The 138,779-nt window shown below is 35.2% G+C and overlaps 12 protein-coding genes and 1 pseudogene across 18 annotated transcripts; 11 read left to right on the forward strand and 2 right to left on the reverse strand.

Annotated features, from left to right (window-relative positions):
• Positions 1 to 12,043: 12,043 nt before the first annotated feature.
• On the forward strand, positions 12,044 to 16,277 carry LOC110603500 (gibberellin 2-beta-dioxygenase 8). 3 transcript variants are annotated; one of them, XM_021741249.2, is made up of 4 exons: positions 12,044 to 12,199; positions 14,159 to 14,607; positions 15,414 to 15,735; positions 15,821 to 16,277. In XM_021741249.2, exons 2-4 carry the CDS (start codon positions 14,168 to 14,170, stop codon positions 16,049 to 16,051), a joined length of 993 nt encoding a protein of 330 aa, XP_021596941.1. In that variant the 5' UTR covers positions 12,044 to 12,199; positions 14,159 to 14,167; the 3' UTR covers positions 16,052 to 16,277. The 3 variants fall into 3 exon arrangements, with proteins under 3 accessions (XP_021596941.1, XP_021596940.1, XP_043807608.1); XM_021741248.2 differs by having other exon boundaries at positions 12,099 to 12,743; XM_043951673.1 differs by having other exon boundaries at positions 12,099 to 12,303; positions 14,156 to 14,607.
• Positions 16,278 to 17,971: 1,694 nt separating this feature from the next.
• Positions 17,972 to 19,178, reverse strand: LOC110603947 (ribosome-binding protein 1-like). Its single transcript, XM_021741955.1, has 2 exons — positions 19,035 to 19,178; positions 17,972 to 18,955 (listed from the first exon to the last, which is right to left on the reverse strand). Exons 1-2 carry the CDS (start codon positions 19,176 to 19,178, stop codon positions 17,972 to 17,974), a joined length of 1,128 nt encoding a protein of 375 aa, XP_021597647.1.
• A 6,363-nt stretch (positions 19,179 to 25,541) lies between these two features.
• On the forward strand, positions 25,542 to 29,123 carry LOC110603622 (probable pyruvate, phosphate dikinase regulatory protein, chloroplastic). Its single transcript, XM_021741418.2, has 3 exons — positions 25,542 to 26,094; positions 26,197 to 26,836; positions 28,630 to 29,123. The coding sequence occupies exons 1-3, from the start codon at positions 25,609 to 25,611 to the stop codon at positions 28,731 to 28,733; spliced, it is 1,230 nt and encodes a 409-aa protein (XP_021597110.1). The 5' UTR covers positions 25,542 to 25,608; the 3' UTR covers positions 28,734 to 29,123.
• A 692-nt stretch (positions 29,124 to 29,815) lies between these two features.
• LOC110603623 lies at positions 29,816 to 32,954 on the reverse strand. Of its 2 annotated transcripts, none has more exons than XM_021741419.2 (6): positions 32,643 to 32,954; positions 32,342 to 32,458; positions 32,037 to 32,225; positions 31,626 to 31,746; positions 30,383 to 30,605; positions 29,816 to 30,287 (listed from the first exon to the last, which is right to left on the reverse strand). In XM_021741419.2, the coding sequence occupies exons 2-6, from the start codon at positions 32,366 to 32,368 to the stop codon at positions 30,206 to 30,208; spliced, it is 642 nt and encodes a 213-aa protein (XP_021597111.1). In that variant the 5' UTR covers positions 32,369 to 32,458; positions 32,643 to 32,954; the 3' UTR covers positions 29,816 to 30,205. The 2 variants fall into 2 exon arrangements, with proteins under 2 accessions (XP_021597111.1, XP_021597112.1); XM_021741420.2 differs by having other exon boundaries at positions 30,383 to 30,602; positions 32,643 to 32,950.
• Positions 32,955 to 46,834: 13,880 nt separating this feature from the next.
• Positions 46,835 to 48,285, forward strand: LOC110604156 (peroxidase 27). The gene is made up of 4 exons (XM_021742273.1): positions 46,835 to 47,073; positions 47,155 to 47,340; positions 47,424 to 47,589; positions 47,671 to 48,285. The coding sequence occupies exons 1-4, from the start codon at positions 46,852 to 46,854 to the stop codon at positions 48,084 to 48,086; spliced, it is 990 nt and encodes a 329-aa protein (XP_021597965.1). The 5' UTR covers positions 46,835 to 46,851; the 3' UTR covers positions 48,087 to 48,285.
• Positions 48,286 to 50,875: 2,590 nt separating this feature from the next.
• On the forward strand, positions 50,876 to 52,361 carry LOC110604155 (peroxidase 27). Its single transcript, XM_021742272.2, has 4 exons — positions 50,876 to 51,114; positions 51,195 to 51,380; positions 51,483 to 51,648; positions 51,733 to 52,361. Exons 1-4 carry the CDS (start codon positions 50,887 to 50,889, stop codon positions 52,146 to 52,148), a joined length of 996 nt encoding a protein of 331 aa, XP_021597964.1. The 5' UTR covers positions 50,876 to 50,886; the 3' UTR covers positions 52,149 to 52,361.
• A 17,503-nt stretch (positions 52,362 to 69,864) lies between these two features.
• Positions 69,865 to 70,539, forward strand: LOC110603949 (NDR1/HIN1-like protein 26). The gene has a single exon (XM_021741957.2). The coding sequence runs from the start codon at positions 69,865 to 69,867 to the stop codon at positions 70,537 to 70,539; it is 675 nt and encodes a 224-aa protein (XP_021597649.2).
• Positions 70,540 to 73,183: 2,644 nt separating this feature from the next.
• Positions 73,184 to 76,201, forward strand: LOC110603950 (cysteine-rich receptor-like protein kinase 10). 4 transcript variants are annotated; one of them, XM_021741958.2, is made up of 7 exons: positions 73,190 to 74,273; positions 74,346 to 74,507; positions 74,579 to 74,778; positions 74,914 to 75,124; positions 75,226 to 75,460; positions 75,567 to 75,717; positions 75,801 to 76,201. In XM_021741958.2, exons 1-7 carry the CDS (start codon positions 73,406 to 73,408, stop codon positions 76,104 to 76,106), a joined length of 2,133 nt encoding a protein of 710 aa, XP_021597650.2. In that variant the 5' UTR covers positions 73,190 to 73,405; the 3' UTR covers positions 76,107 to 76,201. The 4 variants fall into 4 exon arrangements, with proteins under 4 accessions (XP_043807865.1, XP_021597650.2, XP_043807863.1 ...); XM_043951928.1 differs by having other exon boundaries at positions 74,361 to 74,507; XM_043951929.1 differs by having other exon boundaries at positions 73,192 to 74,273; positions 74,382 to 74,507.
• A 2,071-nt stretch (positions 76,202 to 78,272) lies between these two features.
• On the forward strand, positions 78,273 to 81,344 carry LOC122722116 (cysteine-rich receptor-like protein kinase 10). The gene is made up of 7 exons (XM_043951931.1): positions 78,273 to 79,243; positions 79,343 to 79,459; positions 79,544 to 79,752; positions 79,840 to 80,050; positions 80,151 to 80,388; positions 80,582 to 80,732; positions 80,822 to 81,344. Exons 1-7 carry the CDS (start codon positions 78,457 to 78,459, stop codon positions 81,119 to 81,121), a joined length of 2,013 nt encoding a protein of 670 aa, XP_043807866.1. The 5' UTR covers positions 78,273 to 78,456; the 3' UTR covers positions 81,122 to 81,344.
• A 731-nt stretch (positions 81,345 to 82,075) lies between these two features.
• On the forward strand, positions 82,076 to 85,510 carry LOC110603871 (cysteine-rich receptor-like protein kinase 15). Its single transcript, XM_021741855.2, has 7 exons — positions 82,076 to 82,993; positions 83,093 to 83,209; positions 83,342 to 83,532; positions 83,621 to 83,831; positions 83,935 to 84,172; positions 84,261 to 84,411; positions 84,646 to 85,510. Exons 1-7 carry the CDS (start codon positions 82,213 to 82,215, stop codon positions 84,940 to 84,942), a joined length of 1,986 nt encoding a protein of 661 aa, XP_021597547.1. The 5' UTR covers positions 82,076 to 82,212; the 3' UTR covers positions 84,943 to 85,510.
• Positions 85,511 to 85,773: 263 nt separating this feature from the next.
• On the forward strand, positions 85,774 to 88,473 carry LOC110603873 (cysteine-rich receptor-like protein kinase 10). Its single transcript, XM_021741857.2, has 7 exons — positions 85,774 to 86,616; positions 86,734 to 86,850; positions 86,940 to 87,112; positions 87,200 to 87,410; positions 87,516 to 87,753; positions 87,838 to 87,988; positions 88,095 to 88,473. The coding sequence occupies exons 1-7, from the start codon at positions 85,836 to 85,838 to the stop codon at positions 88,392 to 88,394; spliced, it is 1,971 nt and encodes a 656-aa protein (XP_021597549.1). The 5' UTR covers positions 85,774 to 85,835; the 3' UTR covers positions 88,395 to 88,473.
• Positions 88,474 to 91,966: 3,493 nt separating this feature from the next.
• Positions 91,967 to 100,538, forward strand: LOC110603951. Its single transcript, XM_043952051.1, has 14 exons — positions 91,967 to 92,811; positions 93,041 to 93,181; positions 93,272 to 93,393; positions 93,578 to 93,788; positions 93,870 to 94,110; positions 94,186 to 94,321; positions 94,399 to 94,842; positions 97,650 to 98,478; positions 98,666 to 98,812; positions 98,968 to 99,080; positions 99,166 to 99,376; positions 99,461 to 99,698; positions 99,801 to 99,954; positions 100,051 to 100,538. The coding sequence occupies exons 1-14, from the start codon at positions 91,989 to 91,991 to the stop codon at positions 100,381 to 100,383; spliced, it is 4,143 nt and encodes a 1,380-aa protein (XP_043807986.1). The 5' UTR covers positions 91,967 to 91,988; the 3' UTR covers positions 100,384 to 100,538.
• A 28,706-nt stretch (positions 100,539 to 129,244) lies between these two features.
• Positions 129,245 to 136,872, forward strand: LOC110603954 (annotated as a pseudogene).
• Positions 136,873 to 138,779: the final 1,907 nt, after the last annotated feature.

Genomic DNA, 138,779 nt, shown 5'->3' on the forward strand with positions numbered 1-138,779 from the left:
CATGAACATGCTTAAAAGTTTATTTGCTTTAAAATAAAAGAGTTGTGTTCTACTCATCTCAGGCTAACTCTGAACTAACTCTGAAGCAGCTATCTTACTACTACCCTCCTCGGCGGCCGAACTTGGGCTCTCTCAAAGGGCAGAACCCGATTCTGCCTCGCATATCCAGGCACCCACAACTTTCCAATATGCATCCAACTATTCTAAAACATGCATAAACACATCATCAAGCATATAGGGGCATAAAACTAGTCTAAACCCCAACAAACATCACACTTAATATACATTTATCATTAAACTAACATAAACCCTAACATTTTACATCTACTCTAAACATGCATTAAACACCCTTAAAACCCCTCAAAACTTACTTAAAACATAAAAGAAGGTGAGGATCTATGCTTACCTCTTGAAGATCGGGAGGAGAGGTGATCCAAACTTGGAGATTGGGAGAAATCGAGCTCCTGGGGTCTCCAAGCTTCAAAACTTTGGTCTAAGCTTAAAAATCTTCAAAACAAAGTAAAACTCATCAAAAATTTGAAGGGATTGAAGGAAAACACAAAAATCAACCATGGGAGGGCGAAATCTCACCTATGCCCGACAATAGAAAGAGAAAATTCGCCCATTTTCGGACAAGGGGCCTTTTATAGGTGGCTGGCCAGACCACCTTCGGGGGTCAAAAGAGCTTCCGCAAGCTCCCCATATTCGGCGGCCGAACCTGGGTTTTTCCTCCCTTGGTCTTTTATTTTGAAACTCAATTTCTTTCTTTATTAAAACCATAAAACATGTAAAAACATTTTGTGAAAACCTTATTTTACCCTTCTAGAAGGCTCCGACATCCAAGAATTTCGAATTCCAACGGAGATTCTGCCAGAAGGTAGGGATTCCGATGCCGGGGTCTAGCCGGGTATTACAACTATGCATGCTATCTTTAACCATCTGCAAAGTTAATACCGTTACGAGCAGAGTTACTAAGTGACTCTATCAAAGTCTCCCAACTATCTGGCAAAGAACTCGAGATAAGTAAAGCTTGGAGTTCATCATCAAGTTCTATCTTCATGGTAATTAGCCGATTCACCAAATCTTGAAATCCACTCAAATGATCTGCAACAGAGTGCCCTTCTCTGAACTTTAAGTTTACTAGCCTTCAGATTGTAGAGGCTTTATTTTGAGCATTCTTCCCCTCGTAAATGTCTTCCAATTTCTTCCATAAAACTTGTGCATTAACTTCATTGCTGATGTGAGGGTAAATACTGAATTCAACCCATTATCTGATATTAACCACAATCTTTCTTTGCAGTTTCTCCCGGTCATCATCAGATTTTCCATTTGGCCTATCAGCATCTAATTTAATGGGATTGAATAAATCCTTGTAATAAAGATAATCATCCCTCATCGACTTTCAAATTGAATAATTTGTAGCCAACAATTTGATCATGGAACCTGTTAAGTGATCCATCTTAATTTACACAGCTATACCAATACCCGAATAATCAATTGAGCTTTGATACCACTTGTTTGGGGCCACTCAACAAGAATAATTGTGTAAACTAAGATATATATAAAAACACAAGAAAATGCAAGGAAATAGAAGATCAAACACAAATATTTAAATGAAAAATCCTCCAGTATAGAGAGAAAAAATACAGGCCAAACTTCGAATCAAAATCCATTATTAAGAAAAACTAGTACAATCACTCTCCTGTTGCTTACAAACAAGAGATCTCCAATACAAGGAATACCCAAACTATTTTTCCACCCACAACATAGAAGAAGAATAGTTTTTCAGATATGCTTGAATGCTAACACTAGCTAAACTCAATAATAACAAGAAATATTGCACCCTAAACCTTTCTTGTAATCTTTGTGCAAAAACTCCAGAGAAAAGAATCTCCTTTCAAAAGCTATGCACACTCTCTTTGAATGAATCAATCTGTTTCTCGGATTGAATCAATCTCATGTTTTCTTTTCTTTTTCTCCTCCTCTCTTATATAGATCTTATTCTTAAAAAAAAGTCTATAACCTTTCACAAGTTCAAACAGCACATTAATTCATTTACAAGTTTCAATGACATGCTTGCCCGTTCACTCATATTCACTAGTTTCAATGAAACACTTGCACATACACTCATATTCACTAGTTTTAATGGCACTTGCACATGTACCTCTTCACATTTTTTTTTATTAATGAGCTAGATCCCACTTTACGATCAACATTAAATTGTTTAATATTAAATAAGCAAACATAAAATTATAAGTTTTAATAAATCTCAAGAATTATACTATAAATTAATTCTCATTTTTTAATAATTTTCAATTTTTAAAGAGAGGAATTTTATTATAAATTTTAATTCAAATTAAATATTTACAATATCATTAATTTAATTAATTTAGATTTTTTTTTTTGCTCAGATGAAATCCAAAAGAACATATAGGCAAGAAAAGAAATGGGTTGTCACTCCATTAGCATCCATCCTGACCAATTAATCAGGGAAAGTTGATTAGTCATTATTGAGCTGTCTACTTAATTATTGCAAATGAATATGTTCTATAATAACTAATTATTTGGCCTACAATAGATATTTTTAGGATCTACCGACTATTTAACTATATAATTATAGGTTTCGTTTGAAATTATTTATTTAAAAAATTATGCATAATTTTAAACTTTTAAATTTAATCGTTTCATTTCAAAAAAAATTAAATTGTTTCATTTCAAAAAAATTAATTAAAATTTTCTGAAATGGAGTATATATTATTTCTATATAAATTAACTATTGATAGATATTTGTTTTAAATAGCTAATGTGAAAGAGGAGAAGAAGCATGCATATATATCACATATCACCCTGTCGAAATCAATTCATTTTCATTGTTTTCAACCACATAGTGTTTATGATGCAGAATTCTTCTATTTTGATCTGTAGTGATTTTTTATGAATGACTCCTCACCCTAATTTAAAATGGTTCCGTTTTATAATTTTTCCAATTATTTATTATTGGCTGAATATATAATTTAGCTTTTCAAAGTGAGCTGCTCTTTAATTTTTTTTTATTAATTTTTAACTTTTAAACTTTTTAAAAAATTAACTATTTAATCTCATATGTGATTCACCCACACTATAAATTTTCAACTATTAAATAATTATAATTTACAAAATTTAGACATTAAATAATTATATTTTTATAAAATTAAAAATAAATAATAAATAATAAAAATTTCATGGTGAAAATTATTTTTTTATTAAAAATTGGAGGTCAAGAATAATGTCTAGCATCATATTAATACTATTCAAATATTTAGAAGGTCAAAAGTGATTTTATTTAACCTTTGTTTATTAATATAATTAATATTTCTTTATCACAGATATCTCGATTTAATATTTGATGTATGAAACATGTTTCTAATATTAAATTATATTAGTTCTCATTTATTAATTATTAACTTATTAAATGAAATTTTAAATCTTATTTACTATTTTCATTTTATCTTGCGCAAGAATGTCATGATTAATGTTAGCAGAGAATAAATAAGATATTTTTTAATTTAATTTAGGATGATTCCTAATCTAATCTTGGGTGATGGATTTTATCTCGATCACATAAATACTTTCATACAGTTTCTAATATATCTAATTCATTATTATTTATTACTAATAAACCAAGTAACGCGTAAGATGAATCAAAATATAAGAGTATCTATATAAGATTATTTATTGATTTCAAATTTAAAAATTCCTTACACAACCATTACTTAATAATTCATAAACACAGGTTAATTTTCATATTATATAGATTTATAGGCAGATCAGTTCAATATATTTATTCATAAAAAATCCTTACATATTAGTTCTAGACATCCACATATCTCAACTTATAATATTAATTGTTTCCTCTAAAAGCAAAAAATATAGTATATACTAGTTTCAACGACTCTAATTATTGTTCAATTATGATAAAAAATCTACTAAAAATATTTGAAAACGTTATTTAAATACAATAAAAATCTCACAATTATAACTATATTATAATTTTTTTATAATAATATAATTTTATAAAATTTATTTTTATTTAAAATTTAATTAAATTAATACTAAAAATAAATAATTGCATTTATATAATTATATTTAAATACTTAAAATATATAAAAAATAATATCTAATTACAATTAACAGATTAATCGTAGGATATGTTACTAATACCAACTCTATATTTCAGTGGGATGGGAGTGTGAAATTAAATCTGCGACAATATAAAATTTATAATATATTATTAGTTTTCGTATCTTAATAAAACTGTTTGATTTAATTGTTAAATACCGTTAATATTTTATTGATAGGATAACTGAATTTATTTGAATTGATATATTGAATGTATCTGATAAATTATATTTAAATATTATTGTTGGCATGTAAAATTTATAATAATAGTATATATTAATTCATAATTTGAATGAAATAAATATAAAATATTAATTTATTATAAAATATATATAATAATAATAATAATTTTTAAAATATAATTATTTTTCATGAATATAATTTTTTATTGTATAGAAAGAAATGTTATAACTAATTTAATTATTATTATTATTATAGTAATTTTTAATTTACTTATTATGCTTTATAATTTTAAATAATTTAAAATATTATAATTAATAAATTCTAAAATAGTAAGATAGTCTAAAAAAATAAATATTTCCAATTATATAACTGATTTAAATTAAAGGGTCTCTCAATGTTAGCCTTTGTAATTGACAACCAATTAGGTTGTAGTTTGTAATTTGGACTTTAGAGCGTGATTTTTGGTTTTGCCCATTAAATCATTCTCACAATATTAGATTTATGTGCAGCTAGATTTTCAAGTCTGTCGCGTTGATGTGGGACAATGAAATTTGAATGGGGAATCCATATCATGTCAGTTCCTCCAATCAGTTATTGTGGACAATTTTTGCTCAGATCAAATCTATATATATTTATATAAATATATAGAATTTTATATGGAATTCTATTATTTTATAATCACTGTATTTAATATTAAAAATTTTACAAGAGTTTAATTATTGAATTTGTTTAATAATATTTTTATTTGTAATAAAAAATTCAATTATTTTTAATTTAAAAAAAACTTATTTTAAAATAAGTTTAATTATTATTATTATTATTATTTATTTATATTTTACTATGAGGTCTGAGGTTGGTACCTGGCAAAGGCCTATACACCACCTTGATATTTGTCAAAGGACATTACTGGCCACAAGACTGCACTGCAGACTCCCTGTTAACTTCACCCAACTAGCTGCACTGCACCTGAAATAATGTTTTATTTGAAAATAACAATAATAATAATATTATAACTTCGTGCTAGAAAACCCGGAAGGAAAATTTATATATATATATATATATATATATTAAATTAAAAATTATGGAGTAATTCTTATATATTTCATTTCAGAAACTCGAGAAATAGTAGCGGAATCAGGATTTATATGCAGTTGGAGTAAATTTATAATTAAAAAAACAAAAAAATATATTTTTAATAATTATAATAAATTATTATAAAAAAATTAAATGAATAATTAAAAATAAAAATATTTTAAAATATAAAATATATATATCATTAATAACTCGAGGAGGAAGTTGAATTTTGTGATTTTATATATTTTGAAATGCATAATTTTTTTTTTATTCTCTTAAATATATCTCTCTCAATATAACATATTATCTTATTATTCAACTACTCATCACTTAGTTTATTTTATAAATCAGTTTCAATAATATTCAATTTAATAATAAAATATTAAAATTCTAAATTAAATAATTTAAACACTAATTTATACAATGCACAATAACTTAAAATATTTAAATAAATATCCGATGTGCACATATAAAATAAAATCAAAGAATAAATATATAAATTTCATTTCAAATTCGTTCAAATAATTCAATTCATTGACACATATATAATAAAATATCTTTAAAAAATTATTATTTAATTTTTATAATAAAAAGAAATTCACTAATACCACCTAATACAAAAAATTAATTAATAAAATTTTTAAAAATTTAAAAAATTAATTAATAAATTTTTTAAAATTATAAAAATTAAACAGGTAATTATATTATAAAAATAAAACGTAAAATTTTAATTCGATAATAACTGTATTTGAATTGAATGAATTCTCCCTATCTCTCCACCACTATTAAAAAAGGTGAATCCTATTTATATAATTAATGGGTTTGCATTCTATGAAAAATAAGAAAAGGAAAAAGGAAAAAGAAGAATATTTAAAAGGGTCCTATTAATGATTTGATGATTGCTGGAAAATTGAAAAAACACACATTGATCTTCCAATCATCAACAAGTCTATCACTCAAAAAATGACATGACCTGTTAAGCTAATCCCACCACTCGGATTGACCCCCACACCAAAATTTTTACCCACACAACACTCTCTCAAATCTCAATTGCTAAACTTCAATTATCACCACTCTTCTTATTTTTATTTTTATTTTTTAAACACTCCTGTCAGATCAAAGGACAATAATTCATTTATTAGATTATCAAGTTTCACCTATCATCTTGGAAAAAAAAAGGATAAAATTTTGATGAGAAAATTGTACTGATTAATGATCATACGAGAGATATATTATTAATTTGGAGGATCGTAAGGTACATGTACCTTAGACAACTCAACTTCTGGCCCATTTCTACTGAGAACATGCTGCTCCTGTTGAGTTGCAACACATGCCTTCTTCTGCTTTCAATCCTTGGGGGACCATACATTTTCCGAGATAAAAAGATGTTATTGATTCAAAATATTAAAATATATATTTTTTAAGAAATACAGAGAATTATAATTTAATTTCTGAATATTTTTATTATTAATAAATTAATTTTTATATTTTTAAAAATTTATTAAAATATTTTTATTTTTATCACCGCTAATAAAATAGTCATCTCATTTATTTTTATTATTAAAAATATAATAAAATATTAAATTATCCTTTTTATTTCCTTCCGTCTTACTCTTTTTCATCAATTCTTCATATTCTTTTTCTTTTTTAATTCTTCTTTGATTTTTTTCAGTTTTTGATTTTTTTCAATTTTTCAATTTATTCTTTTTATTTAAGGAGGAAGATACGATTATTTTTCTTTTTTTTTTGTCATCATCTTTTTTAAAATTTTTCTTCTTTTTTTTAATTTTTTTTATGATGATGAGAAGAAAAATAAGAGACTATTTCATTGATAAAAAAAATGATAAGAACGTTTTAATAGATATGAGAAAAGATAAGAACATTTTAATAGATTTATAAAAAATATAGAAACTAACATATTAATAATAGTAATATTTAATAACTAAATAAGAGATTTTATTTGAAAATAAAATTAAATTTTAAAACTTCTCTCTCATCTTTTATCTATTTTTAACAGAAAATAGAATAAAATGACTATTTTTTTACGGAAAGAAAAAATAAAAACGTTTTAATAGATTTTTAAAAATTTAGAGACTGATTTATTAATAATTACAATACCCAAAAATTAAATAATAAATCAACCTATATATAAAGAATTTTCAATTTAAACCTCAATAAAACAAATCTTAAGCTTCCTTCCAACTACTTATTATATTTGGACCCAATTGGTTATTTATTACATAATAATTATTAGTATAATTGTCATTGCCATTTGCTAGAGTCCGACCTTGCCTAATTGAAAAGATGGTTATTAAGTTTTAATAATATTTAAAATTTAAATTATTTAGTCTTTTCATTTTAAATCTGTATTAATTAAGCAAAACATGTTATTAATCAAAATTAATTGATTTGATTATCCTAATACGCTTTATCACGCTTCCAAATCACAATCCTTCTCCACAAATAGCCCCTTTGCCTAATTAAAAAGATGGATATTAAGTTAATTAAGTTTTAATAATATTTAAAATTTAAATTATTTAGTCTTTTCATTTCAAATATGTATTAATTAAGCAAAACATGTTGTTAATCAAAATTAATTGATTTGATTATTATCTTACGCTTTATCACGCTTCCAAATCATAATCCTTCTCAATGGCTCCTTTGCCTAATTGAAAAGATGGATATTAAGGTAATTAAGTTTTAACAATATTTAAAATTTAAATTATTTAGTCTTTTCATTTTAAATATGTATTAATTAAGCGAAACATGTTGTTAATCAAAATTAATTGATTTGATTATCCTTGTAAGCTTTATTACGTTTCCAAATCACAATCCTTCTCACAAATGGCCCCCTTGCCTAATTGAAAAGATTTAGGGGTGTACATTGGAATCGAATTGATAAAATAAATTAAAAATTAAAAATTTAATATTTATGAAAATAAAATCAAATTAATTTTTGAAAAAATTGAATTAAATTGAATCGATCTGATTTAATTTGATTCAATTCAGTTTTATCATTGAGTTTTTTAATAATTTTTTATTTTTTATATTTTATTTTTAATATTTTAAAATTTAATTAAAATATTTTAATTTAATTTAATCTCTTTATATTATTTAAAATAATATATTATTATCACCGATTGATTTAATTTAATTTTTTATTTTTTTAATTAAAATAAATCAACTCAATATAATTAAAATTTTTTAAAATTAAAAATTAAATTAAAATAAATAAAAAATAAACTAAATTTCTAAATTAATTTTATTCAGTGATTTTTTAAATTTAAATGGAATACTCACCCCTAAAAAAATGAATATTAAGGTAATTAAGTTTTAATAATATTTAAAATTTAAATTATTTATTCTTTTCATTTCAAATCTGTATTAATTAAGCAAAATGGCCTCCTTGCCATCCTCTCCATTTGCTTCTCTCAGTTTCCTTTCTTTTCTAACTTTTGTAACCATTTTCTCCTTTTCATAAACAATTTTTTTACAACAGTTTTGATTAAATTAATTTAAATAATTTTTAAACTCATTTTCACTTAATTTAAAATAATTAATTAAAATTATTTAATAATTTTTAATTCACTATTATATATAATTTTAAATTGTACTCACCGAATTTAATGATAAGTGCATCCGAATAAATTTGAGAAATTTTAAGTTTTGTTCCTTAAATCTCTAATTTTTATTTTAAAAAAATTATATATATATAATTTTAATAAAATTTTAATACGAAATAAATTTATTTATTTTAATACGAAATAAATTTATTTATTTTTTATCTTTTCTTCTTCCTACTATCGATAATGCTGTTATTAATTTAAAATTTTAAAAATATAAAAATTAATAAAATTTTAATGTCGTTTAAATTATCTTTTGACTCTTAATTAAAAGATTAACTGCATAATAAAATAAATGAGGTAGATAATTATTCTGACACTTAAATTAATAATCTAAATAAATGGACTAGTATAAAAAGTAATTGTATACTTTTCTGCTTAAAAATTAGGTATTTTAAATAACAATTTTTATTTATTTTTAAATTATAAAGAAAAATATAAAAAATATTCATTGATTTTTTATTTTAGAATATTTAGTTTATCTTAGAATTTATAATTTTATTTATATTAAAATAATAACTCGAAATATTATACCGTTAAAAAAATTTTAAAATATTTTAATATAACTCATATTATGATATATTAATTTTAAAAAATTAAATCACATATTTTGAAATAAAAAATTGATAAAATTATATATGTTATTTTTTATATTTTCTCCTATTTTTTGAGAAGTGTATTTTCAAGAAATTCATTTACATATAAATTTGATATAAATATATTTGATATACACATTAATTTCTCAAAATTTTTAAATTATAAAAGATAATAACATTTATAATATAATTAAAAGTATAATAAATTAAAGAAAAAAATTACTAAATTCCACTGATTTTAACCAGATAAATACAACTCATACTTATTATTTGAAATTAAAAATTTCATAAAAATTAAATTAAATTAATTTTTTATTTTTTTTAGAATAAAAGAATTATTTTTTATTATTTTTAAAACTTTTATTCTTTTAAAAATAAAAATAAAAATAATTTTATAAAAAATTATTTAAATTACTTTTTACAAAATCAATCATGCTAAATGGAGTAATAAAATTCTACTCATATAAGTTAAGTTCTATACGAGGGAAATAAAATATTGTACATCAAAGAAAATTAATTTAATTAAATGATAGAAGATTTTGCACATTGTGACCCAACCAAAAAAAACCTACCCTTCCTTCCAACTACTTATTGATAACTACGTAGCCTCACCACCCTTCACCAGGCCGAGTTCAAAAAGACGGCGTTGGTCCAAAAGTTTGTGGAGTCTTTTAATTCAGCATTTTGAGTCTTAATTCAGACTTAGTTCAGACTCATGAGGCAGGCTGGACCGTCTGCGAGTTCAAGTTCGGTGAGAAGGAACCCGGCTCGATGATGTAACGTAATGAAAGATAGCAGATTCAGTTACTTTACAATCATGTCTGCATACGCGTTAAAAGAATTAAATGACCGTTTGACATAAAAAAAAGAATATAACACTTCTGTATATACGAATTTACGTAATAAAAACAGATAATACCATAATGCAAAGATAATTACTGACAAATAAAAAAAAAGAATAAAAAAAGAAAATACTTCCTCATCATCTACGGAAGGGACCAAGGTCTCCGAACATCACTTATTATATTTGGACCCAATTAATTATTTATTACATAGTAATTATTAATATAATTGTCCTTACCATTTGCTAGATTGCCACCTTGCCTAATTGAAAAGATGGCTATCAAGACAATTAAGTTTTAATAATATTTAAACATCAAATTATTTAACCTTTTCATTTTAAATCTGTATTAATTAAATAAAACATGTTGTTAATCAAAATTAATTAATTTGAATATCCTTGGACGCTTTATCACCCTTCCAGTCATAATCCTTATCCACAAATGACCTCCTCGCCATCCTCTCCATTTGCACTTCTGTCAGTTCCTTTCTTTTCCAACTTTTTGCAACCATTTTTTCTATTAATTTATTTTTTAATAGCTTTATACTTACAAACTGTTTGCAAGTGATTTAAACTCTTTAATTTTCATATTTAGATATTTATAAACTTAATTTGATTTTAAATGATTGTAAATTTTTATTAGATTCTGAAACTGATATTTCTGTTAGATGGATTAATCATGCAACTCTATCGACTCATACTTTGGCCAAAAAATCTATTAAGTATGATCGTTTTCTTATTTAAAATGACATCTCTCTTTATTTAATAAAATTTTATTAATACAATCAATAATTTTATTATTTTTTTTTTTAAAAAAAATACAAGCTAATAACATTAAGCCAACAAGTCATATGTTTAATTAAAGCAGAGTGAGTAATATCAATATGTACACTAGTACAGGACACATACACATAAACTTTGTATAGGACAGTGTTGAAAGAAATGAGGACATATACCCTAGAGAGATGATCCTGATGTTAATTCATTTTCCCTTCAGAGCAAATAAATAAGCAATGCAGATGCTTGATGATGATGCATCCCCCCTTAATTCTCATCCTAAGCCAATAAAAAATTTTGACAGTAAAATTTTAGCATGCATGTGACTCTAGTTGCTGCCACGTATGTGCCGACATGGACTCAGCATTTACAGTTTTATATGAGGTACTAATCATGTGGCTTGTTTATCAGATTTCACTTCACTGAGACAGAGACACAGATAGAGACAGACACACACAGAAAGCTTAGATTCAATGTTGATACCAAGTGTTCAATTGGTGTGTATTGAACCAAGTCTTTTTCATTTTAAGCACGAAATTTTCTTTTTCTTCATTTGGTTCTCATTCTTCCAAGTCTATCACTTCCTTATCTCTTTCCCTAACTATTCTGTCGACACCATTAATGGATAAATTATCCACAGATTATCTATCTTTAATCTGATTAATTTGTTTAATTAAGCAAAACCCAGTAATCTTCTCTACGAAAAACTTTGTGGGGTTGCTGGGTTTTTTGAAAAAAGATTAAATCTTTAATTAATCTTTCACTGTGTGCTCCTCTCTTAATCAGATTTCCTTCCTCATGATCATAAATAATTGATGGGCTTGCTCTTTTTTCCCCTATAAATATCTCCACTTTGTGGACAACACAGACATCCTCCTCTCTCCCACTATCTCTCTCTCATTGTATAACTCTGCAATCGGCCTTTGCTCATTCTCTCTTTCGTTTATGTAAGTAACTTGGTTATTATTTTCTTCTCAATTTGTTCTCCCATGTACGTTGCTGCAATGCAAAGCTCTGCTCTTTTGCCTTTGCATTTGCAGCAACACTTTCGCAGCTAATTGTTTTTTAATATTTTGGGCCGAGTAGTTAGTGTGCAAGTTGTGTCTTTGTTCTTATTCCCCTGTCCTAATCTTTTCATTTTGTTTTCATGCTTCTGTTTCTCTTTCTCTTTCACCATTGTTTTCATTAGATATGCTTAAAAAATTAATATGAAATTTCCCTCTTAATTACCTGAGAACTACTTGAAGATGTTGACATCTCCGTGCATTGCCATGCAAAAACTATTATCTTTTCTAAGTTTTCGCTTCAAAAACCCGTTTTTCATGAAAAAAAATAAATAAAACAAACATTGAATTTCACTCAATCTTCTTAAGAATGCGGAGGTGATATAATACCCACTTGAAAAAGATTATCTTGGCATATATAGAAACAAGGCCTCGTTCACAGAAAGCAAAAATGGTGGAATCTATCGTCAAGGCAAATATAAACCAGGTCAGCGAGTGCATGCATTATATAAAACAATGGTTAAACTGTGGTCCATGCCTTAGATATTCATCCAATGTTAATTTGTTCTTGAGTTTTTCTCTCTCTCTTACATTGACTTACTGTATAGTTTATTTCTTTTTTTTTTTTTAATAATACTGTATAGTTTATTTCTTTGTTTAATTATTTTTGGTCCCTGCATTTTCTTTAAATGGAAATGGTTACTCGGGTCCATTACTTTTTTATATTACTTTTCATTCTTTTTTATGATGTGATGGGAGCCTGCGAAAACGTGAATAATATTATACTATTTTGGGCACATAAGATCATTCTAGTGGAAACTGGTTCAATTTCTATGTAACAATAATATTATTTCTGAGAGTTTTTTTTTGGGTATCCTGTTATAGGCTTGTTTGGAAAATTTAGTGAGAAATATAATATTTTTATTATAATATATTGATAGTTTTGTATGGATTTTCATCATAATTTTAAATATAAACACGTAATTTTTATATAGAATCACATGTTTATGTATTGAGTCGTGGTTAATCGAGTTTAGGTAAGGTTTTTTCTTGGTCTAGAGAATATCTGAGAAGCAAAACAAAAGGGCTAAGGGTTTTGCAAACACCAGGAGACCAAATGATTTAAGTGGGACAAGTTAATGTTTGGCCATATGTTTGGACAAGGCAGCTGGATGGCATGGAAATCCACCCAGTGGTCTGCAAAATACTATAGAAAATACTTGCACATAAGACAATTCAATGGAGATTTCACTGGAAAATTCTAAATTTTGATTTCATATGGTTTAAAAATGATTTTTAATATTTTAATTTTATAGTTTTTTAATATCTATATTAATGATTTGCTTCCTAGCCACAGGCAAGTTTGGGCAAAAAGAAAGGAATCATACCGTCAACTTTATGATGATGATTGTCCTTTTTATTTAAGAAAAAAGAAAAAGGAAAAAAAAAGAAAATCTCATTTGATGCGAATTTCTTTATCAACAGTAATATCCCAACCAAAGCATGATTGGCAATTTCACTCATGAGTTTACTCAATATTATATGTTTATTTTATTTCGCATGAAATAAAGAATTAAGTATAATAATTCTGTTTTATTTTATAAATAGTGCAATTAAAGATTTAATCTCTAAACCTTTTAGTTAGAAAATTTCTGAATAAAAGGTAAATGTTGAAGACATTGTCTAGTCTTTAAACAACAAGACAGGCAATCAACTTTTTCTCCAAAAGTCGGAAAACAAAATAGAAAATGGAAAAAATTATGCTATTTCAGCATTTTCTTCTTTGTCTTGTCCTTCCCAAAGCACCCACTAGAGATTTTCTTTTTAAGCCCCTTTGATGATCTCTTTATTTATTTATTGATCCCTTTCTAACATCTTCCTCTCTTCTTCATCCCCATTCAGCCTGTAAGAATGGACATGGACCCACCTTTCCATAAGATCTACAAGACCCTTCTAGACAACACCATTGAAGAATCAAAAATCATGACGAGTGTCATTGAGGAATGTGAGCTTCCATTGATAGATCTTGGTTGTTTAGACATGGATGAATCTGATGAGAAACACAAGTGCGAAGAAGAAATAGCTAGGGCTTCACAGGAGTGGGGATTCTTTCAGGTTGTGAATCATGGGATTTCACGTCAGATTTTGGAAGAGCTCAGAAGTGAACAAGTGAAGCTTTTCAAGCAACCTTTTGATAAAAAGAGCAAAGAAGACAAGTTCTTGAATTTCTCTTCTGGAACTTACCGTTGGGGAACTCCTACAGCTACTTGCCTTAGTCAATTTTCATGGTCTGAAGCTTTTCATATTCCTATGACTGATATTTCTGCTTCCAATGGTTTCACTAATCTCAGGTAAATTATTTCTTATTTTTCTTTATGTTCTTAAACATTTCTTTTAAATTTTTTCCTCTCTTGTTTTCTTTTTAACATTAACGATTTTATTATAACTATGGATATGATAGGCTTTGCGTGTCATTCGTTACAGTCAACTTTAATGATAAAATCGTACTATTTCCGAGTTTTTTTTTAGAGTGGGGTTCTTTGATGTACTCATTATCTTCAAGTCTGCATGTGTGCTGAACAATTACCTGTACTAGGGAGAAACTTCATAAACCACAGGTTTTAATGGTGAAAAATAATAGTAATAACAAAAATGACACTAAAAAAAACCTATCTGTTGCTGCAACAACTTTTACTAAAGATCAGATCATCATGTACGTACAGTTTTGCATGCATGGTCTGCTATTTTCTTCAGAATCTATTGATATTATTAATTAAACACATCCTCACGTGAATGAATGTTACAAATTGAATGAGCTGTAAGTCAGATTTAGCCAGTTCTCTATGCTTAGGATGTCAACAGCTAAAATATCTGCAAAAATTAAAATATCCATATCAAATTTGTTAAAAATTAATATAAATTATCTAAATTCATTTCATACTTAATTATTATTATTCGATTGAATCAAATATCCGAAAACAACGGACACATTCACTCGTGTCCGGCCTCAAATAGATATAGGTCCCATCTTGCTCATAATTGATACAAATGGACCACACCATGCTCTCTCTCTCCCCATAGTTTGGAGAAATTTCTCTTTCATTCGTTGTTTTTGGATTTCAGTTATTTTACTAATTTGAAGTTTTTTTTATCCTAGTTCAACAATGGAACAGTTTGCTACCAGAGTTGCAAGTCTTGCACAAAAATTAGCTGCAATTTTATCAGAAAAACTGGGAAGAAAATCAACTTTCTTCCAAGAAAATTGTGTGCCAAGAACTTGCTATCTTCGTTTAAATCGATACCCACCATGTCCAATCCCTGGAGAAGTTTTTGGACTCATGCCACACACTGACAGCGATTTCCTTACAATTCTTTATCAAGATCAAGTTGGAGGATTGCAGTTGGTGAAAGATGGGAAATGGTTTGCTGTTAAACCTAATCCTGAAGCTTTAATAATAAACATAGGTGACTTGTTTCAGGTAATTAATCTATAACAAAATCCTGAAGAGTTCTTGAATCTTGATCTTGATCCTGATAAACTGTTGTGTGTTAATATATGTGCAGGCTTGGAGCAACGATGTATATAAGAGCGTTGAGCATTGTGTGGTGACGAATCCTGGAGTGGAAAGGTATTCGACGGCATATTTCTTCTGCCCATCTTATGATATAGAGATAGAAAGCGGATGTGAATGTTCACTTTATAAGAAGTTTAGCTTTAAAGAATACAGGGAGCAAGTGCATAAGGATGTTCAACTGTTAGGGCGCAAAGTTGGCCTCTCAAGATTTCTTGTATAATTTTCACTATTACATGAATTTTGCTATGTATATATATATATAATATCAACAAGGTTTTCTTTCCTACAGTATCTTAAGAGTAATAAGTGGTGGATCCCTATAAAGTATAAGATTAGGACATGTTATGTATTTTAACATAAATGGTGGATCCACATAAAATATAAGATTAAGACATGTGATGTATTTTAAGATAAGTGATGGATCCATATAAAGTATAAAATTAGAACATGTGGTGTATGAAAATGAGTGGTATTGAATAAACTTAGTAAATGAATTGAGTAATGATTAAAGGTAGTTCTTCAAATGGAAAAAAACAATGAAGAGTTAAGAGATCGAGGACCAAGAGTGAAGTTGTTCAAGATAAAATAGAGCCCTTATATTCTCCATTTCATATGGGTACTATTCACATATGTCTTGTCAAGTCATATCGTGATACTTGTCTCGCTCATTTGATTTATTTAATATTCAATCGATAATATTATAGTACACGTTAAATCAGGATTATAAAAGCACGTGCATTTAAAATATTATATGATTCAACTATTTATTAGTATTCATAGCTTTTAAGTCTCATGATCTCATATTTCGATAAAGTTTTTGATGACCGCTGGATTTTTTCACCTCGAACTAAGACCAAACCCATTAGGACGACCCATAATCTGAAGGTTTCTAAGTCTCCTTCAAAAACCGGATCCAGCCCATTCAGCTCAAAGACCGGGCTCCAATCAGCTCTTTGAAATAGGTCGGCCTAGCTCCTTTAACCCAATGGACAGATTCCCTCTGGACCTAGTCTTAACCTTATCTTCCGGCCCAGCTCGGAACCCGGAAGGAATTCAGCCCATTCGCCTTGTGGGACCATCCGCATGCGCGTCCGGGGAGAATCCGGGGCCGTTACGCATGGGGCAGATATCTGATTCCCTCGTACGTCCGTATCAATGTAGCAGGGACAGGTGGCCCAAAGACATACGTTCTGTTACACGTCACTAGCGGACAAAAGGAAATATATAAAAGGAGAAATATTTTCTTCTAACTCTAAGTTTTTCCAGTTTTACAGAACCCATTGTAAAATCCTATTTTCTGGATCTCAGATCATCAAAAAAAAAAAGGTAAAATCGCCTGAAGTGAAACCAGGCGATTACAAATGAAGTCTAGGGATTTACCCCCTCACCACTCATGCAATAAATGCTGAGGAGGTAAAGGGGCAACCTGAGGAGAAATCCAATAGTATGAGCAGATGAGACCCCAGCTTCAGCTCCTGTCAAATCAAAAAGCAAAAAGGCAAGCCCTGCTCATCACCTCAAAAGATCACGAGTTTAACCCACTATTAAAAAAAGAGCTAGCAGGCACGGCCAGTTCAGCTCGGAAACGGGTACGGTTAGTCCAGCTCGGAAAGAGCATACGGGTAAGTATGCATTAGTGAAATAGATAAATTTATAAGTCAAAAGTCCAGTCAATTGATAATATTTCAGTTCTGACGAGCTTGAAGGCAAAAAGGAAAGACACTATAGTGGATTCCTTAGAAAAATTACGAAGCACACAATTTAAGTGTTTCATTTTTGATAAGTAGAGGTAAGAACAGCTCGAATATAAATGAAAGACAAAAAAGAATTCAAGTAAACAAAAATAAAATTTCAATAAAAGAGAGGAAAAATTTACAATCTAATCGTCTAAGATTATAGGAGAAAAGATTGTCCTCAAAGGACTTACATTCCTAGGTATTTCACTATCTACACTACTGCCCTCTACATTAGTATTTACATTACTGCTTAGGGGAGGTTTGGAGCCCTCTTGCTCAGACCTCCCATCACCTGCATAAAGTACCATCTCTTGCCCCTGGGGCCCAGCACCTTCCCCTCCTAGCTCTACATCCTCCTCTTGAGGCCCGAAGTTGTCCTCCTCAGGTTCGAGGACCTCCATATCTTATTTTTCTCCTAGCCCAATGTCCTTATCAGAGGGCCCAGCTGAAGTGCGAGAAGTTCCCTTAGGCAGGGGTAGGTCATCCTCTCTATAAAGCACCTCCTCGCCATCAGAGTCTTCCTCTTTGGCTCGGAGTTCAGACAGCGGAGTGGAAGGAGCCTGTCTGGCCTCCCTCAAACCTCGATTGAAGCCAGACGCGAACATACGGAAGCCCTTTTGCCAAATAGCCGTCTTCAGTTCGTCAAAGGCCTTGTACTTCGCAAGTCGTGCTTGGCAGGCCTCGGCTATCTCTGCTTTCAACTTAGGAGAGTCCCTGTAAGCTTGAAGACGAACGTCACAGGCCTGTTCAATCTCCTTCTTCAGCTCGGCTGACTCCTTGAATTCCCACAGGCGCTCCTCACACTCCAGCTGAACCCTATCTTCAGCCAGCTTAGCATCCTCAAGCAGGACTGAGCATCTCTTCTTCAAAGCCTCGATCTTTTGGCTAAGATGTTGATTTTGGAGTTTTGTTGTCTCAGCCTCCAAGGTCAGGTCTTTAAAACTTTCTGCATGCTTGACCAACTCCTGCTCAAGGACCACTACCCGAGTCAGGACTTCCTCCCTCTGAGCCATCACTACCTCATGTTGGAACTGGGCTGCCTCAGAATCTGCCTTCAAGGCCTCATACTGGTGGCGGACCTCATCTCTCTCCCTTCGGACCTCATCTCTCTCCCTTTGGACTGCTTCCAGAGAAGACAGCTGTTTTAGGGCTTCTTTACAACGAATCTCCGCCTCAGCTGCCTTCTCATCCGCTCTCTTGAGAGCATCCAGGGCATATGCCAGCTCTGCCTGTAAGGACTTGGAATGCTCTCGAGCTACGGCGAGATTGCTTCGGGCATCACTGGTGGCAGACGGGTTTTCCTCCAAACGTGCCTCCTCGACCCGGTGATCCACTGACTCCTGGAGAGTGTGATCGCGAGCATCTACCTCCATGAAGAGGCCCGTCACCTAGCAAAGAGGGAAAACTGTCAGAACAAAGAAATGAAGAAAACTAAAGTATGGACAGAAATCGAAAAGGACAACTTACCATAAGGAGCATCTCCCTGATAATATCTCCTAGCTCCCCCCGAGGGCGAGATCGGAACGCTGCCTGCTCACGAGTGGAGCTGGCCAGAAAGCCAGTGAGAGCAAGCAAGCGAGGGTCTGAGGCTTCCGTAACCCCGCTAAACATCCGCTCTCGGATTAATCAACCACCACGCTTGCTGGGGACTGGTGAGTGATGTCCTATGTATTCAGGATGTCGTCATCCGAGGCAAACAGCAGAGGCACCACAGAAGCCTTCTCTTTTCCAATAGCAGGTAGGGCCGGAGCCGGCCTTTGTGAAGCACGAGATCTCTTAGGAGCAGGGGCAGGTGCATTAGAAGGAGGAGGACGCTTACTTCTGACCTCCTCCGCTACGGCCTCGTCATCAACTGGACCGGGTCCTACTCCCTTAATGACAGGGAAAACTTCAGTAATGGCCCCCTGAATATCTTCCCTTGCCAGGCTGGTCACTTTCTCACCCTCGGGGGCGTTGACGATGGCAGGGTGTGTCCCAGGCACCTCTTCAGAATTACCCCCAGAAGGCGCAACCAGATCCTTCCTCGCCAGCTCGATGTCCTCAACCGACCCGGTGGCAATCTGGGGAGTCCCCTCCTTCCTAGAAATCGCAACTTGCGTAGATTTTGGAGCCTGGGAAGATTGATTGGCCGAGCTCGGCCTGCTACGGCTAGATGGCCTGGAAGATTTAGTACTTCGAGAGCTCGGCTTAGGAGCTCGAGAAATAACCCGGGCCACTTCTTCAGTAGCCTCTGAGACACGTCGCCCAGCTCGGAGGGCGTCCAGCGCAGCGTTCATGCTCTCCCTAGACAGAACTAAGTTCTTCAGAGGCTTAATTTGGTCCATCTCGATGTCAGAAGCTACAAACAATACAAAATCAGAACAGGTTAGCATAATCCCTAGTAGAAATCACAAAGAAAAGGCAAAACAGTTGGACAAAGCACAATACTCGCATCCTGGATATCCTTAAGATTACAGGCAAACATACACTTCTCGACGTCGTACTTCTTGTCCACAGAAGTCAGACGAGGAAACCCAACCTGTTCGGTAAGGCTCAACTGGGGCAGGTCGTTATAACCCAGAGAGACCCCTTTCCAGGGGAGGTTAAGCTCCCAATCCAACCCCGTCTGCTTCTTCAGTTCTACCACCAGAAAACCCTCTACCCAGCCCTTGATGGAGTCCTTATAACCCGTGAAAATGGACAATCCTCTGCGGGGGGCAAAATAATAAAATTTCTGGCTCGCTTTGACTAGCCGGAAGAAGCTGACGAACAGGTGAACCGTGGGTGTAAACCCCCAGCTCAGACACGTAGATTCAAATCAAGACATGAAAAGAACGGAGTTAGGGGTTAGCATTCGAGGGGTGATCTCGAAATACTGGAAGACCATTGATGACCGCTGGATTTCTTCACCCCGGACTAAGGCCAGGCCCATTAGGACGACCCATAATCTGAAGGTTTCTAAGCCTCTTCCAAAAATTGGGTCCAGCCCATTCAGCTCAAAGACCGGGCTCCAATCAGCTCCTTGAAACAGGCCGGCCTAGCTCCTTTAGCCCAATGGACAGATTCCCTCTAGGCCTAGTCTTAACCTTATCTTCCGGTCCAGCTCGGAACCCGGAAGGAATTCAGCCCATTCGCCTTGTGGGACCATCTGCATGCGCGCCCGGGGAGAATCCGAGGCCGTTACGCATGGGGCAGAGATCTGATTCCCTCGTACGTCCGTATCAATGTAGCAGGGACAGGTGGCCCAAAGACATACATTCTGTTACACGTCACTAGCGGACAAAAGGAAACATATAAAAGGAAAAATATTCTCTTATAGCTCTAAGCTTTTCCAGTTTTACAGAACCCATTGTAAAACCCTATTTTCTGGATCTCAGATCATCAATTGGCGCCGTCTGTGGGAAACGAATGAGATCTTTTCATCACCGGAGTTCCACTCTTAACAAAACCCACTGAGATCCACGATGGCTAATCACAATGAAAGCAACCTTAATGCCCCAAATGACCTGAGCTCTGCCTAAGAGGGGCAGCAGTTCTCCTTTTCTAGCCCCACAACACCAAACAACCAAATACCCATCCCTTTCAACTCCTCGCCGAGCTTGGCAGGGAATGCTTTCACTGCCACCTTGTCCAACCAGGACCTCCAAACCGTGGCCCTCTAACTACAAAACACCGCCCACTGGTTGGGGCAGATAATGCAACAACGGGGCCTTAGCACCCCAGCAAACGTATTGCCAATGGTAGAAGAGCCCCTGACTAATGAACCTCAACCTACCCACAACCATCCCCAAACAGTTAGCCGTGAAACCGAAGAAAGGAAGAGAAAAGCTGGGGAGAGGAAGAACCAGAGGCCAGGGTTCATGGAAGGAGGGTGAGAGAGATGATTGAGAACGATAAGGCCGACAGTTATTCTGCCGAAACAACCAAGTGGACAAGAAGCGAAGCGGAGGAAGAGGAGTACTGCCAGGAGAAGAAACTCAGGAAAGAGGAGGAGAGCGTAAACCAAAAGCTGCAAAAGATGAGAGAGCAGCTCTTGGCTGAGCTGGGGACGAAGGATCAAAACCAAACTATCTTGCCCACCTCTTCACCCTTCTCGAAGTGGGTACAATAGGAGACCGTTCTCAAGAAATTTATGATGCTGCCTATGGCCGCGTACGACGGAGCTGGGAACCCTCGGGAGCACGTCTTGAACTATAAGACTTTCATGGAGTTGCAAACTCTTTCAGATGCCTTGATGTGCAAGGTATTCCCCACGACGCTCTCGAGACCAGTGCGGGCGTGGTTCAACAGCCTTGAGGCTGGAAGTATCAGCAGCTTTGGAGATCTGGCCACTTGCTTCATCAGCCAGTTTATCTCCGAAGTTCCCGCAGACAAGAAGACGAGCTACCTGAAAACAATTAGATAGAGGAGAGACGAATCGCTCAGGGAGTACGTTGCCCGTTTCAATACAGAGGCCCTGCAAATTCCCGAGCTCGATGAGGGAAGGGCAGTGGAGGCCATGCAAAAGGGGACGACCTCTGCCGAGCTCTTTGGCTCATTGAGCAGAAAGCCTCCGACCTCACTGGCCGAGCTGATGAAGCGGGCTGAAAAATATATAAGGCAGGACGATGCTTTGGTGACAAGCAGATTCGCCAAGGGAGCGACAGATAAGGGGAAAACACCAGAAGAAGGGAGGTCGGAAAGGCACGAGAAAAAGCATAGCAAGAGACCTGAAACGTATAGACAACCTTGGGAGCGCAGGGACCAAAGACCTCTCCCTCCTCGGGTCCCTGAACAGAGGCCACTCCCTCTGGTGGTTCCAGAGAAGCTGACCCCACTCAATGCCTCTAGAGCCGAAGTGCTGATGGCCGTCCAGGACAAGGAGTTCCTCCAATGGCCCAGACCTATGAAAACGGAAGCGAACCAGCGAAATCCTGATAAATATTGTCAGTACCATGGCACGCACGGCCACGACACCAATGACTGCTTCCAGTTGATTGCTGAGATTGAGAGGCTAATAAAGAGGGGACACCTCAAGAACTTTATAAAGAAACCGGAAGGACAAAGACCCCAGCCGAATCCAGCAGCACAGACGCTTAGAAAAATGGGAACAGGGCCAGTGAACGATGGGTCCAGTGGAACCATCAATATGATCGTAGGAGGAAAAAAAGGCTGAACAAGCTGGTGAAGCAGAAAAGGTACTTTCCTTAGAATGTTTGTATTATAAAAGCATGAATAACACCATCTTATAGTAATGCAGCGATTATCTCTATTATTGTGAGTACTAACTCTCCCAGGAAAAAGAAAAGAACAGATACCAAAAGAACAGATACCAAAAGACCTCCTTGAAACATAGAGACCTCCTGAAGGTAGAAGGCCGACGGGATCACAAAGATCTCCCCGGAGCAAAAAACGACCAGGATCCCGTAAGATCTTCTGGAGCAAAAACGGTCGGCGAGGATCGCAAAAAGACCTCCCGGAGCAAAAACGGCCAGGATTACGTAAGATCTCCTAGAGCAAAAACGGCCGGCGAGGATCGCAAAAAGACCTCCCGGAGCAAAAACGGTCAGGATCCCGTAAGATCTCCTGGAGCAAAAATGGCCGGCGGGATCACCAAGATCTCCCCGGAGCAAAAACGGCCAGGATCCCGTAAGATCTCCTGGAGGAGCAAAAACGGTCAGGATCCCGTAAGATCTCCTGGAGCAAAAACGGCCGGCGAGGATCGCAAAAAGACCTCCCGGAGCAAAAATGGCCAGGATCCCGTAAGATCTCCTGGGGCAAAAACGGCCAGCGGGATCACCAAGATCTCCCCGGAGTAAAATGGCCAGGATCCTGTAAGATCTCCTGGAGCAAAAATGGCTGGAGGGATCACCAAGATCTCCCCAGAGCAAAAACGGCCAGGATCTCATAAGATCTCCTGAAGCAAAAACGGCCGGCGAGGATCTCAAAAGACCTCCCGGAGCGAAAAACAGTAGTAAAGATCTCAAAGATCTCCCGGAGCAACAAAGACCGGGGTCCCTAGAGATCTTCCGGTATCACATACTCACAGTAAACAGTGGTATACAACGACCACACGCAAAAACAAACTCATAAGAACATAGTTCCGACCTCATATAAAAGATTGGTGCACAGAACTATAAGTGAAAAGCTAAACTCCGACCTCCCAAAGGAGCTCGAGTCATAAGGTGAAGAAGACTAAACTGACGTCCCTTTGAGGGTCGATTAAGCCAGGGGGAGAAGGATCAGGAAGAACAATTCTCTCATTCCGGTAAGGAGCCCGGATGTGGTAAAGAGGGGTATCCAGGTATTCCCTGGAGATGAAATTCCTAATGTTAGATGGGGTGATGCTAGACTCCTGGTTGACGACATCGGGGAGACTAGAACTATCCATGGTAAAAGAAGAGGCGTACCTGAAAAGTGATTAGGGCAAATGAGCTGAGGAAAGCAATAGAGCAGTAGAACAGAGAAGAGCCAACGTTCTAGGGAGACTGACGGGAAGTGAAATTTGGAACAATAAAGAGCCGAAAAGATGTTTTGAACAGTTTTGTCCTTGGGCGGCGCGATTATGATGACTCTCGGTATTTACCCCCTCATCAGTTGGGCAATAACTGACGAGAAGGTAAAGGGGCAATTGATAACCGCTGGATTTCTTCAACCCGGATTAAGGCCAGGCCCATTAGGACGACCCATAATCTGAAGGTTTCTAGGCCTCCTCTAAAAATCGGGTTCAGCCCATTCAGCTCAAAGACCGGGCTCTAATCAGCTCCTTGAAACAGGCCGGCCTAGCTCCTCTAGCCCAATGGACAGATTCCCTTTGGGCCTAGTCTTAACCTTATCTTCCGACCCAGCTCGGAACCCGGAAGGAATTCAGCCCATTCGCCTTGTGGGACCATCCGCATGCGCGCCCGGGGAGAATCCGGGGCCGTTACGCATAGGGCATAGATATGATTCCCTCGTACGTCCGTATCAATGTAGCAGGGACAGGTGACCCAAAGACATACGTTCTGTTACACGTCACTAGCGGATAAAAGGAAACATATAAAAGGAGAAATATTCTCTTCTACTTCTAAGCTTTTCCAGTTTTACAGAATCTATTGTAAAACCCTATTTTCTGGATTTCAGATCATCAGTTTCCATTAAATCCGATCTCTTGAGTGTTTTCATATTTTTGAAATAATAAGTCAGATTTTACTCTACCCATATTAATTATTGGGATGTACCTATGTTCTAATTCAGGAGGGTCACATTTCATATGTTATCAAACATTATGTATAAAATTATTATCCGAATATTACTAAAATTAGTAATAGTTAAAATTATTTAAAAATTTTAATTTTTTTATTATATATAATAATATATTTTAATAAAAATAAATAATTGAAATTTTAGCCACCTTTTATTCATTAAAAAAGTAAATAAAATTTATACTATGCTATAGAATTGAAGACAAATGTAATACTACTCCAACTATTATTGGTTTATAATATAGTAGCAATTTGTAACCGTAAATTGATTTATTTATATTATGTAATTTTTTTTCTTCTATCTATGAAAAAATCTAAACAGTAATATTAAGAAAAGAAATTTCTTAAATAAATTTAATTAAAAAATATTTAATTAAATTAATTAAAAAATAATTTCAATATGTTTTCACGTTAAAAGTAGTAGTATTCTCGTTATGAAAGTATAAAAGTTTTAAAAATAGTAAAATATATAGTACAATGATTTTTCAATAATACTTTTAAAATAAGCTTTTTTCTAATTATTAAGTTTTACAATTTAATGTCAAAACAAGACCTTATAAATAACTAGATACAAAATGATCTTTGAGAATTGATGGGGCCGGCGGATCATAATACTATATGATTGAGTCGTTAATTTCATGGCGTTTTAAGTGGGCCTCCACAAACCTTGGGTTAAATGGGCCTCCACAAAGCCCAGGACATGGCGTTTTAAGTGAATCGGGCCGGGTTTAACCGTTTCGGTTTCTCTAAAACGTGAAACGCAAGAAAATCAATCTCTGGTTTCTAACTGTATTCCACATCGCAGCCCATTTGTGGCAGAGAATGACGCATTAGCAAAGATGATTTCTTTCTCAACCTTAAGGCCGCCGAGCCCGAGCCTCCGTCCAGCACCGCTGCCCTCTTCACTTGCCCGACCTCAGCCCAATCTTAAATCACTCCCTTTACCCACTACTCAAGCCTGTTCTGCCTCAGACGACAAGCCTCAGCCTCGGAAGCTGAAGGGAAGCTCTCAGCTTAACCGGTGGTCCAGGGCTCGAGCAATCCGCTCTGGCCGTAAATTAGACCGCTCAGGTCAGCGGACTCAGGTGGCCGAGCTCAATTCCCCACCTCAACAATCCAGAGAAAGCGAATTGAAAGAATCTAGTACTGTAACAGCGGGCAATAGAGATGATGAAGGCGTGGATGTCACAGGTGGGAAGTCCATTTACATGGTTTCCGACGGCACTGGATGGACAGTTGAGCACTCCGTTGGCGCGGCCTTGGGACAGTTCGAGCATTGCTTGGTCGATCGAGGTTGCTCTGTAAATACTCATCTGTTTTCAGGGGTAATTATTGTTTCAAGTCTTTGTTGATAGTTGCATTGCCATTAGCGAGTCACAGTTGTGTTTGATTCTTAAAAATTCTGCTTAATTGTGTGCATTTGTTAGATTGATGATATAGATAGTTTAATGGAGATCATAAAACAAGCGGCCAAAGAAGGTGCAATGGTAGTTTACACTCTGGCTGATCCTTCCATGGCTGAATCAGCTAGACAAGCCTGCAAGTTATGGGGTATATCATCTTCTGACATATTGGGTCCAATAACTGAGGCGATTGCTTCTCATCTTGGAGTCTCGCCCTCTGGTCTTCCCCGTGGAGCTCCAGGAAGGAGCTTACCCCTTTCTGATGAATATTTTCGACGGATTGAAGCCATTGAATTCACCATCAAGCAGGATGATGGTGCCCTGCCCAAGAACTTGTACAAGGCTGACATTATTCTTGCTGGCGTTTCTCGTACTGGAAAGACACCATTGTCAATTTATTTGGCACAAAAAGGATACAAAGTGGCAAATGTGCCTATTGTAATGGGTGTTGAATTGCCAAAGAGCCTTTTTGAGGTTGAGCCTGGGAAGGTTTTTGGTCTGACCATTAATCATGTGATCTTACAGACCATTAGAAAAGCAAGAGCTAGAAGTCTTGGGTTCAGCCAGGAAGTGAGGAGTAACTATTCAGAGATGGACTATGTTAGAGAGGAGTTGGAATATGCTCGCAAGATTTTTGCACAAAATCCTGTCTGGCCAGTAATAGGTAATGTGCTTCAATTCCAAATATTTCTTTGGATTATGTAGCAATATCTTGTCGACTATCTTAAATATTTATAAAGACTGAAGATCCTGTGAACAAATTTTGGAAAATAGAAGATAAATGGGAAAAGATAATATGAAGGCTTTAACTTATTCAAAATATAATTTGGAAAGTGATATGCAGGAGACTGAATCTAGCTCTGTGAATTGTTCTAGAGAACTGTTGGGAATTAAGAAAATCTTATATCCTTCGATCTGGTACAACCCAGCTAGTATACCAACAACTCTAACTTGCAATCATCGAGTTGACGAACCAATCAATAGTATTCAACTATTAATCCCAGCTAACCAGCAAGCATAGCGTATATATGTTCATGCTGATCCACATACAACGACAACAACTAAGTTTTAATCCCAAACTAGTTAGGGTAAGTCATATGGATCCTCTGTTGCCATTCTGCTCTGTTACATCATCTTAGGTCTCGTGTTTCCCTTTCTCACTCCTTCGCTTACTAACTTACAATGTACTGGAGCATTTGGCAATTCGACGATGGACATGACCAAACATTCTTAAATAACCATCTGTCAATCATTTTATCTCTAATATGTGCTACATGTATTCTTTAACTTATGCGATCATTTCTAATTTTATCCATTATCAGGTGACTTGACGTCCATCTTAACATCCACATTTCTGCAATATAACTTACTGTAAATGTAAGCTGCCTCCCTCAAGTTGTATCTGGATTGAAATCAACCAGATTCAACTTGTAAAGAAATTGTGAATAAGGGATGGAGGACAATGGTTTAGTAAAAACATCTGGTAAATGTAAAGAGGAAGCAATCAAAGACAATATTGCTATTGTTATTATTGTAGTTATTGTTGTTTGGCGCCGTTAAGAACTGCATAAGCTTTGTTCTACGTATTATTCCTGCCATTTCTTGGTAGCAATTAACAACCCAAAGCTTCTTTAATTTTGTAAAATAAACTGAAACTGAATGATTATGTTGTGAAATTGATGCAATTTCCTGTGTAGTTGATAAGTCAGATGTCAATTGCTTTCACAGTAATGTTCAGCTATTGCCTGCCAAAACTCCTTTGCTGAAGTTGGATATAAGAAATTAAGAATGCTTCAATCAGTTAGTTAGAAATTGAGTTTAAAATCCAAGATGTGACTATGCAATCGCATCTTCTCTGCTGATCAAACTTGAAGTTTCTTCTGGAATCTTAATAAATCTATCAACAAAACTTAGTTTCTTTTTAGCCCCAATAGCTATTTCCATGGCTATTGACCATGATCTGTATATTCCTTCCAATGGAACTGTCACAAGAACCATACCTGGAGTTGGATTATCAGATCCTTGTACAAGCTCATTGGACCTGAGTTCAGGGGATGTACTCTGCATTGATTTCAAGCAGATTTCCATCTCCAGTTGCAAATCCAGTAGCAACTTAAGTAGCTCAATCCCTACCTTGCATTCTTCTACTGCAGATTGAGTTTCAGGTCTTACTTCAATGGAATTAATCCAAGAAGTATCAATTTTTTAGAAGAAATAACTGCTATTACCCATGCCAATGAAGACAACTGGGGGGAATTAAAGGACATCTTATGTCCTTCAGTCTGTACAACTCCTTATATACAGACCTCTCTAACTAATTTATCGCAAGTTGACAAACTAACCAACGGTATTCATCCTAGCTAATCAGCAAGCATATACATGTGAATGCTGAGCCACTTATTTTCTCTAATTGTCACTGCTAACATCATCATACTGTTTCCTTTTTGGCATATGTAGAAGTGACAGGGAAGGCGATAGAAGAAACTGCAGCAGTTATACTAAGGTTTTATCATGATCGTAAACACAAATGTTCAATGCCACGGATCTCCAAACGTTATTAGTTTGGCAAGTCAGGTGTGCAGAGGTGAGTTTTGGGGACTGTATAGGAGGAAGCTGTTCTTTGACCTGACCTGTCTTGTTAATAATCAAGGAATATTGGGACATGCAGCAAGAGCGTAGCATTTTATGTATCCTGTAAATATCATATTCATACTCCTTACCATCCATATTATGTATCACTGTAACATAGCCATATATTGCGTCTGCTGAAGTTGAGTCTTTTCTTTTGGGTCAAGTAGCTGGACGCATTAATTACATAGTAACATGGTAGTCTGTAATTAAACTCTGATACAGATAGTTTCTGCTTCTTCTCTTCCTCTTATTCAGAAAATTATCTGTGAAAACAAATTGATCAAGCAATGTTAAGTGCCTACATGGCAGATTCAGCATAATGGCCTTGCATGTTGATTGCTGGGAGGGTCTTTGCATATTCGCTCAGTCTTTGCTTCAGATATGTTCCAATTTTCTTGTACGAGATCTTGTCTCTAATCAATTACTTGCGGGTGTTTATGCTTGTATGTACTTGTGCAGCTTTGTGCGGTGGTATCTAATAATTTCGTGACAATGAAAATGTACATAATCTGCAACTGGGCAGGTCATCTGGGTTGTGTTTGCCTTATACTTAAAAGATACCTTTGATTCACAAATGCTTAAAGTCTTCATGATAAAAGCATTCAAATGTACTCTTATACAATTATGCTTGAATTTTTTATTGTTGTTAAATGATATTTTTCAAGTTAAAAAGAATTAAATCTTTCATTTCAAATATTTGAAATGAATTACACAACGATCACTTGGGATGAATTTTTCTCATCTTCTCATAGCTCTATAGAGAAACTGGATCATACGACTCAATACAGATCACCTGTCGAGTCACAAGCATAATGTTTATTTCTTAATTGGCAGGAGTTACTCCATGGCTGCACACTTTTTGCTTGAAGGTATATGCTTTATTTATTTATTTATTTGTTTATTTGAAAAGCAAAGGTGAAAGCTTGGAGTGCGCATGCTTTGCTTGCTTGTTTGTATATTATAGCCCTATCGTCATCTTTTGTCTCACTAGAAAGAAAGCCATCTGCGAGTCTATTCAAAAAATGGCCTAATTACATAAATGCAAGCCATGGATGTTGAAGTTTTTTTTAAAAAATTGTAGAAGAGAGAGTGGAAGGATTCTCTGGTCCTCCACTAAGATCTTTAGGATCGCATGAGAACACCACATTTCCTCTTCCATACATATAAAACGAGAAGATTCCTTCTCTTTGTCACAATGGTGTGTGTTCTTGTCTTCATCTCTAAATATTTTTTAATATTACTTCCCTGAAAAAGTTGAGCACTCCATTGTTGAACCAACATTAGTGGATGGTCGGTTAGCTTTTTGCCATTTTCTCCTCTCTATATCCTGAAATTGTCTGAATTCTCATTGCACGCAGAAACAAACTATGCTTGTTCTGAAGGCTAAGCTATGGTTATTTTATCAATCAAGAGCACTGTCATCTGCACTGAGCTTCCCCATTGAAAGAGTGAAGTATATCAGCAATATTGTTCCCATGCTTGATCTGTCACAGGCGAAATTAAATTACATTTTAGCACCTGCAATTCTTGAACATGATACTTATGACTTGTAGCAGATTTTAAGTGAAGGTGAACTCACAAGGTGGCGAAAAAGAAAAGAACCCTTTTGGGATCAATTGCCCATGAAGATGGAGGACGCTTGAAACTGTTTCTCCTGATGGTGCATCTGCTTTCTGTTGAGGCATTCATGCTGTTAACACTAGTTGTGTTAATGGTGATATGATGATGAACTTGTGGGTTGCTCAAATGATCGGTGGTCCCAACCGTTACCTGCGAGGCCTTATCAGGCATGCTAGCCCCTACTACAAAACAAGTTGCAGACTAATAAGAGGAAGAGAAGAAGCAGAAACTATCTGTTCTCATCTAACTAGCATTTCACAATCAGTTTTCCAATAATCAAATTGCACATGCCTTCAACTAAGGTAGGCCAACAAAATGAGCCATGCTCTGTAACCTGTACTCCGGCTGCAGAAATTTATTAAGCCCACCTCAAATCCCAGATTGCAAAAGTTTGACCCTGATCCAGCAGTTTGGTCCCATTTCACCCTCACAATCGTAACTACTATTGGTCCCCATTATAGTACCAGACTAGGTATAAAATAGTAGTAGAACCCACATAAAACTCTATTCATTTAGACAGGTCTATGTATGTAGACATAGTCCAGACAAGAATTGCCCCTTAAAACTTCTCTCAAAAACCTTAGTCTTTGGATGATTATATTAGAGATTGTAAGAACTCTGTATGAAGAAAGTAACAACAGATATAATTATAGCCCAAAAACAAAAGCAGCAGTAAAAGGAAATGTTACGCCATGACAGAATTTGCCAACTACCAGATACATCCACACCAGTGAAGATGCATAAAATAAAATAATAAAAATTATTATAATAGCAAGAGTTAGTGAAGATTGTTGAGTTGTCACACAGGACAATGGCTACCAGCAAAGGTTGGTCATGGGAAAAAATATATATATATTTATACATATTTTACTATATGCGTGTGGCAAAATGTCAAGAAATGGCCATTTCTTAATTTATTAACCATTGTTTGTTAGTGTCTTGCATCTGCATCAACCTCTCTCTCTCTCATATAGGATCCAAAGATCCACAAGGGTTAAAAAAAATCACCCACAAAAAAAAAAGGAAAAAAAAAAATCTTGGTTATCAACATATTTGTGGTATGGATAAAATTGGACCGTCTAAAAATTTATGTGATTCTTCTTCCCTTCATGGAATATCCATTTAAGAGTGATAATATCGACTGCTAATATATATGTATATAATTTTTTTTTTTTTTTTAAAAAAAAAAAAAGAAAAGTTACCTCTTGGGGAGGATGCAGCAACAATAGAGTCTCTGTCATTAGAAGAAGGATTATAATTAATCTTCTTCTCGCCTCCACCGCCGCCGCGCACAGACCCTTTTCTGGAAAAACTTCTCTGCAACTATTTTTTTCATAAATTAAAAAAAAAAATTAGCATATCAAGACTGAAGAATACCCTTTAATCACCATTAAAGAATGATGGTTATTATTGCAAAAGACATCCAAATTCTAATCAGAACAAAGCTGTAACGTGTTATTTAAACCAAAAATTTACTCTTCTGTATCAAGAATTAATGCATGGAGAAGAAAAAAAATCTTTAAAAAAGGCATGATTGCTTCTCCTTGAATGAACCAAAAGAGAAATTATACAAAGGATTGAAAAATTGAAAATAGGAATTGAATTAAACTTACTGTAATTCTTGAATTTGGGTTGATATCTTTATTATTGCTGCCATGGGAGAAGCTCTCCATGTCAATCACAAAGCTATCAGATTTCTCTGCTGTGTATTCAAATCCATTTATGTGATCCAAAACAGAAATTTTCTGGGTTCCCATGTTTTCTTCTAATCCTTCAGCTTCGCAGCGACAAGAACCCAAATCCTAATCCCAAATCAACAGAGAAAGAAAGAGAAAGAAACTGTTATATAAAACAGTGATAGATGAATCAAAAAATGAAATTAAAAATAAACCCAGAAACCAAGAACTCAGAAGCTCACCAACTTTGGATTATCCGCCATTTCCATAATCTTCCAAGAAACGAAAAAAAAAAAAAAAAGAACTGTGTAGACGACTACAGATCCGTAAGCAATCGGGAAAATCGATTTTTCCACCGGCTGGTTGCAAAAAAAAAAAGGTAACCATCAAGAGTTAATGCATAAATAAACAATTCTAACATGCAAAGTTTTAAAATTTTCTAAATAAACAAAGCTTACAAAGACTTGTTCTTCCTCTTCTTCTGGTTCAATTCATTGAAAACACAAAACAAAATCAAACAAAAGGCAAAAAAGCAACACAAACCTCAGCAGTTAGCAGACGAAAAAGCTACCCATGAGTTGATTTTGAATCTTCTTCTTCCAAAACTTGAAAGAAAAGTTGTAGATGAGCTGACTTTCAACTACTCTGTGTTTTGTCTGTTTAAGAGAAGTTGGATGGTTTGATTTTCGTTTTTTCTTTTTCTTGTCGTGTTGAATTTCTTGAAGGATAAGAAATTGAAGAATTTAATTGTTTTGAAAAGGAAACAGAAGAGAATGAGAAGGGAAGATGACCATGCTTTGGTGTTTGCAGAAAGCAAGAGGAATTGAAAAATGGAGGGTGTTTGTTCCTCTGCTTCTTTTTATATGATGAGTTCTTTAATGAGTTGTGATTTGCTATCATTTGATCTTTTTGATTAATATCAATAATAATTAATTTATATATTATTATATTGTAAAAGAAAATTAGATAATAATTTCAAAATAATTATAAAAAAATAAATAAAATTTACAAAAAAGAATTCTATTTTTCTTTTTAATTTGATACAAAATTTTATGATAGCATAGACCATTCCCATAATCTTTTTAATAATGGATAACGATTATATTTTAAAAGTTTTCAAATTTGAAATTCAATAAAAATTGGAGATTAAAGAAAATATAAAACAAAACTTTCTGCTGGCTTTCTGTTTTACAATTTTATTTAAATTTAAAATGGATAATATTTTTATTTGTTAAATTAATTTTGAAAGTTAGTTAAACGGATATTAAAATATTATTACTATTTTAAAAAAATTAAAATAACTAAATAGTTCTTTATTTAAATTTAAATTTTATTAATATTTAAATGATATTATTAATTGTAAAAGGCAGTTTTAAAGATTGTCATTTTATTTTGATAAATTTCAAAGATAAGAAAATAAATTATTTATTTTAAAATTTTGATAAATGGATTAATTACAAACATTTTATGTAATTATTTAATAAAAAATAATTATGCTAAGTTATTAATATTATAAATGATAAATAATAATTATTTTTAAATGTTAAATGATAATATCATTAAAATGATATAATTTTCAAGTAATTGTTGTTGTAAATGATAAATGTACTAAAATAATTTTAAATAATTTTTTTAAAAATAAAAATTTATAGTTTAAATTTGAAAATATTTAATTAATAAATTAAAATTTAATATAATAACCAGTGATTATTAAGCATATTCCTATTACTTTTTCGACGTACAGAGTGAAACTTCACGAAAAATTACTATTAGAGAACGCAATCCAGTATATCCCTATTATATTTATAATTGCGGGATCTTCTATCCAATGGTCGGCACTATTCAATGGTCGACACTATCAAATTTTTAAGAGATATGATAACTAATTTTATTTTCTAACAGTATAAAAGATGATGAACCCAGGTATACTCTTTTGATGCAATTCTTACATAATTACTGTTAATTTCAAAATATTACATTACGCTCGCCTTTGTTTTCAATGTATTGACTTAAGCGTCAGAAGGGCTCAATCACTTCACATTTCTTTTTTTTATACATTGACCAATTGGAGTATAATTCTGTTTTATTTTTCATCGATAGCCTTGATGGTAAGTAAATTTAATTAAATTTTAAAAGATTCTAGAACGCTAACACAATTTCTTATCAGAAAAAAAAAAATATATATTATCCCTTTATTACTATATGAGCATTGAATATTTCCTCATAAAAAATATATCATATTATAACTACGAGGCTTGATTCACCCTAATTCTAAGATTGGGAGTTGTTTTAATTAAAAATCAAAAATTCATCTTAAAAATCAGATTCTATTAATTTAATTTGAAGGGTCTAATCTAACATTACTATAAAATAATAATAATTTTAAATTTACAAAGTTGTCACGTAAAATGGATAGATTATTCGGAATCTAATAATAAATATAATGCATGTGAAATTATATAAATTAAAAAAGTTTGATTGGCTTATTATTATTATTATTATTATTATTATTATTATTATTATTATTATTATTATTATTAAATTTGAGACTTAGATGTGGTTAAGTCATAAAATTGGTGTGAAAGCTTTATAATTGATTAAGTGAAGACACGAAATGGACATGTCAAATCTTGATTTCTTGAGGAAATGAAATTTGCATTTGATGCAGCAACCGAATAAACTGTTTGCTCTATAAAATTAACATTTCTTGAAAGAGACTATGGACATGTCGTATACTCTATGATTGAATTTATTTCATAATTGAATTTCTTTATTACTCATTTTATTAATCACACTTCACATATTATTAACAAATTAGAATTTTTTCTAACTTCTCTTTTTTAAAATAACCATTAAACGATTTTTTTTTTATCTTAAACCCACAAACTATAGTCCAACCCATAACCTGATCCTACTCAACCGATACTGACAGGCACCTCCATAGCCACCACCTCCACCTACCATCTGCGCCTCCATCACAAATACAATTAAAGATGGAGAAAAAACCCCTCCTCCCAAATCCATTGTACGACACAAAACAACATCCATACAAAACTTAAAATCAACTAACTGACATGAAAATTTTAAAAATTTAATTAGGTGATATATCCAAGTCAGTGAGTTTTGTCCTGTTTGCTTTAATCAAAGTGAAACGATAATATATGCTCTGATTACTTGCCCTTTTATCCGTGATTTTAGGATAATGACTGAATCTGGTTGATTATTCTCCCGCATGTAATCGTTTAATGAGTGAATTGTGTTTTAAGGGGAGGGAATGATGAGTTTATTGCAACACGTCAACAATAAATTTTTTATAATTTTGATACTTTTACGATTAAGACCATGACTTTTAAGAAAGTTTTAAACTGACTGAAGGATGGTGGTTGGTTTTCGATTATTATGGAGTCAGACGTTCAACTTTTAGTTCAAACTATAACTGGTTCTAATTATTAAAATTTATCATCAAATTAATAGTTTTATTTTTTATTGTAAATCTCTTATTTCGAAAATAATTTTTATTTTTATTAACTTTATTCGTAGGTCTGCTAATAATGTAACTCATGCACTTGCTTGAATTAATCATGGTATTACAGATTTGATTGATATCTTTTTCCTCACCTCTTTATTATATTTTGAATTAATCGTTTTTAAAATTTAATAAAATTTAAGTTTTATTCAAAAAGAAAAAAAAATTTACGCTGTTTCATCTTAATTTTTAATTTTTAATGTATTGAATATTTATTAATTATTTAAATAATTTTTTTTTTCAGAAAAGAAAGCACGAACTATATATGGGATGCACATGATTTCAACATTCCATATGATTTGTTGAAATGCACTCTCAATCTTTTTTTTTTTTATAAAAAAATTTATTTTTAGTAAGGGTGCAGCTCCATCCCCACCGTGGACACAATTGCACCACCTAAAGTGCTCTTTGTGTTTACGGTTTATATATAACATTAGAAAATAAATGAGAGCTTTTTTGCTTTTTTAACATTTTAGAATTCCACACTCCACTACCCAATATACTTATTCTATTATTCTATATAAATAAATTTATATCTTGATTTTAAATTTAATTTAATAATAACGGTATCAAAATTAAATTAAATAAATTATAAATTCAATTCACTATTATATTTTAAATTTTATGCAGCAATATTTTCATAGCGATTATAAAATTATTGTCTTCATCACGGAGAGTATCAATTAAATAATAATTTGAGAATATTTCAAATTAAAACCATTATTGAATAGAATATATAGGATTTTTATATAAGAAGAGGTAAGAAGGTGATGAAGGAAAGTGTTGTTCAGCGCTTGTCAAGGATACAATTCTGCCTTAATTTTCTGTCTTCCTATTTGCAGAGATTTATGTGCATCATCTGTTCTCCAATACTGACCAATTAATTTAAATAATTAATAACTAATATCCAAAAAAAAAAAGAAAAATTGAGAATTTTATTAAAATAAATAAATTCCATCCAAGCACATGCTTAACAACTAGATAATTAGGAACAACACCAGCATTCATGGTTGTAAGTTATCCACATCATCATTTGACTCTGCTGCTTTTATTTTATTATTAGATAATGAATCATCTCTATCTCAACTATCCATTATTCTATAATTAATCATTAACTTGTTCATTAGGATTAAGACTTAAAAAGTTTTTTTTTTTAATTAAAAGATATATTTTATTCATTAAAAGAAAAAAGTTCAACTCTCAATACAAAAAAAAAAACTATTACAAGGTCAGAGTCCAAGAAAAATTAAAAAACATAGAAAATTCAACTGGACCCTTAGACCCGGTTACAGATGATCCGGATCTAAATCTGAGAAATAATTCACGAATTCATACAAATTAAGTATCAGTGGGTTAAAAATCATTTCAATTACTAAATAAGCTTTAAAAATTAAGTTTAAAATAAATTTTTGAATAATAAATCAAAGTCGAATTGAACTTTTATTTAATTATATTTTAAATATCTAATGAATAATTCAATTTATTTATATTGTTCTAATTATTTGTTAATAAAAGCAAGCATGGAAGATGAAAAAGAATTAGAATAAAACTGGAAGCATACTAAATCCTATCTACAAATTAAAGCCTCAAATTGTAAGGACGAATGTAGATTAGCCAGCAGCCATAAAAGAATAATTTGGAGAGATTGCTAACTTGTCGTTTTGGAAATTAAAAGTTGGTGGATGTTTATGCCAATTTGTAGCATGTGATGGATTGTGAAATTGACAACCTTTGCCTATTTTCTGATTTCCATGTCAAAAAATTAAGGAACCAACATCACATGAAACAAAGAATGTGAATCTACTGTTTTCCAGCAGGTAAAATAAGTCAGTTCTCTTAAAAAAAAAAAAAATCAGTTCTCCCTTTTTTTTTTTCTTTTTTTTTTTCTCTACGGCTCATTTTCTGTGTCCTTTACTGATTTCGTTCGGCCATTCTATGCTCCAACTGGACAGGAGAACATCTCATCCTTTATCTAGAGATAGAGATTAGATTTTCCTTTCCACCTTCGAGCAGGACGGTGGATTCGGCCATTCTATGCTTCAACGGGATAAGAGAATATCTCATCCTTTATCTAGAGATAGATATTAGATTTTCCTTCCCATCTTCGAGCAGGATTATGGATAAATAAGATTTATATTTTTTATTAATAGATCGTATTGTTCTTACGAGTTTCTTTTGAATTTTTCTCTTTTTCTTTATTTATTATTTTTATTTTGGATCATTAATTGTGTGTTTATTTTATAGATAAGACTTTTCATTCTTACTGTCATTTGTGGTTGAACTAAAAATTCACATGTCGCTTTTCTATGGTATACATTTGGACGATCGGTATCTCAATAACCATTGGAGTCAAAGAATTATATATAGCACCTGTTATTTCTCTCTAGCTCGGATCCATTTCTAGCTTTCATGTGTTGTTTCTATGCTAATCTCTCCTTTAGTGCTTGTGTTCTTGAGAAGATATTTCTTGTTGAGAAAATTTATAACCTTACATATAGCTATTGATTTTCTCTCAACTCTGTCTTTATCAACGTCTTCTCTAATTTTTTTCAGATAGCTTCGGACTTATACGTTTGATACTAAATGTAACGCAATAATTTAATTTTGGGTCAATCCTACTCTTTTAATTGCTAAAATTTCTTGAGATAAAATTTACTTTGTCGATTGGACTAATTTTTAAGTTGAGCTTTATTTTTTTCTTTGTTGGACTTCAAGTTAATTTCATCTATTTAAATCTTGTTGAATTTTTTTTGGATTTAGGGTATTTTAATAAACAATATCTTGAAAGAAAAAAAAAGAAATTATAATTTAACAGCTTCCCTTTGATGCATATTGCTAGAAAAGTTGTCAAAATGAGCAATTAATGTAACAAGGCCAGTGCCCACATACATCTAAAATGTAACTATCAACTACCAATGTGCCCCTTTTGTTCTTATTATTCCCAGCTTGTTTCAATTTCGGTCCCCTAGACTTTTTTGTTTTATTTAATTATTTACCAGTTAAAAGTAAAATTATAAAAAAATGCATATCTTAAAAGAATAAAAAATTAAAATTTGAAATTTCATTCATTCTCTACATTTTAAAAATGCAAGAAAATCAATTAGACTATTCTTTAATTGACGTATATATATTTTTTTATTTACGTAGAATTAATCATTTAAATTTCTTGTCTAGCTAGAATTTATTTTCCTATTAGTTTATTTTTTTTATTTGTATTTTGGTTTATCTAAAGCTCCTAAATAATAGGTTTGCATTCCTATTTTATTTAGCATACTTTTCCCCAGTATCCTATTAATATGATTTTCTTTTGAAGCTATCAGTGTGGGACTTAATAATTAAAAAAAAAAGTTTGAAAAAAAATATTCAGTTAAGTTATAGTTATATATTAGATTAAAAATATAACAAATTTAATTTAAAATTAATTTTTAATTATATTATTTAGCTAATATATTTAAAATATTTTTCTCAACTGTTGTTTTAAAACAATACGTGATAGATCACAATAATTAGCTTTAACCCATTATTGATATTAAGTCATTTTCAAAATTAGTGCTTGAATTCTAAATTGTCATAGTAAATGAAAAATTATAACAATGTCATCATAGCTGAGCTAATACAGTGGAATGGTAGTTACCGGTTACTATCTTCACCTAGTCAAACAAGTTGGTTTATTAGGAAGGAAGAATAGTTTAGACGTGGATATTTGAACCAGATATCTGTGATTGGTTTGATGAGAAGATAATACTTTTAAAATTTTAAATGGATCTCTTCATATTCCATCTTGCGAAAAGGGTCCGTAAATTATAGAAAAAAAAGTGAGAAGTCTACTGAAGATGTCCGATCCAGACCCTCCGACGTTTAACTCAGATCTTAGACTTCTTAGTAGTGTAAAGAGAAATAAAACAAAGAGAAAAAAGAAAAAAAAAAAGAAGAGAAATCTTCGTAGAGAAGTGAGAGATGTGTTCGAGAGTTTATGTGTGTGGGAGAGAGAATCCAATTCCTTTTTTCACTACAATAAAGTTTTGGATTACCAACAAATTTCATTAACGGATTTTCATCTATTAGTAATTTTGACGGATTTATTAACGAATTTGAAATTTATTAATAAATTTTAATATACAAAATTTTGTATAAAAATTTATCAAAAAGATTTGAAATTCGCGGATTTACTAACGGATTTGAAATCTGTTAATAAATCTTACTATAAAAAATTTTGTATAAAAAGTTATCAAAAGATTTAAAATTCGTTCATAATTTATTGGTATTACTAACCGATTTCAGAATTTGTTTAATAATTTATAAATATACAAAATAATTAGTAATTTACTCACAGATTTTAATCTTTTAGTCGATTTAAAAAAGTATTCATTATTAATGTGTTCAAAAACTTATTAACAGATTTCAAATCCATTGTTAATTCTTGAAAGAAAAAAACTCACTTGTTTTTTTCAAAACTTAATAAGGAATCGTAAATTCATTAGTAATCTGCGTTTATAAATATAACACCACCACCTGTTCTATTTTTATCATTCATTTATTTTTTTTTAAATGGTTATCATTCATTCATTTTATCATTTTTATTTCTTTCATTTTCTTTTTACTTCTCTCATTTTCTTTCTTTTTCTATTATTTTCTTTTGCTTCACTTTTTTCTTTTATCATTTTCTTTCTATCTATATTTTTCTATTATTTTCTCTTTATTTATTTTCTTCTCTAATCATTTTCTCTTTTTTTTTCTCATTTTTCTAATAATATTTTTACTCTACTCTCATTCTTCCTCCTTTTTCATAATTTTTATTTTTCTATCATTTTTTCTTTTTCACTTTTTTCTTTCTTTTTTTTTATCATTTTCTCTCGTTTGCTTTTCTCTTATTTCCAATTTCTATATATTTCTAATAAATATTAGACATAAATTAAAAACTTAGTAAGAATAATAATATAGTTTTAAATCTTATTGAATTAATAAAAAATAATATTAATAATAAAATTTATTATTTAATCAAAATAATAATTATTTTAAAATTATTTAAATTTTCAATGGATTTACTATCGATCCGTTTATAATTTACTAACAGATTTCAGATTTGTTAGTAGATTATTTTTATCTTAATTTATCAATAGATTTAAAATCTATTAGTAATAATAACAGAAACTCATTGAGTTAATTTGTTAGTATTATTAACAAACTTAACAACCGTTGATAACTTTTTAATAACGGATCATAATCCGTTGGTAATTCATTTACCAATGGATTTTTACAGGATTATGAACAGAAAAATTCATTGATTATCCGAAAGTTTTTTTTTGTAGTATTTGAGTTAGATGAGTGATACATATACTTCTTATCGCTCTGATACTTCTTGTGTTATGTGTCATTTGACGGGGTGGGAATACTCTTTTGCAAGGGTATTGAGCGGTACATTAATGATGAACGATTGGATAATAAATACGAAGTATACTAGTTTATATTTTGTTTATCGTGTACTTTACGTTAATCTGTTTTATCACACATGCATTTATAACCTCGGTGATGTACCAAGGAGATGATCGGTGCTTAGCATGTCGACATCCTATTCCAGTTTTATTAGGTCGAGCTCGGCTCACCAGTTTATATCAATATGACACTAAAGTTGATAGTATCCGTATTTATTTTCTGTTTGTGGTACGAGTTTTGATAAAATCTATCTGTCTCTTCTAAACTTCAGTAAAATTAGGAGTGTTAGTAATCTTATTTTCATATTTCATAAGTCAGAATTTTACTCTTCTAAATTCAATATATATGTGTTATAATTTTAATGGACTTTGTTATTTATATATTATTAGCTATCAAGATGAACATTCATAAGGCGAAACGGAATTATTTGAAATATTATCAAAATATCAGTATCTTTGTTAATTCTAAAAAAAATAAATGAGAAGAGTTAAATTGAAAACTTCACTGCACTCCAAGGCTTAGCCTGGTGGAAAGTGTATCCTGTAGCCTTGAAAGGTCTAAGGTTCGACTCCCCCAACCCCCTATTTCAAAAAAAAATTGAAAACTTCACTCAATTCATTCACTTTAAAAAATAAATGAAAATTAATTAAACTACCCTAATTTCCGTTATAAAAGAGAATTTAAAGATATTAAACTGATTAGTATATATTTAATAATAAATTTTGGGTGTTAATTTTTCTACCACAAAATAATTTTTATATAAGATCATTAAAATTAAAAATAAAAATCTCAAATTTTATTACTAGACTTGCTTTAAAAAATTATCTCCTCATTCATGAAAGATTTATGATGAATTCAGCAATTCAATTTTGATAAAGATTTTTACAATTATAAAAAAGTCATTTTCAATATCAATAATAAAAAAATAAATTTGATTTTAGCTTTTTTTTTTTTTCTCACGCATAGGTGACGAAATTATTATGCGAGTAAATGTAATCACATCCAAATTGGCAACTTTTAATTTTTTGGAAAATAAAAGTCAAATGCTTATAATCCCTCAATTCGTCAAGCAATAAATAATTGTACTAATGTATTTGAAATTCTTCTCTTCTGTAATTAAAAATTTTCAAGGATGAGACTTCCTTCTACAAATTGAAATTACATTTAAACCCCACTATTCTAAAAACTGACAAGTGTTCGAATATAATGATAAGAATTTATATATTCTGAAATCACTATTAAAAAGATTTAAAAAAATTAATAAAATAAATTATCGCATCAAATTACTGTATATTGATAAAATAACATTTATTTTTTTATTGATTTTAGTTACCTCTTAAATTTAAAATTATGTAATAAGTTAAGAATTATGTAATAAATTAATCCCTATGATTAACAAGTGACTATCACTCCATCTCATCACATGATAATTAAATTATTATGTATTTGAAAGGTAAAAAAAAATTATATACATTTCTCTAGTAGATTAAGTTATTTATAATTTAAAAATTAAAGAATTAAATAAAATAAATATTATAAAATAAAAAAAATATTTTTTAATTCTTAAAATATAGCATAATTAATAAATTCATCTCTATGTTTAGAATTCAACACTTTTATTTTTTAGATTTAATTTGTCAAAATTTAAAATTATTGTATAAAAATTTCTGATAAAAGAAAAGAATAAATATAATTTCAAAAACACTCTTATCTTATCGATAATAAAATGAAAAAATTACTATTTAGTCTCTATAATATAAAAAAACTTACTATTTAGTTTTTCAATTTTAAAAAATATATTAAAATATTTTTCACATTTTAAAAAATCTACTACTTAGTTTCTCTATTAATTTTATCACTAAATATTTTACTATTTAATCTTTATAGCTTAAAAAAAATTATTAATTGATCTCTTAAATTATTAAAAAGTTTACTAATTAGTTCTCCATATTAAAAGTATTTTAGATTTTTTTATGATATTTAACGATTAAAATTAACGGAATCTAACTAGTAGATTTTTTAAAATGTTAGAGACGTTTTAATAAATTTTTTAAATAGCGAGTAATAATGGAGAGCGAGCAGCATTATAAAAATAATTTCTATTAAATTTTAACTTTTTACTTTTAATAATTTAAATTTTATATATTTTTATTTTTATTATCTGAATTTGAATATTAAATTTATTAAAATTTTTATTTGTTTATGAAATTTGAGATTTTCTTTCTTGAATTTTAACCAAATTAAATTTTAGAGACTTAAATTTAAAAAATAGAGAGATAAATTTATTAATTATGTAATATTTTAAGAATGAAAATATATATATTTTTTTCGATTCTTTGAGAGATAGACCTATAAATTTATAAAAATTAAATTTTAAAAAGCTAAGTATTTGGTTCTAAAAAGAGTAATTCGGTTATTTTTTTTATTACTAATGTCATTTTTTACGAAAAAACCTCTATAAAAGTGTTGAATTCTAAAAATAAAGAGACGAATCCGTTAATTATTCTTTATTTCAAAAATTAAAAAATAATTTTTTAAAAATAAAATTACTTTTCTTTAAAAGGTGAAATGACATATTATACATAGAGTCTAAAATAAATATTAAAATTTTATTTGTTTCACGAAAAAACATTTGAGAAAAAATTAATTTATAAAAAATATTTTTTTATTAAATAAAAAATTAAATAATTTTAAAAAAACATCTACTGATTCTTTTGATAATTTTATTAATATGTTTCTAAACAAATTTATCAATATATTTTATTTTTTAAATTAAAATTAAATAATGAAAAATAAATTATTTTTAAAATTTTTTTATATAAATTATTTTTCATAAATAATGAAGCATTAAAAAATATATATTTTGAATTAACTTTCAACCAAGCAGGAGTAAAATGTAGATGCTTTTTTTTTTTTTTTTTTTTTTCTCTATGATCCATTCATGGGTGTGCTTTTAAATCTTTCTTCCATGTTACGAGATAAAATAAATAAATAAATAAATAAATAAAGCATAATATTATATGGAAGGTATGATCGTACGTTGCAACTTCCACTCAACACACCATCACAACAACTTCAATTATATCAATCATGTATGATTATCTTCCAAATAACAAGCTACACTTTTTCATAATGCAACAATAATTAAAATCTTATTAATTATATAAAATTTTCTCATAATAGTTTGTATTCAGACTATTTTTTAAATTAAAATTCAAAATAAATAATATAATTATTAAATATATAACCTACATTTTTAAACAGTAATAAATTTTATTTTATAGATGAACAATATTTCTATAATTCTTTTAAAATTTTATATTAATATTTTTATAAATAGCAAGATAATTGAAATAAATGGGAAAAATGTGGTGAGGATAATGGTTGCAGTTTCCACTATGACTTTTTGCTGTAAGGGGGGAGAAACCAACACTGTACGCAGAAGACTTGGCCACTGTATGTCTTTGAAGGAGAAGCTGCCTACGAGATAAGAGTCTGGGGCAACCTCTTTCCTCGCCAATGAAGGAAGGCGGTGGAGTTTTATTCTCTGTCTACTCTTTCTTTCCCTAGTAAAGCCAAATTCTCAAATACACATCAGGCCATTCATCTCAAAATAATAGAACTTTCTGTCCTCTGTGTGCATGGAAGTTCGAAACTCACTGTTGCTTGTCAAGTTATCTTCTTTTCTTTTCTTTTTTTTTTTTTTTTAATTTTTTAAATTAAAAATTAAATTTGATCTATTAAATTTAATTTTAAAGGAAAAATGGTCCGAATCGTGAACCTTGATTATGGACCCATTTCATTATGCAGCTCAGTAAGTATCAGTTTGGGCTTTGTGGGCTTTTAGGAAAAGCGTTGAAACCTTCATCTTTGAATAGGGTATGCAACAATATATTCTTAAACTTTTTGAACTTTTTATAAATTATTATTTTAAATTTTATTCAATTATATATTTTGTTATTTTAAGTCTAATTAATTAAAAATAAATAAACAAACTATTCAATTGGTTCAATTAATCTTTTCTTACAAAACTAAATCGAACCACCCAAAATTCAAATTTCAATTTAATCACAAGTAGTTTGAATCAAATTTTATTCAACTTTATATTTAAATCCCTCAAACGAAGCTCCAATGAAGGAAAATAAAAATAAAAAAATGCATAATTGATTCACAAATTTTAAAAGAATTGCCATCGTCAATATTTGGTTGGTATATAAAAAAGCCGACAGATTTTCAGGCGACAATAGACTAAGAAATTAGGTAAATTTTAGTTAATTATTCTAAAAACTAATCTATTTTATTTTCAATTAGCAATGATTATTAATTTAATTAAATAAACTTGAGAACAGGGGATACCCTCTCCATAATTGATGACAAAGTCTCACCTGCCCTTTGCCCATTGAAATGGATTATGCACTAGACCAAGCAACTGCTTTTAGTTAGTTAATATAAACTTGACTTATATAAAAATAAATTAAATTCACATTAAATTAAATATTTTAATTAAAATTTATATCTAATTAATGGTGGTAAAATTCATTACACATGTAAGTTTTTACGCTATTAAATGCATGAATAACAATGATTGTATATAATTGCATGAGACAAAATCAAATCCAAGTGGCGGCCGTGGCAATGAATAGCCGCCGTGTCAGCAGCCAAATGGTGTGCTTCAATTAATATGTCTTAGAATAAACAAAACTTTTGTTGAGCTAACACATGCGAAGGTCAACTTCTACTTCTTAACCTAATTATTCCATTATGTGTAGTTGTTTTGTTTTGCAAGGAGAGGGATCTTTTTGTTATATTCAATTTATCAGGTTGTTTATAAATTAAGGTAATTATAAATTAAGTCAATTAAATTGTCATATATCTTTTATGTTTATCTATAATTATATAAAATTAAAAATTAATTAAACTTAAATCACATATTTATTTAATTAATTTAAAATACATATAATAATTTATATATTCAATATAAAAAATTTTAATAATAAGCGGATAATTCGAATTTGGATTCATTTCCACATTACATAACATAGAATTTAGAGTTAAAGATTATGAAACTCAAGGAATGTAAATATTCAAAATAAAATTCGATACATTAAGATATTATTTTGAGAATAAAAAAATTTGATATCAGTCCGACTATTTATCAGAAAATGACATATCAAATGTGAAACGTAATATAAAAATTCTAAGTCTTAAATATTTTTATTAAAACAATTCAAGAATAAATCGAATTCGCAAAATATTATAATTTAGAAAGAATTTGATTAAATATAAACGTGAAAAGATGACCTTAGATATCTTATTTCTTATATTTTCATATTCCCATTACTAATTTAAACAATGAAGAATTTGTCCAAAATCAATGATGTTATGTTATTTCTCAATTTGCAGATCAATACTCTCGGAAAAGTTTAGGACAGGTTCAATAATGTTACACTAAGAAAATTCTCCCCACGGAACGCCATCATGCAGCTTGCTTTCTTTCTTTCTATGTTATTATTTTTGTGAATTCCATTGCTCTGGACAGGAATTATCATCATTATACAGAAGCGTTCCTTCGCTCTCATTTCAAGTCAACAGAGATTTAATCTAATACAAAATTGAAGCAATTAAATAATTAAACAACACTTATTGGATTACTTTGATAATTTTATAAAATGAATAACAGACGTGTAGTGACAGCTTTTCATGAACGAGTCAGCTGGTCGAATCCATTATAAAAGAATGCCTTCAACAACAACTGCTTTCATCTCCAAAGTGAAACTCAACTTCCTCATAGAAATGTCTGCTGCAAAGTCATTTTCAGCTCTTCTTCTCCAAATCACCATTGTTTTGTTATTGGTATTTAACCCTGCGAATGCTCAACTGAAAGTAGGGTTTTACTCCAATACATGCCCAAAAGCTGAGGCCATTGTTAAGGATGTAATCGATGGAGTCCTCTCAGTGGCTCCTTCCCTTGCAGGCCCCTTGTTGAGGATGCATTTTCATGATTGTTTTGTTAGGGTAAGCAAACAACAGATGAAAATACATCCTTTTCTACAAAAAATGGAGCTTATGCACATGTCATTTCATTTGTATTTGCAGGGTTGTGATGGGTCAGTGCTATTGAATTCTACTACTCAGCAAGCTGAAAAAGATGGACCTCCAAACCTAACTCTTCGAGGATACCAGGTGATCGACAGAGTCAAATCTGCATTAGAAAAGGCTTGTCCTGGTGTAGTTTCATGCGCAGACATCGTGGCTATTGTGGCTAGAGACGTCACCGTTGCGGTAATTAGAAGTTTATTCTTCCATTTAAATTTTCTTTAAGCAAAAAATCAAATGAGTTATATAAACAAAATTTATCATCTCAGAGCAAGGGATTGCGCTGGGAAGTTGAAACTGGAAGAAGAGATGGAAGGGTTTCTATCGCTGCTGAAACCCTTACCAATCTGATAGCTCCTAACGCAAACATTACAACGATAATTACAAGATTTCAAGCTAAGGGTCTGAGCGTAAAAGACGCAGTGGTACTATCAGGTACGTAAAAACCCATGCAATGCCTGTAAGAAAAGAACCCCCATGCTGTGGACGTAATTCTGATCCCTTTGTGTTACACAGGTTCTCACACCATCGGTACTTCTCACTGCTCATCATTCAATTCCAGGCTATACAACTTCACCGGAAAGGGAACCGATAATGACTTTGATCCCACATTGGATTCTGAATATGTAAAAGAGTTGAAGAGCAAATGTAAGCCAGGAGATCAGAATTCGCTGGTAGAAATGGATCCAGGGAGCTTCAGGACATTTGATGCAGACTATTATACACTTGTGAGTAAACGGAGGGGGCTGTTTCAGTCAGATGCAGCTCTTCTTGACAACAGCATCACAAAAGCTTACGTTAATCTTCAGGTGGCCACACAGGGATCCACTTTCTTGAAAGACTTCGGTGATTCCATGGTGAAAATGGGAAGGGTCGATGTTCTTACTGGTACAGCAGGTGAAATCAGGAAAGTGTGCAGCAAAGTTAACTAGGCAATAAGGAGAAGAGAATTTTTCCTATTTGCATGAGAAGAAAAAGATTTTTTTTTTTTTTTTTTGAATATTTGATTATCCAGCAGAAGGTTCATTTTGAGCAGTAATAAGTTTCTATATGAGGCAAACAGTATTGGTTGTGTAAAAAAAAGGTATTGATTGTGGCCAAAAGTGTGAATATTTCATGTATTTATTTGATTTTTCCCTATCGATAATAATGAAATAAATAAATATATTTCCATTTTCTAGATGCTTTCTTATTATGAATCATAAATTCTTTCGTTTTTTTTAGGTAACAAAATGACTCTATTCGAATTTCTACTTAAATTCAATTATTATTATCTAAAAAATTTCATTTAAAATTATAAAAATTAATTTAATAAATTACATAAAATATAATTAAAAAGATTAATGGATATTTTTAATTTTTCAATAATTAAAAATATTCACATTCTATTTATTTAGCATATAATATTTGTGAAAAAAAAATCGTTTTGGTTAATAGAATTGATTGGTTTAATGGAGTTGATAAACTGAACCAATTGATAATTAATGGCATAAATGATTTTCAAATACCTTCTCTAGTTGACAAGTTAACATCATACAGACCCTTGCTAGATGTTGTCACGTAATTTCCCCACTCCATTCTCTTCATTTATCACTCAGCCAATAACGACCAGGGAAATAAATGGATAAAAAATTTGCTACTTGTACGCGTCAAAGAACACGCACACTATGAAATCATTGTATTTTATAAAAGTAAACTATTTAATTCTGTTCTTAGACAAATTATTATATAGTTCTTAATCTTAAATATTTATACTATTTAATTTTTAGAATCTTGAATAATCATGTTATTAGATTATATAATTATAAATACTGATACTATTTTTTTAGTTAATATTTCAAAAATTTAACTAATTTTGTATTTGATATTAATCCAATAAAAAAATTAAAAAGTTTAATTTTATGAAATATATGAATATTTTTAATATTTTGCTAAAATATAGTATTTACGTTTATCAATTATACCATTGCTGACAAAACAACCACCCTCTGCCCTGAAAATTCAAATTAGCAGAAAAATATGTCATGTTGTGCAAGACATTCCATGAAGTGCTTCCACTTTTGGCGGCCCCTGCATATGTTTTATTAGGATTGTCCAAGACACACCATTGCTGACAAAACTCTTATTAAAAAGTGGTTCTGTAATTAATTTAAATTATTTAATAATTTCGTACTGATTATTATATATAATTTAAATTTTTTTATAAATTATTGATATTAAACGCAATATAAACCATAACAGTCTTACGGTCAAATCAGTTATGAAGTTATCAGATTAGTTATTGAATTATTAGATTTTCAGTCGATCATTAGAACATCAGATCATCAGATCAATCCTTAAATCATCAGATTGTCAATAGTTATTAAATCATCAAATTCATATTCTTCTACACACAATATATATAGTTTGGTTGATTTTTCTTTATTTAAGCCTTAAACTCAAATTCATTCATATATTTATGAGAATATTATCTCTTGTTATGTACTACATTAATTATTAGCGCAGTTATTATAAGAAAAAAAAATTATTGCATTGCCATGTGCTGCATTTAGAAGAACCAGAGCAGCAATGTCGAACAACTCCCTAATAAAATCTATACATTAATTGCTCAATTCAATTCTCCAAGTTCTAAAGCTATTCTTTTTTCTTTTTTTTTTCTCTATTTTAATCCTATTTAATTTTATTTTTATCCTATTTAATTTTTAAATTTTTAAATCTTAAATAATTAAATTTCTATATCATATTTAGATATATATGACATATATAATAAATGATACATATATAATAAAGAATTAGAGTTGAATTTTATAAAATATAGAAACGTAATTTAATTTATAAAAATTTAGGGAGTTAGATAATAATTTATTTTTTTATTAATAATATATAAAATATGTTGTTAATGAGTAGATTTATGGCAGTGAAATGTGGCAATTCATTTATTTGTGTGTATTCATAGTTTTATATTTTTTCTTCAATAATTTCAACATTATTGTAAAATTATCAATATTATTATCATACATTTTTCGAGTAATTAGAGGTAGAAAGAAAAAATTATTTGCAATAATTTGCAATTATATATAAGCCTTTTAATTTTGAATTACTGAACTTTTGAAATTAAGTGCAATTATTTATAGTAATTAATAAAGCTCTAATAATTGAATCAGAACAAATCAATTCCAAGTGGCCGCCGTGGCAATAATTAAATAGCAGCCGTGTCAGCAGCCAAATGGTGTGTTCAATTAATATGTCTTAGAATAAACAAATATTCTGTTGAACTAACACATGCTAAGGTCAACTTTCACTTCTTAACCTAATCATTCCATTATGTGAAGTTGTTTGTTTTGCAAGGAGAGGGATTTTTCAGTTATTATTCAATTTATCAGGTTATTTATAAATTAAGTTAATTATAAATAAATCTAATTAAATTATCTTATATCATTTAATTTATCTATAATTAAATAAATAAAGGAATAATTAAAACTAAATCACATATTTATTTAATTAATTTATTAATTAAACAGAGATTTATTCTAATATAAAATTGAAGCAAATAAATAATTGAATAATACCTTATTGGATTACTTTAATTATTTTTATCAAATGAATAACAGATCATATGCCGTGTAGTGACAGCTTTTCATGAAAGAGTCAGAGGGTTTTCATCAAAGCCACTATAAAAGAATGGCTTCACCAACAACTGCTTTCATCTCCAAAAAGAAACTCAACTTCCTCATGGAAATGTCTGCTACAAAGTCACTTTCAGCTCTTCTTCTCCAATTCACCTTTGTTTTATTATTGGCATTTAGCCCTGTGAATGCTCAACTCAAAGTAGGATTTTACTCCAAGACATGCCCAAAAGCTGAGGCCATTGCTAAGGAGGTTATCGATGGAGTCCTCTCAGTGGCTCCTTCCCTCGCAGGCCCCTTGTTGAGGATGCATTTTCATGATTGTTTTGTTAGGGTAAGCAAACAAGAGATGAAAATACATCCTTTTCTACAAAAATGGAGCTTATTTACATGTAATTTCATTTGTATTTGCAGGGTTGTGATGGGTCAGTGCTATTGAACTCTACTACTCAGCAAGCTGAAAAAGATGGACCTCCAAATCTAACCCTTCGAGGATACCAAGTGATCGACAGAGTCAAGTCTGCATTAGAAAAGGCTTGTCCTGGTGTAGTTTCATGCGCAGACATCGTGGCTATTGTGGCTAGAGACGTCACCGTCGCGGTAATTAGCAGTTTATTCTTCCTTTGAAAACTTCTTTAAGCAAAAATTTAAATGAGTGTGAAAAAGAATGATTGATTATATGAACCAAATTTATCATCTCAGACAAAGGGATTACGCTGGGAAGTTGAAACTGGAAGAAGAGATGGGAGGGTTTCTATCGCAGCTGAAACCCTTACAAATCTGGTAGCTCCTAATGCAAACATTACAACGATAATTACAAGATTTCAAGCTAAGGGTCTGAGCGTAAAAGACGCGGTGATACTATTAGGTACGTAAAAACCATGCACTGCAGATCCGTAAGCAAACAACCCTCATGCAGTGGACGTAATTCTGATCCTTTTGTGTTACGCAGGTTCTCACACCATCGGTACTTCTCACTGCTCATCATTCAACTCCAGGCTATATAACTTCACAGGAAAGGGAACCGATAATGACTTTGATCCCACACTGGATTCTGAATATGTAAAAGAGTTGAAGATAAAGTGCAAGCCAGGAGATCAGAATTCATTGGTGGAAATGGATCCAGGGAGCTTCAGGACATTTGATTCAAGTTATTATACACTTGTGAGTAAAAGAAGGGGGCTTTTTCAGTCTGATGCAGCTCTTCTTGACAACAGTGTGACAAAAGCTTACATTAATCTTCAGGTGGCCACTCAGGGATCCACTTTCTTGAAAGACTTTGGTGATTCCATGGTGAAAATGGGAAGGGTCGATGTTCTTACTGGTACAGCAGGTGAAATCAGGAAAGTGTGCGGCAAGGTTAACTAGGCAATAAGGAGAAGATAATTTTTCCTATTTTCATGAGAAGAAAAAGATTTTTTTTTTTTTTTGAATATTTGATTATCTAGCAGAAGATTCATTTTGAGCAGTAATAAGTTTCTATATGAGGGAAACAGTATTGGTTGTGTAAAAAAATTTCATGTATTTATTTGATTTTTCCCTGTCAATGATAATGAAATAAATATATATATTTCCATTTTTTAGATGCTTTGTTATTATGAATCATAAAATCTTTTTTTTCTTTCAAGTAAGAAAATGGCTCTACTCGAATTACGATTTAAATTATGATTATTATCTAAAGAATTCCATTTAAAATTATAAAATTTAATTTAATAAATTACACAAAAAATAAGTTAAATGATTAATGGATATTTTTAAATTTTCAATAATTAAAAACTATTCACATCCTATATATTCATAAAAATAAAATTTTACCATAAAAAATATTTTAATTAATTATTTATATAAACATATTTGTTAATATATACCCAACATATGAAATTCAATATAATTATTATTTTTAAAATAATAATGGAGTTGAATTAACTGAACCAAATTGATAATTTAGGATATAAATGATCTTAAAGTATCTTCTGTAGTTGACAAGTTAACATCATACAGACCCTAGCCAGAGGTTGTCACGTAATTATTTCCCCACTCCATTCTCTTCATTTATCACTTAGCCAATAACGACAAGGAGAAAAATAAATAAATAAATAAATGGATAAAAAATTTGCTACTCGTATATATACACGAGTCAATGATATATATATACACACACTATTAAATATTCAGACTATTTAATTTTATAATTTTAAATATTTTGATTTTTAGATGATATAATTATAAATAGTGATACTATCTTTTAATTAATATTAAATAAATTTAACTTAGTTGTATTTAATATTAATCTAATAAAATAATTAAAAGTTTATTTTTTAAAAAAAAATATGAATATCTCAATTGATTTTATTATAAAATAGAGATAAAAAAAATTAATTATCATAAAAATGCAAAAATGTTATTGTAAGGTCAGCTCCTGGTGTAAGGAAATTATTTCAAATCTACGGAATACGACAATTATTTCAAATGATGTATAATAGTTAATATAAAATTATTAATTAATTTATATTAATTATTTTAGGTTAAGTGGAGAGTTAGTTTAAAAGTTATTTGGGTCGGTTTTGGCTTAGATTGTTTTAATTGGTATCAGAACAACTCTGAATTAGAAAAATTATACAGTTAGAGAACCTGTGAAGAAAGAGTTATCCGTATGGATAAAAATTTTTTCTTTCTATAGTGAAACCGTATCTCTCACTTGATAAATTCCTGTCATTAAATTTCTGTTATGTAATTTCTGTATTGTCTTGATAATTCATTTTCTTGTTCCGAATATTATTTGACTTCAATTATAAATATGAGAATTAATAAAAAATATTAAATTTTATATATAAAGAGGGAAGACAATTATGCTTGTGCAACTAGATATGATATCCCAGTCCTTAGTAAGAACCTGAAACTAGATAGCTGTCTTAATTAATTAATTAATTTATGGTAGGTAATTAAATTAGCCCCCTAATTAATTAAATGATTTGGATAATCCAGTAGCTTAATTATAATATATTTCATAATTAAAACATGGCGCAAAAGATGGCCGAGGGGCTGCAGGGTCTACTCTTCATCACCTTATATAATTGTGAAGTCAATCAAATCAACCTTATAGAAAACAATTTTTAATGTTTTGCTAAAACATAGCATTTACCTTTATTAATTATACCGTTGCCGACAAAACGATCACCACTGCCTGAAAATTCCAACTGGGAGGAAAATAAAAATGTATTGACATTCATGGGTTTTCTATGTTGTGCAAGACATTCTATAAAATGCTTCCCTGTTCAGCGGCCACTGCACATGGTATTTGTATGAAGATTAGTGGATAAACCATTTAAATAAAACTGGTCTGATTCTGTTTAGACGATTAGACTTTTTATTTTTATAAGCTGAAATTGATTCTGTGTCCCCTCAAGCATATACTAACCGTTGGTTCTTGAGCCAATATGACTGATCTGTTGTTTATTTGGGAATCAATAAAAGACGAAGCATAAATCTGCCTGTAAATTACTACAGAGATTATAAAATCATATAATCTTCAGAATTCGTATATATGCTTTTCATGAACTACAGGAAACCTCTATACCTTATTTTCTCAGGCACATCACTAAAATTTGCAGTAAATAATCTTTTTGTTGGAAAGAATCTTCTGTCATAATTGTAAATAAATCAGTGATCAAGTCTTACCATTTTAGCATAGCATGATTCTAGAACATAATTGAGGGCACAATCAAAGGCCTAATTGTTCATATTATGTACTATATAAACTCTGTAACTTACTACACAAGAGGTAAGAAAATAAAAACAGTTTTCTTCCTATAATCTCAAGATGTTATCAGAGCGGGTTTCGGTCTAAAAATATAGCCGTCCTGCAATAATTCTTTACCAGATACCTTTCCCAACTTCTTTCTCTCACCAAAATAACAATGGCCGACCTCCCCAGCCCAGTTGACCAATCCCAGGCAATAATTGATCCAATAGCAGACCTGTCACAAAAACTATTCCAGTTAATTCAGAATAGCCAAGATGGAAATCAGAAATTAGTGAACCAATTCACTCTTGATTCAGCACAGCCACCGTCCGACATAAAATTGAATGATCCCAATTATATTATTTGGACAAAGATGATGGAGATGTTTATCACGGCGCTACAAGGAGCCGCAAAAGGAGGAGGCACGGGTGTCCCTTATGATCGGGAAGGAGGTATTTTACGGTTAAAAAGGAGGGCAAATGACCTTTCTACCCCTGTCTCTTTAAATAAATCTAAATGTGCCTCTACTTGTTTTAATTCTTGTAAAATTAAATCCCTGGTCTCGAATGTTTTAGATAAGTCTGTTTGTAATCCCAAAACTGAATCGTTAGCCCTTAATTCTATCGGTCATGCTAACAAGGTACATGTAATACCCGGCTCGTTCAGGCATCGGAATTCCTACCGTCCAGTGGAATCTTGGATGTCGGGCCCTTTGTCAAGGGTTAAGCAAAGGTTTTCAAAAGGCTTTTTACATGTTTTATGGTTTTGAACGGAAAGGGAATGAGTTTTGAAGAAAGAGGCCAAGGAGGCAAAATGCAGGTTCGGCCGCCGAAAGTGCCTGAGGTTTGGCTTCCGAAAGCCAAGAGCGGCCGCCGAACGTTGCATGGTTTTGCATGCAGTTTCGGCAGCCGAAGGAAAGGCGGTTGGCCACCTATTTAAGCCCCTTTGACCGGCCATGAAGGGTGTTGGAAGCCCTCTTGGTGGACAAAGGTGGGGTTATGCTCTCCTTGGGATATTTTTATGATGTTTTCTCAAATCTTTCAAGGTTTTCATAAGGTTTAACTTGGTTTTGAAGGTTTTGAGTAAAAAGAGCAAGTTGTGGAGCTTGAAGCTTTGGGAGCTTGGTTTCTCCACATTTTGAAGTTTGGGATCACACCCACTCTAGTTCTTCAAGAGGTAAGTGTTGATCCTTATGTTTTATGGGGTTTTAAGTGAGTTTTATGAAAGGGAAAAGGGTAGAAGTTACATGGTTTGCATGGTTGTGCATGTGAGGGTTTATGGACCCTTTATGCCTTTGTATGTTATATGTGGTTGTTTGTGGGGGTTTTAAGTTAGTTTTGCCCCTTTGTGCATGTACTTGGGTATATGCTTGTTGATGAGAGGTGTTTCGCATGTTGTGTGAAGTTTGGGGGAAGTTGTGCTTGAGGTGAGCTAGGTTCTGCCTAACTGGAGAACCCAGCTTCAGTCGCCGAACGTGTTGAGGAGGTGGTTTCGACTGCCTAAACCTGCCCCCGAAGGATTGGACTTTCGTCTCTGGAGGGGAGGTTCGGTCGCCGAAGGTGCCGCCGAAGGTTGGAGACTTTCGTCTCTGGAGTGTGTTTCAGCCCCCGAACCTTGCCCCCGAAAGGGTTCGGCAGCCGAAAGTGGAGATTCGGCCGCCGAAGGTGCTTGAGTTTCGGCTCTGGAGAGGACATTCGGCCGCCGAACCTGCCGCCGAAAGTGTCCTGTCCAGCCTTCTTTTGCATGCCTTGTGTGCTTGTTCTAGGAAGTTTTAGGGGTTCTTTGGGGAGTTGTTTTAGAGGTGTTTCTGAGATATTGAGAGTGTGTTTGGCACCTCATTCGAGTCCACCTGTGTAGGATCGGACCTGAGAGATCGAGGAGGCCATCAGGGGTAGCCGTTGCAGAGTCAATCAGCGTCTGCCAAGTGAGTGGAACTAAACTTAATGTTTTAAATTGAGGAATTAAATGTTTTTAGCATGTTTCATGCATCATGAGTACCATGAGTATGCAATAGGTTGATTGCATTAGGAGACACGAATATGCTGCATTGCATTATTTGCTGTGATAGGGATTGGACCCAGGCGACTTCAATAGCCATAATCTGTTATGTCTAGGTAAGACCTATGTGAGCTCCGCAGTAGGGGCCGGGCGCTAGTACATGTAGTGGCGAGCTCCGTAGGGGGCCGTGCACCGACAGAGGGAGTTTTGAGGTCATGTCCAGTCCGTGATGTGAAATGTTTGTGCCGTGACGCATTTCATGAAAGCATGTAATGAATGAACTATTTTCTATAGTTTCTGCTCACTGGGCTTTTAGCTCATCCCTCTCCCTTAACCCCAGTTTTGCAGGTTCCGAGATAGCTATGGGCAGTCAGTGTAATACCCGGCTAGACTCCGGTATCGAAATTCCTACCGTCCGGTGGAATCTCGGATGTCGGAGACCTCTAGAAGGGTAAAACCATGTTTTCATAAAATGTTTTAAAGTGTTTTATGGCTTTAAGCAAGATGGAATTGAGTTTTTGCATGAAAACAACCTTGGAGGAAAACCCAGGTTCGGCCGCCGAACATGCATGCATTTCGGGTGTGCCTTAGGCCCCCGAAGGCATAAGTGAGGGAAGTCCAGGTTCAGCCGCCGAACCTCAAGTTCGGCCGCCGAACATGGCATGAATGCGGAGGCACATTCGGCCCCCGAAAGTGGCCTGGCCAGCCACTATAAAAGGGTCCCTTAGCCGAAATGGGCGAGCTTTTCTCCCCATTTTCGGCCAAGGTGAGCTCTCCGCCGTTCCTCACCAATTTTTGAGTTCTTCCTTCTAATCTTTCACGATGTTCACTAGTTTTCATCTTGTTTTGAAGATTTTCAAGTTTTGAGCAAGTTTTGAGCTTGGAGACCCAAGGAAGTTGGAAATCTCCCATCTCCAAGTTTAGGTCGTCTCTCTCTCGATCTTCAAGAGGTAAGAGCCGATCTTAAGCTCATTGCATGTTTTAAGTAAGTTTTATGTTAGTTTATGGGGTAGAATGGCATGTGTAGGTTTATATGAGTTTTTGAGTTAATGTTGTGATTTTGAACAATGTGGCTTGCAAATGCATGTTTGATGTGTTGTAGATGGGGTTTTAGATGGTTTGAAGCCCCTAGGAGCTTGTATGCTTGTGTATGAGTGTTGTAGAATAGGTTTATGCATGTTTGGATGAAATGGGAGGCATAAATGCATAAGAGAGCTGAGTTTCTGCCATTCTCGGAGAAACCAGGTTCGGCAGCCGAAGGAACTTTCGGCCGCCGAACGTGCTTGTGGAGGCAGCCTTCGGCTGCCGAAGCTTGCCCCCGAAAGAGGACTTTCGCCTCTGTCTGGGAGTTTCGGCCGCTGAAAGTGCCGCCAAACATGCATGAGTTTAGCCTCTGTTTGGGAGTTTCGGCCGCCGAAGGTGCCGCCGAACCTGCCTGACTTTCGGCTCTGGAGGGACTTTCGGCCGCCGAACCTGCCGCCGAAAGTGTCCTGTCCAGCCCTCTTTTGCATGTTTTTCTATGGTTGTTTCATGATGTTCTAGGGGGTTTTTGAGGAGTAGTTTAGAGTTATATTCGTGTATGTTTGGTCCCTCATTTGAGTCCACCTGTGTAGGTTCGGACCCGAGGAACTGAGGACCCCAGCAGTGAGTCCAGCTGCTTCTGAGTCAGTAGAGCTTCAGTCAGAGGTGAGTGGAATAACTCTTATGCTTTTAAATAAATAAACCAGTTTTAGCATGATTCACACATCATGAATGCCATGAGATATAATAGGGTGTTTGCATTAGACTCACGAATATGTTGCATTGCATAGTATGTTTGATGATGTGGATGAATGTTGAATGATCCTTTAGTCCCCGTATGTTATGATATGATGAGGATACGGTACGGAAGACCAGTGAGGCCCATTCTACGCCCCTGGCACCATGTAAGAGAAAGACCAGCGAGGCCCATTCTACGCCCCTGGCACAGTTGGACCATGTTATGTTATGTTATGTAAGAGAAAGACCAGCGAGGCCCATTCTACGCCCCTGGCACATTTGGACCATGTAGGGGACTATTGGTGACAAGTTCATCCTTGATGTGATTAGCTGTGATGTGATGCATTTCATATTATCATATGTTTTAAACGTTTTATTATTCTGCTCACTGGGCTCTTGTAGCTCACCCCTCTCCCTTAACCCCTAGGCTTGCAGGTACAGGGTAGACCAGGAGGTCAGCAAGAGTAATGAAGTCTTGTGTATGTAATAGCTAGAATGTGGACATGACAGATTGTATAATGATGTATAGATATGTAATGTAATGATATGGAGGTTTAGAAGTGTGCTTGACCATAGTTTATTGTAATCCCTTTTTGATGCATGATCTTAATGTTTGTGGATGATTATGTTTAACCAACTCAACGCATGTTATGTCGCCCATTGAGGGCATTGATGAGATCCCACAAAGGGGTCAATGTTTATGTTATGACTATGTTCAATGCATGTACAGGTTGAGTTGGTGTATGAGGAAATGATTGAAAGAAAAGTTTTTAATTTTTATGTATGTTGTGGATCATGTATGGGATTAAACAGGTTTACAGGTTACATGTCAGGCTTGCTACGGGTCCCGGCGGCCTTAAGCCGACCTGGATCCTAGCGCCGGTAGCAGTCTGATTTTTCAGGTCGTTACAGTCAGAGTCAGCAAGTGTAAAGCATGCAGTCATAGTTCAGGTTGTGATTATGTGATAGTCTAGAGTAGTGGACATGATGTATTGGACAAAGAGGTGATGTATTGTATATAGATGATGTATATGAAAGTGATGGTATCAAGCCATGTAAGTAAGATAATGTGTTTATGGTTTAGTATGTGCTTTGCCCAGTGTATGCTTAATCCCTGGTGTATGCATGTATCATGTTTTACGTTTCTTGATGAGAAATGTGTCAACTAGGCTTAACGTATGATGTGTTTAGAAAACTCCAGTGATTAGGGAAGAAAGGGTATAAAATCCCTTGACCCAAGAACAGACCGTGAGGGAAGAAAGGGTTTCAATCTCTTGACCCAAAGCGGAAATCAAGGCTAGCCTGTGATATGCTGACCCTAAGAGAGCGGGTTCTATATTTTCAGACATAGTTGATAGAGCCAAATTTAGACCCATTTTCCATATTGATATTTATGTTAATTTACACATTTTCTACCTAATTTTGTGGTTTTAACCTTATTTTGCAGAAAATGGAGTAAAATGGTAAATTGGCAAAAATGGCCTTAAATCTGCCCAAAAGAGAGCAAAATTGCACAAGCATGGTTTGCCCAAATTGTTTGCCCAAACCAAAGTTGAAGCTGAAATGGAAGAGGAACAATCTGCTGTTTGACCAGACTGTTTGCCCAAACAGACTGGGCAAACAGATCAGCAGGGCAGAAGCAGAGCACAAAAATCAGACTGTTTGCCCAAATAGACTGGGCAAACAGGCCAGCAGTGCGCAGGTAACAGGGAAAACAGACTGTTTGCCCGAGCTGTTTGCCCAAACAACCCGGGCAAACAGCACCAGCAACCAGCAGACAGTAAATTGCGGGAAAATCAAAATTCAAATGCTCAAGAAGTGTTTTCCCTCTCAAACACGTGTGGACAGCTCAGCAAACCCTAAAGACACCTCAGCACTCAATCCCACATATTTAGGAAGGCAAATCTCATCAAAATACAATTACCTTCCAAGAATTCAACTCCAATTGGGAAAAGGAGTCCCATCTCAACAAGGAAACCTAGGGCAGCCTCTTCAGCTATAAAAGGGCATGCAAACCAGCAGATCAGGTATCCTTGAATCATCTTTGGATCAACTCATCCTCGGCAGGACCACTCCAGCAGCTGCGCGCCCCTTGCGCCAGCCCTTCTCCATCTCTTTTTGTTTTCTTTCTTTATTTTCATGTTAGTTTCAGCCATGAGTGGCTGAAACCCTTTTTCTAGTTGAAGAATAAGGTGAAACTTTGGTTGTTTATGGATTGGGAGATCTGAACCTTTATGTTATTCTTTTATTAATCAGTATTTATGCAATTTTGTGCTTAATTCATTGTTGCTTTGTTGTTTTGATCAAATTGGCCACTTGATTCTTGATTGCAAAGTAATTTTTTGTTAGTTTGGATAATTTTTAGTCCGTAATTGCTGGAATTATTCAAACGCAAGTAACCCTTGGTGTAAAAACCTAGGAAATTGCATAATCTAGCAATATCACCATACGTTTGGGTAGCTAGAATTAGGTCTCTCTATTTCTTAATGCAATTAACAGTTGTTAGATGCCAAAGGCCCAAGGACGTTCCTTGGCAACTTGTTGATTAGTGATTAATTAGAGGACGTTCCCTAATTAATCTATGCTTAAGGAGGGATATGGTTGGTGAGAAGCGTCTTCCACCTCCATAACTAATTTATTGAGTTAAATAAGAGAATATAAGTTTCAATGATCAATCCCAACAACTAAAGTGGATCCAACTCTTCAACTAGGCCTTTCTCATTATTGAATTTCTCTACTTTAATTATTTGCTTTTCTCTATTGCTTTCAATATTAGTTTAGTTTATCAAACCTCAAAACCCCCATTTTACTTTTATTGTTTGTTTCTTTACTTGGTCTTGACTAGGAAAATAAGTAAGTATCAATTCCCTGTGGATTCGACCCTATTGCCACTATCTGCAAATTATTTTGTTGGTTGATAATAGGTTTATTTTTGACGGCTTCGACAACCGCCTATCAATAGTGCATGGAGGTTGAGCTTGGTAGTAGATCACTGGTGTAAGCCTTGAAGGCTGTGGTTTTAAGGTTAAGCCTGGTGGTTTTACAGAAAAAGTTTTAAAAGCCGGTGTTCTAGTTGGATCATGTATGGGATTGATCAGGTACACAGAGTTCAGTTTAGGCTTGCTACGGGTCCCGGCGGCCTTAAGCCGATCTGAATCCTAGCGCCGAGCAGTTTGGGCCATTACAGAGGGGTATCAGTTTTCGGGCTGTTACAGATGGTATCAGAGCATAGGGCCTAATAAGTACGGTGTGTTGAGCATCTTTGTTCAGGGATTAGAGATATCCCACATCGGAAAGAGGTTGGTTTAGAGGTTTTAGGAGGGCAAGCACAATAAGAAAGATCACGCGTACTATCATGTCCACACTAGGATAGGAGGCAAAATCCAGTTTTGAGGATGATGTGAAATGCCATGAGTTTACGCATGTGCATAAATGTTATGCTATGTATGCATGTATATATGGTAGGTTCATGTGTTCTTTTCATATGAACTATATGTGTGCTAATGTTTGTTTCTTTGTGTATTGGTCTTCAGGAGAGTTAAGATGAGTGATGTGGAATCAGATCCATCTGAAGGATCTTTTGAGAAAAGTAGAGAAGGAGAAGGAATGGATCTAAGGAAAATGTCGGGAGATAGGAGAGAGGTAGCATTAGAGGTGCAGAGAAGGGATGTAGGTTTACAGGTGAATATGGATCAAGAGTTTTCAGAAGATGTTCAAACTAAGGATTCCAAAATTTCTGGTTCAGGAGAGAATGATCCCTCCACTTGGAGTACAGCTGCCACAAGAGGCAAAACGTGGGGGAGAAGCATGAAGAAGAAAGTGAGAGGCCTTAAGGGGTCAAAAAAGAAGGAGTTCTGGAATAGGGAAAAGGCTAGTATGGGTTATGGTGTCGGTTCAAGTTCTGGTAGAGGTAGAGTAAAATGTGTGAGGTGTGGAAGGCCGCATAAGGGAGTTTGTCGGATTGGAACAACAACATGTTTCAGGTGTGGACAGGAAGGGCACATGGCACGTGAGTGTCCCACTGCGCCTTGGACGGGCAGAGCCGCTCAGCAGGAGGCAGCCACATCAGACCCAGTGGTGCCAGGTATGCATATGTTGAAAGTTCTGATGTATATGTTCTGATAGACTTTAGAGAATGTCATTTGATGTGAGAGTTAGCAGAGTTAGATGTTCAGATAGAGGTGTAGAGAGAAAAAGAGACAGAGGGGATAAGAGAAAGAGGAAGAGAGAGAAAGGAACTAGAGTAAGTAAGTCAAAGAGCAGAGTAAGAAATAGAAGAGGAAGAACATAGTAAGAGCATGTAAGAAAGAGTAGAAGAGTAAGTGAGAAAGAGAAGAAGAAGGAAGACTCAGCTCAAGATGAAGTGAGAGCCGGTCTGGGATTAGGTGGTGGTTGAGGCAGAGGAAGAGGGTAAGCCTTTTCTTCAATAGGTTTCCGAGGGAAGTTCCATCAGCTTTAGCTCGGATCTTCGCCCTGACTCAGTAGGAGGCTAACACATCGAACACGGTGACGTCAGGTGCGTTCACTGGAGGATGTTCAGAGGTGTGTGCTGTTGTGGACCCTGATGTTTCGCTTTCTCTGTTGTTAGTGAGCCGTAGAAGATGGGTTTGATGACTTCTGGGCTTAGAGTGTTTTCTCTGGATTCGTGGACCCGAGTATGATCCATCAGAGGCAGAGTTAGTCTGCCAGTTTCGTTTAGAGCATGTAGTGAGTAGATGCCTTCCAGCTGACCTTATGGTTCTAGATTTGACTGTGATGTCATGCTAGGGCGGATTGGCGAGCTACTCATAGTGCTACCTGAGAGGTCGTCATGTTTAGAGTGTCGAATGGATAAGGGGTTGTCCTTGGAGGGGACAGAGTATAGGTGCCTCGAGGTTTGCTGTCAGCCCATCAGGCGCATCGTTTCCTCAGGAAGGGTTGTCAGAGGGTTCTAGCTCTTGTGAGCGAGTTCAATAGTTAGGTCAGGGAATCAGTCTCAGTGCCTGTTGCTAATAAGTACTAGATGTTCCCAGACGAGCTGTCAGGTTCTGTCAGGTTTTCCATCTGATAGGGAGTTAGAGTTTGGAATAGGAGTGGTGTCTGGACGCGGAACCATTTCTTTCCTTCTACCCTACAAGATGGCATTTGCAGGATTGAGAGAATAGTCAGACTAGTGGAGAAGCTTAGTAGTGGCAGGTTTTGTCCGACCTAGTACCTCACCCGGGAATGTTCCAGTGTTGGTGTGGGAACCGAAGGATGAATCCTGGAGACTTTGTTGTGACTGTAAGCAGTAACAAGGTCACTACTAAGGGTAGGTTTGCTTAGGTAATATTGGTGAGCGATAAGCAGAGCTAGTAGGAGTGGAGTGGTTCCTGTTGACAGTTAGGGAAGAAACCAGTTTCGGAAAGATGCAGGGGAAGGGCAAGAATCAGAGTGCGCAGTGGAAGCTTATGGAGTTTAGAAGCAGTGTTAGACTTTGCTAGCTTGCTTGTTTGCTGTTTGTTTGTTGTTTTAACATTCGGGGACGAATGTTTTTGTAAGGGGGGTAGATTGTAATACCCGGCTCGTTCAAGCATCGAAATTCCTACCGTCTGGTGGAATCTTGGATGTCGGGCCCTTTATCAAGGGTTAAGCAAAGGTTTAGCAAAGGTTTTCAAAAGGCTTTTTACATGTTTTATGGTTTTGAACGGAAAGGGAATGAGTTTTGAAGAAAGAGGCCAAGGAGGCAAAATGCAGGTTCGGCCGCCGAAGGTAATGTTCGGCCGCCGAAAGTGCCTGAGGTTTGGCTTCCGAAAGCCAAGAGCGGCCGCCGAACGTTGTATGGTTTTGCATGCAGTTTCGGCAGCCGAAGGAAAGGCGGTTGGCCACCTATTTAAGCCCCTTTGACCGGCCATGAAGGGTGTTGGAAGCCCTCTTGGTGGACAAAGGTGGGGTTATGCTCTCCTTGGGATATTTTTATGATGCTTCCTTAAATCTTTCAAGGTTTTCATAAGGTTTAACTTGGTTTTGAAGGTTTTGAGTAAAAAGAGCAAGTTGTGGAGCTTGAAGCTTTGGGAGCTTGGTTTCTCCACATTTTGAAGTTTGGGATCACACCCACTCTAGTTCTTCAAGAGGTAAGTGTTGATCCTTATGTTTTATGGGGTTTTAAGTGAGTTTTATGAAAGGGAAAAGGGTAGAAGTTACATGGTTTGCATGGTTGTGCATGTGAGGGTTTATGGACCCTTTATGCCTTTGTATGTTATATGTGGTTGTTTGTGGGGGTTTTAAGTTAGTTTTGCCCCTTTGTGCATGTACTTGGGTATATGCTTGTTGATGAGAGGTGTTTCGCATGTTGTGTGAAGTTTGGGGGAAGTTGTGCTTGAGGTGAGCTAGGTTCTGCCTAATTGGAGAACCCAGCTTCGGCCGCCGAAGAAAGGTTCGGCCGCCGAACGTGTTGAGAAGGTGGTTTCGGCTGCCTAAACCTGCCCCCGAAGGATTGGACTTTCGTCTCTGGAGGGGAGGTTCGGCCGCCGAAGGTGCCACCGAAGGTTGGAGACTTTCGTCTCTGGAGTGTGTTTCAGCTCCCGAACCTTGCCCCCGAAAGGGTTCGGCAGCCGAAAGTGGAGATTCTGCCGCCGAAGGTGCTTGAGTTTCGGCTCTTGAGAGGACATTCGGCCGCCGAACCTGCCGCCGAAAGTGTCCTGTCCAGCCTTCTTTTGCATGCCTTGTGTGCTTGGTCTAGGAGGTTTTAGGGGTTCTTTGGGGAGTTCTTTTAGAGGTGTTTCTGAGATGTTGAGAGTGTGTTTGGCACCTCATTCGAGTCCACCTGTGTAGGATCGGACCCGAGAGATCGAGGAGGCCATCAGGGGTAGCCGTTGCAGAGTCAATCATCGTCTGCCAGGTGAGTGGAACTAAACTTAATGTTTTAAATTGAGGAATTAAATGTTTTTAGCATGTTTTATGCATCATGAGTACCATGAGTATGCAATAGGTTGATTGCATTAGGAGACACGAATATGCTGCATTGCATTATTTGCTGTGATAGGGATTGGACCCAGGCGACTTCAATAGCCATAATCTGTTATGTCTAGGTAAGACCTATGTCAGCTCCGCAGTAGGGGCCGGGCGCTAGTACATGTAGTGGCGAGCTCCGTAGGGGGCCGTGAACCGACAGAGGGAGTTTTGAGGTCATGTCCAGTCCGTGATGTGAAATGTTTGTGCCGTGACGCATTTCATGAAAGCATGTAATGAATGAACTGTTTTCTATAGTTTCTGCTCACTGGACTTTTAGTTCATCCCTCTCCCTTAACCCCAGTTTTGCAGGTTCCGAGATAGCTATGGGCAGTCAGAGTCAGCAAGAGTAAAGCATGCAGTCATAGTTCAGGTTGTGATTATGTGATAGTCTAGAGTAGTGGACATGATGTATTGGACAAAGAGGTGATGTATTGTATATAGATGATGTATATGAAAGAGATGGTATCAAGTCATGTAAGTAAGATAATGTGTTTCTGGTTTAGTATGTGCTTTGCCCAGTGTATGCTTAATCCCTGGTGTATGCATGTATCCTGTTTTACGTTTCTTGATGAGAAATGTGTCAACTAGGCTTAACGTATGATGTGTTTAGAAAACTCCAGTGATTAGGGAAGAAAGGGTATAAAATCCCTTGACCCAAGAACAGACCGTGAGGGAAGAAAGGGTTTCAATCCCTTAACCCAAAGCGGAAATCAAAGCTAGCCTGTGATATGCTGACCCTAAGAGAGCGGGTTCTATGTTTTCAGACATAGTGCATGGAGGTTGAGCTTGGTAGTAGATCACTGGTGTAAGCCTTGAAGGCTGTGGTTTTAAGGTTAAGCCTGGTGGTTTTACAGAAAAAGTTTTAAAAGCTAGTGTTCTAGTTGGATCATGTATGGGATTGATCAGGTACACAGAGTTCAGTTTAGGCTTGCTACGGGTCCCGGCGGCGTTAAGCCGATCTGAATCCTAGCGTCGAGCAGTTTGGGCCGTGACAGAGGGGTATCGGTTTCCGGGCTATTACAGTACAAAATACTAGTGGGTGGATATTTGATTCAGGAGCCACAGACACTATGACTAATGATTCTTCAGATTTTGTTGTGTCAGCCCCACCCTCTAAATCCAATATTCTAAACGCTACCGGTGGCTCCTTTCCGATCATCGGCGGTGGTACCGTTTCTATAACCCCCACTTTAAATATCTCCAACAGCCTCTATGTACCTTCCTTATCTTGCAAATTACTCTCTATCAGTCAGATCACCAAACAATTAAATTGCAGAGTACTCATATATCCTCATTTTTGTGTTTTGCAGGATATTCATACGGGCACGGTACTGGGCCGTGGTACTGAGAAAGATGGACTGTACTATGTGGAGGAGGTCTCAAGTGCTGGGTCAACTCATTTAGCTCAAGGGTCCTCAACCTGACAATTATGGCTCTGGCATCGGCGCTACGGCCATCCCTCAAGTGATTATCTTCGTACTTTATTTTTTGAGTTTAAATCCATTGACATTCCAGTTTGTACTTCATGCGTGCTTGCTAAGAGTCATAAGAGTACTTATCATATATCCACAAATAAATCTGATACTCCCTTCTCAATAATACACTCTGATGTATGGGGGCCTGCCCCGGAAACTGTCTCCTCTGATTATAGATACTTTATGACTTTTATTGATGATTGCACTCGTGTTACTTGGATTTACCTGTTAAAACAAAAAGGTGAAGTGGCTGAGAAATTCTGTGATTTTTTCCGCATGATTAAAACCCAATTTCACAGGACCATTCAAGTCCTCCGATCTGACAATGGGGGGGAATTTGTCAATAACCATCTCCAAGCCTTTTCTGGGATAATGGGATCCTTCACCAAACTACTTGTCCTTATACACCACAGCAAAATGGGGTTGCTGAAAGGAAAAATCGACATATCCTTGAAACTGCCCGAGCCCTATTGTTTGAAGCCCAAGTTCCTCCTAAGTTTTGGTCTAAAGCAGTTGCCACATCCATTTACCTCATCAATCGACTTCCGTCTCGCATCCTTAATTTCCAATCTCCCTTGCATACCTTGTCCTCTCATCACACCATCCCTTCCCATCTCAACTTTCCACCTAAAATCTTTGGTTGCACAGTTTATGTTCACATTCCTAAAACACACCGCACTAAACTTGATCCATGTGCTCTTAAGTGTGTTTTCTTTGGTTATGGCGTCCATAAAAAGGGCTATCGGTGTTTTGACCCAATATCTAAACGGCTCTTCACTACCATGGACTGCACCTTTCTGGAAGAGGAATATTTTTTTCCCTCGCCAACTAGCAGTGAGGGGGAGACAACGGCACAATCACCATCACTGCCAAATTGGCTTAGTCAGGGGGGCCAGAACTTGATTATTCTTCTCTTCCTGAGTCTACACCAGAACTGGGAGACACTGACCATTTAGTACAGTCCTCGGTCTCAACGTCACAACCAGAACCTGACACCGTAGAATATCCTGAGTAACACACAACTGAGGTATGTGAATATGAACTTTCCCCTGTTTCTAATAACCTTACCACTGAACCCATTTCCCTTGAGGTTCCTGAAACAGGCAAATATGTTCTACCCCCTCGGAATAATAGAGGAATTCTACCCAGGAGATATGATCCAGAATTCGAGGCAGCTAGGTCCAGATACCCTGTGGCGAACATTACCAAAGGAGAAAGACTATCACCTCAGTTGGTCAACCTACAGAAAAATATTTGCTCAGAATGGATACCAAAGGATGCTACAGAGGCCCAGAAGGACAAAAGATAGGTTGAGGCAATGGAGACCGAGATGGATGCCCTAGAGAAAAACAAGACCTGGAAAAAATGCTGGCTACCCAAGGGAAAACGACCAGTGGGATGCAAATGGGTGTTTACCATAAAGTATAAGTCAGACGGAACGGTGGACAGATATAAAGCTAGACTTGTAGCAAAAGGATATACTCAGACTTATGGAGTTGACTATTCTGAAACATTCTCTCCAGTAGCAAAAATTGATACAATACGGGTCCTATTCTCTCTAGCTGCAAACCTAGACTGGCCACTTCACCAATTTGATGTGAAAAATGCTTTCTTACATGGTGATCTGGAGGAGGAAGTATACATGGATGCTCCACTGGGGTTCATGAGTGGATATAGAAGGGGAGAAGTGTGTCGATTAAGGCGAGCCTTGTATGGGTTGAAACAGTCACCCAGAGCATGGTTTGGGAGATTTACTCAAGCAATGAAGAAAAATGGATATCGGCAGAGTAACTCCGATCACACTCTATTCTTGAAGAGGCAAGGAAGGAAGATCACATGTTTGATTATATATGTGGATGACATGATTATAACTGGAGACGATGTGGACGAAATCAAACAACTGAGGGACAACTTATTCCAAGAATTTGAGATGAAAGACCTGGGGATGCTAAAATATTTTCTTGGAATCGAAGTTCTCAGGTCAAACCAGGGAATTTTGATATCACAGAGAAAGTACATTCTTGATCTGTTAACTGAAACATGAATGATAGATTGCAAACCAGTCGATACTCCGGTAATGGTCAATCACGAGTTGAGCAAGGACTCAAAAGAAGGACCCACAGACAGGGGGAGGTACCAGAGACTGGTAGGAAAACTGATTTATTTATCATACACCAGACCAGACGTGGCATATGCTGTGAGTTTAGTAAGTCAGTTCATGCATGATCCAAAACAAGACCATATGGAGGCAGCATTGAGAATCGTTCGATATCTGAAAGGAACAGCTGGGATGGGCATGTTGTTCAAAAAGAATGGTCATTTCAGTATCAGTGGATATACGGACGCAAGTTGGGTAGGAGATCTCTCCGACAGACGATCTACTTCAGGATACTTTACCTTTGTCGGAGAAAATTTGGTAACGTGGAAAAGTAAGAAACGGAAGGAGGTGGCACTGTCAAGTGCTGAAGCAGAATTCAGGAGAATAACAAAAGGACTGGCAGAACTCCTATGGATCAGAAAGTTGATGTTTGAGCTTGGATTCCCATCAAAGGATGCAGCTGAACTCCGTTGTGACAACAAGGCGGCAATAAGTATTTCTGAAAATTCAGTTCAGCATAACCGAACAAAACATGTTGAAATAAACCGACATTTCATCAAAGAAAAGTTGGACAGTAGTTTGATATCTTTACCGTTTGTTCGATCAGAGGATCAATGGGCGGACATCCTAACCAAAGGAGTAGCGGGACGAATATTCCATGAGGTTTTGGGCAAGTTAGATATGCTAGATCCACATGAACCAACTTGAGGGGGAGTGTTGGAAAGAATCTTCTGTCATAATTGTAAATAAATCAGTGATCAAGTCTTACCATTTTAGCATAACATGATTTTAGGATATAATTGAGGGTACAATCAAAGGCTTAATTGTTCATATTATGTACTCCTATAATCTCAAAACTTTTCATGCATAATCATATTATATAAAAAAATTTAAAAATTAACCCATTTGATTAAACAACAGCAATATTCTTTTCTTCTGCATGCAGATCAAATCATGCATCCCTTTTCTCTTTTCCACCACCTTCTTCACTGCTTAAATCCCATGAAAGCTTCTGTTGAGTTCGTCCCTCCAATTTCGGAAATGAACGACTTTGAAAGGTTCCCTGCTCGCACCACCTGCCAGGAAGCTCCAGTCATCGAGGGCCCACATACCGGTCGCTACTATGCTCATCGGGTCCGTGAAAGCCTCACAGCCCGCGTCACCAGGCTTATATGCGCCATTTTCTTGACCATTCTTTTCTTTTCTGGTATTGTTGCTTTCCTCCTATTGGTTAGCTTACGCCCCCACCGGCCCCGGATCCACATCCGTGATTTTTCGGTTCGGGGTTTGGGTCAAGCCAACGGGTATGAGAATGCCCAGATAATCTTCAATGTCACGGCCCGGAATTCGAACCATCGCATTGGATTTCATTGTGGTTATATGGAGGGTTCGGTTTACTATAAGGATCAACAGATCGGGTATACCCTGTTGTTGGACCCGTTTTATCAAGAGCCCAAGAACACTACCATTATGTATGGAGTATTAAGTGGGACCGCATTGACAGTGAATAGCCAGCGTTGGATGGAGTTTTTGAATGATCGCATGCTTGGCCCGGCTATCTTTCGTTTAGAAATAACATCGAACATTAAATTTAAGGTGTCCACGTGGGATAGCAAGCACCATCAGCTGCATGCCAACTGTATTGTTGGTGTGGGTATGGTTGGTTCGATCTTACCAAGTTATAAGAATAAAAAGTGTCCGGTCTATTTTACTTGATAGACTAGTGCACTATTCAGTTTATTTAACTGGTGTATATGATGTTAATTTACAAACGAAAGATTGATGCATTTTCCATTTATTGTGAATAATTTTATGTTTCATAATACATTAAAATATATTTGATATTTTAAAAAAAATCTATTAATTACTTTTTTTATAAAATTACTAATCAATTTTTTTTATAATATAAAAATTAAATAGTAATCTTGAAAAAGCAAAGGAACAAGTTAACCTGGAGACTGTAAAACATGATGTACACCGAAAGGAAATTGTTTACTATAATCAGCCATAAAATCTGCAGCATAATTAGCTTCTCGGTAAACATGTTCCAAAAGGCAAGGCCACTCCTGGTTAAGCAGATGTTGAATACGCGAGATCAAGGAGGCCAGAACTGGTGGGGAAGGGATATCACCATTAATCATCTGTACTGCCACTAGATTATCACATTCAACTTGTATCAGGGTGATTCCAAGATTCTGAGATAGTTTCAGTCCTTCCAAAATTCCTCGGATTTCTGCAATGATAACTGAGCATTGGCCAAGGTTGACAGCAAACCACATCTGCCAACGACCCAAGTAATCACGAATTAGGCCTCCCGCTATTGCTGTACCCGTAGAATCATGCATCCCTCTTGGGAGAAACCCTTTCCATGCATAACTTGTGACAAAGCAATCACATAAAACATGCAACACACTTTCTGGGGCATTATTACGTAGTCCACAATTAACCTGCCACTCAGACAAATGCCTTCTGACTCTTTCACAGTTAGTTAACAGGCTTCCATTTGCAATAATCCAAAGAAACGCTCGAATTCTTTGTGGCCCCTTCCGGCCCCAAATCAAATACTACACCACTTTGTTCACATATCCACTAATTCTATATAATTTATCTTATTCAGAATAGGTTTGATACTCATTGAAATAATTCTTTTTTCATAGATCCATTATTTCTATACAAATTTTTTTTAATATTATAATTAAATAATAAAAAATAAATATTTTTTATTTAAATAGTCGTTAAAATTAAATAATTAGCATAAAAAAAAGAAATTGAAGGAAAAAGAAGAGAAATGAACTAAAAGTTGACGAGTTGAATAAGAATAGTTTTTTTTTCCCATTTTAAAGCTGAAACTCTGTTAGAATTAATAAAAAATAAGTCAATAACTACAATCAGTTAAATTTAGTTTTTTAACAAAGTAAAATGTTAATGAATATTTTAAGTAATTTTATTATTTTGAAATTGATTCTCTTCTTCGTGCCTTTAAATAGATTTTAAATATTAAGGTGGCACGTAAAAATAAAATTCTTTCATTATATATTGAGAAAAATACAATTTTAAATATATTAATTAGAGGATATTAAAAATTAATTTTAAATTGTTTACCTTTTTTAAATTTAAAATAATAATTTTTCCCCCGAAAAGCATAATTTCGAACGCAAATCGTTATGAGGCCAAATTTAAATAGTTGATGCACTTGGGCCAGGCTCAACATAGTCTTAGGTCAATGCAGCTTTGAATTTTTTTTTTTTTAACTTTGAGAAAATAAACTATTAATCTTTAAAATTACAGAGTAAGTTAACAAACTTGATAAATTGATCCTTAATTTTTTTTTTTTTAACAATTAATCACGAACCTTGATAACCCATTGACCCATACTATACATATAAAATAATGAATAAAATTTAAATTGAAATGTCGCTGCTTTCCTTCTCTGGAACCAAGCTACTCACTGCCGGAGAATCAAGATGGCCACCTACATTTGCTGCAACAACAGCCCAAAGGCTATAAAAACATACTGAAGGACAAGGAGAGGGTATCCGAAATCATTCAAGAAAACCCTGCATTCCTGATTTGGAGGGAGGCCAATTTGATCCAGACAGGCCCATGCAACATCGGATCGTTGGGTAGACGAGACCACAAACCTACATAGAGAAGGAAACATCCTTAGATTTTGCAATTCATTGCCACGTGTCTTTAAGAAGATGCAACTCTAAACGATATATGCCAACAAGGGAGGAGTGATGCACACATCAACGATTCTGCTTTGAACGAGCCATCGTTGCTTCTCCATCACCTAAAAAGACCTCTGAAACCCAAGTCAAAGAAGCTCCCCTAACTTGCAGAGAAACAGAATAAGCACACACAACAGAAAATAAATGAAAAACCGGCTTACGCCTCTAATAAACTCCACTACCAAATAAAAAGGAAAACAAAAGGAAGAAGATATACAACTCCACTAGATAGTGGAGGGCCAACCCACGGAAGGCAGAAGAAACTTCAAAACTGAGGCAGAACAAACGGCGAAACCCATAAAGTAAGAGGCTAAAACCCCAAAGGAGAAAACTCTCTTCTCAAGGCATTTATATTTATTTCGTATGAATTAAAAAAATCATTTTAATTTTTTTTCTGATTAATTTAGTCCTATTACATCAGAACTCACAATGATGTGGCAGAGAATTAGTTAATGGTTAGAAAACTCCCTTGTTTATATTTTAGAAAAGTCCACAATATAATTTTTTCTCACACCTATCAACATCCGCTAGTCTCCCTTACCTTCTAGTATTCATATTTTTCAATTTTCCACGATCATTAAATTCTTAAATAATTTCAGTGTTCCTAAAAGGCAGCAGTTTCTACTTTTCCTTCTATCACACATGATAATTTCGCAAGACTAAGTTCATTGACTTGAGAAATCTCCCCAGCGCCCAGCCGCCTGCATTTGCCCACACGACGCTCTCATAAAACCAGTGAAAAGAAAGGGCTGATTTAGCTGTGCTTCCACTGACTTCATTACATTTTTCAGAAAGAAAGAGTTTTGTTTTATTCCCCCATCTTTGTCGAGCAAAAGAATTTGATCCACCAAATGATCCCTGTTTTTTCGTTTGTCCTTCCCTTAATCTTGCTTGGCGTTATTACCTTTACCTCTGAAGCACAGCCCACTTATCTGTATCATGTTTGCCCAAACACAACCACGTTCACCATAAACAGCACCTACCAGGACAATCTGAAAATCGTCCTCTCTCAACTTCGGAATCCCGGAATACGCACTAATGGATTCTCTACATCCGCTTTTGGGGAAGACCCAAATGATGTCTACGGCCAATCTCTATGCTTTGGCGATCTTAGCACCGAAGTCTGCCAAGAATGTCTCGACTTTGCTACTCAGGACATCATCCAACGATGTCCTATCGAGAAAGTGGCTATTGTATGGTATGATCAGTGCTTCCTGCGTTATTCAAAGCAGCTTATCCAAAGCACCATGGCAGAGTCCCCGAAGGTATTTATGTGGAATACACAGAATGTCACAGACCAAGAACGCTTTAACGAGCTACTGGCAAAAACCATGAAAGAAGCAGCAAATAATGCCTCTAGTGCTCCAGTAGGAGGTATAAAATTTGCTCCCGGAGAAAATAATCTTACGGTGTTTCAGACTCTGTACACCCTCGCGCAGTGCACACCAGACCTATCTGGCAACGATTGCCTACTGTGTCTTGAGGCAGCTATATCAGATTTGCCGACTTGTTGTGGTGGAAAGATAGGAGGAAGAGTCTTGTCTCCGAGCTGTAATATTCGGTATGAAATTTATCAATTTTACAATGCAAGCGGATTTATTCCAGAAAGTTATCCCAATCGTACTAAAACTGTGGTCACGGAAGCATCTGCCTTTCCTCCGCTACCTTCAGCTAACACTCGTCCAACTCCAGCTCCAGGTTCAATAACAAGACCTGAAGGTAAACGGTTGAAAAAATGAAGAGGAAATGAGATAACGTTAACCCTGTTAATTTAGTTTCTGTATCTTAAAGGTTATGATATTACAGAGCCAAAAATGTCCATTTCAGAAGGAGGAAAAGGAGGCAAAACAAGTCAGATTAAAGTTATTGGAAGTGCGTCTGCTGCCGTCGCGGTGTTATTGCTGATCAGTTCTTCCATTTATACAATATGGAGAAGGAAGATTCTTAAAAAGGGTATGAAGAAATTCTTTCTAGCTATATGATTATATTACCTTTTAAATTCACAACATATATATTTACTGCAGAGGAGATGGAAATTAGCGAGGTTCAATTACTTGACATGGGAATAGGTCCAGCTTTATGTAAAAGTACTCCAGAAGAGGAGATGTCAATGAACTCTCATCAGGATTTTTCTATGATACCGTTTGACAAAGTATACGACGCAACAAAGCATTTTTCTGATGAAACTAAACTTGGAGAAGGCGGATTTGGCCCAGTTTACAAGGTAGGAATGATTTTTCACTCGATCATTGAACTCTTAGCTTATCAGACTGTTAGCTCCAATGCTTCTAATGAAAAATTTGACAGACCTGCATCTTGGTTTTTACCGTATACAATGTCAATTGAAAAATGCTTCCAGGGCCTGTTAGAAGATGGCAGAGAGGTAGCAGTTAAGAGACTCTCAAGAACTTCTGGTCAAGGATTGCAAGAATTCATGAACGAAGTCACTTTAATTGCGAAATTACAACACAGAAATCTTGTTAGACTCCTTGGATGCTGCTTAGAAAAAACAGAAAAGTTGCTTATCTATGAATATATGCACAACAAAAGCCTCGATGTCTTTCTTTTTGGTTTGATTCTTAAACTCTATACTACCTGCTATCATATATCGAAAATGACAAAGAAAAAAAGATCTAACTAATTTGAATTGATCTACATTCATATTTCTCAGATTCAAACATGATTGTACATCTTGATTGGCAAAAACGCCTAAGCATCATCAATGGAGTTGCCAGAGGTGTCTTGTATCTACATGAAGATTCTCGACTTAGAATTATTCATCGAGATCTAAAAGCTAGTAATGTATTGTTGGATTATGACATGAATCCGAAGATATCAGACTTCGGAATGGCAAAGATTTTTGGAGGAAATGACAATAAAACCACAAACAGAATTGTTGGAACATAGTAAGTATGAACAAATTAACTTGTGCAAAACTCTCCTCCTCAAATATAAAATTTTCACAATTTTGATTGCTGGCTAATTTTATTTAGTTTCCCATGAATCAAACAGTGGATATATGTCTCCAGAATATGCAATGGAAGGACTATTTTCAGTAAAATCGGATGTTTTCAGTTTTGGAGTTCTCTTGCTAGAAATCATCAGCGGGAAAAGAAATAATCGGTTTTATCTTTCAGAAGAGGGTGAAAGCCTTCTTACTTACGTATGTTCTCGTCTTTCTCTTACATAAAAAAATACTAACAATTCCAATTATAATTGAACACTAACATTCTAATATCATTCTAGTCATGGAGATTGTGGTCTAATGATGAAGGAATGAAGTTGATGGATCCGTCGCTTGTGAAGTCATGTGTGGAAGCTGAGGTGCTGAAGTGCATCCATATTGGATTGTTGTGTGTACAAGATGACCCAGCAGAGAGACCAAACATGTCGTCTGTCGTTGTTATGTTGGGAAGTGATAGCATAATAATCCCTCAACCAAAGCAATCAGCATTTTCCATCAGCCAATTTGTTGCGAGAACAACTACATCTTTAAGTCCCAAAATTTGTTCTATTAATCAGGTAAGTCTTTCAAATGTATTACCACGTTGATGGTGCATCGTCCACAAGATGGCAATACTGTTGTTCAAGGAACTTGATTCGATACTTTAAATAATTTTGTAATACATTAATTAGTTTAAAAATTATAGTTTAAATTAGAGTCGAGATTGAGGTTGAAATTATAAATACGAGTGAATAATATTCGGTTCAAACTGAAAAAATTAACTGAATCGAATTAATTCGAAAATTCGATTTAATTTTTTTATTCATTTTAATTTTTAATTTAAAAAATTTTAATTATTTCTATTCGATTTAATTTTATAAAAAAATTAAAAAAATTAAATCGAACCGATTAGTAATAATAATATATTATTTTTGATAATATAGAGATTAAATTATAATTAAATTTTAAATATTTCAATTAAATTTTAGAATATTAAAAATGTAATCGATCAAACTGAATCAAATCGAATCGATCATAAATTGATAAATTAATTTTAAAATAAATTTAGTTTGGAGTATTTAAATAAATATAAAAAACTTTTAAATTACTTCAATTGGGATTGAATGTTAAACATTTTTTAAGAGCTGAAAATATTCTTGTATTTTTTAATGTTTAGGATAGATAGAAAAATGACTAATAAATAAAATTTTTACGGTCAAAAGAAAATTTATATTATTTTTTAGATTTAAGAAATTTTGTTAATAAAATTTAATTTTATATATAAATAAATTCCTTTATTTTTAAAATTATAAATTAAATAATACAAATAATTTTAAAAAATAATGTTTACTTGCAAATTATTATTATTATTATTTTGAAAGAACTGAGCCTAATAATATTTCTTATTATCCAACAACTATATTAATGTTTAATTAGAAATGGTTCGCATGTCTCTGCAATCCAGTGGAACTGGAAATAGCTGGGCCCATGGTTGAGCGTTCTCGTGGAACTGAAAATACTTAAATCGGCCTGTTTCCTTGGCTCAACGGCATCCTAATTGCACGGTTTAATTGTACTTTAAAATCAAATCCAAATTAATTTGAATAAATTTGGAATTATGAGTTCAAATTAAATCCAACCCATCTAAGAAGAGGATTCAAACCAATTGTTTCGTCAAGTAATCCGATCTGATTTGATCAATTATTATAAATCGTTTAATTTTTATAAAAATACAATTATTTTTAACTGTTAAATTTCATAAAATATAGTTATTTAATTTAAAAAAATTAAAATATATAACTATGTATATAAAAATTAAATAATTATATATTTATAAATATTAATTACTAAATATTTAAAAAATATATTTTAAAATGATATTAACTAATTGGCTTTCTTGGAAATAACACAGCTTGTAGTTTAAGCTGTTGTTTATTTCAAATTGTCGACTTCTTAGAAATTACAACCAATTAACAATTTCTACCACCGTACCCCGATTGTGCACTTCCCCAATATCGTTGACCATCACTATTTTTTTTTTTTTTAATTTTAATTTATTATAAGCCAAAATTCAAGTCATTGTAACCAACCAAGACGCAAAATTGCAGATGAAAGAGTTACTGGCTTTCCTCATAAATTTGATTATGCTATTTAATTCAATTAAATAAATTAATAAAAGACTATTAGATTTTATCAAAAATTTTAATTGATATTATTTAATTAAATCGATATAAAAGAAATAATAGTGTAAAAATTAAAAAAATTTATTAAAATTTTTAAAAATTAAAAATAAATTTTAAATAATAAAAAAAAGATATTTATAATAAAAAAATTTTAATATATAAAATTATAAAATATTTAAAAAATTTAAAATATAAAATTAATTCTCTAAACTATAAAATTTTAATTTTGAATTTTATGATAAGATTTATAACGACTTTCAAATATTTAAAAGTTGTGTGTCTTGACATTTTCATTTCAAAAAATTAGTATGAATATTCTTAAGAGATATTCAGTTCAGATTTACCCTAAAATTTAAAAGTGGTGATTTCGTCTCATGGACCATGATAATATATAAAAATTATTATTATTATTTTTTAAGAAAATGATGGCATAAGCATCCGAATCTTAGCTGAATAAGAGAATGATATAACTTTAGCCGTTAGATTGAGTAGAAATAATTATTAAATTTTAAAAAATAATTTATTAATTTGAAAAATATTAACAAATTTAAGTCAAGTAGATGATCCAATTGCCATTGTGCAGCAGTTAATTTCATGGAAAATTATGGCTATGATTTGAACAGATTCTAAATTTTTGCAAGAACTTGCTCACAGAGAGACTAAGAACGGATCATTTTCATATGCTTTCAAGTCAAGCTCAAGAATAGAGAATGATTTTATTTACAAATTGGGTTTAATTCAAGATATTGGCAAATCTCTCAGAAAAAGGCAAGACATGGCTCTGTTCCAAAGAGCTGCAAAGATCTTTCCATTGCTTTTGCTTCATTTCTGGGTTGCAAATCTTGTTGATTTTGCTCATGCTGATCCTCCTTACCCTCTTTGCTCAAACATTCTTAACCAGAACAGTTCATTTCAGAGCAATCTGAACATCCTCTTGGATTCTCTTCGCTCAAATGCTTCTGTTTCAAAGCTTTATGATTCCTCTAATGGAAATGACCCAGATAAAATCTATGCTCAATACATGTGCCTCAACTACGTAGCAAATGAAGATTGCAGAACTTGTGTAACTTTAGCAACAGATCATGTAAGGCAATCTTGTACAAACAATACAGAAGCAATTGTGTGGGAGGAGTATTGCCAACTACGTTATTCGAATCGAAGGTTCTTAGGCCAGTTGGATGTCTCAGGAAATCTTGGATTAGATAACAAAAGAAATGTTTCAAATCCAGAACATTTCAGACCTGTAGTGAATCAAACTGTGAGTAATCTGATAAAGAAGGCAGTTTTTGATGAATCTGCTAACATGTATGCTACTGGGGAAGCTTCTATCAAAGATTCAGATAGATTGCATGCTCTAGTTCAGTGCACTACAGATTTGAGTTCAGCCGATTGCAATACTTGCCTTCAGGTTGCCTTAGCAAATCTGTCAAGCTGCTGCTCTTTTTCTCGTGGGGCAAGGCTTCTCAGCCGCAGCTGCTATTTAAGGTATGAGCTATACGCCTTCTATAAAGGTGAAACTGATGAATCTTCAGCTTCTGAACAGAATCTGGGGACAGGGAAAAGTAAGTGGTTCTATATGGTGAATCTTCAGCTTTTGTTTATTGTTTGAAAAATTAGTGTTGAGGTACTAAAAGGGATTTTGTTCTTCATCTGAATTGCAGGCAAGAAAAGAAAGATATTGATGATTCTAATCTTTACAATTATATCAGTACTTCTGGTGGTTGCTGTGTTGAGTTTCTTTTACTTCTGTTTATCTAAGAAAAAGGGAAATAAAAAATGTGAGATTAAATCTCTCCATGAAAATTTCTCAGTGGTTTCCTTTCTTGTAATGAACACCAATTGTTTGAATGTTTTTCTCACAGGGAAAAATGAAATTTCAATTCAAGAAGTTCAAGTTCATAGCATTGGTGATCCGAGTAGCACTATGTTCCGGCACCAAGATTTTCAAGGAATTGATGGTCTTAATGTTGGGGAATCTGGATTTATGGATTTGGCATCTATACAAGCAGCTACGAATAATTTCTCTGAATTGAATAAGCTTGGACAAGGAGGTTTTGGTCCTGTTTACAAGGTAAAAAAGAAGAAAAATCCCTGTGTTTCTCAAGCGTAAATGAGTTTAAAATATGTTATTTTAGTTTAAATCTATGTTATTTTGAAGGGGATATTAGCTGATGGAAAGGAAGTAGCAATCAAGAGGCTTTCAAGTTTTTCTGAGCAGGGAACAGAAGAGTTCACAAATGAAGTTCTGCTAATAATGAAACTTCAACACAAAAACCTTGTTAGGCTTCTGGGTTTCTGTATTGATGGAGAAGAAAAGCTGCTTGTCTATGAATTCATGCCTAATAGCAGCCTTGATGTTTTCCTCTTTGGTTAGTCCTCTTTATCAATTAAATCATTTGGAAATTGATCTTAAAATTTGATATTGATTATGAAGCTATTTCCTGCATTTCTACTATAAATTGTTTATAGATCCCAGCAAACGTGCTCAATTGGATTGGCGTAGACGTATTAACATTATAAATGGGATTGCAAAGGGAATGCTTTATCTTCATGAGGATTCTCGGCTTCGAATCATTCATCGAGATCTCAAAGCTAGCAATATCTTGTTGAACAATGATATGAATCCAAAGATTTCAGATTTTGGAATGGCGAGGATTTTTGCAAGCACTGAAGGGGAAGCTAGTACTGCTAGAATAGTTGGAACTTAGTAAGCTCCCTTCCACTTTCGATTAGATTTTCTCTCAATAACTTACAAGTTTAATCTTAAGCACTTTCTTATTTGATAATTTGGTTGTTTGAAAAAAAAAATTATCTAGATCTGATCCATTCTCCTTCTTTAGCCTAGAAAAAACTTTCTCGTGTATTTTTAAATATTTCTTTTTGACCTTTTGATAAATTAGTGGATACATGGCGCCAGAGTACGCCATGGAGGGGCTATACTCCACCAAATCTGATGTTTTCAGTTTTGGAGTTCTCTTGCTTGAGATCATAACAGGCAGAAGAAACATTGGATTCCAAAAATCAAAAAATGTTCCTAACCTTACAACACATGTAAGTTTTTCATAATTGTCTTAAATTAAGTATCATTAAATAAACCTTGCTAGAAAATATTGCTTAACACAAGCAAAATGATGAAGCAGGCATGGCATTTATGGAACAAAGGAAATGGGAAGGAGTTGATGGATCCATTGTTGAGTGATTCATGTCCTCTTGACGAGTTCTCAAGATGCATGCATATTGGATTATTGTGTGTTCAAGAAGATGCTATTGACAGACCTACCATGTCTTCTGTTGTTTTGATGTTGAAAAGTGAAACTGTAACTCTTCCGCAGCCTGAAAGGCCTGCTTTTTCTCGGGGGAGATTCACTGGCCATGATTCTGCAATTCCCAGTGATGGTTCCGCCGATGGCGTAGCCATTTCTGCTGCTTCGCCTCGGTGATGGAACTGATGCATTAATTGTAAAAAATCAAACCAGCCTCTTTATTTTAGCTATAAATTAGGAGGGTGATTTTATTTTAACTTTTTATATTTATAATTAGAGATATGAAAGTTAAAATGACAAAAATCTTCCTTAAGCTTCTTACATTCTTGTACCTTTATTTTCACGTAGAAATGTGAACAAAGAAAATCTTTGGACATGAAATAGCATCTTCTTCCTAGTAGATTCCATGTGTTTTTGGAGTTTGTGGGAGGAAGATGAACATTGAACACCAAAAATAGAGCATGTGATGTGCCAGATTAAATTCAAAATATTTTTGGGAGAAATGTGCTCTGGCATTGGACGGTGCATGGGTTTAGATTTTACAGGCTGATTCTAGATCATCAGAACCCATCCCCAAACAAAAATTATTTAATATTATCCATTTTAATTAATGATATTTATAAAAAAGTTTACAGGCATGTGACAATTCCTATTTTCTCTTTATAAAATAACTCTGTTTCCTGAAAAGAATCTACTATTATTTTAATTGTTCTCCGGAGTCATCGTTAGCAAGCTTGAATTAAAAATTGAATAGTAATTTTTAATTTGATTTTGATTCAAAGGGATTTGATCCTGGATTTGTATTAAAAGTCAGTAATCCATGGCTGAAATGGATAATTAAAAAAAAAAAATCAAGTGATTGTACGAAAAGGGACAATTTGTATAGAATAATAATTTTTTTAGTACTTCAAATTATGAAATTACGTAATAACTAATAAAAAAAAAAAATCATTATAAAATAATAGGGAACAGCTTCCTGGAACTCTTTGTTTAGTAATTTCCGGGAGAGCATGGCAGATAAGTATTCAAGTTGTTGAGAAAAAAAATACTATTCTAAGCTGATTAATTAAAGATTATTGAAAAATAAATTTATATTATTTTTAATGTAACACATTTATCAAGCAGAAAATTAAGATAGAATACTTTTCAGTTTGACATTCGATAGAAAATGAAAGAAACTGCAGCAAATTTTGACTGTTCTTGCTGCAAGTTTCATCCACACCCTTATGGCTTAAATTAGTGATCCAACGAACTCCGACGATGAGAAAATGGACAAAGATGCACTTGCAGCTCTGCTTTTTTTCATCATACTACTTTTGATTCAATCTAAACTCAGCACTGCTGCAGATCCTATCTACACAGATTGTCCAAATGGCCCATCAACAAAAAACTATTCTCTCAACACCCCATTTGAAAACAACCTCAGGGTGATTCTTCAGAACTTGACTTCCAGAACTCCATTAACGGGTTTCTACAACACTTCTATGGGAAATAATCCTGACAGAGTCCATGGCCAGGCACTTTGCAGAGGAGATACCGACGCCAAAACTTGCCAATCTTGCATCGACACCGCTGCCCGACGACTTCTGGAGACTTGCAAGAGCGTAAATGCAATTATCTGGTATGAATCTTGCCAAGTCCGATACTCTATCCAATCGTTTTTCTCCATGCAAGTTTACACTGGAAAGTACGTCGAATGGGAAACTCAAGGGAAAAATATATCCAACCCAGATCATTTTAATAAGATTTTGACGTATCTAATGAGAAATATCACAAGTGAGGCTGCGTATAATTCATCAAAGAGAATGTTTGCAACTGGGGAAGTGAAATTTTCTCAGGAAAAAATAATTCATGGTCTTGTACAGTGTACTAGAGACATTAAAGAAGCTGATTGCCATAGTTGTTTGAATCAAGCTCTTGGTGATCTTCGTGGGTGTTGCTATGCGAGTCAAGGTGGAATCATTGTCAGTAGAAATTGCAACGTGAGATTTGAGCTGTATAGCTTTTACAATTCTTCTGGAAATTTATTGAAATATCCCACTTCAAAAGGTACGAGAACATAAATTTTTCTAGATAATCTGTCGAGAAATTGCAGTCCCCTGTTTTCTTTTAAGAGTGTAAACCAAAATTCTCTGCTTTGCAAAACAGGGGATAAATGGAAACCGTGGGTGATTGCTCTTGTTGTGAGTATACCGACACTTGTACTCACAGTTCTCATTGTCTCTTGCATTGTGTATCAGAATCTTAAAGGAGGACAAGAAGAAGGTAAAAAAAAAATCATCCTTTGGTACATCCTTTGCCCCTTATGGTTCTGATTCCCATAGAAAGTTGGAAATTTTGTTGAATTACAGAACTAGAACTCAAGGTTGTTTCTTTTACTCTTCTTCTTTTTTGAAGATGAGAAAAAAAGCCAGCTTGCATTATTACAGGAACTGGCAAGTCCTAAAGGGATCTCCATGACACAAGCATGTGAGTTGATGAGTTCTGAAGAACTACCTTTCTTGGATCTATCAATTATAAGGGCAGCTGCAAACAACTTTGCAAATGCAAATAAACTTGGGCAAGGTGGGTTTGGCACTGTCTACAAGGTAAAACAAATTGGTTTCAGTGTAATAATTTAGCTTCAGAATTGGTTTCCATGGATGTAAATTTTAGTGTTGAGTGTAAATTTTTCAGGGTGTGTTGCCTGATGGGAAGGAAATAGCTGTTAAAAGGTTGTCAAAGAAATCATGGCAAGGGTTTGAGGAGTTTAAGAATGAAGTCATATTAATTGCAAAACTTCAACACAGAAACCTTGTCAGGCTAGTTGGATGTGGCATTGAAGAAGAGGAGAAAGTGCTCATTTATGAGTTCATGCCCAACAAGAGTCTTGATTTCATTATTTTTGGTCAGTTCCTTCTTTCTTTATGGAATATAAAGATACAACATTTGTGCATATTTTAGTTCATATTAATGCACATTACATATTCGAAAGAATGCTCAAATATCAGATTCTGAAAGACGCAAACAACTTGATTGGAAGACATGTTTCAACATTATTGGAGGAATTGCAAGAGGACTTCTTTATCTCCATGAAGATTCCAGGCTTAAAATCATTCACAGGGACCTGAAGCCTAGCAATGTATTATTGGACCATGAAATGGCTGCCAAGATTTCAGATTTTGGCATGGCGAGAATCTTTGACGAAAACCAGAATACAGAAAAGACCAGAAGAGTTGCAGGAACATAGTATGTATACTTTCTTTTTTCCATTTCATCTGCTCTTGCTTGTTATTACTAAAATTTCTGATAAAGCTAATGCTCATATTCAAAACAGTGGATACATGTCTCCAGAGTATGCAATGGAGGGACTATTCTCTGTAAAATCTGATGTTTTCAGTTTCGGAGTTATATTGCTAGAGATTTTAAGTGGAAAGAAGAACAGTGGCTTTTACCATACAGAGCTTGCCCCAACACTCTTAGCCTACGTACGTACATGTCTCCCCTCCATGGAACCATCTGTTTGGAATAAAAAATTTTGCTAGAATTCAATTCAATTCTTTTCTTTTCTAACAATTCTTTTATTTGGAATGAAATAATTCAATTCTTTTTAATTTAAACTTTCATTTTAAAAAGTAGAAACCTTATAAAAATTCATTTGAATTCTTCTCTTGCAAAATAAATCGTGTCTTGCACATGCTAATCCATTGTAAATTTTGCAGGCATGGCAGCTATGGAGTGGAGGAAAAGGACAGGAATTTATAGATCCTATGTTGTTGGAAACAAGTCCGACAGAAGAAGTTGTAAGATGCTTACATATTGGACTTTTATGCATACAAGAAGATCCAGAAGACAGACCCACCATGTCATTTGTACTTGTACTGTTGGGATTTAAATCAGTTGATCCTCCTGAGCCAAAACCACCAGCATTTTCTTTAGGTAGAATCGTTCAAGTTGATAAGCCTCTGATAGCTGATCCTTCAATGGATCAGATAAATTCTGTTATCTTCCCAAGATGAACATTGATGAGATTAATGATTTGTTGGTGTAACAGGACAGTGAATCAATTATACTCTAATGTTTTTCCTTTCAAAGAATTTAAAGAAAACCTACGAATCAAGTAATACAGAGACTTCGAAATCAAAGCAGCTGCAAGAAGTGTTTACTGAGAAAACTAGATCAATTCGACAGGATGCCGAACTTGCAGAATATTAGTTATTTGGGCACGAACCTTTCAAACTTCAAACTGGAAAACTAAGTATTCCAATTGACTAACTCCACAAGGAAAAAACAAATAACTTTGGTATTCAAATTGGCAGGTGAATCCTCATGTCAGCTACCTATGTCACATCTTTGTTTTAACAATATCCAATGCCATTCAGTTTGATAACTAATCCCTTTGAAGAATAATTTGTTATTATGTAACTCAGACACGAAAGCTTTGTCCACCAATGAGTTGAGAATTTTAACTTAGTCATCCAATAAATGCTGTGGTCCTGTGGATGGCCTGCATCAATTAAACAACAAGTAGATGAGTATTTTATTTAGATTTTTCAGTTATATTTGGTGCCATCAATGAAATTTACGTGCAATTAAGTCTCAATCAACTCTCTTTATTTCCTTGCCTGCCAAAAAATCAACACATACGAATTTGATAACGACAGGATTTTATAGATCTAAAGTTCACAGGAACATCTCCTAGGAAGTTTCAATTATGTGTACACTATGTTAATTTATAAAATGAAATGGAAAAAAATATTCCTTTCTGGTTAATATGACTATTCAATAGTCTTAGTCATCCTTCAAACATTTTCTATGGATTTTTCCTGCTTGTTTATGAGTGATCTCTACTTATTTTGCAATTCATCTTGATCCAATTTTTGTGCAAATTTTTGTCTAATTGATAAAGAAGATGAGCAAAGATACAGCATTAGCTAAGTTTCTCTTGATCATACCGTTTCTAATTCTCTTTAACCCAACTGCAGCAGCCGAATCTCTCTACACTTACTGCAGCAATGATACAAGCAACTACACTCTCAACACCCCATTTGAAGAAAACCTCAAGCTTCTGCTTCAGGCTTTACCTTCCAACACTTCATTATCAGGATTCTACAATACCTCTATTGGTGAAACACCAAATGATAAAATCTATGGCCAAGCACTTTGTAGAGGTGACGTAAACGCTGCAGTTTGTGAGAGTTGCATAGTAAAGGCAAGCCAAGAAATCTTGAAAAACTGCAAGAGTAAAGATGCAATCATATGGCGTGATTTATGCCAAGTCCGATACTCATTTCAATCTTTTTTCTCCATGCAAGTTTATACTGGAAAATATCCAGACTGGGATGCTCAGGAGAAAAGTATATCGAATCCTGATCAGTTCAACCAGATTTTAAAGTACTTACTGAGTAACCTGTCAACTGAGGCTGCCTTCAATCCTTCCAGGAGGATGTTCGCAACAGGGGAAGTCAAGTTCTCCGCGAAACAAACAATATATGGACTTGTACAGTGCACTAGGGACATATCAACAGGAGATTGTAAGATTTGTTTGGATTCTGCTTCGGGGGATCTTGATGCCTGCTGTTTTGGCAAGCAAGGAGGAATCATTCTTAGCAGGAACTGTGACATGAGATTCGAGATGTACACCTTTTATAATGCGTCGTCAAGTAATTTATTACCAAACCCAACTTCACAAGGTTAGTACTTGAATTGTGTCATTTCATGTATGAATATGATATTGTCTTCATAATATTTAAGGTGTCATATGGAATGAGACTTAAAAGGCTAAGGCAATGCTCTGTTTTTTGAAACAGGGGACAAAAGGAAGATTTGGATGTATTTACTTGTTGCTTGTATTCCGACAATGATTCTTGCAATTATTATTGGGTCTTGCCTTATCTTTTTGTGGAGAAAAAAGGGAAGAGAACAAGGTAATCTTTTAAGTGAGTGAGTGGGTCATTCTAACTTCAAAAATACAAAGAAATGAGACTCTGCTCTTTTTTTTTTTTCCCCCTTGCAGACGAGGAGAGAGCGCATCTCGCTTTAGTACAGGAGTTGACAACGACCCAAAAAGGTGAATTGGTGAGTTGTGAAGAACTGCCTTTCATGGATTTGGACACTATAATAACAGCTACAGACAACTTCTCTGATTCGAACAAACTTGGACAGGGTGGGTTCGGTAGTGTCTACAAGGTGACTCCACTTATTTCGATTTAGCATGCTTTAAATAATGTTTAAAATCATAAAATCTGTATCCTAAAAGCATATATTGTTTTTCAGGGAATTTTACCAGATGGGAAGGAAATAGCAGCTAAAAGGCTATCAAGGAAGACATGGCAAGGCCTGGAGGAATTCAAGAACGAAATCATACTAATTTCAAAACTTCAACACAAAAATCTTGTCAGGCTCTTGGGATGTGGCATCAAGGGAGACGAGAAACTTCTCATATACGAGTTCATGCCCAATAGAAGCCTTGACATGTTTATATTTAGTGTGTTCCTACTCTGTTTTCGTCAAATAGTTTAAAGAGTTTATGAATATTTAGTTTTAGTAGAATGAAAGAATATGTTTAACTTTGTAAAATTTCCAACTTCAGACTCGGAAGGACAAGCACAGCTCGACTGGAAAACACGTTACAACATAATCTGTGGAATTGGCAGAGGACTTGTATATCTTCACGAGGATTCCAGGCTCAAAATCATTCACAGGGATTTAAAGCCTAGCAATGTACTGTTGGATCATGAAATGGTTGTCAAGATTTCAGATTTCGGCATGGCAAGGATTTTGAGCGAAACCCAGAACGCAGCCGACACTAAAAGAGTTATAGGAACATAGTGAGTTCACTTTGTTTCTCGCAGGGTGATGGCGATGATTTTTGCCCTAAAATCTATAGACTCATTGCTTATATTCACTTGCAGTGGTTACATGGCTCCAGAGTATGCAATGGCAGGACAGTTCTCAGTGAAATCTGATGTTTTCAGTTTTGGTGTTATAGTTCTGGAGATCATAAGTGGGAAAAGGAGTAGTGGCTTTTACTTTACAGAACATGCAGAGACACTCTTAGCTTATGTGTGTAATAATACAGTTAATTTATCGTCTCTTTTCCTTCACAAATTCTTTGTTTTTTTCTCCCTTTTTCAGATTTCTGACTTTCTGTGGATGTTAAAATCGACAGGCATGGCATTTATGGAATGAAGGAAAAGAACTGGAATTTGTAGATCCACTGTTGATGGAGACATGCTCAACAGAACAAGTTGTGAAGTGCATACATGTTGGGTTATTATGTGTGCAAGAAGATCCATCAGACAGACCCACCATGTCATCTGTTGTTGTCCTATTGGGAGATGAAACAATTGCCCTTCCTCAGCCCAAACAACCTGCATTTTCTGTTGGAAGAATAGTTCCAATTGATAAATCTTCCACAGCTGATCCATCTCTGAATCTTATTACAATCTCTGTTCTCCATCCCAGGTGAATATGATTGTCTCTGTTTGCCTAGAGATAGTTGAACATGAACTCAAAAATAATTGAACAAGTCACTTATTTAATATTCAGATAATGGTGGGTTTATTTTTATAATTAGTTTAATTCTCACGATAATACACATTTTTGTATCACTCAGCTTTAGTAGGATGATAAATGTATCCGATTAGATATGAGAGATTTTAAATTTATATACACATTTTTATAAAATTATATAAAATCATATCTCCATCAAACCTTAAAAAAGAAAAAAAAGTAAGAGATGAAAATTGTAAAATGTAATTATAAAAAAGATGAAAGTAAATTTACAATAAAAAATATAATATTGAAAAAAAAATGGTTTGAAATTTTCTCTTTGTTTCAACTTATATATGTATATATATAAAGATAAATATAAATCATTTAAATAATTTAAAATTTTGAAAGTTTAGTTGAGCAGAATTAAATTAAATTATGTTAGATTTAATAAGATTAGATTAATAGATTAGATTACGTCTTAAAAATTATCAATTAAAAATTATAATTAAATTGGCTAATTAAAATACAGAAACATAAATAAGAAAACTTAAAATTTTATAAAAAAAATAAAATATGAGGCGTATTCAATTCAAATTAAAAAAATTAATCAAACATAATTAATTTAAAATTTTAATTTAAATTTTTATTATTTTTTTAATTTTAGAAAAAGAGTCAATAAAATCAGACTAATCTGATTAATAAATAATAATATATTATTTTTATAATATACGAAAATTAGATTATACTCAACATTAAAATATTTTAATTTAATTTTAAAATATTAAAAATAAAATATAAAAAATAAAAATTTATTAAAAACTCAATCGATCAAATTAATTGAATCAGACCGATTCGATTTAAATTAATTTCTACTCAAAATCAACTCGTTTCAATTTTTATAAATATAAAAATTTAATTTTTAATTTAATTTAATTCGATTTCAATTAAACCGATCAAATCTTCATTTTTATTTGAATTCAAATAATTTACACTTTTAAAAGTTAAATTTATTAAAATTAAATTAAATTATATTGTTTTATCAATATTAGGTTAGGTTACTAAATTATGTTATATTTTAAAAATTATTAATTACCATATTATAAATTAAATATTAAATCAAAATTCACCAATCAAAATAGCAAAATTAAAAAAAAAAACTTAAAAAAGCAAAAATATGTTAAAAGTCTTTCAATGTTATGGAGACACGTATCAGGGCGTCAATTGAACTAATAATAATAAAAAAATCTTCTTCTCCAAGGGGAAACACTCTTTCTCTCTCTCTCCGACGTATAGACAGAAATTCTAAATTCCATCCACCTCTTTTGGAAGCTTACTCTTCTCTTCTCTTTTCCGTTTTATTTTTCTTTCTTTATTTTATTTCTTTTAACACCATTAAAAGAATTTAAAATTTAATTTCAAGTAAAAATTTTTTTATTAAAGACAATCATTCTCTTATATTTTATATTTTTTTAAAATTAAATATAAAAAAATCTTTTTAAACCAATTATAAATTGATGATCAATTCATTGAATCAAAATTTTATCTTGATATTTAAACGCTGAATCTTGCTTCATCAGAAAAAAACACCAGTTTACAACTTAAAATTATAAAATATCACAAATTCATGGATATCTTTTTATAATTTCTTTTTTTATAAAAATTCAGTGTGTCACGGAAAAAACGAATTAAATTTATCTCAATTCTATTTATTCATGAGTTTTTATATATTATTGTTATTAAAAAGTGGATTATCTATATTTCATAGTTTGTTTATAAATTATATAAAATTATGTTAATTATTATTAAATTTACTATTAATAAAAATTGTTATATAAATTCAAAGGGAGATTTATAATTTATTTCCTGAGTATTACCATTATTAACAAGTCAGTTCATGTATTTTTAGAAACTTATTAAAATATTCTTATATTTTTTTTCCGTCAACAAAATAATCATTCCGTCATTTTTTCCGTTAAAATTATATAAACGTCTTTTTTCCATTAAAATTAGATAAAGGATTAGAAAATTTTTAAAATCTAATTTTACCCTCAAATAAAATTCTTTATTTAGTCCTTAGATATTATTATTATTAACGAGTTAGTCCTTACATTTTCAAAAATCTATTAAAACATTTTTATCTTTTTTCATATCTATTAAAACGTTCTTATCATTTTTTTTCGTCAATAAAATAGTTCTTATCTTTTCTCATATCTATTAAAATATCCTTATCGTTTCTTTCCATCAACGAAATAGTCCTTCCTCATTATTTCTTTCCGTTAATGAAATTGCCCCTCATTATATTTTTAGAAATCTATTAAAACGTTCTTATCGTTTCTGTTTATCAATAAAATAGTCACTATCTGTTCTCATATCTATTAAAATGTCCTTATCGTTATTTTTTGTTAACGAAATAGTCCCTATCTTTTCTTTTCTTTCTCCTCTTCCTTCGAAAAAGAAGAAGAAGAAGAAGAAGAAGAAGAAGAATTAGAAGGAGAAAAAGGAGAAAGAGAAAAAGAAGAAGAAAAAGAAGAAAAAGAAGAAGAAGAAGAAGAAGGAGAAGAAGGAGAAGAAGAAGAAGAGAAAGAAGAAAAAGAAGAAAAAAAAGAAGAAAAAGAAGGAGAAGAAGGAGAAGAAGAAGAAGAGAAAGAAGAAAAAGAAGAAAAAGAAGCAAAAGAAGAAGAAGAAGAAGAAGAAGAAGGAGGAGGAGGAGGAGGAGGAGGAGAAGAAGAAGAAGAAGAAGAAGAAGGAGAAGCAGAAGCAGAAGGAGAAGCAAAAGCAGAAGAAGTAGAAGAAGGAGGAAGAATTGATGAAGAAAAAAAGGAAGGAGGAGGAGGAGGAGGAAGAGAAGGAGGAGGAAAATAATGGAAGTAATTTAGTTTTTTACTATATTTTTAACGGTAAAAATAGATGGAAGGACTATTTTGTTGATAGGGAGAAAAAATAAGGATGTTTTAATAGATTTTTAAAAATATAGAGACTGATTTATTAATAATGGTAATATTCGGACTAAATTATAAATCTTTCAAATTTAAAATATAAACACGTGTTTTCATCCATGTGGAGCCTCTTTCCTCCCAAAATCCGTTTGACTCAACTCTTTGATTTCATCTGTCATGAGAAACATAAGGTTCGCGTGCTTTTTTGACCTTCAATCACTAATTCAATTGGTGCGTCTCTTTCAAAAAACAAAAAAACTGATGCATCTCCAATTTTCAAAAAAAAAAAAAAAAATAAATGTAAAAAGTAAATTAATGTATTTTAATATTTAAAATTAAATAATTAATTTTAGACTAAATATATAGTTTAGCTCTTTAACTTTATCATTTAATACAAAATATAATATCTTTCAAATTTACTTAAATCTATTTACCGTTAGGTTAAATTATTTTAAAAATTAAATTACAATTAATTTTTTATATAAACATAAGAGCTTAATTAATATGTTTATCATTAATTTTAACATATCCAAAGGACTTCATAAATATTTTACCAACTGTATCACCAGCCTCCTCCTGCAACTCGTAATAAATACGCTGATCCATAATCAAAAGTAGACCAGAAAATTTTCATGGTAGAAATGGGTTCTTTCATATTATATCTCGTCTTCATGTTTCTCTTCCCTCTTAGCTTCGAGATCATAGCAGCAGATCCTACTTATGTTTCTCGTTCCTGTCCTAACACGACAACTTTCACTTCAAACACCACATACCGTTCCAATCTCAATCTCCTACTCACAACTCTCTCCAACTCCACTACCAAAAATGGATTCTACAACACCACCGCCGGCGAGAACCCAGACACAGTTTATGGCCTTTTTCTTTGCCGAGGGGACTTGAGTTCTCAACTCTGCCAAGAATGCGTCACCTTTGCTACCCAAGACATCGTTCAGCGATGTCCTGAAAAAAAAGCAGCCATGATTTGGTACGATGAATGCTTTCTACGTTACTCCGATCGGTCCATCTTCTCCTTAGTCGAGCGAAATCCGATGTTAGCAATATATAACACGCAGAATACAACCCAACAAGATCTTTTCAATAAGCTAGTAGCGGAAACCGTGAATAATGCCATTGCTAAAGCAGCGAATGCTCGATCAGGTGCTAAAAAGTTTGGGACAGAAGTTGCTAATTTCACGAGCTTTCATACACTTTACAGCCTCGTACAATGCACACCAGACCTGTCTGAAGCTGACTGCAATAGATGTTTAAGGCAAGTCATTGGATATCTACCTGATTGTTGCAGTGGAAAGAAGGGAGCACAGGTTCTAACTCCTAGCTGTAGCATTAGATATGATTTATACCCGTTTTATAACTTGATGGAGACGGAGATAGCAGCTTCGCCTCCTTCACCTCCGTTTCTTTCTCCGCCACCACCTTCTCTAACAGGACCTAAAGGTAAAGTTATAGCAATCTCGCAATTTTCTGTTGTTATTAAATTGCAGTGCTTTTAGTTTTGGACCTACAAGAGCCTGCACCACAATTGAAAAATATTCAAAAGTGATCACTGTGAGAGATTTTCTTAGCGTCAAAGATAGCTCCTTTTCAACTTAAGATTGAATTTAAGTTAGTGGGATAGAATTTGAGCATTAAAAAAAAATGTAAAGTTTACATCTTGGTGATGCAGATAGGAGCAATAACCCATCGGCAATAATCATCGCTATTGTTGCTCCAATTGCTGTTTCAGTTTTACTTTTCATACTAGGTTGCTGTTTCCTAAGCCGAAGGGCAAGAAAGAAGAAGAAATCTAGAATAGAAGAAGGAAATGGTAGGTATATTTTTTTATTACTTTGGAAGAATCACCAAATCTTTTAACAGTCTTTTAAGAACTAATTCATTTGCTGTTTGGGTTGTGTAGATGGAAATGAAATTATGACTGAAGAATCCTTGAAATATGACTTGGCTAACATAGAAGCTGCCACTAATTTGTTCAGTGAGGATAACAAGTTAGGTGCAGGTGGATTTGGTGAGGTTTACAAGGTGAGAAAATATTTCATTTTTAAAACAATTCTTCCCTAAATCGGATTGACATGAACTATATGAAATTTAAATAGCCGTGGGCTCTCATTATAATATCTAACTTTTTTAGGGTGACATTTCTGCATTCAAAACATTTTGCTACATGTCACAAATACTCAAGTCTCAACTTTTAATAACACTTCAGGGTACACTTCCGAATGGACAAGAAGTAGCTGTGAAGCGGTTATCAAGAAACTCTAGACAAGGAATGGAAGAATTTAAGAATGAGGTTGTATTGGTAGCCAAGCTTCAACATAGAAACCTAGTCAGGCTATTGGGATTTTGCTTGGATGAAGAAGAAAAGATACTCATCTATGAATTTGTTCCCAACAAGAGCCTCGACTACTTCCTATATGGTCTGAACCAATTCAATGTCTCTATTTGAGTGATACATTTAAGTATTATATTTAACTTGAATGTATATTTTGGACTTGCAGGCAGAGAAAAACAAGCACAACTAGATTGGTCACAACGCTTCAAAATCATAGAAGGGATTGCTCGAGGGATTCTTTATCTTCATGAAGAATCTAGATTTAAAGTCGTTCATCGAGATTTAAAAGCTAGTAATATTTTATTAGATAAAAATATGAATCCAAAAATATCAGATTTTGGGCAGGCGAGGATTTTTGGAGTTGATCAAACTGATCAAGCAAAGACAAACAGAATCGTTGGGACATAGTAAGTCATGAAATGTTCTTAACCTTCTCCATATAAGTACACTCAACTCTAAATGCTTTGTATTTTTAACTGCAGTGGATATATGTCTCCAGAATATGCAATGCTCGGACAATTCTCGACGAAGTCCGATGTATATAGTTTCGGTGTCTTAATTCTTGAGATGATAACCGGAAAGAAGAATAGTTCATTTCCAGGAGACCTCTTGACCTATGTGAGTTCAAAAACATATCTTGATCTTGTGGCTGGTGTTTTGTTAAAGAAATGTGACTCACTGTAAAATGATTGCAGATTTGGAAACAATGGAGAGATGGGATGGCAGAGGAAGTGTTGGATCCAACGGTGAGAGATTATTATTCAAGAAATGAAGTAACTAGATGTATCCATATTGGCTTACTATGTGTCCAAAAAGATCCAGCTGAGAGACCGACAATGGCGAAAATTGTTCTTATGCTTAGCAGTCACTCTGTTACTCAACCATTGCCTCAACAGCCAGGAGTCCTCGCTGATGGCAGAAGCAAGCAGCCAACATTGAGAAGAAAATTGCAATTAGATCAACCTACGAGTGTTTTGACACCCTTGTCTGACGACGAAGCATCAATTATAGAAGTGTATCATGATAGGCAGCATGAACTAGAAAAAGAAATGGAAAAATACAAAAATGTATTTCGTGGTTGGTTGTTTTTTCACTTTAGAGTATGTGATTCACTTCAAAATATGTGGTCAAATTTTATATGAAAATAATATTTTATAATTTTATAAATTATTTAGTAATTTAAGCTATCTAGATATATATATATTTACTTTTCTAGCTTGGATTGCCATAATCACCATAGCTCAGCTCACTTATCTCTATCATTTTTGCCCAAACACAACTACTTTCACTGCAAACAGCACTTAATAACTCAAAAATTATGAAAAGAATTTATTTTTTTTTCTTCTTTAAATTATGAAAGGTGAAAATAATTCATATTTTTATGGGTAAGAAATTTGGGTGGTCGAAAATATTCAATAGTTTATCTTTTTATTGGAGTGAGATAAGATCCTCAATTGTGAAGGGTTGAGTAAGATTTGGGGATTTGAGAAGTCATCTCCTGAGCCCACTTATGACGTAGCCCTCCTCTCCAATTAACATCTCATTAATTAAATGCAGTGAAGGTGGATATCCTTCCTTATCTATTAATGCTAAATGGACCCCGCACATTGACCACGTCAACCCCTAAATCACATTAATGAAAGAGATAATTATAAAAAATTATTACATATTTTTTATTAGCTTTTTAATTATATCAATTTTAAATACACTAAATTTTATTAAATATTAAAAAATATTTTAAAAATAAAATAAAATAAAATTTAATTATAATATTTAATTTATATATTATTATAGTATAAAAAAATAATAATTTTAAGACAGATAAAAAATTAGATAAAAATTATAAGATAAAAAGAATATTTTGTAATTTATATATAAAAAATTATTATTTAATACATTAAATATATTTTTAATATTTTAAAAAGTATATTAATTAGTATTTTTGTTTGTTTTAATTATTAAATATTATAAAAAAATTTAAAATATTTCTGAGATAAAATAATTAATTAATAAATTTTTTAAAAATATAAAAGATCAACTAATAAATTTTTTAAAACTATAGAAAATAAATAGTAAAATACTTAACCGTAAAATTAACAAAAAAATTAATTCATGAACTTTTTAAAATAATAAAAATATTTTAATATATTTTTTAAAATAAAAAAATAAACGAGACTAAATAATAATTTTGCCTTTATGTATTTATATATATAATTCTATACTTTAATCCATAATAAAAGGCTAATATACTTTTATGGCGTTAGCAAAATGAAAATTTTGCTCTAATACTGTTGAATATTATTAATAAATTATAATTTACTCTTTAATATTTAATAAAAACTACATTTTACTCTATATTTTTAAATTTAATTTTAAATTTTTTTTTAATTAATAAAATAATCTCTTAATTAAAACTTTAAATTAAAAAATTAGTCTCTAAATATTATAATTACTACTAAATCCTTATATTTATAAATTAATCTTTTTATTTATTAAATTTTAATATTTTATATGTGAAAAAAATAAAAATTAAATAAAAGAATATCTATCAATTTATTTTGTGCTGATTAAATAAAAAAATAAGTCATTCAGAGGAAAAAGTTAGACAATAAAGAATTTTTATGTGGTAAGAATCTTGATTTTATTTTATTTTATTAATTTATTGTGAAAATATAAGATATTAAATTTAATAAACATGAGAGATTAGTTTGTAAAAAATATAAGTGTTTATTATTTTTTGAAAGAATATAAATTTTTAATTTAAATTTTATATTTATCGTATGTAATATTAAATAAATATTTATTACAAATAATCTTTTCGTTATATAAAATATCACATATAAATATTATATATTAAAGTATTTTATGGTTTATATTCACTATTATAAATTATGTATATATTTTTAACATAGTGAGTCTCAAAATTATTGTTCGTTTTCTTTTGTAAATTATAGTAACATATAAATTGATTGTTATAATTCTATTTAATTTTGTCTTAAATTTAAAAAATCTCTCAAAATATTTCTTAATATTTAATAAAATTTAATGTATTTAAGATGGGTATAATCGGAAAGCTCATAAAAAAAATTATATTTCTTAATATATGTGAAAAAATAAAGTAGATAAAAATTTTGAAAAAAAATATTAAATAAAATGAAATATTATATATTTTAGTATGTGAAATAATAACTTTATAATTTTTATAAAAAATTAGATATATTAACCACGCCTTTTACAAGATATTTGATATATTTAATATTTTTATTTTATTTATTTATATAATAAATAAATTTGTAATATATATTAATTTATTAGCTGATATAATAAAAAATTATATTTTATATCAATTATTAAATAAAATAAAGTATTATATATTTTATATTTTAATTTTTTTATATTTTAAATTTTTATTAAATTATAATATATGTATAAAAATGAGAATGAAAAATAAATAATAGATTAACAAAAAAAGATATTGTTGAAATAAAAATATGTATTTTAAAGACTATTTTAATAGTTAAATGAAACTTTAAGAAGTATACTGTAATTTTTTTTTCAGATTTAATTTATTACTCTTAATTATAATTAAAAGAAATAAAAAAAAATTAATATTTATTAACGGTATTAGGGAGGAAAGCTCCAATTTGCTAAAATATTGTTAAAACTTGCAAGATAGATTTATACCTCTAAATCTACCTATTTGAAGTCTTATCAATTAGGCTGAGATCTTCTTGTGAAGACTTTGACTAAGATTTGGTTGCTTTGAGGAGTCGTATCCCATGCAAAAGCCATTTATTTCCAAGTATCACTCTCCTTTTCCGCGTAGCATCTTATAAATTTCAACACCAAACTTAACTAATTAAACTCCAATTTCCAGGAAAAAGAACAACAGAAAGTAGTGATGAATTGATCCTTTCCCTAGTAGAACAAACGAATTTGATTCCCCCAAATGAATCCTTTTAAATTATCCATAAGCTTGTCCTTGTTGCTTAGCCTTGCCGTTACTGCAAAAGCACAGCCCAAGTATATTCACCATTTTTGCTCAAACACAACCATTTTCTCTACAAACAGCACCTACCAAGCCAATTTATATGTCCTCTTCTCTTTTCTTTCCACCAACGCATCCCGCCCACTTGGGTTTCACTACACATCCGCCGGCCAGAATCCTGACGATGTTTATGGCTCATTTCTCTGTCGCGGCGATTATAGCCCTGATGTTTGCCAAGATTGTGTCTCTTTCGCTACCCAGGTGGACCTAGCCCGACGTTGCCCTGTTGAGGAAGAGGCCATGATATGGTACGATCAGTGCTTTGTGCGTTACTCAAACAGCTCATTCTTCTCCACTATGGAGCAAGAACCTATGATATATAATCGGAATGTGAATAACGTCACTGACGTAGGTCTTCTTCGATATCTATTGAATACCACCATGAGCGTTGCAGCTGCTGAGGCCGCTAGTATTCCATCAGAAGCCAAGAAGTTTGCTGTTAAAGAAGTAGATTTTGAGGAGTCTCAGAAGCTGTACTACCTTGTGCAATGCACACCGGATCTATCTGGGTCTGATTGTAACTCGTGTCTTCAGATAGCTATCTCACTATTGTTGGAGTATTGTGATCGAAGCAAAGGAGGAAGAATGTGGTGTCCGAGTTGCGGTGTTCGTTATGAAATGTACATATTTTTTAATACTACTGTACTAGGAGCGCCACCATTTTCGCCGGTGGATGTTCTTCCTCCAGCTACTCGGCGAACTACTGAGATAGGAACCAGCCCACCAGGTAAACTTGGTTTGCACTGTTTAAGCCTTTATCGTTGGTAAAAGCTCATCTCCAAGCTGCCGCCTGCCCCCCAATGGGCAGACCATGGTTGTGTTGGATGTTTTCATTTATTTCCTTTCATTGAAGGGCATTTATGTATGAAAAAAGTTCAATCATCTCCCTTTTTTCCCTCTTTTTTTGGAGGAAGAAATGATTTACACAGGAAAAAGAGGCATCTCAACTGTTACAATCGTAGCCATTGTTGCTGCAATTTTTGTCTCTGTTGTGCTTTCTGTCTTGAGATTCTGTTTGGCAAGAAAGAAATGCAACGGTATAGAGGACGATAAAGAGGAAGGTAATGGTATAAATTTCTCTAATTTATTTTTGTAATTATGGAATCTCAATGGTCTTTTATGATCTTTGAGTTACTGTTCTATAAATTCCCCTATGCAATTGTGGTATGTGAATTACTTGCCAGAGCTCAAAGAGATCTCTCTGCTTTCTGTTTAGGTGGAGAAGAGATTTCTTCCTTGCAATTTGATCTGAGTACATTAACAGTTGCTACAAAGGACTTCTCTGATGATAACAAGTTAGGAGAAGGCGGATTTGGTCAGGTTTACAAGGTGGGCAATTACTAATCACTTAAAAGATGGTAAATTTCAGAAATTTTGCACAAGGGTCTAACAATTAATGTAAGTAAATTTCCAGGGCACGCTTCCTGATGGGCAAGAAATAGCAGTGAAGAGACTATCAAGAAGCTCAGTGCAAGGTGCAGGAGAATTTAAAAATGAGGTTCTAATATTAGCCAAGCTTCAACATAGAAATCTTGTGAAGCTGATGGGATATTGTCTGGAAGCACATGAAAAAATTCTTGTCTATGAATTTGTTCCCAACAAAAGCCTTGACTACTTTCTTTTCGGTCGGATCTTCTTTACTTTATTTGTATTTGCATTGAATCTAACATGCAGATCATGCTTAAATGTTTGATTTCATGGATGTATAGATCCTGAAAAGCGAGGACAATTGGATTGGAGAAGACGTTACAAAATAATAGAAGGAATTGCTACGGGGTGTCTTTATCTTCATGAGGATTCTCGACCTAGAGTTATACATCGTGACCTGAAAGCTAGCAATATTTTGTTAGATAAAGATATGAATCCAAAAATATCAGATTTTGGTATGGCTAGAATTTTTGGAGTTGATCAAAGTCATGCAGATACAAGTAGAATTGCTGGGACACTGTAAGTTCTGCTTCATTGATCTCATTTTCCTCCGGACGAGAAAATTCAAGTTCTGTTCATTATGATATTTGCCAACTTTTTCTGCTTATGTTAATGATTCAGTGGATATATGCCTCCCGAATATGCAATGCACGGACTGTTTTCCGTCAAGTCTGACGCATACAGCTTTGGCGTCTTAGTTCTTGAAATTATAAGTGGAAAGAAGATTAATTCTTTCATTCAAACAGATAGCGGTACTGATGGCCTTGTGGGCTACGTAAGTATGAAGTTTTGTTCTTTTTGTTGTAGCCTATATTAATTTATCAGAACCTAGATAATTGATGCTTCACATAATTGCTTGAACTGTTTCCAGGCCTGGAAACACTGGAGAAATGGGACACCTATGGAAGTGTTGGATCCAAATTTGGTTGATTCATATTCAAGAAATGAAGTGTTGACATGCATCCAAATAGGGTTGTTATGTGTTCAGAAAGATCCAGCTGAGAGACCCACCATGAAAACAGTAGTTCTCATGCTCAAGAGCTATTCTGCTACTCTTCCAGTGCCTCAAGAACCTGCATTTTTTATCCACGGCGCATCAAGGTGGCGCTTCACCCTGAATGGGTTGGAGTCCGATCAGTCTGCTAGCAAGACAGTGTCGTGTTCTGTTGATGAAGCATCAATTACTGAAGTACATCCTCGATAAAAATGAGGTTTTTCTGAAGATGAAGACAACACTACTGGAATATGGAATGAATATTATTAGAGGCCGGACAAAACTCTGCACACCACCTTTCAGAAACTATGCTCTGTCTCGGTCTGTACTTTGGATTTCTTGAATAATGGATTACTTTATAATTATCTCCAGCATTTGGAAAGAAAAAAACGACAGGTTATACTTTCCGATATTAATATTTAAATTTGATTTTTCTATTCAACATACACAGCTGTGTAAATAGTTCCAGCCCAAAACATCTTTGATAGCTCTTTCTCTTTCAAACCTACATCTGGCTATCTCGACATCTATTTTATTCTCTCTCATAAACTCCATTTTATTGAGGTGAATAAGGAATTAGAAATTGATGTTGAATACCAGGGTCTTCATAGAATTTCTCAAATTCATTTGAGATATACTTTTTACCATCTTCAAACCTCAAAATTTTAAGGACACAGTCACTCTGTTTTTCAACTAAATCTTTGAATTTCTTAAACATATTGAAAACTTGACTCGTACTATTCAGAAAATACACCCAGGTTATTCTAGTTAAATCATTTATAAACAAGATAAAATAATTGTTTTGGCTCAAGAATGACACACTCATAGACCCACACACATTAATATGTACAATTTCTAATTTTTCAGTAGCCCTCCGAACTTGATTCTTAGAAAATAAGTATTTATACAATTTACCAAATTGACAATTAGAACACACCCCATTACAAATAGAAAAAGCAGACGTGTCTAAAATCATATCATCAGATTGCATAAACTTTAAAGAATTCAAGTTATAATGCCCATATTTTTTATGCCACAACCAAGACTCATCTACAATAACTTTACGTGCAAATTCAACACCATTAGAAGACATTAGAGGAAAGCTATTACCAATCATTTTATCCTCCACGACTTCAAAATTATTTTAGTCATAAATATGGCATGAAGAGTCTTTGAAAGATAAGGAATATCCTTTTTGTAATACCCGGCTAGAGTCCGGCATCGAAATTCCTGCCGTCCGGTGGAACCCAGGATGTCGGAACCCTCTAGAAGGGTAAGATTTATGTTTTTAGAAAGTATTTCAGTATGTTTTAATATTTTTAAGTATAAAGGAAATGAGTTTTTGAAAGAAAAGCATCAAGGAGGAAATGCCAGGTTCGGCCGCCGAACATGCATGAGTTTGGAATCACGTTAGGCCGCCGAAGGTGGTCTGGCCAGCCACCTATAAAAGGCTCTAGGTCGGTGAATGGATAAGTTTTCTTCCATTTTCACAGACAGACGTGAGACCATGCTCTTTCTTGGGTGATTTGCATGTTTTCTTCAAATCTTTTAAAGTTTTGATGAGTTTTACGTTGTTTTGAAATTTTTGAGCAAATCAACCAAAAGTTTTGAAGTTGGAGACTTTGAGGGAGAGTTTCAGGAAATACTTTTTAATTTTAGATAATAAAACTAAATAGTTTTAATTTTAGATAATAAATCTTTTAAACTTAAATTTAAATAAAACTAAATACTTTTTAATTTTTTACCATTATAATTAAATTGAATCTGAAAAAATTAGTAACAAATTATAATATATTAATAAATATATAGTCCTTTAATTTAAATTTTATATTGAAAATACATTTATTTTATATTTATTATATGTAATATTAAATAAACATTTATTAAAAATAATTTTTTTCTACATAAAATATCACATATAAATATTATATTTCATTGAAGGTTTATACTCACCATTATAAATTATGTACATATTTTTAATATATGAAAAATTGTTCGCTTTTTGTTTAGACTATAATAACATATAAATTGATCGTCATAATCCTATTTAATTTTATTTTAATTTTAAAAAACCTCTTAAAATATCTTTGAATGTTTAATAAAATTTAATGTATTTAATATGGTATAATTGAAAAGTTAATAAAAAAAAATATTTTTTAATATATGTAAAAAAATAAAGTGGATAAAAATTATAATTCGAAAGAAATATAAAATAAAATAAAATATAACACATTTTAGTATGTAAAATAGTCCTCTTTATAATTTTTTATAAAAAATTAGATATGTTAATTTCTTATAAGTTAATTATTTGAGATATTTAATATTTTTATTTTGTTCATCTATATAACAAATAAACTTGTGGTGTGTATTAATTTATTGGCTGATTTGATAAAAAAATTATATTTCATATCAATAATATTAAATAAAATAAAATATTATATATGTAATACCCGGCTAGACTCCGGTATCGGAATTCCTACCGTCCGGTGGAATCTCAGATGTCGGAAACCTCTAGAGGGATAAAATCATGTTTTCATAAAAGGTTTTCATGTATTTTATGGTTTTAAGTAAAAAGAAAAATGAGTTTTTGCATGAAAATAACTTTGGAGGAAAACTCAGGTTCGGCCGCCGAACCTCAAGTTCGGCCGCCGAACATGCATGCACTTCGGGAGTGCTTTAGGCCCCCGAAGGCATAAGTGAGGGAAGTTCAGGTTCGGCCGCCGAACCTTATGTTCGGCCGCCGAACATGGCATGCATGCGGAGGCACGTTCGGCCCCCGAATGTGGCCTAGCCAGTCACCTATAAAAGGGTCCCCTTGTCCGAACGGGCGAGCTTTTCTCTCCATTTTCGGCCAAGGTGAGCTCTCCGCCGTCCCTCGCCGATTTTGAGTTTCTTCCTTCAAATCTTTCTTGATTTTCATGAGTTTTCACTTTCTTTTGAAGATTTTTGAGCGTAGAGCAAGCTTTGAAGCTTGGAAGACTCAGGAGCTCTCTCCCTCCATTCTCCAAGTTTAGGTCGCCTCCCCTCTCAATCTTCAAGAGGTAAGAGCCGATCTTGAGCTCATTTTATGTTTGAAACAAGTTTTAAGTTGTTTTATGGAGTAGAAATGCATGTTTAGGATAGTTGAGCATGGTTAGGTTTTATGTTGTGTTTATGAACAATGTGGGTTGTTTATGTATGTTTTGATGTATTTTAGTTGGGGTTTAGGATAGTTTGAGACCCCTAGGTGTTGATGTATGTGTGTATGCATGCTTTGGGAGAGTTGTATGCATGTTGGAAGGTTAGGGAGGCATTTGTGCATGTGGAGCCGAGTTTCTGCCCCTTTGGGAGAAACCAGGTTTGGCAGCCGAATAAACTTTCGGCCGCCGAACCTACCTGTGAAGGCAAGCCTTTCGACTGCCGAAGCCTGGCCCCGAAAATGGACTTTCGTCTCTGGAGGGCACTTTCGGCCGCCGAAGGTGCCGCCGAACATGCATGAGTTTCATCTCTGGAGGGAACCTTCGGCCGCCGAAAGTGCCGCCGAAGGTGCCTGACTTTCGGCTCTAGAGGGACTTTCGGCTCTGGAGGGACTTTCGGCCGCCGAACCTGCCGCCGAAAGTGCCCTGTTCAGCCCTCCTTTGCATGATTTCTATGATTGTTATATGGTATTTTAGGGGGCTTTTGGGGAGTATTTTAGAGTCATGTTCATGTATGTTTGGTCCCTCATTTGAGTCCACCTATGTAGGTTCGGACCCGAGGAACCGAGGACCCCAGCAGTGAGACAGCTGCTCCAGTGTCTTGTCAGAGCTAGCCAGAGGTGAGTAGAATAGAACTATGTTTTAAATTAATGAAAGTTTTTAGCATGTTTCATGCATCATGAATGCCATGTATGTATATTAGGATGTATTGCATTAGAATTCACGAATATGTTGCATTGCATTATATGATGATGATGTGGATGGTCATTGGATGATCCATTAGCTCTCGTATGATATGAAATGATGATGATACGGTATGTATGGAAGTCCAGGACGAGGCCCATTCTACGCCCCTGGCAATATGTTAAGAGAAAGACCAGGTTGAGGCCCATTCTACGCCCCTGGCATTATTGGAATGTTATGTTATGTTATGTTAAGAGAAAGACCAGGTCGAGGCCCATTCTACGCCCCTGGCACTATTGGACTATGTTGAGGGCTATTGGTGACAATTCCATCATTGATGTGATTTGTTTGAGATGTGATGCATTCCATTGTAGCATATGTTTTAAATGTTTTACTATTCTGCTCACTAGGCTCTAGTAGCTCACCCCTTTCCCCTAATTCCCCAGGTTTGCAGGTACAGGGTAGACCAGGAGGTCAAGAAGAGTAAAGTCTTGTATTATGTAATAGTTAGAAGTGGACATGATAATGTTGTAATGTAAAAGTATTGAATAGTCATGTAATAAGGATGTATGTTGAGGATTAGAGATTGTGCTTGACCCTATGTGTAGAGTTATCTCTTTTGTATACATGATCAATGTTTTTATGGTGTTTATGATAGACCAAGCTTAATATACGTTGTGATACCCCATTGGAGCATTTGATGAGGGCTCCAGTGTGTGGTTTATGTTTATGTTATGAGTATGTACAGGTTAAGCTTGGTAAAGGAAAGAAAAAGTTCACAGTTTTTATGTATATGTATGATCATGTATGGGATTAAACAGGTTTACAGGTTATATGTCAGGCTTGCTACGGGTCCCGGCGGCCTTAAGCCGATCTGGATCCTAGCACCGGTAGCGGTCCGGTTTCCGGGTCGTTACAGAGTGGTATCAGAGCCCTAGGTTCATATGGTTGGACCTAGAATGTCGGGCTCATAGATGTTATAGAAGGTCAAGCACAATAGGAAAGATCATGTCCACTAGGATAGGATGTAAAGTCCTGTCTTGAATGATGATGTGAAATGTCATGATAATATGCATGTGCATTAATGCTATGATATGTATGCTATGTATGTGATGAGGGTTCATGTGTTTCCACATGAACCATATGATGCTGATGTTCTATGTGTTGTGTGCTGTTTTTCATAAAACAGGATGAGAGGAACTCGTCGATTTGCACGATTGACTGGAGTACCACCTCAGGATGAGGGCACTGATGCCCGTCCTCCAGCATTGCCTAGGGCAATGTCAAGTAGGTCCAGTAGAGAAAGAGCAGTAAGAGACCCTAGAAGGTCTTTGGATCTGGGTAGAAGCAGATCAGTAAGGGGAACAGTTCAGGGAGGTATGTCATAGGATGTGGAGGATGATATGGATGTGGATCAGAGGAGGGATGGCAGTTTGGGAATGAGTATGTCAGAAGAGGGTATGGGAGAGTCACAGGGAGGCACTCAGGCCTCGAGGTTTGCTCAGCCACCCCAATACCCACCCTGTTCACAGAATCCCGGGTATTCGATGGGAGGCACATCGGATTACCCCAGTTTTACCCCTTATCCTCCTCACATGCCATACCCACCTTTCTACCCACCATACTCACAGTACCCCATGTACCCACCTCCACCTTACTATCCAGGTACAGCAAATCCTACCCCAGGGAATGTTGCACCTCCTCCACCACCAGCAGAACCCACAGTTCCAGAAGCCCAAGTACCTAAACTTAGCACATCTGGAGGGAGCAAGGTCAAGATGACCGACTACATGAAGCTGGGTGCTCCCCAGTATGAAACCGGTGATGACCCATTTGAGTACCTTGGGAGGGTCAAAATGATTACAGATGAGATAGGAGCTGATAATAGTAGAGCCATTCAGATGGCTGGGTTTACATTGAAGTGCAAAAAGGCCCGTGAGTGGTTTAAAAATTATGTGAACCCGCGGGTGGATAGCATGTCTTGGGAAGAATTTGCTAATGAGTTCGCAGGATGGGCTTTCCCTGATAGCTCAAAGGAATTGAAGATGATAGAGTTTGAACAGTTGAGGCAGACCGATGAGATGAGTGTGGAAGAGTACACAGACAGATTCTTGGAGCTGTTGCCGTTTGCAGGGCAAAATCTTGATACGGACCAGAAAAAGTCAAGGAGGTATATTATGAAACTTCATTCAAGGTATTTCTCCTTGATTCAGTCAGCAGATAGGGAGAGCTTCCATGCCATAGTGGATATGGCCCGGAAAATGGAGGCTAGTGCCATCATTCAGGGGACAGTTAAACAGTCAGTGGCACAGTCTTCTGGTTCCAAGACCCCAGGCAAAGGAAGGTTAGATCCCTCTTCCTTGGGTGCAGCAGCTTCAGGCAGTAAAAGGTGGGGTAAAGCCAAGTCCAAGAAGAAAAAGTTCTGGAACAAGATCAAGTCAAGTCTGGGATTAGGAAGTGGCTCGAGCTCAGGTGCAGATAATGCAGTATGTATGAAGTGTGGTAAGCCACACAAGGGAGTGTGTCGGGCTGGGACGAATACATGTTTCAGATGTGGTCAGGAGGGACATATGGCTCGGGAATGTCCTAGAGCCGCTTTTATGGCACAGTCCCAGCAGACAGCTTCAGGTAGTGTAGCCCAACCAGTAGCTCCAGCTATAACTCAGGCCAGTGGCAGAGGCAGGGGGAGAGGGGCAACCTCTTCTTCAGCAGGCTTCAGAGGTGAAGGTCCATCAGCTCCAGCACGGATCTTCACCATGACACAGCAGGAGGCAGATGCATCTAACACCGTGGTGGCAGGTAATCTCGTCATTGGTTGTTCAGATGTGTATGCCTTGATGGACCCGGGTGCATCTCATTCTTTTATTGCTCCGAGAGCCGTCGAGAGGTTAGGGTTGATGGTCTCTGGGTTAGAGTGTCCCCTATGGGTCAGTGGACCCAAGTGTGACCCGTTAGTGGCAGAGTCAGTCTGCCAGTGTAGTCCAGTTTTTATTGAGGGAAGATGCCTTTCAGCCAACCTTGTGGTTCTAAATTTGACAGATTTTGACGTCATTCTAGGGATGGATTGGCTATCTACCCATGGTGCTACCTTGGACTGCAGGGACAAGGTAGTCAAGTTCAGAGATCAGGACGGGTCAGAGGTCGTCTTCAGAGGAGACAAGAGGGGTAACCCTAGAGGTCTGATATCAGCTCTTCAGGCTCGTAGGTTGCTTAGGAGGGGATGTCAAGGGTTTTTGGCTCATGTGAGAGAGCTTAATAGTCATGTCAGAGAGCCCGCCTCAGTGCCTGTGGTTAGGGAGTTTTTAGATGTCTTCCCAGACGAGTTGCCAGGTTTGCCACCTTCCAGGGAGATAGAGTTCGAGATAGAGTTGATGCCTGGAACCAGACCGATCTCTATCTCTCCCTACAGGATGGCACCAGCTGAGTTGAAAGAGTTGAAAGAGCAGTTGCAAGAATTGGTAGACAAGGGCTTCATCCGACCGAGTACCTCGCCCTGGGGTGCTCCAGTGCTGTTTGTGAGAAAGAAGGATGGATCCCTCAGACTTTGTATCGACTACAGGCAATTGAACAAGGTCACTATCAAGAATAAGTACCCGTTGCCAAGAATCGACGATCTATTTGATCAGCTAGCAGGAGCAGGTTGTTTCTCCAAAATAGATCTGAGATCGGGGTATCATCAGCTGAGGATAAGAGAAGAGGATGTGCCAAAGACGGCATTCAGGACCAGGTATGGGCACTATGAGTTTCTTGTGATGCCGTTCGGGTTAACAAATGCCCCTGCAGCATTCATGGATCTCATGAACAGGGTTTTCAGTCAGTGCCTGGATCACTTTATTATTGTCTTCATAGATGATATCTTAGTGTATTCCAGAAATACAGAGGAGCATGCCCATCACCTGAGGACAATTTTGCAGACTTTGAGGGAACACGGCTTGTATGCCAAGTTCTCCAAATGTGAGTTCTGGTTGAGGAGCATTTCATTCTTGGGGCATGTTGTGTCAGAACAGGGAATAGAAGTGGACCCCAAGAAGGTAGAAGCTGTAGCTAACTGGCCTAGACCCACTACAGTGACAGAGATCAAAAGTTTCCTGGGTTTGGCGGGTTACTACAGGAGGTTTGTTCAAGATTTCTCTAGAATTGCTGCTCCTATGACCAGGTTGACCAAGAAGAACTAGAGGTTCGTGTGGTCGGATCAATGCGAGGAAAGCTTTGAAGAGCTAAAGCAGAGGTTAACGTCAGCACCGGTGTTAGCTCTGCCGACCAGTTGTAACGATCCAAAAATCAGACCGCTACCGGCGCTAGGATCCAGGTCGGCTTAAGGCCGCCGGAACCCGTAGCAAGCCTGACATAAAACCTGTAAACCTGTTTAATCCCATACATGATCAAGAATATAGATAAAAATTAAAACTTTTCTTGCATACATTCACTCATACACCAAACTCAACCTGTGCATGCACTGAACATAAACATAACTATAAACATTGACCCCTCTTTGGGATCTCATCAAAGCCCCAATGGGTGACATAACATGCATTGAGTTGGTTTACATATACATTATAAAACATCTGGGATCATGTATTAAAAGGGATAACAATACTCTATGGTCAAGCACACCTCTAACATCCAAGAACATTTTTACATTTCATTACATTTCTATACTGTACTTATACATAACATCTCAACATTTTTCATGTCCACACTATCTATTACATAATCAAGACTCCATTACTCTTGCTGACCTCCTGGTCTACCCTGTACCTGCAAACCTGGGGGTTAAGGGAGAGGGGTGAGCTATAAAGCCCAGTGAGCAGAATAATCAAACATTTAAAACATATGGTAACATGGAATGCATCACATCACAATCATATCACATTAAGGATGAAGTTGTCACCAATAGCCCTCTACATGGTCCAACTGTGCCAGGGGTGTAGAATGGACCTCACTGGTCTTTCTCTTACATAACATAGCATAACATAACATTCCAACTGTGCCAGGGGCGTAGAATGGGCCTCACTGGTCTTTCTCTTACATGGTGCCAGGGGCGTAGAATGGGCCTCACTGGTCTTCCGTACCGTATCATCATCATATCGTGACATATGAGGACTAAAGGATCATTCAATACTCATCCGCATCATCAACATATTATGCAATGCAACATATTCGTGAGTTCTAATGCAAGCACCCTATTATCTCTCATGGCATTCATGATGCGTGAATCATGCTAAAACTGGTTTATTTATTTTAAAGCATAAGAGTTATTCCACTCACCTCTGGATAGCTCTAACCAGACACTGAGCAGCTGACTCACTGCTGGGGTCCTCGGTTCCTCGGATCCGAACCTACATAGGTGGACTAAAATGAGGGACCAAACATACATGAACATAACTCTAAACTACTCCCCAAAAAACCCCCTAAAACATCATGAAACAATCATAGAAAAACATGCAAAGGAAGGCTGGACAGGGCACTTTCGGTGGCAGGTTCGGCGGCCGAAAGTCTCTCCAGAGCCGAAAGTCAGGCAGGTTCGGCGGCACCTTCGGTGGCCGAAACTCCCAGACAGAGACGAAACTCATGCATGTTCGGCGGCACTTTCGGCGGCCGAAACTGCCCTCCAGAGACGAAAGTCCTCTTTCGGGGGCAGGCTTCGGCAGCCGAAGGCTGCTTCCACAAGCGGGTTCGGCGGCCGAAAGTTCCTTCGGCGGCCGAACCTGAGTTTCTCCAAAGTGGCAGAAACTCAGCTCCAACATGCACAAATGCCTCCCAAACCTTTCAAACATGCATAAACTTATTCTACAACACTCCCAATCATACAAAAACAAGCATACAAGCTCCTAGGGGCTTCAAACCATCAAAAACCCCAACTACAACACATCAAACAACTCACATTGTTCATAAACATACATAAAACCCATAAACCTAACAATAACCTAAACATGCATTTCTACTTCATAAACTTGTATAAAACTTGTTTAAAACACAACATAAGCTAGAGATCGACTCTTACCTCTTGAAGATCGAGAGTAGAGGCGATCTAACTTGGAATTGGGAGAGATTTTAGCTCCTTGGGTCTCCAAGCTCAAAACTTGTCCTTTTGCTTAAAAATCTTCAAAACAAGGTGAAAACTAGTGAAAATCGTGAAAGATTTGAAGAAAGAAACTCAAGATCGGTGAGGGACGGCGGAGAGCTCACCTTGGCCGAAAATGGAGAAAAAGCTCGCCCGTTTTCGGCTAAGGGACCCCTTTATAGGTGGCTGGCCAGGCCACATTCGGGAGCCGAACGTGCCTCCGCATGCATGCCATGTTCGGCGGCCGAACATGAGGTTCGGCAGCCGAACCTAGACTTCCCTCACTTACGCTTTCGGGGGCCTAAAGCACTCCCGAAGTGCATGCATGTTCGGCGGCCGAACTTGAGATTCGGCGACCGAACCTGAGTTTTTCTCCAAGGCTATTTTCATGCAAAAACTCATTTCTTTCTTGATTAAAAACATAAAAAACATTAAAACATTTTATGAAAACATGCTTTTACCCTTCTAGAGGTCTTCGACACCCGAGATTCCACCGGACGGTAGGAATTCCGATACCGGAGTCTAGCCGGGTATTACATTCTCCCCCTCTTAAGAACATTCGTCCCTGAATGTTCACCAAACAACACATGCATAGCAATCAGCATAATATACATACAAAGCACATAAAACACATGAACTCACAAGGAACTAACCTTAGAAAAGATAGGGGTATTGCTGGAGCATGGACTCCCGTGTCTCCCAAGTGCACTCTTCCATATTGTGGTGGTTCCACAGGACTTTCACCATCGGGATTTCCTTGTTTCTCAGCTTCCTGATCTGGGTGTCTATGATCCGTACTGGCTGCTCAACATAAGTGAGATCTTCTTGGATCTCCACATTAGGCTCACTAAGAACCTTGCCCGGATCTGACACAAACTTCCTCAACATGGAAACATGAAAAACCGGATGGATTCTCTCCATTGAAGCAGGCAAGTCCAGCTTGTACGATACATTCCCGATCTTTTGCAAGACTTCAAAGGGTCTGATGTACCGTGGAGCCAGCTTACCCTTCTTCCCGAAACGAACCACTCCTTTCATAGGAGACACCTTGAGCAATACCAGATCCCCCTCCTGAAACTCTACTTGCCTTCTGCGGATATCTGCATAACTCTTCTGTCTGCTTGCAGCAGTCTTGATCCTTTCTCTGATTATGGGTACCACTCTGCTGGTGATCTCTACTAGCTCAGGCCCTGCTAAGCCCTTTTCTCCAACCTCTTCCCAGCAAACAGGTGATCTGCACTTCCTCCCATACAAAGCTTCATATGGAGCCATCCCGATGCTAGCATGATGGCTGTTATTGTAGGCAAACTCCACCAAGGGTAGATGCTGCCTCCAAGAACCGCCAAAATTCAGCACACACATTCTGAGCATATCCTCTATTGTCTGGATTGTCCTCTCTGACTGTCCGTCCGTCTGTGGATGGAAAGCAGTGCTAAAATCCAACCTGGTACCCATGGCATTCTGCAGACTCCGCCAAAACCTGGAGGTGAACTGGGGCCCTCTATCGGACACTATTGAAACAGGAACCCCATGCAATTTGACGATCTCATCAACATACACCTGCGCCAACTTGTCCACAGAATAACCACTCCTGACAGGGATGAAGTGAGCAGATTTGGTGAGTTTATCCACAATCACCCATAAGTCCAATCTGTTGGACGCTGCCGGTAACCCCACTATGAAGTCCATAGCTATATTCTCCCATTTCCACTCTGGAATAGGTAGTGGGTTAAGCATTCCAGCCGGCTTCTGATGTTCCAGCTTCACCTTTTGACATACTTCGCAGGCTGACACAAACTATGCCACTTCTCTCTTCATAGCTGGCCACCAATAAACCTTCTTTAGATCTTGATACATCTTGGTGGCTCCAGGGTGAACGCTGTATCTTGCATTATGAGCCTCTCTCATAATGTCTCCTTTTAGCCCTATGTCATCTGGTACACACAATCGGCTCCCATAGTGGAGGATCCCCTTGTTGTCGAATCTGAACTCACTATCCTTGCCCGACTGAACAGTCCTGGCAATCTTCACTAACTCTGGGTCCTCATGCTGTTTTTGAGCCACCTGCTCCAGAAACACGGGTGCCACTCTTATCTGGGCTACGAAAGCACCTGTACTAGATAACTCCAACTGCAGACCTTCATTCATGAGCTCGAAGAACTCCCTCACTACTGGCCTCCTCTCTGCCGCGATGTGGGATAGACTGCCTAGTGACTTCCGGCTTAGGGCGTCTGCCACAACATTCGCCTTACCCGGATGGTACTGAATCTTGCAATCATAATCACTCAGCAGCTCTACCCACCTTCTCTGTCTCCAGTTTAGGTCTCTTTGACTCAGGATGTACTGCAGGCTCTTATGATCTATAAAGATCTCACATTTAACCCCATAAAGGTAGTGCCTCCACATCTTGAGTGCAAAGATTACTGCTGCCATCTCAAGGTCATGTGTAGGGTAATTCAACTCGTGCTTCTTCATCTGCCTAGAAGCATAAGCAATCACCCTTTCATTTTGCATTAGCACACAACCCAGTCCCACCCGGGACGCATCACAATAGACTGAGAAGTCTTCATTACTAGATGGCAGAGCCAACACTGGTGCAAAAGTCAACCTCTTCTTAAGCTCTTCAAAACTCTCTTCGCATTGGTCGGTCCACACAAACCTCTGATTCTTCCTGGTCAACCTGGTCAGAGGAGCTGCAATCTTTGAGAAGTCCTGAACGAACCTCCTGTAGTAACCTGCCAAACCCAAGAAACTCCTGATTTCTGTCACTGAAGTGGGTCTAGGCCAGTTAGCCACAACTTCTACCTTCTTGGGGTCCACCTCTATTCCATTTTCTGACACCACATGCCCCAAGAAAGAGATGCTCCTCAGCCAGAACTCACACTTGGAGAACTTGGCATACAAGCCATGTTCCCTCAAGGTCTGCAGAACTAACCTCAGATGATGGGCATACTCCTCTGCATTCCTGGAATACACTAAGATATCATCTATGAAGACAATAACGAAGTGATCCAGGTATTGGCTAAACACTCTGTTCATGAGATCCATGAATGCTGCAGGGGCGTTGGTTAACCCGAACGGCATAACAAGAAACTCATAATGCCCATATCTGGTCCTAATGGCTGTCTTCGGCACATCCTCTTCCCTTATCCTTAGCTGATGGTACCCCGATCTCAGATCTATTTTGGAGAAACAACCTGCTTCGGCTAGCTGGTCAAATAGATCGTCGATCCTTGGCAACGGGTACTTATTCTTGGTAGTGACCTTATTCAACTGCCTGTAGTCGATACAAAGTCTGAGAGATCCATCCTTCTTTTTCACAAATAGCACTGGAGCACCCCAAGGTGAGGTACTCGGTCGGATGAAACCCCTATCTACCAGCTCTTGCAACTGATCTTTTAACTCTTTCAATTTTGCTGGTGCCATCCTGTAGGGAGGGATAGAGATCGGTCTAGTTCCAGGCATCAATTCAATTTCGAACTCTATCTCCCTAGCAGGTGGTAAACCTGGCAGCTCGTCTGGGAACACGTTTAAAAACTCACTGACTACGGGCACTGAGGCGGGTTCTCTGACATGACTATCCAGCTCTCTCACATGAGCTAGAAAACCCTGACAACCCCTCCTGAGCAGCCTACGAGCCTGTAGGGCTGATATCAAACCTCTAGGTGTACTCCCCCGGTCTCCTCTGAAGACCACCTCTGACCCATCCTGACATTTGAACTTGACTACCTTGTCTCTGCAGTCCAAGGTAGCACCATGGGTAGATAGCCAATCCATCCCTAGAATGACGTCAAAATCTGTCAAGTCTAGAACCACAAGGTCGACGGACAGACATCTTCCCTCCATAAAAACTGGACTATACTGGCAGACTGACTCTGCCACTGACGGGTCACACTTGGGTCCACTGACCCATAGGGGACACTCCAACCCAGAGACCATCAATTCCAACCTCTCGACGGCCCTCGGAGCAATGAAAGAATGAGATGCACCAGGGTCCATTAATGCATACACATCAGAACAACCAATGATGAGATTACCTGACACCACGGTGTTGGATGTGTTTGCCTCCTGTTGAGTCATGGTGAAGATCCGCGCTGGAGCTGACGAACCCTCACCCCTGAAACCTGCTGAAGAAGAGGCTGCCCCTCTTCCTCTGCCACTAGCCTGAGTCGCGGCTGGAGCTGCTGGCTGAGCCACACTACCAGAAGCTGTCTGCTGAGACTGTGCTCCAAAAGCTGCCCTAGGACACTCCCGAGCCATGTGTCCCTCCTGCCCACATCTGAAGCAGGCTGTCGTCCCAACCAGACATACTCCCTTGTGCGGCCTCCCACACTTCTTGCATACTGCATTATCTGCACCAGAGCTTGAGCCACTCCCTAATCCCAAACCTGACTTGATCTTATTCCAGAACTTGTTTTCTTTGGCTTCTTGGTGGTACTGCTCCACCTCTTGCTGCCTGAAGTTGCTGCACTTAAAGAAGAAGAGCCTGGGGTCTTAGAACCAGAAGGCTGTGCCACTGACTGCTTAACCGTCCCCTGAATGATGGCACTGGCCTCCATCTTCCGAGCCATATCCACTATGGCATGGAAGCTCTCTCTATCTGCTGACTGGATCAAGGAGGAATACCTGGAGTGGAGTTTCATGATATACCTCCTTGACTTCTTCTGATCTGAGTCAAGATTTTGCCCTGCAAATGGCAACAGCTCCAAGAATCTGTCTGTGAACTCATCCACACTCATATCATCAGTCTGCCTCAACTGTTCAAACTCTAACATCTTCAATTCCTTTGAGCTATCAGGGAAAGCCCATCCTGCAAACTCGTTTGCAAACTCTTCCCAAGACATGCTGTCCACCCTCGGGTTCACATAATTCTTAAACCACTCTCGTGCCTTCTTGCACTTAAGTGTGAACCCAGCCATCTGAATGGCTCTACTGTCATCAGCCCCAATCTCATCTGTGATCACCTTGACCCTTTCAAGATACACAAACGGGTCATCCCCTTGTTCATACTGAGGAGCACCCAACTTCATGTAGTCGGTCATCTTGACCTTGCTCCCACCAGATGAGCTAGGCTTAGGTACTGGGTTTTCTGGAACTGTGGGTTCTGCTGGTGGAGGAGGAGCAGCATCCCCTGGGATAGGGTTTGCTGGATTCAGATAGTAGGGTGGAGGTGGGTACATGGGGTACTGTGGGTATGGTGGGTAGTAAGATGGGTATGGCATCTGTGTGGGATAAGGGTTAAAGCTATGGTAGTCCGATGTGCCTCCCATCGAATACCCGGAGTTTTGTGAGAAGGGTGGGTAGTAAGATGGCTGAACAAATCCCGAGGCCTGGGTGCCTCCTTAGGCCTCTCCCATACCTTCTTTTGACATGCTAACTCCCAGACTGCCATCCCTCCTCTGCTCTACATCCATATCATCCCCCATGTCCTCTGACATTCCTCCCTGAACTGTTCTCCTCACTGATCTGCTTCTACCCAGATCCAAAGACCTTCTAGGGTCTCTTACTGCTCTTTCTCTGCTAGACCTGCTTGACATTGCCCTAGGCAATGCAGGAGGACGGGCGCTCGTGCCCTCATCCTCAGGTGGTACTCCAGTCAATCTTGCTGATCGACGAGTTTCTCTAATCCTGTTTTCTGAAAAACAGTGCACATCACACAAAAACATTAGCATCATATGGTTCATGTGAGCACACATGAACCCGCATCACATACATCACATATCATTAATGCACATGCATATAATCATGGCATTTCACATCATCATGCAAGACATGACTCCACATCCTATCCTATCCTAGTGGACATAATCTTCCTATTGTGCTTGACCTTCTATAACCTCTATGAGCCCGACACTCTAGGTCCGACCATATGAACCTAGGGCTCTGATACCATTCTGTAACGACCCAAAAATCGGACCGCTACCGGCGCTAGGATCCAGGTCGGCTTAAGGCCGCCGGAACCCGTAGCAAGCCTGACATAAAACCTGTAAACCTGTTTAATCCCATACATGATCAAGAATATGCATAAAAATTAAAACTTTTCTTGCATACATTTACTCATACACCAAACTCAACCTGTGCATGCACTGAACATAAACATAACTATAAACATTGACCCCTCTTTGGGATCTCATCAAAGCCCCAATGGGTGACATAACATGCGTTGAGTTGGTTTACATATACATTATAAAACATCTGGGATCATGTATTAAAAGGGATAACAATACTCTATGGTCAAGCACACCTCTAACTTCCAAGAACATTTTTACATTTTATTACATTTCTATACTGTACTGATACATAACATCTCAACATTTTTCATGTCCACACTATCTATTACATAATCAAGACTTCATTACTCTTGCCGACCTCCTGGTCTACCCTGTACCTGCAAACCTGGGGGGTTAAGGGAGAGGGGTGAGCTATAAAGCCCAGTGAGCAGAATAATCAAACATTTAAAACATATGGTAACATGGAATGCATCACATCACAATCATATCACATCAAGGATGAAGTTGTCACCAATAGCCCTCTACATGGTCCAACTGTGCCAGGGGCGTAGAATGGGCCTCACTGGTCTTTCTCTTACATAACATAGCATAACATAACATTCCAACTGTGCCAGGGGCATAGAATGGGCCTCACTGGTCTTTCTCTTACATGGTGCCAGGGGCGTAGAATGGGCCTCACTGGTCTTCCGTACCGTATCATCATCATATCGTGACATATGAGGACTAAAGCATCATTCAACACTCATCCGCATCATCAACATATTATGCAATGCAACATATTCGTGAGTTCTAATGCAAGCACCCTATTATATCTCATGGCATTCATGATGCGTGAATCATGCTAAAACTGGTTTATTTATTTTAAAGCATAAGAGTTATTCCACTCACCTCTGGATAGCTCTGACTAGACACTGGAGCAGCTGACTCACTGCTGGGGTCCTCGGTTCCTCGGGTCCGAACCTACACAAGTGGACTCAAATGAGGGACCAAACATACATGAACATAACTCTAAACTACTCCCCAAAAAACCCCCTAAAACATCATGAAACAATCATAGAAAAACATGCAAAGGAAGGCTGAACAGGGCACTTTCGGCGGCAGGTTCGGCGGCCGAAAGTCCCTCCAGAGCCGAAAGTCAGGCAGGTTCGGCGGCATCTTCGGCGGCCGAAACTCCCAGACAGAGACGAAACTCATGCATGTTCGGCGGCACTTTCGGCGGCCGAAACTGCCCTCCAGAGACGAAAGTCCTCTTTCGGGGGCAGGCTTCGGCAGCCGAAGGCTGCTTCCATAAGCGGGTTCGGCGGCCGAACCTGAGTTTCTCCAAAGTGGCAGAAACTCAGCTCCAACATGCACAAATGCCTCCCAAACCTTTCAAACATGCATAAACTTATTCTACAACACTCCCAATCATACAAAAACAAGCATACAAGCTCCTAGGGGCTTCAAACCATCAAAAACCCTAACTACAACACATCAAACAACTCACATTGTTCATAAACATACATAAAACCCATAAACCTAACAATAACCTAAACATGCATTTCTACTTCATAAACTTGTATAAAACTTATTTAAAACACAACATAAGCTAGAGATCGACTCTTACCTCTTGAGGATCGAGAGTAGAGGTGATTGATCAAGCATAATTTAGCCACATTTTTATTATATTTCTTACTGTTTATTTACACATTTTTCTAGCTTAATTTGTGTTTTTTATATGTTTTTACAGAAAAGGAAGAAATTGGAAAGTTAGAGAAAAAGTGAAGATAAAGCTGGAAAAGTGATTGGGTCAAAGTGATTTGCCCAAATCACTCACAGGAACTGGCCAAATCACTCGCAGAGACAGAGACAGAAACTGGACTGAACCCCAGGAAGCGATTGGGGCAAATTGAGCAAGTGATTTGCCCAAATCACTCGCAGAATCTGCCCAAATCACTTTGATAGCAGAAAATACAGCAGAGGCGGGAAAAGAGCAGAAAATCCAAATTCAAAGGAAAGAAGTCCAAACCCACTTCAAACACTACAAGATCAATCCCAAGAGCCACGCCCCTCATTTAGAGAGTTCCATTCTCAATCAAACACAAAATTCAAAGAGGAATCAAAGACTACAAAGAAGACCAAATCAAATTGAGATTACAAAACCCTAATCAAAGTGGACTTGGGACTCTCCAGCTATAAAAGGGCAGCATCAAAGGCATCTCATGGGGAGCAATTCTGCAGAAAAATACAGCAGCTTTTCTTCTTCTTTTCTTTCTTCTTCCTTTTGTGATTTTGTCCACCATGAGTGGCTAAATCCATTCTTTTCTAGTTGAAGTTGGTGAATTTCAGATTTGTGATGAATTGGGAGATTTAAATCTCTATTATTAAACTCTTATTTACCTTCAATATTTATGCAACTTGAACTTTCTATAATTATTACTTTGCTTTTAGAATCAATTAAGGCCTGTTGCTTTTAAATTGCTTGAGTAATATATTGTTTGAATAATTTAGGTCCGTAATTGCTTAGATTATTTAAACACAAATATAATCGGTTGCATAATCTAAACTTGACCACGCGGTTGGCAAGGTTAGAGTTGGGTTCCTCTAAGTCCTAATGCAGTTAACAGTTGTTCGATGCTAAAAGCCCCAAGGACGTTCCTTGGCAACTTGTTAACTAGAGTTTGAGTAGCGAACGTTTCCTAAGCAAACTAAAACTAAGGAGGAATTTGGATTGTGAGAAGCGTCTTCCACGTCCTAAACTAACTTATTGAAATAGATAAGAGTATCAAAAAGATCAATGATCAATTCTAAACAAGCTGAAATAGATCCATGCTTCAACTAGAATCCTTCTCCCATTGAAATTCTCATCTTTTTAAATTATTGCTTTCTCTTGCTATTTAATATTAACTCATCAAATCAAACCCCCCTCTTTTAATTACTTGTTATTTACTTGTCCAAGTCATTAATAGGAAAATTCGTAGTGTCAAATCCCTGTGGTTCGACCCTATTGCCACTATCTGCAAATTTATTTTGTTGGTTGATAATAGGTTTATTTTTGACGGCTTCGACAACCGCCTATCAAAAATTGGCGCCGTTGCCGGGGATTTGATCTAACTAACGTATTTTCCTTTTGTGACCAGGGCTGATCGTAAAGAAGCTCTTCTTTACGATCCAGAAATTGAACGCACTGCCAAGACCTTACAAGCATGGCTACGGTAAGTATGTCTTTTCTCTCTTCTCAAATTTCTGAACTAACCTCTATGGTGAGAAATTATGGTATAGGTCAAGCCCAACAACTTCAACAAGCACATGCATTTGAAGGATTCTATGGACAGCCAAGACATAATCCCTACCTTGACACATACAATACAGGATGGGGAGACAATCTGAGCTATGGCTATACAAGGACAGACCACTACCATGACTACCAAAGAGATCTGCAATACAATCCATGTTGGGGGGACAATCCGAATTATGGCTATGCAAGGGCTGACTACTACCAAAACTATCAAGCCCAAGCAACACCTCAAAACTCCAATATGGAACTTGAAGAGATGGTAAGGAAATTGGAAATTTCTGGAAAAATTCTCCAACAGCAAGTGGATCAAGCGGTCAACTCAGTGGACGCATACATATTAAGAAGAGAGGAAGAGCTTCAAGATCTATGGGACGATGACGAAGGTTCTCAAGAAACAGACCGAGCTGTTGAGTCTGCTGCACAAATCACCACTACACTTGAATCTGAACCAGCTACTGCCCAAACAACACTTGTTGAAGCTTCTGCCATCCAAGAGACAGCAACTACTGTAAAAAATTTAGACTTTGCTGTTGTCCAACCTACTGCAAATAGAGACAACAGTTGCTGTCCACCTACTGAAAATTCCACAATTACATCAGCAATTGCTGAACCTGCTGTCCAAAAATCAGCAAGTGCTGAATCTGCCACCATTACATCCCTTGTTGCTGTCCAAACACCAGCAACCTCAGAAATTGACACCACTGAACCAGAAGTTGTTGCACTCGCTGAACCAGCAACATACACCACTCAAACAGCTCCTGAACAGCCAGCAAAGAAGCAACAAGTGGGACAAATGGCTTCATCCTTGAGTAAGTTTGAATCACAAGGAAAGCTACCTTCCCAAACTGAGATAAATCCAAGGCAAAATGCTAGTGCCATCATATTGAGGAGTGGAAAAGAGCTGCAAGACAGTAGGGCTGAAAAATTGCAAAAACAGGCTATGGAAGAAAATCCGCCAGAAAGTGATCAGGGCAGTGATTTGCCCAAATCACCCAGACGATCTGCCCAAATCAGTGAGCAGACAGACTTGACAGAAAGTGATTTGCCCAAATCACCAAACGATTTGCCCAAATCACCAGATCAGGCAGAACCCAGTCAAGGGCAGAAACAGCAGCCAGCAGAGAAATTCAAGGTACCTCCTCCCTTCCCCAAAAGATTTGCAAGGTCTCAAAAAGAAAAAGAGGAGAAAGAAATACTTGAGACCTTTCGCAAGGTGGAAATCAACATTCCCCTACTTGATGCTGTAAAGCAAATTCCAAGGTATGCTAAGTTCCTCAAAGAGCTATGCACCAACCGAAGGAAACTTGCTGAACGTGAAAAGGTGAGTGTGGGGGAGTGTGTCTCAGCTGTTATTCAAAGAAAAATTCCAGTCAAATGCAAGGATAGAGGGATGTTCGCTGTTTCATGCAAGATAGGCAACGTGGGGATAAAGAAAGCCATGTGTGACCTTGGAGCTTCAATCAATGTCATGCCTCTCTCTATTTTTAATTTATTGAATGCAAGTTCACTAAAAAGCACCAGCATTGTAATTCAATTGGCTGACCGATCGATTGTCTATCCCAAGGGAGTGCTTGAAGATGTGTTGGTGCAAGTGGACCAACTAGTCTTTCCAGCTGATTTTTACATCATTGACATGGAGGAAGACAAGAGCAATACCACCTCTGACATCCTACTTGGAAGGCCATTCTTGAGCACAACAAGAACCAAAATTGATGTGCATGATGGCACATTAACCATGGAGTTTGAAGGGGAGATTATCAAATTCAATGTTTATGAAGCTATGAAATTCCCTAAAGATGTTTCTCCTGTTTATGGCCTTGATGTCATTGATGACTTGAGCCAAGAAGTCTTTGATTTTGATCTAGAGGAAACACTCCATGCTGATTTGTGCAGATATGAAGAGATGGACAGAAACTGCTCAGAGACAGACCAGATAGTGATGTGGGCAGATTCTGCGAGTGATTTGCCCAAATCACCCAGGCAATCTGCCCAAATCAGTGAACAGACAGAAATGACAGAAGGTGATTTGCCCAAATCACCAAGGCAATCTGCCCAAATCAGTGAACAGACAAACATGACAGAAGGAGATTTGCCCAGATCACCGGATGATTTGCCCAAATCAACAGGAAATCTGCCCCAATCAACCAGCAGACAGCAGGCTGAGACAAAGACAGAAAGTGCACCAGATCTGAAGCCCCTGCCAAATCACCTCAAATATGCCTACTTGGGGGCTGGAAATACACTCCCAATAATTATTTCTAACCAGCTCAACCAAGAAAAAGAGGAAAAGCTCCTTGATGTGTTGAGGAAGCACAAGAAAGCAATTGGGTGGACCTTGGAGGACATAAAAGGCACCTCAAGACCATTCGGTGGAGGCTCAAGACAGGATGCAGCACATGGAAAGCATGTTGCAGCTGCTGGTTCAACACTTTCTGCCCACAGACCATGACAGCCAGTGATTTGGCCAGGTGATTTGCCCAAATCACCTGCTCAAATCACCCACATCCCAGGCAGTCCCTTTCCTTCTCCTTATTAATTTTTTCATATTTATGTTTAAACATTGAGAACAATGTTTGGAATAGGTGTGGGGGTACTGTTAGGTTCTTTATGCATTGATTCCATCATCTTTTGCTTTCTACTTGTGTCTTTTTGCTTCTTTTTGCATCTTTTTGCCCCATAAACACACACCAAAATTTTTTTCTTCTTTCACACATTTTTTTTTTCACACACACACACACAGAATTTTGACTTAGCTTTTGCCCTGCTCAGCATAGATAACAAGGTTAAAAGAGCTTCCTATCTCATGACCCCATTGATTTTCCACCCCTTTAAGCCTAAATTGAATCATTCACAGTTTAATACCTTCACTTAGGGAGTTCTTTTCTTGAATTGAATCCTTAAACTTGTTGTGGTCAAGGGAAATAAAAATATAAATACATGCAAATAAAAAGTTGGTGTAGCCCCCTGAGAGCTGATTTGCCCAAACTGTTATGAAAAGAAAAGAAAAAGAAAAACCAGCACAAAGCACAAATCATAAAAACTGTTCCAATGGCCAAATAAGCTATGAACAGAGCTAGTAGCCACTTGAACAAGTGACTGACTGAGTAACCGGGGGTGGGTATCACCAATATGCACCTTCGCGTAAAAAGGTTAGTGACTTTTTCAGGCAAGAATAAAAAGTGTTGCTGAATAAAATAAAATAAAACACTCAAAGAAGGGCAAGTCACTCTTAGAGGTTGCATTGAGCTCATATAAAGAGAATAAGCATGATTAAATCAAAAACCTTTTTCTTGACCATGGTAGGTGAGGGGAAACAAGGAAAAGAAGAAACAACCTTGGTGCATGTACTCTATACTGTGATACTTCAATTTAGGAGTCTAGGGGGGGCTGATTAAGTGGTACTTAGGCTCAAAAGAAAAAGGGGCTTGATTTACTAAGTTATTTATTGCTTGAGGACAAGCAAAAAGCTAGGTGTGGGGGTATTTGATCAAGCATAATTTAGCCACATTTTTATTATATTTCTTACTGTTTATTTACACATTTTTCTAGCTTAATTTGTGTTTTTTATATGTTTTTACAGAAAAGGAAGAAATTGGAAAGTTAGAGAAAAAGTGAAGAAAAAGCTGGAAAAGTGATTGGGTCAAAGTGATTTGCCCAAATCACTCGCAGGAACTGGCCAAATCACTCGCAGAGACAGAGACAGAAACTGGACTGAACCCCAGGAAGCGATTGGGGCAAATTGAGCAAGTGATTTGCCCAAATCACTCGCAGAATCTTCCCAAATCACTTTGATAGCAGAAAATACAGCAGAGGCGGGAAAAGAGCAGAAAATCCAAATTCAAAGGAAAGAAGTCCAAACCCACTTCAAACACTACAAGATCAATCCCAAGAGCCACGCCCCTCATTTAGAGAGTTCCATTCTCAATCAAACACAAAATTCAAAGAGGAATCAAAGACTACAAAGAAGACCAAATCAAATTGAGATTACAAAACCCTAATCAAAGTGGACTTGGGACTCTCCAGCTATAAAAGGGCAGCATCAAAGGCATCTCATGGGGAGCAATTCTGCAGAAAAATACAGCAGCTTTTCTTCTTCTTTTCTTTCTTCTTCCTTTTGTGATTTTGTCCACCATGAGTGGCTAAATCCATTCTTTTCTAGTTGAAGTTGGTGAATTTCAGATTTGTGATGAATTGGGAGATTTAAATCTCTATTATTAAACTCTTATTTACCTTCAATATTTATGCAACTTGAACTTTCTATAATTATTACTTTGCTTTTAGAATCAATTAAGGCCTGTTGCTTTTAAATTGCTTGAGTAATATATTGTTTGAATAATTTAGGTCCGTAATTGCTTAGATTATTTAAACACAAATATAATCGGTTGCATAATCTAAACTTGACCACGCGGTTGGCAAGGTTAGAGTTGGGTTCCTCTAAGTCCTAATGCAGTTAACAGTTGTTCGATGCTAAAAGCCCCAAGGACGTTCCTTGGCAACTTGTTAACTAGAGTTTGAGTAGCGAACGTTTCCTAAGCAAACTAAAACTAAGGAGGAATTTGGATTGTGAGAAGCGTCTTCCACGTCCTAAACTAACTTATTGAAATAGATAAGAGTATCAAAAAGATCAATGATCAATTCTAAACAAGCTGAAATAGATCCATGCTTCAACTAGAATCCTTCTCCCATTGAAATTCTCATCTTTTTAAATTATTGCTTTCTCTTGCTATTTAATATTAACTCATCAAATCAAACCCCCCTCTTTTAATTACTTGTTATTTACTTGTCCAAGTCATTAATAGGAAAATTCATAGTGTCAAATCCCTGTGGTTCGACCCTATTGCCACTATCTGCAAATTTATTTTGTTGGTTGATAATAGGTTTATTTTTGACGGCTTCGACAACCGCCTATCAGTGATCTAACTTGGAGTTGGGAGAGATTTTAGCTCCTTGGGTCTCCAAGCTCAAAACTTGTCCTTTTGCTTAAAAATATTAAAAACAAGGTGAAAACTAGTGAAAATCGTGAAAGATTTGAAGAAAGAAACTCAAGATCGGTGAGGGGCGACGGAGAGCTCTCCTTGGCCGAAAAATGGGGAAAAAGCTCGCCCGTTTTCGGCTAAGGGACCCCTTTATAGGTGGCTGGCCAGGCCACATTCGGGAGCCGAACGTGCCTCCGCATGCATGCCATGTTCGGCGGCCGAACATGAGGTTCGGCTGCCGAACCTGGACTTCCCTCACTTATGCTTTCGGGGGCCTAAAGCATTCCCGAAGTGCATGCATGTTCGGCGGCCGAACTTGAGATTCGGCGGCCGAACCTGAGTTTTTCTCCAAGGCTATTTTCATGCAAAAACTCATTTCTTTCTTGATTAAAAACATAAAACACATTAAAACATTTTATGAAAACATGCTTTTACCCTTCTAGAGGTCTTCGACACCCGAGATTCCACCGGATGGTAGGAATTCTGATACCGGAGTCTAGCCGGGTATTACACCAGTGATGAGGATTTCACAGTATTTTGTGATGCGTCTCGTGTGGGACTAGGTTGTGTGCTAATGCAGAAGGAGAAGGTAATTGCTTATGCTTCTAGACAGCTGAAGAAGCATGAGTTAAATTACCCTACATATGACCTAGAGATGGCAGCTGTGATCTTTGCACTCAAGATGTGGAGGCATTATCTTTATGGGGTTAAATGTGAGATCTTCACAGATCATAAAGGCCTGCAGTACATCTTGAGTCAGAGAGAGTTGAACTTGAGGCAGAGAAGATGGGTAGAACTGCTTAGTGACTATGATTGCAAAATTCAGTACCATCTGGGTAAGGCAAATATTGTAGCAGATGCCCTAAGCCGGAAATCACTTGGCAGTTTGTCCCACATAACAGCAGAGAGGAGGCCGGTGGTGAGAGAGTTCTACAAGCTCATCAATGAAGGGTTGCAGTTAGAGTTGTCTGGTACAGGTGCTTTGATAGCTCAGATGAGAGTGACACCTGTGTTTCTGGAGCAGGTGGCTCAGAAACAGCATGAGGACCCAGAGTTAGTGAAGATTGCCAGGACTGTTCAGTCGGGCAAGAATGAAGAGTACAGATTTGACAGCAAAGGGATCCTCCGCTATGGGAATAGATTGTGTGTACCAGATGACGTGGGTCTGAAGGGAGACATTATGAGGGAAGCTCATAATGCCAGATACAGTGTTCACCCTGGAGCCACCAAGATGTATCAGGATCTGAAGAGGGTTTATTGGTGGCCAGCCATAAAGAGAGAAGTGGCACAGTTTGTGTTAGCCTGCGAGATATGTCAGAGGGTGAAGCTGGAACATCAGAAGCCGGCTGGAATGCTTAACCCACTACCTATTCCAAAGTGGAAATGGGAGAATATAGCTATGGATTTCGTGGTGGGGTTACCGGCAACGTCCAACAGATTTGACTCCATATGGGTGATTGTGGACAGACTCACCAAATCTGCTCACTTCATCCTTGTCAGGAGCAACTATTCTGTGGACAAATTGGCGCAGATTTATGTTGAAGAGGTTGTCAGGTTGCATGGGGTTCCTGTTTTCATAGTGTCTGATAAAGGGTCCCAGTTCACCTCCAGGTTTTGGCAGAGTTTGCAGAGTGCAATGGGTACCAGGCTAGACTTCAGCACTGCTTTCCATCCTCAGACGGTCGGACAATCAGAGAGGACCATCCAGACTATAGAAGATATGCTCAGAATGTGTATGCTAGATTTTGGCGGTTCTTGGAGGCAGCATCTACCTTTGGTGGAGTTTGCCTATAATAACAGCTATCATGCTAGCATAGGGATGGCTCCATATGAAGCTTTGTATGGAAGGAAGTGCAGGTCACCTGTCGGTTGAGAAGAAGTTGGAGAAAGGGCCTTGGCAGGGCTTGAGTTGGTAGAGATCACCAGCAGGATAGTACCCATAATCAGAGAAAGAATCAAGACGGCAGTGAGCAGGCAAAAGAGTTATGCAGATATCCGCAAAAGGCAAGTAGAGTTTCAGGAGGGGGATTTGGTATTGCTCAAAGTGTCTCCAATGAAGGGGGTGATTCGGTTCGGAAAGAAAGGTAAGCTAGCTCCACGGTACATCGGACCCTTCGAGATCTTGCAGAAGATTGGGAATGTATCGTACAAGCTGGATTTACCTGCTTCTATGGAGAGAATCCATCCGGTTTTTCATGTTTCTATGTTACGGAAGTTCGTGTTGGATCCGGGCAAGGTTCTTAGTGAGCCTGATGTGGAGATCCTTGGGGATCTCACCTATGTTGAGCAGCCAGTACGGATCCTAGACACCCAGATCAGAAAGCTAAGGAACAAGGAAATCCCGATGGTGAAAGTCCTTTGGAATCACCACAATATAGAAGAGTGTACCTGGGAGACACGGGAGTCCATGCTCCAGCAATATCCTCATCTCTTCTAAGGTAAGTTTTATATGCTTTGTATGTATGTTTATATGTATGCCATGCTAGTGTTGTTTGGTGAACATTCGGCGACGAATGTTCTTAAGGGGGAAAGAATGTAATACCCGGCTAGACTTCGGTATCGGAATTCCTACCGTCCGATGGAATCTCAGATGTCGAAAACCTCTAGAAGGGTAAAATTATGTTTTCATAAAAGGTTTTCATGTATTTTATGGTTTTAAGTAAAAAGAAAAATGAGTTTTTGCATGAAAATAACTTTGGAGGAAAACCCAGGTTCGGCCGCCGAACCTCAAGTTCGGCCGCCGAACATGCATGCACTTCGGGAGTGCTTTAGGCCCCCGAAGGCATAAGTGAGGGAAGTCCAGGTTTGGCCGCCGAACATGGCATGCATGCGGAGGCACGTTCGGCCCCCGAATGTAGCTTGGCCAGCCACCTATAAAAGGGTCTCCTTATCTGAACGGGCGAGCTTTTCATCTATGTAGGTTCGGACCCGAGGAACTGAGGACCCCAGCAGTGAGACAGCTGCTCCAGTGTCTTGTCAGAGCTAGCCAGAGGTGAGTAGAATAGAACTATGTTTTAAATTAATGAAAGTTTTTAGCATGTTTCATGCATCATGAATGCCATGTATGTATATTAGGATGTATTGCATTAGAATTCACGAATATGTTGCATTGCATTATATGATGATGATGTGGATGGTCATTGGATGATCCATTAGCTCTCGTATGATATGAAATGATGATGATACGGTATGTATGGAAGTCCAGGACGAGGCCCATTCTACGCCCCTGGCAATATGTTAAGAGAAAGACCAGGTTGAGGCCCATTCTACGCCCCTTGCATTATTGAAATGTTATGTTATGTTATGTTAAGAGAAAGACTAGGTCGAGGCCCATTCTACGCCCCTGGCACTATTGGACTATGTTGAGGGCTATTGGTGACAATTTCATCATTGATGTGATTTGTTTGAGATGTGATGCATTCCATTGTAGCATATATTTTAAATGTTTTACTATTCTGTTCACTGGGCTCTAGTAGCTCACCCCTTTCCCCTAATTCCCCAAGTTTGCAGGTACAGGGTAGAACAGGAGGTCAAAAAGAGTAAAGTCTTGTATTATGTAATAGCTAGAAGTGGACATGATAATGTTGTAATGTAAAAGTATTGAATAGTCATGTAATAAGGATGTATGTTGAGGATTAGAGATTGTGCTTGACCCTATGTGTAGAGTTATCTCTTTTGTATACATGATCAATGTTTTTATGGTGTTTATGATAGACCAAGCTTAATATACGTTGTGATACCCCATTGGAGCATTTGATGAGAGCTCCAGTGTGTGGTTTATGTTTATGTTATGAGTATGTACAGGTTAAGCTTGGTAAAGGAAAGAAAAAATTCACAGTTTTTATGTATATGTATGATCATGTATGGGATTAAACAGGTTTACAGATTATATGTCAGGCTTGCTACGGGTCCCGGCGGCCTTAAACCGATCTGGATCCTAGCGCCGATAGCAGTTTGGTTTCCGAGTCATTACAATATATTTTATACTATAATTTTTTTATATTTTAAATTTTTATTAAACTATAATATACGTATAATAAGAATGACAAGTAAACAATGGGATTAACAAAAAAGGCATTGTTAAAATAAAAAATGTATTTTAAAGGCTATTTTGATAGTCAAATAAAACTTTGGAGAGTATATTGTAATTTTTTATTTTTTTAAATTTAATTTATTTCTCTTGATTATAATTGAGATAAAATGAAAAAAAAATAGTTCAATTATCTAAAATTTAAAGTTTTAGATGTAAATATGAATTAATGCAAATATTTTAATTTTTAATTTTTATCCAGTAGGTCTTTTAAGAAATAATCATATCACATGTGATATGATATCTATACTAAAAATTTTTTATTAAAATTTTAAAGTTAAAATATAAATAAAAAGTGGTAAATGTTTTGATTTTTTTTTTATCCAACATGCCTTTATAATAATATAAGGATGAATTATAATTAAATGACCATTTTATTATAAAACACAACTTTATAACTAAATTTAGAAATATATGGAATAAGTTTTACAAAATTTTAGAAAATAAAATGCAATTTATTCTAATTAAAAAAATTTTAATTAATTTTTAAATAAAAAATTAATATTTATTAACCGTATTAGGGAGGAAAGCTCCAATTTGCTAAAATATTGTTAAAACTTGCAAGATAGTGTTATACCTCTAAATGTACCTATTTGAAGTCTTATCAATTAGGCTGAGATCTTCTTGTGAAGACTTTGACTAAGACTTGGTTGCTTTGAGGAGTCGTATCCCATGCAAAAGCCATCTATTTCCAAGTATCACTCTCCTTTTCCACGTAGCATCTTATAAATTTCAACACCAAACTTAACTAATTAAACTCCAATTTCCAGGAAAAAGAACGACAGAAAGTAGTGATGAATTGATCCTTTCCCTAGTAGAACAAACGAATTTGATCCCCCAAATGAATCCTTTTAAATTATCCATAAGCTTGTCCTTGTTGCTTAGCCTTGCCATTACTGCAAAAGCACAGCCCAAGTATATCCACCATTTTTGCTCAAACACAACCATTTTCTCTACAAACAGCACCTACCAAGCCAATTTATATGTCCTCTTCACTTTTCTTTCCTCCAACGCATCCCGCCCACTTGGGTTTCACTACACATCCGCCGGCCAGAATCCTGACGATGTTTATGGCTCATTTCTCTGTCGCGGCGATTATAGCCCTGATGTTTGCCAAGATTGTGTCTCTTTCGCTACCCAGGTGGACCTAGCCCGACGTTGCCCTGTTGAGGAAGAGGCCATGATATGGTACGATCAGTGCTTTGTGCGTTACTCAAACAGCTCATTCTTCTCCACTATGGAGCAAGAACCTATGATATATAATCGGAATGTGAATAACGTCACTGACGTAGGTCTTCTTCGATATCTATTGAATACCACCATGAGCGTTGCAGCTGCTGAGGCCGCTAGTATTCCATCAGAAGCCAAGAAGTTTGCTGTTAAAGAAGTAGATTTTGAGGAGTCTCAGAAGCTGTACTACCTTGTGCAATGCACACCGGATCTATCTGGGTCTGATTGTAACTCGTGTCTTCAGATAGCTATCTCACTATTGTTGGAGTATTGTGATCGAAGCAAAGGAGGAAGAATGTGGTGTCCGAGTTGCGGTGTTCGTTATGAAATGTACATATTTTTTAATACTACTGTACTAGGAGCGCCACCATTGCCGCCGGTGGATGTTCTTCCTCCAGCTCCTCCGCCGACTACTGAGATAGGAACCAGACCACCAGGTAAACTTGGTTTGTACCGTTTAGGCCTTTATCGTTGTTAAAAGCTCATCTAGCTGCCGCCTGCCTCCCAATGGCTAGACCATGGTTGTGTTAGATGTTTTCATTTATTTCCTTTCATTGAAGGGAATTTAAGTATGACAGAATTCAATCTTCTTCTTTATTCCCTCTTTTTTTGGAGGAAGAAGGGAAATGAAAGGAAAATATGTTGATTTACACAGGAAAAAGAGGCATCTCAACTGTTACAATCGTAGCCATTGTTGCTGCAATTTTTGTCTCTATTGTGCTCTCTGTCTTGGGATTCTGTTTGGCAAGAAAGAAATGCAACGGTGTGGAGGAAGATAATGGTAAAAATTTCTCTAATTCATTTTTGTAATTAAGGAATCTCAATGACCTTTTATGATCTTTGAGTTACTGTTCTATAATTCCCCCTATGCAATTGTGGTATGTGAATTACTTGTCAGAGCTCAAAGAGATCTCTGTGTTTTCTATTTAGGTGGAGAAGAGATTTCTTCCTTGCAATTTGATCTGAGTACATTAACAATTGCTACAAAGAACTTCTCTGATGATAACAAGTTAGGAGAAGGTGGATTCGGTCAGGTTTACAAGGTGGGCAACTACTAATCACTTGAAATTTGGCACAAGGGTCTAACAATTAATGTAAGTAAATTTCCAGGGCACGCTTCCTGATGGGCAAGAAATAGCAGTGAAGAGACTATCGAGAAGCTCAGTGCAAGGTGCACGAGAATTTAAAAATGAGGTTCTATTATTAGCCAAGCTTCAACACAGAAATCTTGTGAAGCTGAGGGGATTTTGCCTGGAAGTACAAGAAAAGATTCTTGTCTATGAATTTGTTCCCAACAAAAGCCTTGACGACTTTCTTTTCGGTCCGATCTTCTTAACTTTATTTGTATTTGCATTGAATCTAACATGCAGATCTTGCTTAAATGTTTGATTTCATGGATGTATAGATCCTGAAAAGCGAGGACAATTGGATTGGAGAAGACGTTACAAAATAATAGAAGGAATTGCTAAAGGGTGTCTTTACCTTCATGAGGATTCTCGACCTAGAGTTATACATCGTGACCTGAAAGCCAGCAATATTTTGTTAGATAAAGATATGAATCCAAAAATATCAGATTTTGGTATGGCTAGAATTTTTGGAGTTGATCAAACTCATGCAGATACAAGTAGAATTGCTAGGACACTGTAAGTTCTGCTTCATCGATCTCATTTTCCTCCACACGAGAAAATTCAAGGTCCGTTCATTATGATGTTTACCAACTTTTTCTGCCTATGTTAATGATTCAGTGGATACATGCCTCCCGAATATGCAATGCACGGACTGTTTTCCGTCAAGTCTGACACATAAAGCTTTGGCGTCTTAGTTCTTGAAATTATAAGTGGAAAGAAGATTAATTCTTTCATTCAAACAGATAGCGGTACTGATGGCCTTGTGGGCTACGTAAGTATGAAGTTTTGTTCTTTTTGTTGTAGCCTATATTAATTTATCAGAACCTAGATAATTGATGCTTCACATAATTGCTTGAACTGTTTCCAGGCCTGGAAACACTGGAGAAATGGGACACCTATGGAAGTGTTGGATCCAAATTTGGTTGATTCATGTTCAAGAAATGAAGTATTGACATGCATCCAAATGGGGTTGTTATGTGTTCAGAAAGATCCAGCTGAGAGACCCACCATGGAAACAGTACTTCTCATGCTCAATAGCTATTCTGCTACTCTTCCAGTGCCTCAAGAACCTGCATTTTTTCTCCACGGCGCATCAAGGCGGAGCTTCACCCTGAATGGGTTGGAGTCCGATCAGTCTGCTAGAAAGACAGTGTCGTGTTCTGTTGATGAAGCATCAATTACTGAAGTGTATCCTCGATAAAAATTATACAATTAAAAGAAAATATATTTGAGATGAATATTAGTATTATCCTAATAAGTTAATGAAAAAATATTTAAAATTTTTTTTTTTATCTATATAATCCTAAATAATTAAAAAAAATATCAATTTCAATTAATTTTGTTTAAACTATTTGTTAATTTGAAATTTACGGTCTGATTCATATGAATTCATGAGAAGTAGATTTATTAAAAGTCAAAGTGCTATCCTTCAAGTTTTGTAACTTTACTGATGGATAGAAAATTCTATTAGTAAATTACAAACTGTTTTTCCAATTTGTTAGGAATTCATTTGTAACAATTTTTTTTTAAAAAAAATTGAATTAATATTTTAATTAAAAAATATTATTTTATTAATATTATAAATATTAAAAATTTAATTTTGATGAAATTAAATTAATATTTTATTATTTTATAATGCATTTTAAGTTTTTAATCGTTGATTTCATTACTTTTTATGGAGATTGGATATTTCGGAGAAAACATTTACGAGTTTTTTCTCCTTCTCCTTCTTCTTACTTCTACTTTTTCTTCTTACATGTTAATGATGTTTTTTTTTTTTCTAATTTTTTTTTGTTGGTTAATGTGGAATTTAAAATTTTACATTAATTACTTTATTTTTTATATATAGAATGATTTAAATATCAATAGTAATAATCTGATTTAAATTGATTCAAATAATTTTTAAATTTAATTTAAATTATTCACTAATTTAATAAATTAATTAAAAAAATAAACATAAAAATTATTTAAATTAATTTAAATCAGATTGTCACAAGTAAGAAATGATTTTAAAAAAAGTAAAATAAGTGTTAATTTTATTAAATAAAATAATAAAATGTTAATTGAAATAGTCAATTCGCTGTAAATGAAATAAAATCTTAAATTGAGTTAAATGGTTTGAATTTTATTTTATTATCAGATTTCATAGTACAACAATATATATTAAATAATATTATTAAAGTTAAATTAATAATCATAATAAATTAAAATAAAAATAATTGGCAATAATTAAAGACATCGCTAAAAGATTGACTTTGTATATAGTTTTGCCTAAACTTTATTATAATTTTATTCTATTAAGCAGCCACGTACAGTTACGATTACCTAAAAAGTTATTTATTTATTTAACAAATTCCATTGGTGCAAGTTGCGTCAATGTGGAAAAGCCAACACCCAAATAATAAAAAAGTGTATCAAATAATTGATAATATTAAAAAATAGAGAAGTTTTGGCGAAGGTGGCTTAAGCAGACATCAGTTCTTCACTTCTGTCATTATCCATTGGCTATCATTTTGTAATTTCTCAATAATGCTCATTTTCACCTTACACTTATTATATTAAATTATAGATTATTTTAATTTTTTCTCTAAAAACAATAATTAATTCATCAATTCATTTTATTTAATATATACTTTAAGAAATAAATTTATAATTTTAAAATAATTTAATAATACAAATACTTAATTTTTTAATTAAAAAATTAAGTAAAGTTTATTTTTGTATATTAAATATGTGAATTGTGAACCTCATAAATATCTTGATATTCTGAAGAAGATAATAAATTTGGGTTTGACTTGACTTATGATACGAGTCATCTTCCCCTGTTCCACATTGCATCTCACATCATCACCACACCTAATTGAGAAGAGAAAGACTTTAACTTGCATTTTCCCGGAAAAAAAAAAAAAGAAAGAAAGAGAAAAGAAAGGGAAACATAAAGCAGCGGCCAAATTGATTTTTCTTCTTCTTGTTCAGTTAAACAGAAGCAAGAGCACAATAATTTGATCCGCCAAATGAAGTCTCTTAAGTTATTCATAATCTTACCTTTCTTGCTCGGAGTTGCCATTACAGCCGGAGCTCAGCCCATTTATCTTTATCATGATTGCCCAAATACAACAACTTTTACAGCAAACAGCACTTATCAAGCCAATCTAAATACCCTTCTATCTTCTCTTTCCTCCAACGCGACCGTCAATAATGGTGGGTTTTACAACATCTCTGCTGGGCGGGACCCCGACGATGTCTATGGTCTATTTCTCTGCCGTGGTGATTCTAGCTCCGATGTCTGCCAAAATTGTGTCACCTTAGCCGCCCAGGACATTGTCCAACGTTGCCCTGTCGAGAAAGTAGCCATAGTATGGTACGATCAGTGCCTTCTACGTTACTCAAACGAGTCCTTCTTCTCCACCATGAGGGAATCTCCTAAGGTATTCATGTGGAATACGCAAAATATCTCAGATCAAACTCGTTTTAATGGGATATTAGGGAACACCATGAAAGATGCGGCTGCTGAGGCTGCAAATGTTCGATCAGGAGCTAAGAAGTTCGCCGTAAAACAAGCAAATTTTACGGCGTTTCAGACTCTGTACACCCTCTCGCAGTGCACACCGGATTTATCCAGCTCTGATTGTGTCACTTGTCTTCAGGGAGCTATCTCAGATTTGCCGAGTTGTTGTGGTGGAAAGCAAGGAGGAAGAGTCTTGTCTCCGAGTTGCAATATTCGTTATGAAGTTTACTCATTTTATAATGATACTGCGACTAGACCACCGCCTCCTCCGCCGTCACCGTCGCCAGTGGTCCTCCCTCCTCCGTCTCCAGGTCCAGTAACAAGACCACAAGGTAAAGTTTAGTTGTCATTATTCTAGTCATGTGGGTTCGGCATGGCCTTCTTATTGCTACATCTCCATGTTTATTACATTAGATACGCTATGTTTCGGACCAACCCAACTATAAATTCATATTCATAACTGTCTTAAAGAGCTACTGAAAATCCGTTGGATCTAATCTTTCTCAATTTAAGCAGGAAAAAGTGGCATCTCAGCTGTTACAATTGTCGCCATTGTTGTTCCAATTTCTATCTCTATTGTGCTATTTTGCATGGGCTTGTGTTTCGTAAGGAGACGGGCAAGAAAGAAGTATGACTCTGTACAGGAAGATGGTAATTATGAAATCGCAATATTGTTTCATGATTTTGGTCTCTGTTATTGTCGCAAAGAATTCACAAAACTCAATCAACTTGTCCTTGGTTTTCATGTAGATGGTAATGAAATTTCAACTGCGGAGTCTTTGCAATTTGATCTGAGTATGATAGAAGCTGCTACAAATAACTTCTCTGATGATAACCGGCTAGGTGAAGGTGGATTTGGTGCTGTTTACAAGGTGGGCAATTGTTAATCATTTAATTATTGTAAATTTTGAGCATTCTAAGTCCATTAACTCAGAAAATTTGGAAAAGGGTCTAACAATTCGTGGAAGTAAATTACCAGGGAACACTTCCTAATGGACGAGAAATAGCAGTGAAGAGACTATCAACAAGCTCCGGACAAGGTGCAGGAGAATTTAAAAATGAGGTGGTATTGTTAGCCAAGCTTCAACATAGAAATCTTGTGAGGCTGATTGGATTTTGCTTGGAGGGACAAGAAAAGATTCTTGTCTACGAATTTGTTCCCAACAAAAGCCTTGACTACTTTCTTTTCGGTCAGGATCCACCTCTTCACACATGTTTAACTCTGTTCAGTGTTGAATCTAACATGCAAATCTGATTTACATGTTTGATTTCACGGATATGTAGACCCTGAAAAGCAAGGGCAATTGGATTGGGAAAGACGTTACAAAATCATCGGAGGAATTGCAAGAGGGTTTCTTTATCTTCACGAGGATTCTCGACTTCGAATCATACATCGCGACCTTAAAGCTAGCAATGTCTTGTTAGATCAAGATATGAATCCAAAAATATCAGATTTTGGTATGGCAAGGATTTTCGGAGTTGATCAAAGTGAAGGAAATACAAATAGAGTCGTTGGCACATAGTAAGCTAACAAAAGTTCTCTGACTAAATCATATCAGCATATTACAAATGCTCTGTTCAGGATATTACAAGCATCATTACAGAACTTTTGTTGACTTTGTACTAACATTGCTCTGCCTGTGTTGATGATTGTTTTAGTGGATATATGTCTCCCGAATATGCAATGCATGGACAATTCTCAGTGAAGTCGGACATGTACAGCTTCGGTGTCTTAGTTCTCGAAATCATAAGTGGAAAGAAGAATAGCTCTTTCTATCAAACGGATGGTGCTGACGACCTTGTAAGCTATGTAAGTGTGAAGTTTTCTACCACCTTTGTTGTTATACATGTGGCTTTGAATATTGAGAGCTTGGAGAGATTGTATCACTTTTGTTCGATCATAGTGAAACTTTATTTCTACCTTGCCTATGGATATAAACTTTACGGTCGAACCATGTTAAATTTTTATGAGAGTGCTACAACTGCATCGACATAATTACTTAGAAATTTTTGTAGGTCTGGAAACATTGGAGAAATGGTACACCATTGGAAGTGTTGGATCCAGTTTTGAGGGATTCATATTCAAGAAATGAAGTGTTGAGGTGCATACAAATAGGTTTACTATGTGTTCAGGAAGATCCAGCTGACAGACCAACAATGGCAACTGTAGTTCTCATGCTCAATAGTTACTCTGTTACACTTCCAGTGCCTCAACAGCCAGCATTTGTTGCCAACAGCAGATCAGCGCAGAGCTTCACACTCAAGGCATTTGAGTCAGATCAATCTACTACCAAGTCAGCGCAATTGTCTGTTGATGAAGAATCAATTACTGAAGTCTATCCTCGATAATGACCAGATGATATTACTCATTTCCCCTCAAAAATAAACTCTGCAGCTGCAGATTTTCATCATTCAAGAATCTTGATTTTTGCATAAATCCCGTTTTTGAAAGCATTGGAAATGTTTAACTCTCGAGTAATATAGGAATTGTTGCAGCAATCTTCCGATGCAAAATTGGACGGCAATACAATATCATCAAATACCAATTTATTTCTCTTAATGCAGAACGTAACCAAATTGAAAAAGCCTAGCATTTTCAAAGTGAATTCTCGAGAGCTAATAGTCCACAAGCCGTAGAATATTGAGAAATTTTATCATACAGCTATATATAGCATTTTTATTATATACATTTCTACATGAGTTCCACCATAATCGTTGATCAATATCTCTGTTCTAAATTGAACCTAGATGAAACTTAGACGGGATTTCTTGTAGGTAGGATTTTTTTTTAAAAAAAAATTTGTTATAGTTACGGAGGTCTCGTGTATATATAGATTTTAGAAAAAATTACTTTTAATTTTTAAAATATAAAATAATTAATGGATTTATTTATTTATTTTTAAGTATAGCATAATTAACATATTGATTCCATCAAAACTAAATATTTTTCCATAAAAAATACTGATAGTAATAGAAAAAATGATTAAATTACTACTTTTAAAATATAACATTTTAACTTTTAAATTTTAATTTTTATAAATTTATAGGTCTCTCTTAGAGAATTAAATCAACAAAATTCCATTTACAAATTAAAACAACAAATTGAAAATATGAAACTCAATTTCTACAAAGAAATAAAAATTTCAATAAATTCAAGATTTAAACTCAATAAAAGAAAAAATATTTTTTTGTCCTTGAAATATAATATAATTAACAAATTTATCATTTATTTTTCGAATTCAATACTTTAGATTTTAAAATTTAAAGTAGTAAAATTTAATTCTGTTAAAATTTAAAAAAAAATATCAAAATTTAATTCTGTTAAAATTAAAAAAAAATATCAAATTCAATCTACTCGCTGCTTGCATCTTTGACCACTCGCGTCACTTGCTACTTGCATTGTCGATCACTTGTGTCACTGATCAATTTTTCACCTCCTTCTCAATTACTACAAAATGAATTTTTAACATACAAATTTTATAGTTTTGATTATGGGTTAAACATAAATAATAAAGAAGTTGCGGAAAGTAGATGACAGAAATATGAGAATCTGAAGGATAGAAAAAATTTTTATTAGGAAAAATTATTACTTAGAATTTATGATATGGAGAAATTTATTAATTGGTTTTTTAGTTTTGAAAAATACATTAAAATGTTCCTGACATTTTATAAAGACTATTAATTAGATTTTTCGTTAATTTTAATTGTTAAATATTTTAAAAAAAATTTAAAATATTTTTAATATGGAGAAACTAATGAGTAAATTTTTTAATAATTTGAGAATTAATTAATAAATTTTTTAAAATTATAAGAATTAAATTATAAAATGTTTAACCACAAAATTAATGAAAAAATTAATTAATAAATTTTTTAAAATATTAAAAATATTTTAATATATTTTTTAAAATTAAAAGATTCACTGCTAAATTTTTCTATATCATAAAAGTTAAGTAATAATTTTTTATTTTATTATTAATAAAAATAATTTTAAAATTATATTTAATCTCTTTTACTTGATCGGATGTAAAGCGATTTTAAATTTTGATAACATTAAATTTGAAAGTTTTAAGTTTTAAAAATAGAAAAATAAAACGATTAATTATATTTAAATTTTAAAATTAAAAAGTAATTTTTAAAAATTTTTATTATAATTAATAATTAACCATATGTTAAACTTCATGAGACAGCAGTTATTTTCTATGTGTTAGGTCAAGCATGTCATAATTGTCAGTTGTGGACCTTTCCATGGTTTATCTTTTCTGGTTTCTGATTTTTCAACTCGCACCATTTCAACTTAGGATTCACTCAACTGCCTCACCCTGACAGCCACGTAAACTATGTTTGCTTGACTAATGACTGCTACTACGTATGAAAGGTGGAAATTTGAAAGTGGGAGACAAGTCAAGGTGTTTTGAATTTACATATTTACCCTGTAAAATTTCTTTAAAAGAAAATTGAAAAAT

This window comes from Manihot esculenta, chromosome 16, assembly GCF_001659605.2.
Source record: "Manihot esculenta cultivar AM560-2 chromosome 16, M.esculenta_v8, whole genome shotgun sequence".
NCBI lineage: Eukaryota > Viridiplantae > Streptophyta > Magnoliopsida > Malpighiales > Euphorbiaceae > Manihot > Manihot esculenta.

What these genes read in the sequence shown, in the direction of transcription:
- LOC110603500 (XM_021741248.2), top strand. Translation starts at nt 12,708, where the DNA reads ATGGTGGAATCTATCGTCAAGGCAAATATAAACCAG. An exon ending in TCAAGGCAAATATAAACCAG is followed by an intron (nt 12,744 to 14,158) that starts GTCAGCGAGTGC and finishes ATCCCCATTCAG; the next exon opens with CCTGTAAGAATGGACATGGA. An exon ending in AATGGTTTCACTAATCTCAG is followed by an intron (nt 14,608 to 15,413) that starts GTAAATTATTTC and finishes TTTTTATCCTAG; the next exon opens with TTCAACAATGGAACAGTTTG.
- LOC110603947 (XM_021741955.1), bottom strand. Translation starts at nt 19,178, where the DNA reads ATGTTTAGCGGGGTTACGGAAGCCTCAGACCCTCGCTTGCTTGCTCTC. An exon ending in TCAGGGAGATGCTCCTTATG is followed by an intron (nt 18,956 to 19,034) that starts GTAAGTTGTCCT and finishes CCTCTTTGCTAG; the next exon opens with GTGACGGGCCTCTTCATGGA.
- LOC110603622 (XM_021741418.2), top strand. Translation starts at nt 25,609, where the DNA reads ATGATTTCTTTCTCAACCTTAAGGCCGCCGAGCCCGAGCCTCCGTCCA. An exon ending in ATACTCATCTGTTTTCAGGG is followed by an intron (nt 26,095 to 26,196) that starts GTAATTATTGTT and finishes TGCATTTGTTAG; the next exon opens with ATTGATGATATAGATAGTTT. An exon ending in TCCTGTCTGGCCAGTAATAG is followed by an intron (nt 26,837 to 28,629) that starts GTAATGTGCTTC and finishes TGGCATATGTAG; the next exon opens with AAGTGACAGGGAAGGCGATA.
- LOC110603623 (XM_021741419.2), bottom strand. Translation starts at nt 32,368, where the DNA reads ATGGAAATGGCGGATAATCCAAAGTTG. An exon ending in TGGCGGATAATCCAAAGTTG is followed by an intron (nt 32,226 to 32,341) that starts GTGAGCTTCTGA and finishes ATTTGGGATTAG; the next exon opens with GATTTGGGTTCTTGTCGCTG. An exon ending in TGCTGCATCCTCCCCAAGAG is followed by an intron (nt 30,606 to 31,625) that starts GTAACTTTTCTT and finishes CTTGTTTTGTAG; the next exon opens with TAGGGGCTAGCATGCCTGAT.
- LOC110604156 (XM_021742273.1), top strand. Translation starts at nt 46,852, where the DNA reads ATGTCTGCTGCAAAGTCATTTTCAGCTCTTCTTCTCCAAATCACCATT. An exon ending in CTAGAGACGTCACCGTTGCG is followed by an intron (nt 47,341 to 47,423) that starts GTAATTAGAAGT and finishes TTATCATCTCAG; the next exon opens with AGCAAGGGATTGCGCTGGGA. An exon ending in AGACGCAGTGGTACTATCAG is followed by an intron (nt 47,590 to 47,670) that starts GTACGTAAAAAC and finishes TGTGTTACACAG; the next exon opens with GTTCTCACACCATCGGTACT.
- LOC110604155 (XM_021742272.2), top strand. Translation starts at nt 50,887, where the DNA reads ATGGAAATGTCTGCTACAAAGTCACTTTCAGCTCTTCTTCTCCAATTC. An exon ending in TTCATGATTGTTTTGTTAGG is followed by an intron (nt 51,115 to 51,194) that starts GTAAGCAAACAA and finishes TTGTATTTGCAG; the next exon opens with GGTTGTGATGGGTCAGTGCT. An exon ending in CTAGAGACGTCACCGTCGCG is followed by an intron (nt 51,381 to 51,482) that starts GTAATTAGCAGT and finishes TTATCATCTCAG; the next exon opens with ACAAAGGGATTACGCTGGGA.
- LOC110603949 (XM_021741957.2), top strand. Translation starts at nt 69,865, where the DNA reads ATGAACGACTTTGAAAGGTTCCCTGCTCGCACCACCTGCCAGGAAGCT.
- LOC110603950 (XM_021741958.2), top strand. Translation starts at nt 73,406, where the DNA reads ATGATCCCTGTTTTTTCGTTTGTCCTTCCCTTAATCTTGCTTGGCGTT. An exon ending in CCTCGATGTCTTTCTTTTTG is followed by an intron (nt 75,125 to 75,225) that starts GTTTGATTCTTA and finishes CATATTTCTCAG; the next exon opens with ATTCAAACATGATTGTACAT. An exon ending in GTGAAAGCCTTCTTACTTAC is followed by an intron (nt 75,718 to 75,800) that starts GTATGTTCTCGT and finishes ATATCATTCTAG; the next exon opens with TCATGGAGATTGTGGTCTAA.
- LOC122722116 (XM_043951931.1), top strand. Translation starts at nt 78,457, where the DNA reads ATGGCTCTGTTCCAAAGAGCTGCAAAGATCTTTCCATTGCTTTTGCTT. An exon ending in GTTTTGGTCCTGTTTACAAG is followed by an intron (nt 79,753 to 79,839) that starts GTAAAAAAGAAG and finishes GTTATTTTGAAG; the next exon opens with GGGATATTAGCTGATGGAAA. An exon ending in CCTTGATGTTTTCCTCTTTG is followed by an intron (nt 80,051 to 80,150) that starts GTTAGTCCTCTT and finishes AATTGTTTATAG; the next exon opens with ATCCCAGCAAACGTGCTCAA.
- LOC110603871 (XM_021741855.2), top strand. Translation starts at nt 82,213, where the DNA reads ATGGACAAAGATGCACTTGCAGCTCTGCTTTTTTTCATCATACTACTT. An exon ending in GGTTTGGCACTGTCTACAAG is followed by an intron (nt 83,533 to 83,620) that starts GTAAAACAAATT and finishes TAAATTTTTCAG; the next exon opens with GGTGTGTTGCCTGATGGGAA. An exon ending in CCCCAACACTCTTAGCCTAC is followed by an intron (nt 84,412 to 84,645) that starts GTACGTACATGT and finishes TAAATTTTGCAG; the next exon opens with GCATGGCAGCTATGGAGTGG.
- LOC110603873 (XM_021741857.2), top strand. Translation starts at nt 85,836, where the DNA reads ATGAGCAAAGATACAGCATTAGCTAAGTTTCTCTTGATCATACCGTTT. An exon ending in AAAAGAGTTATAGGAACATA is followed by an intron (nt 87,754 to 87,837) that starts GTGAGTTCACTT and finishes ATTCACTTGCAG; the next exon opens with TGGTTACATGGCTCCAGAGT. An exon ending in CAGAGACACTCTTAGCTTAT is followed by an intron (nt 87,989 to 88,094) that starts GTGTGTAATAAT and finishes TAAAATCGACAG; the next exon opens with GCATGGCATTTATGGAATGA.
- LOC110603951 (XM_043952051.1), top strand. Translation starts at nt 91,989, where the DNA reads ATGGTAGAAATGGGTTCTTTCATATTATATCTCGTCTTCATGTTTCTC. An exon ending in CCTCGACTACTTCCTATATG is followed by an intron (nt 93,789 to 93,869) that starts GTCTGAACCAAT and finishes TTGGACTTGCAG; the next exon opens with GCAGAGAAAAACAAGCACAA. An exon ending in ATATGTGGTCAAATTTTATA is followed by an intron (nt 94,843 to 97,649) that starts TGAAAATAATAT and finishes ATTTGATTCCCC; the next exon opens with CAAATGAATCCTTTTAAATT.